This window comes from Fistularia commersonii, chromosome 33 (assembly GCF_037954325.1).
Source record: "Fistularia commersonii isolate RoL2024-O1a breed Wild chromosome 33, RoL_Fcom_v1.0, whole genome shotgun sequence".
NCBI lineage: Eukaryota > Metazoa > Chordata > Actinopteri > Syngnathiformes > Fistulariidae > Fistularia > Fistularia commersonii.
This window is the reverse complement of record NC_141316.1, coordinates 953,827-1,098,005: the sequence shown is the minus strand read 5'-3', so window position 1 is coordinate 1,098,005 and position 144,179 is coordinate 953,827. Positions and strand designations below refer to the sequence as shown.

General features: G+C 40.0%; 5 protein-coding genes across 11 annotated transcripts; 3 read left to right on the top strand and 2 right to left on the bottom strand.

Moving 5' to 3' along the window:
- Positions 1-32,786: 32,786 nt before the first annotated feature.
- Positions 32,787-38,992, top strand: LOC147214645 (ectonucleotide pyrophosphatase/phosphodiesterase family member 7-like). The gene is made up of 6 exons (XM_086140239.1): positions 32,787-33,027; positions 33,730-33,875; positions 35,098-35,730; positions 35,929-36,163; positions 38,638-38,752; positions 38,935-38,992. Exons 1-6 carry the CDS (start codon positions 32,787-32,789, stop codon positions 38,990-38,992), a joined length of 1,428 nt encoding a protein of 475 aa, XP_085996365.1.
- Positions 38,993-54,983: 15,991 nt separating this feature from the next.
- Positions 54,984-66,389, top strand: LOC147214644 (DNA-directed RNA polymerase III subunit RPC4). Of its 4 annotated transcripts, XM_086140579.1 has the most exons (9): positions 54,984-55,378; positions 55,541-55,764; positions 57,368-57,414; positions 57,526-57,677; positions 57,769-57,893; positions 58,576-58,660; positions 59,006-59,289; positions 59,958-60,110; positions 61,813-66,389. In XM_086140579.1, the coding sequence occupies exons 2-9, from the start codon at positions 55,576-55,578 to the stop codon at positions 61,954-61,956; spliced, it is 1,179 nt and encodes a 392-aa protein (XP_085996705.1). In that variant the 5' UTR covers positions 54,984-55,378; positions 55,541-55,575; the 3' UTR covers positions 61,957-66,389. The 4 variants fall into 4 exon arrangements, with proteins under 4 accessions (XP_085996705.1, XP_085996703.1, XP_085996702.1 ...); XM_086140577.1 differs by having other exon boundaries at positions 54,984-55,764; positions 57,772-57,893; XM_086140576.1 differs by having other exon boundaries at positions 54,984-55,764.
- Positions 66,390-66,534: 145 nt separating this feature from the next.
- tfam (transcription factor A, mitochondrial) lies at positions 66,535-79,082 on the bottom strand. 2 transcript variants are annotated; one of them, XM_086140582.1, is made up of 7 exons: positions 79,009-79,082; positions 75,204-75,346; positions 73,979-74,049; positions 73,737-73,886; positions 73,271-73,366; positions 69,332-69,388; positions 66,535-68,186 (listed from the first exon to the last, which is right to left on the bottom strand). In XM_086140582.1, the coding sequence occupies exons 2-7, from the start codon at positions 75,250-75,252 to the stop codon at positions 67,917-67,919; spliced, it is 693 nt and encodes a 230-aa protein (XP_085996708.1). In that variant the 5' UTR covers positions 75,253-75,346; positions 79,009-79,082; the 3' UTR covers positions 66,535-67,916. The 2 variants fall into 2 exon arrangements, with proteins under 2 accessions (XP_085996708.1, XP_085996707.1); XM_086140581.1 differs by lacking the exon at positions 79,009-79,082 and adding an exon at positions 76,487-76,712.
- naglu (N-acetylglucosaminidase, alpha) lies at positions 78,635-95,173 on the top strand. Of its 3 annotated transcripts, none has more exons than XR_015104295.1 (7): positions 78,635-79,115; positions 84,264-84,411; positions 84,510-84,656; positions 85,031-85,116; positions 89,537-89,793; positions 89,995-93,028; positions 93,101-95,173. XR_015104295.1 is itself a non-coding variant. In XM_086140575.1 (6 exons), exons 1-6 carry the CDS (start codon positions 78,703-78,705, stop codon positions 91,197-91,199), a joined length of 2,256 nt encoding a protein of 751 aa, XP_085996701.1. In that variant the 5' UTR covers positions 78,635-78,702; the 3' UTR covers positions 91,200-95,173. The 3 variants fall into 3 exon arrangements, 1 of the variants encoding a protein (XP_085996701.1); XR_015104294.1 differs by having other exon boundaries at positions 93,097-95,173; XM_086140575.1 differs by having other exon boundaries at positions 89,995-95,173.
- An 8,626-nt stretch (positions 95,174-103,799) lies between these two features.
- On the bottom strand, positions 103,800-132,872 carry ipmkb (inositol polyphosphate multikinase b). Its single transcript, XM_086140338.1, has 6 exons — positions 132,055-132,872; positions 124,497-124,582; positions 123,398-123,494; positions 122,717-122,889; positions 112,423-112,504; positions 103,800-111,144 (listed from the first exon to the last, which is right to left on the bottom strand). The coding sequence occupies exons 1-6, from the start codon at positions 132,290-132,292 to the stop codon at positions 110,336-110,338; spliced, it is 1,485 nt and encodes a 494-aa protein (XP_085996464.1). The 5' UTR covers positions 132,293-132,872; the 3' UTR covers positions 103,800-110,335.
- Positions 132,873-144,179: the final 11,307 nt, after the last annotated feature.

Below are 144,179 nucleotides of genomic sequence, written 5' to 3'. Positions count from 1 at the left end.
GCATATAATATTGACCTCAAACTGAGTGTATGGGGTTAGACTTAGCGAAGAGATAAAAGCATCCATGGAATCTAAAGCATACCTTATCAAATATTTAACTATACTCATGGTAAAGGAAATCTACACAGTATTTAATCCCAAGTAGTTGATTCAGGACCATCTATTCCTGGTTTAAATTTCTAGTCTCTTAACCCCACAGCTTCATCTGGTCCAAGTTCTTGGTCACATATTTTATATCTTATAATCATTAGCGTCAGCTCCTTAGTTATCATTTAACTTCAGTGATGAAATGCAAATTCAAGGTTTGAATTTTTTCCGGAATTTCGCAACCAAAAGAAATGGGTTAAAACAGGTTATGTTCAACATGTGTGACTAAGTAGTCACAAAAAAGTCAAATTAAATTGGCCTTTTTTTATCATTTGCACAGTGAGCTGTCAATTGCAGAGAAAAGACAGAAATGTACAAATATAGAAAAAAACAAAAATTGACAACAAGGAGGCATAGGTTTAAACTGAAAGAGTGATCAGTTGGTAACCCTGAGCAGTTTCTGTTCATCCTTTGAAGTAACTCGTCTCATTATCAGTTACTTAAAAAAAAAAATCTGTCTTCTTTTCCTTTCCAGCAAATAAAGCTACCCCATCAATCCCTATTCTTTGCATCATCTTGAGCCGGAGGGTGGTATGAGACCAGGTAGAAAGGTAGTAAGGCTAGAAGATTAGGAGCAGGTTTTAAGTTGCACTATCGTGGTACTGACAGGAAGAGAAATGGAGCAGGAGTTATCTTGAAGGAGGAGTTTGTTAGGAATGTTCTGGAGGTGAAAAGAATGACAGATAGACTTATGAGTCTGAAACTAGAAATTGAAGGTGTAATGTTCAATGTTGTTAGTGACTATGCCCAACAGGTGGGATGTGAGTTTTAGGAGAAGGACAAGTTCTGGAATGAGTTAGATGAAGAATGATGCAGAATATCTCCAGGGATGAGAGAGTGGTAATTGGTGCAGACTTCACTGGATATTTTGGTGCAGGTAATAGCGGTGATGAAGTAGTGATGGCCAAGTTTGGTATCCAGGATAGGAATGCAGACTTTGCATAAAGGATTGAAATGGCTGTAGTAAATACTTTTTTACAGAAATGACTGAAACATAGGGTAACTTATAACAGTGGAGGTAGGAGCATGCAGGGAGACCACATCAAGGCTTTAGGTGGTCAGGGAGAGCTTCCAGATGACTGGACAACTACAGCTAATGTGATCAGGGAGACAGGTAGGAGAGTACTTGATGTGTCGTCTTGCAAGAAAGAAGATAAGGAGACTTGATGGCGGAATATGGAAGCGCAGGAGTATATATATATATATATATATATACATATACAGTACATATATAGCAAGCAGAAGTGGGACGCTGGGGGAGGCCTTAAGAGAACAGACAGGAGTACAGGCAGATACCAAGTAAGTTAAAGATAGAGGTCCAAAGACAAAATAAACTGTGTACTATTATTTGTATGCTCGGCTGGACAGTATGGAGGGAGATAATGATTTATACAGGTTGGCGAAACATAGAGATAGAGATGAGAAGGATGTACAACAGGTCCAGGTGATTAAGGATAGTGGGGGAAATGTATTGACAGATGCTAGAGGAGTTATGGGAAGATGGAAAGAGTACTTTGAAGAGCTGATCAATGAGGAAAATGAAAGAGGTAAGGGTAGAAGAGGGGACTATTGTAGACCACAAAATAGCACAAATTAGTAAAGGTGAAGTAAGGAAAGCATTGAAGAGGATGAAGAGTGTAAAGGCAGTTGGTCCTGATGATATACCTATGGAGTTGTGGTAGTGTCTAAGAGAGACAGCGGTGGAGTTTCTGACTAGATTATTCGACAGGATCTTAGCGGGTGAGAAGATGCCTGAGGAGTGGAGACGAAGTGCCCAATTTTAAGAATAAGGGGGATGTGCAGAATTGCGGCAACTATAGAGGGATAAAGTTGATGAGGCATACAATTAAGTTATGGGAAAGAGTAGTGGAAACTAGACTGAGAGCAGAAGTCAACATTTTTTGAGCAGCACTATGGCTTCATGCCCAGAAACAGTACAGCAAATGTAGTATTTGCTTCGGGAGCTGCATTGTGTTTTTGGAGAACTAGAAAGATGTTGAAAGTACAAACTCTGCTTTTACTTTGGTTAGGTTTGGATATGGATACTGATTTTGATATAGAAATGACGGTCCATGGTTTATTGAAAATTATGAGAAAGGGTTGATGCTAAGGGGAAATTCACCATTTGTCACATTGTTGAGCAATGGGATGAGAATCTTTTCTAAAACTATACAAAACTCCTCATTTTAAAACTTCTACCACATCATCATAAAGAAGTCATAGATTTGATTGGATTGGATGCTTTGGGAATAAGTTTTATGCCCTTCCTTGCGTCACCCTCTGCATTTATTCTGGATTTGGACCAGCTCAGAAAAACACTGGTTTGTGCCCCCCTGAGGCTGCATTTTCTACAAAAATCCCTGTAATATTGTGGTGTGAAAAGGAAGGTTTGCAGAGACGGACATAAGTTATAACTTTATTCCATAAACACCAACACAAAACTGACAGTCAACTTCCTTGGAGCATAATGCCCCTGACCTAAACCACACCCCCAGCCTGTAGTCCCGTGGGGTGAGAGGCCACGCCCCTTAGTGTCTACCACAAAGCACCAAAAACCCAGAAGGGGCTCGCGAAAACAAACTAGTCTCTCATGTTGGGTTTGAGCAGCCTGCCATATCAAACTGTGTCGTTCCTTGGTCTCCAGCAGGAGGCACAAGATGCTGGACTTGTGGAGGCACTCCTGGGGTCCTGTAAGGAGGGCGACCTTGACGGGGAACCTGGAAGGGAAACATCACTTCAGGGGTTCAAGACGCGAGTGGTTAGCATCATGTCTCACAACTACAAACTGAGCTGACCTGAGCTCTGCAGGCCCAAAAGGCTGTGGAAAACAGTGGTGAATGGGGCTTGGAGGGACCCGGGAACTGCTGGGCACGAAAGTAACCACTGCCAGATGGGGCAGAGGAGCAGATCTCTCAGGAAAAAATTCCCCTGGAACCCGCAGGGGCTGACCGAGAGCCAGCTTGGAAGACGATGCACTGACGTCGTCTGTAGGGGCAATTCTGCTACTGCTCACTCTTTAAAAGACAATGTGCCTGCACCTTACAGCAAAATGAGATTAACCCAAGAAGTCAATCACTGGCAGTCCAAACTGACAGGTAGCCCGGTTGACTATAAGGCCATGTTCCACCAACCAGCAAAAACTCATGTAGGTTCTCCAGGTGCGTGATCAGCTGACGGACTAGTCATCAGTATGTGGCCAAGACAGACAAACATTAAACCAAGGGCACTCAGCACTGAATCCATGAGCCTCTGAAAGGTTTGAACAGCACCCTCCGGGCCGAAGGGCAATGGCCCGTGGCGATGGTGGGGACTGTGATGGAGGGAATCACAAAGTCCTACTCAAAATGGCAGCCGTGGAAAAAAAAACAGACACGGATTTGGATCCAAATGTCGCAATGGACGAACCGCTGGCCACTCAGTGGCGGGCCATTCTGCAGCAGATAGACTGTACCTTCAGAGTTTGAGGGAGGAGGGTTGCGCAACAGCTGCAAAACCCACCTTGTGAAACGCAGGTACAGCGTAGTGACTACCAGGAAGTACCTGGTGTCGTCTGAGACAATTCCACGCAGGTGAAAAAGCACCTCATGGTGCTGGAACCAGGAGGCCGGGTCGCTCTGCCACAACTCCAGGAACGTCAAAGCTGCAACGAGAACATTTGGCTGTGGGAGATGGGGCGACGTGGCTGAAGTGTGGTCGTACACTCGGTTCAAGTCAGATATGTCCAGAATGGGATCACCAATGTGGTGAGAAAAGGAAAGATTGCGGAGACAAAAGTGGATTCCAACTTTTTTCCTTAAACACCAACACAAAACTGACAGTCAACTTCCTTAATATGTCCCCAACCTAAACCAGACAGTATGTATGAAAAAGAGAAAAGTAGTGAGTGTGAGGGAGGGGATGGGTAGAGAGAATAAGGAATATTAAAAAATTTAGCAATGAAAGCAATATACAGCATATCTCAAAGATTCAAAGAACACAAGTCAGGATTTAGTCATTTACTATGTAACATAAGATCATAATGCACCTACATGCGTCCTGATAAAACTTATCAATGTATTGACCAACAAAATTTTCCAATTGTTCATTTGAACAGAGAAGCTATCATTTATTTTCTGGTAATAAAAGGCCTTGAGGCCCTGACATGCATTAGGTGCATAATATTGCCAGTTATGGTGGAATAACTTTTCGTGTTTAATTTAGCGTGACATGGTGAGTGTAGGGGATTGCTTATCTTAAAGAGAGACTTCAAAAAGGTTGACACTATTCTGGTTACTTTTGGTGCATGATCAGCAAGGATGTTAGTTTAATGCATCAACAACCAGGAATCAATTCAATTCAATGGATAGTGGTCTTTTGATGGCAATTAATTCATAATGTGATATACACCATAGTGAAAGTACATGAATAACGCATTCTTTAATATATCAATGCTTGCAAGCTGTTGGGTCTCGCTTGCTCAAAGGTGTGTTTTACGTTGACACAAAGCAGGCCCTCTTCAGAATGAGGAGGTGATCATTTTACCAAAATGCTTTTTATCCTCAATTAACCATGGGCACAGTCAAAGAATATTTATGATTATCAATTTGGAGAAAACTGAATGTGCTGTATTTTGTCTTTTGCTTTTTACTTTAATTCTAAAATTGTCCCCAGATACCAGGTTAACGCTGGTAGACATGAATATCCAGTTCCATATTGTATGATTTACCTCCACAAATTCTGTTCACTGAGTCTTCATCTCCATTTTCTTCCAGTTGAGTAGAAAGTTGACACATAAATTCATGGGTGGGAGATAAGGCGGTGAAAACTAACCATTTCTTTGGGACTCTGTGAATACAGTGCAATGCCAGATCAATTTCAAACAGGCTTGCTTCCAGTGTTGGACAACCTCCCAAATTTTCTTTTGAGCAAGCCCTCAATGCTGCGTCAATAGATATAAACCTGCATAAAACTGTGGTCTAACGAAATTCATGTCAGGAATTAGAAGCATTCTGTTTGTTTGTAGCTGGAGTAGTATTGATCATGTTTGAACGCTTTACGATAGGCACAGATTTCGATGGGAACGTTAGACAAAATCAGGAGTCAACTAAAGCACAGACAAAAATATTGATGTTGAATGGGGAATCACTAGAATTATATAATGAAAGAAAATTGACCATTTTCAAGGTCATAAAAGGCTGATTATCCCTGGGACATTGTACTGTACTTGTTTTTTCTCAAGATTTAAGCTTGTTTTTAAGTTGGTGTGTAAACAAGGAACAATGCATAAAAAGGATGGATAGGAAGTCTACCTTAACTTTAATGCTTTATGCAGTACTGATACTTCTTGGTAACTTTTTCAAGAATCTGGACAGAAAATCAAAAAATAGCCTCCAGCACATTCCAATAAAATCTAAATGTAGTCCCACGATGAGGTCACCTTCCAAAACATGGAGGAAGTAAGATCAACTTCAATTTTTTCTACTGACAAAATATGACCTGCAGTATAAGAATAAGACATCCTACATTTCTTAGACATCCCAGCATCTACAATTTTAACTTTCAAACTAAGTGATCAGCATGAAAATAAATTTTACTCAAAGAAGTCTAAGGAAGGAAATTTTCTTTTGTCCTTTATGTTTGAAAGGACTCTCACATACCCCATATATAGACCTTTTTTTCTCAACCCCTATTTCTCCCCTTCCATCTCATCAAACTGCCATTGGGTGTGAAGCCAAATGCAGGAGGGGAAGCTGAAACGATGGTTTGCAGCACAACACACTACAGACCTCTGCCTAAGGCTATGAGCAAGTTGGCAGCACCCGCCTTTAAATTCTCATCCCTGCGCTTCTTTACCTTCCATCTCACTGTCAAAGCCTGCCCTCTACCTTCAACCCTTGAAGGAGGCCTGCTTTCATTTGCACAGGGACCACCTGAATGGATGAAGCAGGGTGGGAAGGAGATAGGAGAAGCAGTGGATTAAACATGGGGGCGCGGTGGAGGGTAGGGGTGTCACAGTGGATCTGCACAGTGTAGCAGCTCAGGAAGAAGGAGGAGGAGCTGGATGGGGTGGAGGTATGTGTGAAACCTCACTGTCTGTTTTAATATTCCCAGCAGAGAGAAAAACAGACAGAAAATCGATCACTTCATTTTTTCTCTGATATGAAAGAGTTAGACAGAGCGCCAAGCTTCAAGTCTCGCTTTTTCTTTCTCCTTCTACCACCTTGAAAATCATCTTGTCTCTCATCTGTAAGTCATGGAGACAGAAAAAGCGTGTCCAGAGGTACAAGCAGGGAATAAATGAGAATGCGGGGTGAAAGGATCATACTATTGTATATCACTGTCTTCTCAAGAGGTGTTATCTCATTCAGCTGGTTTCCTCTCGCATTCACTCAAGACTGTTGCAGTTGTAGTTTTGCTATACTCCATTACAGATATTATTTTTTTCCGATTTTATCATGAAAATAATGTTTTTGAAGGTGGGTTTTAGTTTTTAGCCCTATTGGTTTCTGCCCAATGAGAAGCTTTTTTGAAAAGTGTCGTAAGGACAAAAGGTTTTTGAAGATTTTTTTTCCATACAATAGATAGATAGATAGACAGACAGACAGACAGACAGATAGACAGATAGATAGATAGATAGATAGATAGATAGATAGATAGATAGATAGATAGATAGATAGATAGATAGATAGATAGATAGATAGATAGATAGATAGATAGATAGATAGATAGATAGATAGATAGATAGATAGATAGATGTACCTTTAAGTACCTTAGACACCTATTAGTACGTAAAGTATTAGTACCTTTTGTTTTTTTTTAAATGCAGCCTCAGGGGGGCATGGGTCAGTGTCTCCCTGAGCCGGTACCAAGCCCAGATAAATGCAGACGGTTGCGTCACTAAGGGCATCTGGTGTAAAACTTTTGCCAAAACCAAACATGCAAATCGAACATAATAACCAGATCATACCGGATCGGTCGTTAACAACGACCGCCATTGGTACCGATAACCTACAGGGAACCAATGGAAACTGGGCTACTGTAGGTCAAAGAAGGAGAGGAGAAAGGCGTGTTCCCTCTGGAGCAGCATTCTCCAAAGGGAGCTACATTGTGTTTTTGCAGACCTAGAAAAGGCATTGGACAGGGTTCAGAGAGAGAAACTCTGGTATTGAATGAAAAAATCTGGAGTGTCAGAGAAGTATGTTAGACTGGTGAAGGACATGTATGCTAGCTGTGAGACAGAGGTGCGGTGTGCTGTAGAGGTAACAGAGAAGTTCCAGGTGGAGGTGGGACTCCATCAGGGATCAGCTCCTTCTTGTTTGCAGTGGTGCTGGACAGGCTGACAGATGAGGTTAGACAGGAATCTTCATGCATCATGATGTATGCAGATGACATTGTGATCTGGAGTGAGAGCAGGGAGAATGGTTCCCTGCTCGGTTGGATCGGTCATGTACAGAGAAGGGATAGTGAATATATTGGTAGACGGATGCTGGAATTGGAGCTGCCAGGCAAGAGATCTCGAGGAAGACCAAAGAGAAGATTTATGGACGTGGTGAGAGAGCATATGACGGTAGTTGGTGTGAGAGAGGAAGATACGGAGAATAGGGTTAGATGGAGAAAGCTGACTCGCTGTGGCGACCCCTGACGGGAAAAGCCGAAAGAAGAGGAAGAAGAAGAAGAGGAAGAAGAAGAAGAAGAAGAAGAAGAAGAAGAAGAAGAAGAAGAAGAAGAAGAAGAAGAAGAAGAACCTTCTTGTTTTAAAATGTAAGATTAAACATCTTTTGTGTGACATGACTGGTGGTTGTTGGTAGCATCTACCAGTCATTACATCACTCTGTATCCAGATCATGTGACATCTCAAGATCTTTTAATGTGCTTAAGATGTGGAGCTGGAATCATATCAACATATACATGTTTACCATAAAATGTTACCCAGCAGCTAGTCTGAGAAGATAGGGTGTGTGACAAGATATATTTAGTTTTTGTGAGTTAAATAAGAGGACAAGTTAAAGACCACAGAAGGTGGCTGTGGTTTTATCATATGCTGCCCGAATCAGTTTGACCATCTGCTCAATTTCTCACAGAACAGCACTGTTAGTGCTCCACATAAGAGTGGACTAACTGGGTAATAAAAAAACAGCTGTGTAGACAGCTAATCAATGGCCTTTCATCAAATATAGGCAAGCCAAGGAGGAGACAAGTAAACTAAAAATTAAACATGACAAAAATATCCGTTCTCAAAAGAGGGTTGAAAAAATAACCCTCGACTAAAAGTTAAAAAATAAATGTAAAAATATAAATTATTAATCTATCATGATATTCAGACTCATAAATGCCAGAAACCTTTTTGATGTGAGACCAGAGTGCCGACTTCTTCCCCACCATGCCACCTGTTTGATTGTTTCCTCATTTTCCTTGTAATCACTGATTGCAAAGGTTGTCAGACCTTTCCATGTATTTTTGGGAAATATGAAATAATACATTACTCACATATTTATAAAAAAAAGTCATCATTCCCCGATGGAATTTTTACATTGACTGGGCAAAAGGGTTTGAAAAGTAACAATCTGCCTATTTTTACTGACTGAATTTTTTTTTAGTGGTCATCATGAAGATGTTTTAAACATTTGTTATACTTCATTTGAATGATGCTGACCTTTCTGTTCTTAGTAAAAAAAAAATATATTTATATACTGTATACATATATATATATATATATATATAAAATAAGAAATATAAAAATATGCCACGCCAAGCTTATATCATATACCGTTTTTCAGTGTTGAAATAAAATAAAAGTAACTTTACATAAAATATCATGAGGTACATAGCCTTCATATTGTACACAAGCCAAGTGGGAACCATCCACCTTCTCTATAACTGATAAAAAAAACTAACAGACACTCCTGGCTTCGGGTCGTCTGGATGGAGCCTGATTGCCAGCCCGTCTCCCCAGTCCAAATCACTATCAGGTTTGATGGTGCCACTCACAAACCACTTGCTCAGACCATGCAAACTCACACACATACGTGTACAGCCTGACACGGTGACACACACACAGGAAGAGAGCAGCTCTGTCACACCCCAATGCACACATGCACTGCAGAAATATTACCAAAAGCAGATTTGCACTCACACTCACCCAGAGTGAACTTCGAAATATTTAAATATGCTTGGGAATTTAAATGTGCACTTGACAGGATTACATATTCACATGCCTTCTTTAACCAGCACGTACACACACTCACACACTTAATGAACAGCAGGATCCCTGCTAGTGTCTGGCCAGAGTTTGATCTTTTTCTCAGATCAATGTCAGTAGATTGCAGAGAACTGTAAGGCTCACATCTCTACTCAATACGAAGACTAGACCAAACAGCTGTGTGTGTGTGTGTGTGCGTGTGTGTGTGTGCGTGTGTGTGTGTGTGTGTGTGTGTGTGTGTGTGTGTGTGTGTGTGTGTGTGTGTGTGTGCGTTTTGTGGGGGCACAGCATGGCAGACATTTGTTAAAAAGTCATTCAGTAGAGTCTTGTTGTTTAATCAACTTTGTAAAATGCACTTCAGGTGTTGAATATCTGTACTCTATCTGCAAAATGACAAGTTTGAAGTCATAGAAGCACTCTGATCTTTTTCACAAAAAAAAAAAAAAAATCAATGTGCAATACATTGCTGCCTCCTGCAATGTTACTGTATTTTAAATCAAATTTCCAAAAATCTCCTGCTTTGTAGAGTTGTAGATCTCATCTGAGAAGAGCGGCAGGCTGAAATTTGCTTACAAAGATCCAAATAATTGTGTAGCATAAATCTAAGCTTATTTAGATTTTCAAAGATAACAGATTAGGATGACGGTCATCGAAGATTGTTCTGGTTATTTATTATGATGTTTCAAAAGCGATGCTCATTTCATATCATTTTACTAACATTTTGCCACTCTCGACAACAGTTTTTTAATATTTCAGTGTTTGAAGTTTTAGTGCTCTTTGTTCGCACAGTAAAAGCTATGTTTTCATTCCTCACTTTGAATCCCAGAGTATCCACACCTTTACAAGTGTTTCTTGCCCAGATGTTAACTGCACATTATTATTACTTCTCCCTGGTGAATTTTCATTCAGAGAAGAGATTTCCTGTGAACACCATAGTAGCATTAAGTACTGACCCTGAGCAAATACCTCAAAAATCTAACATAATTTTGAAACCCCTGAGATATCTTGCATTTTTACAATGCATGTTATTGGATAAAAAAAATGGCACACATTTACAAAAATGTGGAATCACTGACTACTCCTTGAAAGCATCCTGTTTAAAAGTGTTTCTTTGCCCCCTCAAAATAACTTTTTACACTTGAAACAGTATTGAACCGAATGGCAGACAAATAATTATCTGAGCAGCATGTCCACTGGATAAAAAAGAATGGAGCAGCATGGAATAATTTCAATGATTCCAGGCTTGGAAATTCTTGTGCAACAGCAGCAGGGTACCAGGGCAAAAAAGAACAACAAACAATACATGAATACTGAAAATAAACATGTGAAGAAAGAAATGCTGAACATTGTAAATGAGTTAGTAAGATTAAATGCAAAATGATGTGGGTGCCTTGCAAGTGAAAACAGCGCTGAGCGAAAATGTACACACCATCATTCAATTATCAAAATTTGACCAAAATTCTGCAAACTAAGGCTCTTAATTTTTAACATTTTTGAACTGCTGATCTTGTGACCCCACCTTGAAAGAGTGTTGTCGTTGTGACAGTAGCACAAGGCACAACTGCACACTGTTGTGCAGAGAATTTTTCGTTATTTCATGTGCTATATTTGAGATTTAGTTGGCTTTTATGCTGCCCGCTTGCTTGAGCATGTCAAATTGGAAGATGAGAATGTCTCCCACAAAAGCTGCCGATACAAACATACCCTCCAGGTCATCCCCTACATTCAATTCTTTCCGCTTCACCGTTAAGTATCCAGCGCTTCATAGGCATCAGATACAGTCCTATTGATTGCACCAAATATTGAATTTTTCTCTGCAAATTTCACTTTCTGCTGATACTCAACTGGAGTCACAAAAGCCCCTGTGAACTGTGGGGTGTCGTATGTAACATTTTGCGTATAACAGAAAAACAAATATTTGCTCAGATATTTGTCTGTGTGTGTGTGAGGAGGCTCTGCAGGTCTGCAGTGACAGCAAATGATACGTCAAGCATATAGCAAATGTTCAGTTATTCATTTTTTAACATTTGCTGGTGGGTAAATGTATGCCACCCCATTTCCCCCGATTTGTCTATGCTCTTGAGTTCTTCGCTTAAACTGCTCTGTCCTCCTTGTGCCCTGTAGACCAGTATAGCACTGAATGAAAAGGATCAAATGAAATGCAGAGGCACTCCTCAGCATATGTGTTGATTCCCAAATCTTTCAGGACGTGCACACACTGGTAAATCCTTCTGGTTCTTCCCAGCTTTGGATTTTCCCACAGCTTTATGGGAAACTGTGTTCTGAGGAAGCTTGCAAAGCTCTACTGATCAAGCCTGCCAATGGGCAGCAATCAATCCTTGTCAACAAGCCTATGATTCATCAAAGCACCTAAAGCTGGGGGGATTTTATTTATTACACCATTACAGTTTTTTGTTTTGTTTTGTTTTGTTTTGTTTTGTTTTGTTTTGTTTTGTTTTGTTTTGTTTTGTTTTGTTTTGTTTTGTTTTGTTTTGTTTTGTTTTGTTTTGTTTTGTTTTGTTTTGTTTTGTTTTGTTTTGTTTTGTTTTGTTTTGTTTTGTTTTGTTTTGTTTTGTTTTGTTTTGTTTTGTTTTGTTTTGTTTTGTTTTGTTTGAGTGTGTGGATGATTCATTTCTATAAATGAAATGCGACTTAACCGAGCATTGACCCCTCATCAATCCTGCTCTGCTAGCAGGCCATCTCGCCCGACCACTGAAAGATGCAGATACTGTTCGTGCACGGCTGCCACACTTGATGACTGAGGACTATCAGTCAAATGCACACTGTCACGTATATCACTGCCCTCACTACCTGCAGCTCACACATGTGAAGATGTCATTTTGCGATTTGGGATAGGGTATAGATATGAAAAAGCATGGATAAAAGAAAGACATTATTTGTATTTTTTCCTACTGGAAAATAGTTTACAAGTGTTCATGTTTTCCATATAAGTACAAATAGCATCCCTTGGTATTTTGAATGGTATAATGAAACTGTCTAATTCCAGGAGACCCCATCTTTGTCTATTGTGGGTAATTTTAAACTTGCTTAAAGTCGAAAAATTAAATACAGCCACAAGAAATCAAAAAGGCTAGCCTAGAGATAAATCAAATGTTGATAAATGTTGTTTATCAGCGGTAAACAACAAACAGAGCTGATAGCCCAATTAAACTCCCAACTATATTTCCAAAAAAGACACATATTTGTACAGTACCTTCAATGCCAACTGGACTGATGCCAAAAATGTAATGAAAATGTCCTAGAAATTTGTCACATGAAATCCAGGCTAAATAGACAGACTGGTCCCACATTCATTTGCTTCAAAGTTGCAGACATATATAAGGTACTGCGACCACCAATGGCCATTGTTTTTTTTGCTGTCAGCTGTTAAATGGTTAAATATGATACCTATTTCCCCTAGTGAGCAAGTTTCTTAGAGCACAAGAGAAATATATGATGATTTGCTCCATCTTTGGAGTAGATACAGGTAATAACACTCTTTCTCCTCATCTTCTGTCATGCTGTCATGAAAGCAAAAGAGGTCGAACGTACGACTCTTAACTAAGTCATATCTTTAAACACCCTGAAAGTCCATAGAGATTAATAAGTTGCGGTTGGTTACGCTGAACAGAAATTTCTTGGTCAGTTATTACGCACTTTTGTGTCAGTTATGTGTATAAACACGGGTTCACTGCCAGAAAGGTGATAATTAGTTAAATAAGTCAGAGAAAGCATGCAAAGAATTGGTGCTAAATATCCCCAGGGGTACAATGACATGAGGTCCAGTTGAAATGGAAAGTTACATCCTTTTCATTGTACTCAGAAAGACCTGATGAGTCATCTCATGAATTCTAAACATTTTTGGAAAGTTATTTTTGTTGGAAAACTTGATTTAAAACAACCTCTGATTCTGTTTGAGTTTTAGCTTTTATAATAAATGTTATCTTGTTATCTAATGCCCCCATTCCTTATGAGCTCATGATCTCAGCTTGGCTTACTTTTTAAGGGTTGTCTTTTTGGTTACTACATCATATTGCTGAAATGCAATACATGTGATGCAATACATCACATAAACTGAAATGACAACTTTTACACTCCTCTCATGTCATTTACATTGATGATAATAATAATAATAATAATAATAATAATGATAATAATAATAATAATGATAATAATGATAATAACAATAATAACAATAATAATAATAATAATAATAATAATAATACATTTTATTATCCAGCCAACTTTTTGGTATTAGTAAAAATCAACTTCATGCAACAAGTATGTCGATAATACATTGCAGTACCGCCTCGGGCAGCACAGTGGTGCCATGGTTAGTGCTTCCGTTTCACAGCAAGGAGGTCCCTGGTTTTAATTCCAACAGGGTGCCTTTCTGTGTGGAGTTTGCATATTCTCCCTATGTCTGAATGGGTTTCCTTGGGGTTCTCTGAGGTCCTTCCACAGTCCAAAATGAGAATCTAGAGAGTGATTTTTTTTTCTCTATATGTGGCCTTGTAAGCACCTCTTGTCCAATAACCTACTGACCCTGACTGTAGGATAACTGGTTCAGATAATGAATGAATGAATGAATGAATGAATGAATGAATGAATGAATACCTCCTATGATTGTTTGATTCTTTAACAGTGTCTGTTTGTAACTTCAAATGCAGCCTCATTTAATAGCTAAGTAAGAAAGACAGCCTTGACCAAATTTGAATGTTATGTGTGCTGTGTGCACGTGTGTGTGCATCCATGGTTGCGTATATGTTGTGCGGGGCAGTGGGACATCTCTATCACCCAGTTATGTTGTTGGGATGCAGATGGAGATTAGCATTACCATACAGCTTTACCCAAGAAACACTGTTGTCAGGATCTGTCACTGTAGTAATGCTGACACCATAGAGCACACAGCATTAACCCCATGACTTATCCCTTATCACTCCCTTTGTGTTGAGGAAGAGATTGAGAAGGGAAACAGGAAAATATAAGGGGAAAAACGTAGGTGCTGAAATAAAAAAGTATGCGGGTGAAGTGAGGACAGAAAAGGGTAGCTGAAGGAGAGGAGATCAGAGAATAAATGACAAACTAGAGGACACAAAGAAGGGTATGTGAGACTTAGATAGAGGTTGGGGAGGGAAATTCAGAGGAAGGAAGAAAGGGAAAACACGGAGGAGTAGAGAGGAGAGGATTAGATGAGTGTCATCGTCATTCACCCTCATCCATCACAGACCCAACAGGAGGGAAGCCCTGCTGTCTTATCGTTCATTCCTTTCTTATTGGCAGAGAGACACAAGGGAACAAAAAAGGGGAGAGACCGAGAGAAAGAGAGAGGGAGAGAGAGAGTGGTGAATACTAAACTTTTACTGGATCTTTTATCGATTGGTGGCATAAAAAACATACAGTATTCACTACTTGGTTTTCATAAGTGCATGATCTTCTGGACCAAAGAACCATGTCTTGAAATGAGTCCTAGCTTCATGGATCAAGTTTTCTTGTGCAACAGGAGAAATGTGCCTTGAAGGGTTCCCTCTGAAAAGTACCCAAAAACCCTTTTGGGGTTAATTAGTCATTGCGAACAAACAGTGTAATAAACCTGAATCCTCAAACTTTAATAAACTGGGAAGACTTAGTTTAGTTGTGGTCAAAAAGCTAGTACTGCAGTTGGACTAAAGCCAGAGGATTAGCTGTCAGCCAATCAGTATTTTGGTTCGTGCAACTGCTCCAACCAACCATACATCCCTAACCTCTGTGTTTTTTTTCTAGTGACAAGTCAGAGTTAAAAAATAAGGGTGGAAACCAGCTCCCCTAAAATACTTTATGATGCGGAGACACATTGGCTTAGGTGACTCTTATACTCCTATGCAATCTGAACAAAGAAAACTCAGACTCTTCATTTTATTTTAAACATTTTATTAAACTGGTAGCTCCATGTATCTGAAACATTACAGGGAAAAAGAGAACGCAAAAAAACAAAAACAATGAAAGTGAAGCAGTATATCTGGAGTAGCATGAGACAGAGGAGATTTATTTCAACTTAATGGTATTAAAATGGTATTTTTTTAAAAAAGAAGAGTGTAGTTGGAGGCCACTGTGGACATCTTTGCCATATTGACCTTTTTTGAGACAATTTTGAAGCACAAATGCATTACGAGACTTTCTCGTTAGTACAAAGATTCCATTGAAAAGGTTATATTTTTCCAGAGAGGCACTTTATGCCTCCAACCAAGTGGCTGGGGAGGAGGACGGCTGGGCTTCTCTGCTTTGTTACAGCTCCCACAACCAGACCCCGGATGAACAGAAGACCATGGATGGACGGATGAATGGCACGTTATGCCATTCATGGCAAATATTGTTAATTACCTTTGTTCTGAGGTCTAGCTAAAAGACAGTTTTGTTTCTCAACCATTGCTACCTGGTCTCTTTGTCTGAACCACTGTGCGTGCATGTGAGCATGCATGCATGCATCTGTGTTTACGAGCCAAACTGATGCTTCAGTTTCTAGTGTATAATGAACAGTGATTAGGTTTATTAGTAGTGTACATAAAGTAAATCAGTTCTCATTTAACACCATTTCATGACTCACTTTTGTCTGCTGAAAGGTCTTAATTGTGTTAATTGCCTAACGCGTTCAAATTTCCTCTAACCTTTTCAAATTAAAGACAGCGCCCTTTCATTATATGTACTATTTAAAATTCAGTACAATTCAATAAAATGCTTAATTTTGTTTTTAGAGTATTACAACTGTCACCCACTACATATAAACCTCTGAAGTGTGTTTCAGAAAGCCCAATCTAATTTTCTGGAAGAAAATCTTTAGTTAGTTTCAGACAGTTGGTCTAGTACATGTACAATATGATAAAATTGGTGCTCAAAAAAATTATGTTAAATAAGTGTTAGAATGTTTGGGACTGATTGATTGGCTGACTGACTCTGACTTAGTTTATGATAAGGTATGGCAAGTTTTGACAATTATATTTTGTGGGACTGTCTGACCACTGAGTTACAGTCAAATTAAACAGTAAACTGTAAATTCAAAATCATTAACACCCAGTCACTAAGGAGTGCAAAAGAAAGTCCTAAAATTAACCGATACCTGTGACTGATCTGGTCTTGGGAGCTTGGTACTTTCTGTGAGTTCTTTTATCCCTCACTGGCTTTATATACAGAGAAGCAAATCTTAACTATTATAAAACAGTGGCATTAGATAAGGTTAATACAGGACATAGAAGGACATTGAGGTGCCAGCTGTGTCAGTTAATCACCTACATTCACCAGTCAGCTTGACCTCACGGGATGCTAGTGGGAGGTATCATGATCTTTATAGCAGAATCGCAAACATTGACTGCATTGGCCCTGATAGGCTTCAGCAACCAGAATTGAGACGGAGCAACCGCCAGGTGATCCAAAGGCCATGGAGACAGCATCTCCCTCAGAAACAGGCTGAAGGTGAAAGCTGACACGTACAGTGGCTTGAAAACTACAGTGAAACACAACATAATGAGGAAAGTTAATGAAATGTAAATGCAGGACATCTTAATGATATGGCTGGATCAGGATGTAGCTACCCGATGTCAATGTCCTCTCTTAATACAGTAGATAATTACTCAGCCAAATCCTTGATCCAAATATTTGCACCAATATGACTCTTGGCTCTAAAAACAAATGATATCAGTTGTATCTTAGTTTATAGTATACATTTTTTTTTTATTTACACACAACGTATTGTATATTGTTAAAACAATGTGATTCTTAAGCAACTTTTGGAAGTTCTTCATTTTGAAAATCTGTGAACTTTTAATAAAAAGATCTTATATTTCTTTGGTTAAAAAAGTAAGGCAAGCACCACATTAATTTTAACCTTCTGAGCCATTTCAAAACCATCAGTTTTCCTGATTATAACATTTTTTTATTAAAAAACAGTATTTCAGATCACCATTTTATCAAGGGTTGCTTATTATTGGCAGCATTAAACAACAAGTTTAATGGTACAGCCCAAAACATCTAACGTTTCTTGCATCAAGTCTGCCGGCCAATGTGAAGTTCCAATGCTGTGTTTACAACCACACCTGAGGAGTCGAAATAAATCATAGTTGTTCCAAGGTTTTATGTCATAATCAACCATCTGACAGAAAATGGTTTTATCTATTGATTTTTTTTTTAAATAAAACACCTTTATGTAGTGCTGGCAGAGAAGGTCATGGTCAAGAATAGAGGGCAAAAACTGCAGGAGTGAATATTTTTTGTTTATTTGTTTCCACAATGTTCTCCAAAAGTGTAAAGGTTCACTAAAAGTAACCACTGACAGTAGGTAGAGGGAAGAAGTTATGACATTTTTGTTGAAAATCATTTCAGGATTTCCCTTCATTAATACTCCTTTCACACCAATCTCTCCATCAAGACTACTATCAACTGTAGAGCTCAAATGACAGTCTAGGTTGTACGTTGTTCTGTACTTTACCATGACAGTTAACTTTTAAGATTTCTGCTCTAACAATGTTTTGCATTTGGGTGATTCATCCATGATAGTCGCATATGTGAATATTTTTCCCAATTGAAGTGAACTTCCTCCTTCTTTATGCCTGAGTTCATGTCTGAGTGACAGACAGCCCTCGGCCTCCCACTGTACTGCTGCTGACTTATGCAGTATAAAGCCATCACATTTGGGCACTGTCAATAAAAAGTCAGGTGATATGATGAGAACGGACATGTTTCATCCGGTGTCCATCCATCATGATATGAATTGACAAGTGGACAATTCATCACTGAATTGTTTTGCTTTTTGAATGACAAGAAAAAAATGGGTGAAAATGACCAGTTCCATCACATTGCTGATTCTTTTTCAAAAACAGATTTTTTTTCCAAGGAGCTAAACTTTTTTCCCATCAGAAGAATGGCTCTTGGGAGTTAGACTTCCCATTCCCCATCTGTGTTACAGCAGTTGGAATCCATTGAGTTTATTTTCCTTTTCTTTATTCAAGTAAGGTGTGCGTGTGCGTGTGCGTGTGCGTGTGCGTGCGCGTGTGTGTGTGTGTCTGTGTGTGTGTGTGTGTGTGAGAGTGTCTGTCTTCTGTGAGGATTTAGAGTAGTTTGAGGTAAGAAGTCAAACTTTAAACTTTATCTGTCTCCAAAGTCAGAATTCTGATTTTTCACACACACACATTCAAGCAAATAACATAAACACATGCACAAACACAAACACAGACACAGATTCCTGGATTTATAGTCAGACATACATACAAAACATTAAGTTCAAGGCACTGAATGCTAAACGACATTAAACCTCAGTAAAGTGACCCCAATTTTCTTTTCTGGAGCATATTTATGAAAACATTTCCTTCTCTTTTGTTCTCTGCAGAAGGGGTCTGCAGAAAGGGTGAAAGATGCCAATCATTCTTGACAATTTGTCACTAGTGTTCACAGTGTTTTCATTTAATGCAGCTTCAGGGCGGCTCGGGACAGTGTTTTCCTAAGCCATCCTTGGGGGGGCACGGGCCAGTGTCTCCCTGAGCCAGTTCCCAAACCCGGATAAATGCAGTGGGTTGCGTCAGGAAGGGCCAGTAAAACCTTTGCCAATACCAAACATGCGTATCAAACATAATAACCAGATCATACCTGATCAGTTGAGGTCTGGGTTAACAATGACCGCCATTGGTACAGAAGACCTAGAGCGAAACGATAGAAACTGGGCTACTGTATGTCAAAGAAGGAGAGGAGGAAAGCATGTTCAGAAGCAGAAAGAGAAGAGGAAAGGCAAGAGTCTGAGACTGAGAGTAGGGAGTTTGAATACTGGGACTTTGACAGGAAAAGCTAGGGAGATGGTCAACATGATGCAGAGAAAGAAAGTGGATATACTGTATGTCCATGAGACCAGGTGGAAAGATAATAAGGCTAGACGCTAAGGAGAAGGCATTAAGTTGTACTATCATGGTACTGACAGGGAGAGAAATGGAGTCGGAGTTATCTTGAAGAAGGACTTTGTTAAGAACATTGTGGAGGTGAATAATGTCAGGTAGACTTATGAGTCCGAAACTGGAAACTGAAGGTGTGATGCTAAATGTTATGAGTGGCTATACCCTGCAGGTAGGATGTGAGTTTGAGGAGAAGGAGAAGATCTGAAACAAGCTAAACGAAATGATACAGAATATCCCCAGAGATGAGACACTAGTAATTGGTGTAGACCTAGAAAAAGCATGTCACAGGATGCCATGAAAGGAGTTCTGGTTTTGTATGAGGAAATCTGGAGTGGCAGAGAAGTATGGTAGACTGGCTCAGGACATGTATGCTAGCTGTGAGACAGTGATGCGGTGTGCTGCAGGGGTAACAGAGAAGTTCAAGGTGGAGGTGGGACTCCATCAAAAACAGTTTCAATGACGAAAACACCGGAGGAAGAGCTAGAGGCCACAGCGAGGAGGATGCTAAGGTTCTCTTTGGGAGTGACCAGGATGGATAGGATCAAGAATGACTTTATCAGAGGAACAGCACATGTTAGATGTTTTAGAGAGAGGGTCAGAGAAGCCAGACTGAGATGGTTTGGTCATGTAGAGAGGAGGCATAGTGAATATGTTCATAGACGGATGCTGGAATTGGAGCTGCCAGGCTGGGGGTCTCGAAGCAGACCAAAGAGAAGATTTATGGACATAGAGAGAGAGGATATGAAGTTAGTTGGCGTGAGAGAGGAGGATACAGAGAATAGGGTTAGATGGAGAAGGTTGATTCGCTACAGCAACCCCTGAAGGGACAAGCCGAAAGGAGAAGAAGTCCACAATGTTTTCATTTATATCACTGGAAGAATAAGCAATAAGCCATAAGCCACAGCGTATATGCATTATTCAATTTATAGCATCTGAACACTTACATTATAAAACAAAGGCGAATTAAAAAAATAGGCACCTTATCTAAGTTAATCAAAATTTTTCGTTTGGAAAAATTACCGATTTGTTTATGTACTACAACATTAGTGTGTACGTATTCCATATCATTCAGTGCGTGCGTACGTGTGCGTGCGTGCGTGCGTGCGTGCGTAGATGAGTTTTCTCAGTGCTTTAGGGGAATGGGCTGCGGTTGGCTGGCCTGACTGCAGACCGCTCTGTGAAAAAGAACGGCTTTTTAAATTACCCATACATCACTGTCAGTGCAACACAGACTACGATGACAGTGGCGTGATCACACACACACACACACAAACACACACACACACACACACACACACACACACACACACACACACACACACACACTCCTTCTTTCACATGTAACCATGTTTGCAGCCATGCAAAAACACAGCACTCTGCCACACAAATCCAAACAAACCTTACATTACTTCATAAAAAAACCCAAAATTTAAGAGCAGAATTGTCAGTATCTTGAAGGAATTCCACCTCTGTTTCTTCAGGTAACAAGGTGGTTCTTAATTTCTGCTAATTAAGTTGCTCATAGTGCACAAAGCAGCACAAGAACAGGCAGCATATGTGTCGGCAAATGAAGCTACGAAACATCTCGCTGCCAAGGGCTACACTAGGGTCACAGATGGTTGTCCCATAGATGAATGTTGCTTCATTATCTCTCTGGTGTGTCCTCTCCGTTAGCTTGTAATTAGGATCTCAAGAGATGTTGTATGTTCACCCACGCCACTACAATACACATTGGTACAACAATCACAGTCAGTTTTCTGAGCTTAAATCCGCTGAGATGTCTACTGGTTATTACAGACAATGTGCAGTAAAGGGCAGGTGAGGTAAAGGTTAGGATACTGAGCAGACACAGGCTGCACTGCTGGAGGGTCATCAGTACTTTGAAAAACACATAAAGAATTGTATCCTTTAAGTATGTTTCTGTACAAATGTTGTGGGAATGGAGATGGAAATCACTTGAGTTTGTCTTAAAGGCACAGCCAAGTCTTTTTTTTATAAAAGTTTTGCATCAGCCTCAAAAATGTTGGTAGCTCAGGTGAGATAACCCGTAGATCTAGGAGTTTGTTTTTTTTTTCAGTAGCGGGATCCTATTAAATATTCGAGACTGTATTAAATGCCTTGTCAGCACAAGCTTTACTCATCCCATTCTACTCCAAGTTTCTCATTGAAACAACCCTTGTCATCAGCATGTTAGCATGTTTTCATATGACCACAAATTATCACATAAGACTAATATGAAATGTTCCGAAACAATTTGAAATTATTCCAGGGCTTCATGATAATGTTACGAATCCCTGTGAAAATGTTACAAGGCCACAGAATTTTAGAAACCAATGAAAATATTAAAGAGCAATATGAAAGTGTACCACATTCATTTGCAAATAATTTAAATCTATGTCCAATTTTTGGAAAGCCTCAAAGTGTTACAAATCCATATAGATCTATCATAGACCCTCATGAAAATACTGCAAATCCACAAAAATGTTAATAACTCTAGTAATAACATTTCGAATGTTGATGAAAATGTTGCAGATCCACGTAAAAACATTACAAGTTCCAAAAAGTACATCAGTTCCAAGTGAAAATGATTAAAATCTGAGTGAAACATTACTACTGAATTTCCAATATAAGTTAATATTGTTAGAAAAATTGTAATTTGTCGGTGCTATTCATGAACAGTATGTCATTTCATTAGGTAAGCATTCAATCATCTGAAATCAAATTGCAGCATCAGTCTTCTGACCCTTTAGATATCGCAAAGGCACAATGACAAGGAGAAAATAGGGTTTTTCTCTTACACACGACAGCATTGTTTATTCTTCAACTTTTCTCATAATTTCCTTAAACAGGCACTAAAAGCTAGATTTCCTATGTCAATCGGAAGTGGGACACAATTTCCTCAGAGACTGTCCTTGAACAGGATGTTGAACTGCCCCTGATACTGCCATCGGTGTATAAATGTCTCATGAAAGAGACTTGGGACAAATTAAACTATAATGTTGTGATTACTAATAATATGTATGCATGTGTGTGTGTGTGTGTGTGTGTGTGTGTGTGTGTGTGTGTGTGTGTGTACGTTGTTTAAAATAAGTGGCCAGCTCAAAACATCTGGGCCACAAGTATCCATATACTCCCAATAAACTATTGGCTAAATGGAGGAGACAAAAAGTTGAGCAAAGATGTGGATACATGAACTTCCTTTTTAATCCTCTGTGAGAAAAGAGCCAGTCAAGACCTATTCAAGGAATGTGAATCTTTTTCAGCTGCAAGAACGAGCTGGACTGGGTACAGTGATGCAGACAAACCCGTCCATCCATCCATTATCTACCACTTATCTTGCAGTCAGGGTCACGTAGATGCGGTAGCCTATGGCATCGACAAAGCCCTTTGTGCGAAAATATGCTGACACGATAATAATCACCTGAATAGTGGCTTTTAAAACAAGTTGAGGAAAACATGCTTTTGTTCCCATTCTGTTTGTTTTTCATTTTAACTGTATTCAGGAGAATCTACTAATAATTTTCAACAAAATATTAATTCTGAAGCTTCTAAAATCATGACGCTACCTGTTCCTGTATTCAAATCCCAAGGAGGCTGACCCCTTGGAACCTCAAGAACCCTACTATTGAACAAAGGTTCAGAGAGCCAAAATAATGCAGACTGCAGGATGAGAATGATTATGTAATTATCATATAAATGAATTATTTACAGATTTTGTGAACAAGGCAGATGAACATAGTGCAATCCAAAGTTATTGGAAGGAGTAGGAAATTATTATTTAGAAGTATGACTGAAAATGACTGTTGGTTCAGGGTCATAAGATAATGTGTCATTGTTGTTGCTAATGTTGTACATTTATTGTTCTGAGTAAATATCTGGTTATTCTGGCACTCGGGGCTCTGTAACACCTTCCAGAGGGGAGTTGTTTAAATAGATTCAGAATGTGATGGATCTGTAGTGATGCTGCATACACACTTTGTCACTCAAGACATGCTCTGTATAAGGATGGACCCCTTATGTTTTCTTCTGGGGGACTTTGCTGACGGGTTGTTGCAATTATTCCTGTCAGCATAAAGTGTGAAGACAGAGGGCTTCATTTAATGAACTAGAACTTGTATTTCTGTGCCTTTTTTTGTTTTTATTTGTTCTGGTTTTGTTTGGTGTGGGTTGTTTTTTCAAATGCCAACATGAAGTAATTACATCTTTTGTGTTATAAAAAAATCAATCAGTCAATTAAAATGTCTTTAAAATGAATTTTCATCAAACCCAGTGTAGCATGGAAAAGCATATTAAAATCTAATTTAACTGTCTGTAGGGAATCATTAATCGAATCGAAGGTTATAATCAGAGATAAAATACTTAAAAAAAGGACAGGATACTGACAAAACAGAAACTTGGAAAATGCTGTCATTATGGGTAACGAGGACAGAACAGCCAAAAGACTCAATAGATTACACATAAGAGAGGATTTGTTCTGTCCTCACTAAGTGTTGTCCCCACAAACATATGCACGGCTATGAAGAATGCAGAACACTCCCTCAATCAAACTCTGAGGACCCAGCCAATGTGCTGGGTTGATGGTTCAATCAGGAAAAAAGGTACAACTGTCGGCAAAACCAGAGATATACAAATAAATACTATTACATCCAAATCGTCTCCTTATCCATAATTGCCTCAGTCATGTCGAAGCAATGTTTTTTTCGACAATCAACTTGTTACACCTTGCAAGATTGACAGAAAAGAGAGCTCCAAGGGAACTTAACTCACCTGTTGAAGAGGTGCAACAAAAAAAATGTACAGTTGAAGGTGATAACTGCAATGCAAAACATATCTGATTCCCTTGGGACAAATTACAGAAATTTCTACGGAAAATTTGTAGAGGAGTATTGGAATCGCTAAAAATAAATTTACATGAAAAATACTAAAAGAGAGAGTGGATATAAGTAAGGTAGAGTTTACAAAATTAGAAAAAATGTGACATAGCAGCAGTATCAAGGGAAAATCAGAATTGATATCAAACAGTGGGGGTGGGGTGGAAATAATAATAATAATAACAACAACAACAACAACAACAACAACAACAACAACAACAACAACAACAAAAATAACAATAACAATAACAATAACAATAACAATAACAATAACAATAACAATAACAATAACAATAACAATAACAATAACAATAATAATAATACATTAAAGTAGAGAGGGTTTTTTTACAAAAATAAAAATCATCAACCTGATACATATAAAGCAGGTATGTTATATAAATAAACTACTAAAACTGGATTAAAGGAACGGTTCTTTTTATTTGTGTAATTGTCTTTTGATGGCTTTTCAAATTATATTTATATCTCATTTATCTCATCAAATTCTATCTCATTATCTAATTTCTCATCATACTTCTCAAATCATTCTTCTGTTAATTGTTGGACCATGAGTTTCTATTTAAACAATTGTCTAATGTTAAAAATAAAGACATTTTTATCAACCAGGATTGTGGACTATTGAAATTCATCAATGAAAACAGACACGTATATTAAACTGAATGAACATCAAACCATCAAATTAATGGAAAATACATTTTTGGCTTGACAAACAATGTTCTGCAAAGATTGTATTTGCAGAGGTTGCAAAAATGACATGAATGACCTAAAAAAAAAGACATAAGTGATGATTTTTTTGCTCAAATGACCATCTGTGATGTGTCTAAACAGTTTATCAGTCAGAAGGATTCGTAAGCATGTTTGTGGTAGGTGTTGCTATTTATCATCATTAACAATATAAAAGTATAAAGTTTTGGTAACGTGAAATCTATTTAACTAGATGTAAAGATGTCATATCAGCAGCACATCACTGTTTATAGGATGTTTTAAGACACTTCTCTTCTGCACCACCTAACTCTGAAAGGTGACAGATGCTCCGTATCAGACTTTTTTCGGGCTCTAGCAATTTCAGTAAGAAACATACATGGTTAAGCTGAGATCATGAAGGAACTTTTTGCTTCAGAACATTTAAAAGACAACTAAAACACAAACAAGAGAGTGAATGGTCTTTTGTCTCTATATATGGCCCTGCGATTGACTGGCGACCAGTCCAGTGTGCGCCTCTATTCTCACCCAGTGACAGCTGGGATAGGCTCCTGTATCCCCAACAACCCTAAATGTAGGATTGGTAGATAATCGATGGACGGGCAGATAAAACAGGTAGATTTATATTTTGCTGTTGGAATGACTTTTGGGACTCCACTGACATTCCTCTTTTCAATAAAATCATCAGATATGATCAGATGGAGAAATACTTCATTTGTCCCCGAGGAGCAGTTTGACGGCTTGAGGGGTAGCATAACAACCCAAAGCAGATCCAACATCCATAAATATATAAATACAAATAGATGAATAAAGGTGAAATAAAAGGTACATTTAAAATAAAATGAAAGAGATAAAAAATAAATCTAAGTGAAAAAAAGTGAGAATTAGAGTGAACATATGTAAATAAACTGTACATCTGTGGAAATGACTATATATCTGTGCAAGTGGCTGTGCATCCATAAATAACTGTATAGCTGTACAAGGGCAGAAGAAAATTGTAAATTTCTTATATACGCTCTGCATTCATTCAACAAATACAACACAAGCAGCACTACACTGGGAGTGAGCGGTGGTGGGGGGTTCCGAAGCTACCGGGAGTTGACAAGTCGGACAGCTTTGGGGATAAAGACTGTATGATAAGAGTCTACGACTCGAGGGGAGCCACTCAAAATCCGGGGACAGGACACAGGATGGATCCTGAAGGGTTCTTTTGGTTGTCCTTGTGGTTTGTTGGTCGTGAAGGTGGGAAACAGATCTGATGGGTTTGCCGGTGATTTTAGAGCAGACCTTGGCAGCGCGCTCTTGGCGGTTGCTAACCAAAACAGTAACTGAGCAGAATCAGCAGACGAGGAAGGTCACTATACTCTCAATGAAGAAGTATTGAAATGTGGTCAGGACGGTGCCACTCACATCAAATGGCCTCAGCTTCCTGAGCAGGCACTGCTGCCAGTGACATATCCTGAGTATTTTTTCAGTGTTTGAAGAGAACCTCAGGAGGCTGTCAAAGACAGTGGCCAGGTATCTGTATTACTTCAGTGTTTCTACTGGTTCCCCCTGTATGGTGGAGGTGACTGCTTCAGTCAGCTGTCTGTCTGCTGAAGAAGCTTAGTACCATGTCCTTGGTTTTACTCTCATTCAGCTTGAGGCAGGAGGCTACACACCAGTGTGCAAGGTACAGGAAGGGTGAACCATGGTGAAGTGAAGGTAAGGCCAATGTAGCTGGGGAACTTCACCAGGTGTCAGTTTGGCTGGGTAGACCTGCAGTTATCTGTGTAGAGGATGAAGAGCAGGGGCCACAGGATATAGCCTTGTGATGTGCCAGTGGATTTGAAGAGAGTGTCAGAGAAGATGTTGTTCACCAGCACCCTCTGCGATCTGTTGGTGAGGAAGCTGATGATCCACCAGAAGAGCTGGTGGTTGAGGCGGGAAAGAGAGATCAGCTTTTCAAAAGCTGAGGAGAAGCATTGCATTTCTAACAGACATTTATATAAATGAGATTAGCCTGATATAAATCATATACAACACTTTGGATAAGAGGAACAGTTTCACCTGAAGAGAAATACTTTTGGGGTGGTGGTTAATATTTTTTTGCAAATAAACACTATATTTATTTTAATTTAAATGTTAATAAAAGTCACAAGAGAATGTTTTATCTTAACATACAGTTTCAAATGCCACATTTTATTGTTGAGGTGATGTGAAGTACATCATAGTACATTGAACCATGTTATTTATCTGACTTATTTAAGACATATATACGTGGACATACATTGTGCATACATTGTTGTTATAGGCTTTTGTGTGTCCCCAAGGTCCAAAGAGACAGTTGGTAAGAGGGCCTTTTCATTTCATGCACCATCGCTACGGAATGGGATGCCTCTTGACATCAGGCAGGATTTGTTGATGTCTTTACAGCAAACTTGTGTCAGACTTTTCTGGTCGAATTCTTGTTGTGTCATTGGGATTCTTTTTTACAACTTTCAAAAAACTATACTTTCTGTTTGTGTTTTCCCTTTAGCGTCTTCTTACATTAGTCTGTATGTATAATTTTGTGTCTGATATTTTGAATTTATTCATGTTGCATCCTGTCAATTGTGTCAGAAAGATATTGGAACAATAATAAACACATTCCGTTCAGATAATGAAACAGCCAGTCCTTTCCTGAATATGTGCACTTTAATAGGGATTAAAATGTACATATGTGTGTATGAATTGATTAATAGACAAATATGTGTGTGTGTGTGTGTGCGTGTGTCAAAGACAGAAAATATATTAACACTCTGTAAAAGTGCACAAAAGTTTATAAATATTCACCTCATGGTGTCCAGCCCCTGTGTCAAGCCACGGAATCCCTAAAGTCCTAATGATGATTTCATGATATTAAATATGTAACTTCGAAAGATTTTTTATTCAAAAGAGGTTTTATAAAAGGGCATTTTCTATAGGATTTTCACAAGTGGGTTGTACTTAATCCATAGCAGATCCAACGAAAAGATTCAAAGGCTGCTTTGTTTAATGTCACTGAGATTATATATTTGAATACTAAGCAGATTACATCCTACTTACACATTTTAATCTATATTCTGCCTTCAGCTTGTTAAAAAACTTTCATGGACAATGATATCAAAAAATGCATAAATAATTTTATTACCTTTTTATTTTATTTGCACACCAAATCATTACAATAATATGGTATGTATTGAAATACTGTTGCTTTCTGAGAGGTGAAAAAAGAATATACAAAAATAGAACAGAGTTTCACACATCCAGCCGTTGGCAAAGTTTCTTGGGGGATGCTACCATCTGCTGTTCTTTGTTAGTTATTACTCTTGTGTGCTATTACCTGACCTGATAGGGTCGGAACTCTTGCAGATGCAAGAGCTCTATTCAAAAGCAAATATATGATTATCACTACCATAATTCCATCTGCTTTTCCACCGCTCCACCCATTATCAGTCGTAGTGGTTCTAGTAGTAGTTGTAGTAGTAGTAGTGGTAGTAGTTGCAGTTGTAATTAATAGCAATACTTGTAGTATCCTTTTGTTTTAGTTGGGAATTAGGTAAATGGTACCGTGTTTCTTATTTAGTTCCTTTGCCCCTGGGGGAGTCTGTCAACCACATTTCAAAAAATGTTTTCCACTTGCACATGCAATGGGGCATTTAGATTAGGATGATCATTGTACTGCCAGGGTGTGTCAAAAATTAAAAAAACAACTTGAATTATTCATTCATCTTTTGACGCTTATCCCTGCACCCAGTGTCACGGGGGATACGAGAGCCTATCCCAGCTGTCATCAGGCGAGAGGCAGTGAACTGGTCGCCTGGCAATCCCGGGCCACATACAACGACAGGCAACATTCAGTCACTCACTCATTTGGGGCAATTTTCTCTTTTTTTTTTCCAATCAGCCTGCTGCATGTTTTTGGAATGTGGGAGGAAACCAGAGAACCCGGAGGAAACCCATGCAGACACAGGGAGAACATGCAAACTCCACAAGGAAAGGTTCCCTTGTCAAAATCGAGCTAGCGTGCTTTGTGCTGTAAGGCCGAAGCGCTAAGCACTGCGCCACCACGAGTAGAAAATTTAGATATTCTTTAAAAAATGCAGTTATAAAATTTGCATCTCATGTACGATTATTTTCCTCTTCTGGAGATTTTAGGGAACAATCAGCTTTTACAATTCTATCAGATTTGTTGACTAGTGTTGACTCTATGTCTACCACAAAATGTCAGTATCTGTGAAATTGCAAAATCTTCACCTGGCAAGCAATGGGTGATTTGATGATTATTGCATGGAGCTAGTCTCACAGACCTGAAAGGAGATTCCCAGGAACTCACATGTATTTCAAGATTCAAGTAATTTTCACAGCCGAAACATGATAGTTGTTTTTAAACTGCACTTGAGAATTACCATTATGGGTTTATTCATTTGTGTATCTCTTAAATGAGCCATTTAGTCTTTGTCTAATTTTTTTTCTCATTTTGATTTTCTCTATTCTTACATCAGACTTTTCAGTATCTTACTCTACTCAGTTGGTGACCAAAGACCAAAGAGAAGATTTATGGATGTAGTGAGAGAGGATATGAAGGTAGTTGGTGTGAGAGAGGAAGATACAGAGAATAGGGTTAGATGGAGAAAGTTGACTCGCTGTGGCGACCCCTGACGGGAAAAGCCGAAGAAGAAGAAGAAGAAGAAGAAGAAGAAGAAGAAGAAGAAGAAGAAGAAGAAGAAGAAGAAGAAGAAGAAGAAGAAGAAGAAGAAGACTCTACTGAGTTGGTGAAAAATGTGTCAGTTGTCTGACACAAATTTATCTGACAGTCTGACAAGATTCGAGTTCGTTTAAACCTGTAAACTTTTACTTATTACACACTGCTGCAAACCTTTTCTTTGGCTCAAGGACCTTTAGTCCATCCCTCATTGCTATTTTCAATCCCAAGCCTTTAAACTTTGGATCAGTCTTCCCACTTGCATCAGATCTGCTGAGTCTAGGGTTTGTTTTAAGTGTCTGCTCATTTCAATTGTCCAGAGACTTAGAACAAAAGGGCAGAGATAAAGAAGTTTAACAGGTTAGATTTATTACAAATTGGAGTGCTCTGTGGTGCTTAGACTTACACTTAGATCATGAGCTGTCGATCTGAAAAAATCTCAGGGGACAAGACACTGGTGGTTATTCTGTGCACTACAGGAGAAGGCCCCAGGCTTTCTCAAAGAATTTGAGACAAGTAACATCAGCACTGAAATGGCTGGAGCTAAAGAGAGAGACACTATTCTAAAATATACATGTTAAACAGCTGCCTTTGGTATGAATGGCATTACCATTAGCAGGTTAATCGATTTTTCGATTCTCATGCATATGGAACCTCATTATCACAGAAACAAAATGTCTCATATGCTGGAAAGAGCACTTCAGCCTCTCCTCTATCATCCCCAGGTCCTAACTCACCCTGACCTGGTCACTGCAGCCAACACAGCTATCCACAGCACACAGTCAGAGCCACTCTGAAGAAGCTCAAAATGCACAAGGCCCCAGGAATCTGGGCCACCACAATGGAGATGTTGAAGGAAGGCGTGGTTGCATGGTCCAGTGGCTCACTGACATCATCAATCACATGTGGATGAAGGAAGAGCATCCCAGACACTGGACTTGTGGCATCGTTTTTACCTTGTTGGAAGCGAGAAGCGGGAAATGGAAGCGTAAGCGAAAACAACAAGCTTGTCAGCAGCAAGTGCAGGAATATCTCTCTGCTCTCCATAGCTGCAGAATTGTTCATCATGATTCTCCCTACCGATGCTCTATGAGCCATCAGAAGCTGCCGTAGCCCTCAACAAGCAGGTTTTATGTCCAACCAGTCCACCAGAGATGAACTCCCTGCTCCCAGGTTTATTGTTCAAAAGGTCATAGAGTTCCAGAAGACTTAAAAATCCAGACTGCCTTTATCAAACCTCAAAGATGCCTTGAGTATGGCACACCACACAGCCCTCCAGAACACCCTGAAGAAGATCAGACTGCCAACCAGAATCAATGCTGTGGCTATGCAACAACTCAGAGAGCCGTGTCCATGTAACTCCAGCTGGTTTCACCACAAGGTCAGACCTATTTAATTGGGTTTACAAGAAGGTTCCAGCAGTGTCATTAAGCAACTACGATAAGGCTTACGTTAAGTATGCAGATGGTACATCCCTGTTCAGCTCCTCCCTCCAGCACCTCAGTGGTGCTCTCATTGCATCCCATATGGAAGCGGCAAGGTTTGGCATCAAAGTGAGCAAGCAGAAGATCAATGCATGTATATGATGAAACAAACCCTTCCCCTCTGTACGTTTATTCCGTTATTGTGGAATTTGTTACCCCCTACACCACTTGGGCTCCATCATCACCAGCAATGATGACTTCACGCCAGAGATTGGCCACAGACGTAGCCTTGCAGCTGCAGCCATGCAGTCTCTCTGGAATCCCCTCATGCCACAATTCAAGCCACTGCAAGAAACTTGTGCAAGTGTGACCATAGGCCTCTGAAAAAGACTATAAATGACAAAATCAATGGCTTTGTATGGTCCTGACAGAGGGGCTCTCAGGGTCATTGAGAACATTAAATGGCCCCCTCCCCTCCCACCCAATACCACCAACATTGATTTACAAGAACCCCCTGCCAGCCCCCTGCATCTCAGTTCATTGTCCAGCATCGCGTTCAACTGCTCAGCCATCTGGCTCCCTCTAGATCAGCCCACATGTGCCATCCTCTCTTTCAACGAGAGATGCAGCTGGATGGAAAAAGCCACATGCAAACCCTACACCAGGCAGCTACACATTAACAAGGAGGACACACAACCTCTGGGGATCAACTTAGAGGACATGGAAGACCTGGCCCAAGGCCTCTAGTGAGGCCGATTTGTTCTTTGCACAGAAAAGACCCTTTTGAGCAAGACCAGCCCTGCACCATGTAAGAGCACTAGTAGGCGAAGTAATAATGCATAAGTCACGTATCTAAGGTCTGGAGACTCCTGCATTTAGTTGTGAATACTAAGCTTTAAGACAATAAAGCCTATTCTGGTCTATTGTAGGGAATAATGAGATTGAAAGAAAGCAAATATCCACCTCATGTCCATGAAGATTATATTGAGTTCTGACATACATCCCAGACAGTGTTGGGACATTTCTCCAGCCTGTCTTTATGAGGTCTAAGGTCCAAGACAAACAAGAAAACCTGTATTTGGATCCTTCCAAATCATTTCTTTTATCATCAATCACTGATGGGAATCTGTTGGAAGCCTTAATTTTGCTCCTCTCACAAGGTATTAATGATGTCCAGCCAATCTAACTGAACTGTGGTTGTATTTTCTAACTGGCATCCGCAGCGCAAGGTGGAGGGACAAACATCAGAACTGTGAAGATTCTAAATTCAATTGGTAAATTTTGGTTTGCGATGGCAAACTATTCGGGACTTTGCTCTTGTGATGTGTAATATGAGCTGGTCCCTGCATTGTCAAGATCTGTTCATAAACTGTCTGACTGAATCACACTCACATGGTAATAATCCAAAAATAGATAGTTTTAAAATTAGCACATTGAATGTTGAGTTTATTTGTGGAGGGAAAACATGCCCCCAGGTTCCCAAGAGTATTATTTTGTTTATGCTGAATATTGCACCACACATCTGTACTCATATTTTATATATTCCAAACCAAAAGGTCAAAGGTCAAGTATATATGTTTTTATGGGCCGATAAGATAAGATGGTGCATCTTCTGTGGCTATAAAAACAGATTAAGTCTAATCTTATCTTTCCCTTACATATATGCTTGTGGTTGTGTTGTATGAAAGTGAAGGAATAGAGTTCCTCCCAGTTTCTTGTGGAAAACTCTTCACTGCAAGATAGAATATATGGACATATACAAAATTTAACAAAGGCCACTTGGAGACATCATGCTTTTTTTTTTGTGAACGTCGGTCTAAATTGTCAGTCATGCTGTTTCTGTGCCTGGCTGTCCTCACCCTCATGGTCAGCTCTTTCTTGACGGCTGCACCACTGAGGTCAACCAGGAATAAGTTGCTGTTCATCTCCTTCGATGGCTTTCGCTGGGATTATGACCAAGATGTGGACACCCCAAATCTGGACCAGATGGCTCAGGATGGCGTGAAGGCGCAGTATGTCACTCCACCTTTCATCACCATCACCAGCCCAGCTCACTTCACATTGCTTACAGGTACACCAACTGAGTTTTGAGAATGAATTGTTTTACAATCTGTCAAAAGTGTGGAGTAAAGATCTTTTCCTCTAAAACAATTCTGTTTGTGAGCTACTTGCAGAAAACAAATGAAAGCTTAGCAGGATCCTTACTTGTATATAAAGGTAATTTGCATGCTGCTAAAGTATTTAACACTTTTATGATGATCGGTGCTGACATGCCAGAGAAAAATAATTTTACAGTCCTGGAAATAAGTTTCTATGGGAATGAAAGCTCCCTTTGATGAAGTTCCTTCAATATATTCCACGACTGCTTGTTTTTATGGCTTCTGGCTGCACATCATGAACTTTGATCATGGCTTTTGTTTTCGTATTTTAATTGCTTTGTTCTTTTTAATTTCCAATTGTATTTCCTCAAAGCCCATTGAATTGTTCTGTTGAGAATGTGTAGATTTAAATTAGTCTTGCCAGAAAATTATTTGTGAAATGAAATACCGTGTGAAAATACTCATTTAGATCAAACCATCATTGCCATCCTTCTGTGCCATTATTTTAGATGATCATTTTAGTATCTAAAAAAAATAGGACAGGCCTTACATTTGTGTTTATGATCAAATTGTTATATCATTTGTTGTACCACCATTTGTTTCCATGTACCGGTAGGAAGGGAATTTTAATGTTTTCCACATCTATTCTTTTCCATATCTTCTTTTTCCATTAGGACGCTATATTGAGAAACATGGGGTAATCCACAACATGTGGTTCAACACCAGCACTCAGGAGAAAAAGCAGTACTACAAAACGCAGTTCGTTGATTCCTACTGGGACAATGGCAGCCTGCCCATCTGGATAACAGCACAAAGACAGGTGGTCTGCTAGATCCAGATGTTTACCAGATATCTCTTCCCTCCTCTGTTCTTAATTACGATTAAATACTTCTGAAAGATTTCACAATATACCTCTGACCTATACTTTAATCCCTGCATTTACCTTGGCAAGATTTTGCAATCTTGCCAATGAAAATGAGACAGATAATTCTAATTGTGCACTTACTGCGTAAAAACACAGTGATAAAATCATCAACCAGAAAAGTATAGGTGCTTGGTTTGACTAATATGAGTATGATGTTTAAGGTGAGCAAAGTCTAACTCAGTTTCTGATGGTGTTTTAACAAATGGGGCTCTCTGCGTAACCTGGATCTCAGAATAAATTGTCACTAAGATTGTTATGATGTTATGTTGCTGCAGTGTATTGGTTCATTTTCGATATCCCTTATCATTGCTGATCAGTTTTTGAAGTAGAAAAATTAGGTTGTCTGTCTGTCTGTCTGCCTGCCTGCCTGCCTGCCTGCTTGCCTGTCTGTCTGTCTGCCTGTCTGGCTGCCTGTCTGGCTACCTGTCTGGCTACCTGTCTGGCTACCTGGCTGGCTACCTGGCTGGCTACCTGGCTGGCTACCTGGCTGGCTACCTGGCTGGCTACCTGGCTGGCTGGCTGGCTGGCTGGCCAGATTGTATTTCTGTTTGGCATTAAAACAGACTCAGGTTCTCAGCAGATATAATGTCGACGGGTTGAAGAAATTACTTGACTCTGAGGAACAAAAAGGTTTTGGCTTGTAAAATTAATCAACAAACAGCATTACCATTCTCAGAATTAAAATGGTTAAACACACAAACTTACAAACACTCATACAAAAACACAATTTAAAGCAAGGTTAAAAACATTTGGTTTTACTATCCATTTAGAAATTAAGCAAGGGATAGCCTGTGTGATATGGAGACATACAACCCACAGGTTGGGGTCTCATGATACCAGAAGTGCTGATACTACATAATCCGCAATGCTTTGGAGAGCAACAACAATTTAAAGTTGTGATTTCTTTTTACAAAAGCATTATAACCAATTAGAAGAACTATTTAATGACTCTGCCTTGGTCCTATAGGAAATGGGAAGTATTCTTACTTGCAAATACAACAACTCATTTGTTCTGGTAGCAAAGCAGAATGAGCCTGCAGGAGGGAGGGTGTTTGTACAAAGTAATCCTTCAGCGCACATCACTGTGACATTCACATTGTGTTTTATCCACTTCCAGGGTATAAAAGCAGGCTCTCTGCATTTCCCTGGCACAGCTGCCTCCTACAGCGGAGAGACCGTGAGTGTGAGGGAAGTTGAACCTCGTTTCTATAATTACTCGAACGAGACAGAATGGAAGCTAAACATTAACAAGGTGATAGGTGAATGGTTCAAACAATTGGACCTGGACTTTGTTTCCTTGTACTTCGGAGAGCCAGACAAGACCGGACACAAATATGGGCCTGATTCCCTACAACGCCGGGAGATGATTCAGCAAGTAGATCGCACAGTAGGGTACATTCGGAAACAGATCCATGACCACAGCCTTGCTGACCGACTCAACATCATTATTACTGCAGACCATGGCATGACAACTGTATTGCGGGGTGAAGAAGTTCAGGAGATTTTGTTATCCAAGATCCCTGGCTTTAGTTTCAGAGATATAAAGTTTCACCTGGTTGATTATGGTCCCACTGGGATGCTTCTCCCTAAAGAGGGGAAGCTGGAGAAGGTCTACCAAGCTCTGAAAGGAGGCCATCCCCACCTTCATGTGTATAAAAAGGAAGAGATGCCAAATAGACTTCACTACAAAAAACATCCTCGACTCCTGCCAATAATAATGTTTGCTGATCCTGGATATGTAATCAATGGGGTAAGTTATCCACAGTAAAATGAATACTATTACAGTGAAGAATGTTTTCTCTTCAGAACTCATAGAGTACTATGTGTTTGTTGAATGCCAGAGCAGATGTTTTTTGCTTTCTGTTTCAGATCAATGATCTACACACAAATGATTTCAGGAACATCCACCACTGATTATCTGATTGATTTTCTTTCTTAACATTTTTAGTTTTACACCTTTCAGTCCAACAAAGGAGAGCATGGTTTTGACAATGAAGTGATGGACATGAAACCCTTCTTCAGGGCAGTTGGGCCAGCTTTTCAGAGAAACCTAGTGGTTGGACCTTTTGAGACCGTTAATGTTTACCCCCTGATGTGCCATCTACTCGGGATCAGGCCAGAGGTCAATGATGGACACTTGGACCACACCAAACACATGCTGGTCCCAAATAAAACATCAGGACGTGATAAAAGTAAGAGTTGCAAAGTTGCATGCACAATGGCAAATAAACCCTTTATTTGCAGATAGTTTGACACATAAATTTAAGAAAAGCAATACTGTACATAATATCATATATTGCATATAAGACTGTGTGGGTTGCAGTGTTTTTCTCAGGGTATTCTTAGATTGAGGTGTAACAACAAGCATGTAATTGGCTTGGTCGTCAGCCTAGTGGAGAAAGAGTCTGATACACAATTTTTTGACTATTTTTCAAGAAAAATGTCAGTGAATCGGGACTGGAACTCTTGTGAAAGGTAATTCTCCAAAAACTGTTCAACCTGTTATCATAGCCATCATCACCTTAGGCTGGCTATTGTCAAATCAAGGAAGTACATCAGGTTTCTGCTGAAGCAAGCAAATCCATACACTTCCTCCTCTTCTTTTCTTCTCTGTCAAGCTACCATGAACACTCTGAAATTCACAGTTTCCTCCCACAACTGCATTTTGTCATCAGTGGAATGTGAAATTGCCAAAAAATTTAATGCAAATTTGTCATGCAACTATTATGCACATTTAGTTCTGGGTGGATTATCCACAGATTTGAGTTTTTATCCTCATAGAAAATGCACGGTTCTCTTGGCAAGATAGTTCCTGTACATGTTCCCCACAGCAGACTTACAATACAATAAAGAACTGGCTTTTGTATCTGAGGAAAAGTTTGTTATGCAAGATAACAAACTGCTTTCTTTAACGTTAATGTGAATGTGAACATTTATGTCCGGAAGTAATGAGCAACTATTCGTGAGAGCTCCCGAAACATTTTTTAACAGGGCCTTAAACAGTAATGGGAATCTGTAAATTGACACATTTCGGGTATATGTTAAGGGCAGCAAATTTGCTAAGATTCATTGTCATATCCTAACAAAACTGTAACCTAAGCAGTCATACTTTCTCAACTACTACTTCCTGGATTCCTGGATAAAAATAGGGGTGCACTGATAAAAAATCAAATCAGGGCACTTTGGACTTCACTTCACTGCAAAGATGGCAATGAATGCCATATAGAATATGTAATTGAGGCAATAATTTGAGGGCATCGCATTTGCATGAAAGTTAGATTTTAGATTATATAATCTCAAGGAATGATCAAGGACCTTGACTTTAGCTGTACTGGAAAGCCTTAGACTGAAGATAACATGGCCGCATAATGTACAACTCAATACCTACAACACTGTACCAATCTAGATGAAGAGATCCTTATCTGACTTACTGATAGCTGAAAGCGATTGCCACATCTTGGCGGTGTCTAATGTCACACTGAGTGTGCCACATTATCCAGATAATCCAGAGGTTGTAAAGGTCACCAAATGAAAATCTTGACTCAACACACAGCTAGGAAATACCTGTGCTGAGCCTCCGTTTGTCAGTAGAGCTGTGCCATTTGTTGGGGCAGTTGTGGCTCAGGCGGTAGAATGGGTGTCCATTCAATCAAAAGGTTGGTGGTAGGATCCCTGGCTCCTCCTGTCTGCATACACAAGTATCCTTGGGCAAGGCACTGAACCACCAGTTTATCCTGATGGCCTGTGTTAGTGCCTTACATGGCAGCTCTGCCGACATCAGTGTGAGTGTTTGTTTGGATCTGGAATTCAACATGAGCACTATCTATCGGGAGAACATTTACCCTAGCCCAGGGGCCGGCAACCCGTAACACCCAAAGAGCCATTTGGACCTGGTTTCCTCGGAAAAGAAAACACTGGGAGCCGCAATTACTTTTTGACATCTAAAATAAAGGTACCACTGTATATATTGCTTTTTATTACCTTTACACTTTGTATAAACAAGTGTGTAGTGTGTTGCTTCTTAAATTCACAAAGTATTACGGAGAAAATTAAATTTTGTTCATATAATGAACTCATTTTGAGCTTTGGGCTTGACCTGAATTCTAAAAAAAATGGGGAAAAAAATCACTGTGACAGTAAACAATTATAAATAAATATTTGCAAAATATCTTCATAAATATTTATTTTACCTGGTTTATGGGACTTCTGCTCCTGAACTTCTGCGCACAGCATCTCCAAATTGGGACTTTACCAGCTGGCGGGTATACCGACTTCCGCGAGTGTGAAGTTATTTTGAGCGGCGAAAAATAACAAATATAATTTTATTTAATATTTCAAGATCACAATAATCTTCCAACTTAGAACTAGAAGTTAGAAAAAGGAATTAACACAAATGAAATACACTTCAATTAAATATTTAATAATTTATTTTCCCAAGCCACTCGGAGCCGCAGTGTAAAGATGAAAGAGCTGTATGCGGCTCTGGAGCCGCAGGTTGCCGACCCCTGCCCTAGCCTCATACTTCCATAGTCCATAGCAATGTTGTTCTGCTCCCTCTGAATGGTTTAATGACTCTAACGTGCTCTCTCTCTCTCTCTCTCTGTCTCTCTGTCTCTCTCTCTTTCTCTCCCACCCTCTATGTCTGTTGTTCTTGAAGTGAATACTCCCTTACAAGTGGTTTTCAGCTTGTCCGCAGTGACTGGCTGCTTGGTGTTGCTCTTTGTAGTGGCCATGTCATATTACATGTGTAAAGATACAAATGCAAAAAGCAGGTAAGGGGCTGGAGATTGTTTTTTCAATTATTTACCACCCGTCTTATATTTATGATGAACAATGTAGTTGGCGCAGTTGGCGCAGTTTCCAACTGCAATGAAATGCATTTTTGCTGTTCTTTCTTGTTGCCACAGTCAGAGCAAAAGCTCATTCTCTTTCTGATCTCTTTTTTTCTCCCTAGTTACAAGGAGAATATGGCTGATGAAGATAATACGGACAAAAAGCAAACCAGTTTTTAAGACGTCAGACTTATGATTGTATTCAGTATACTTTAAAAATATAACACTTTGATTTAAGGATTTAGATTGTTTGTTGAATGATTTTCTCAAAGATGGCAGAGGCCATTGTTCCAACAAGGATTTTGAAAACATTTTGAATTTTTTCAAATTTCTAAATGACAAATAAGCTGTTTCCAATTCACAGCACAATTATTGTGTCAATTCACATTCACTATACAGACTTAAAATGTGAACATATGTTCATTGTCTAGCAGCATCCAGTTAGGATTTTAAGTAAAGTCTCCATTTAATCAATTAAGGTTATTAACAAAACTGCACAAATATGCTGGTAAAAATAAGGACTATGTATGAAATAATTGACTTTATGTGAAAAGGGCAAAGTTGATTCATAATGGCGATGAATGTCTGAAACAAGTTATTCTAACAACATCAGAAAATTAAATGTTTTGTAAGAAATTATTTTATTAAAAACAAAAGTATTTCAGTTGACATATGAATATATTATGGTTGAAATGCAAAACCAAGTATTCAGTTTTTTGGTTTATTTCTAGTTTGTTTTCCAAATGTAATTTCCAAATTGCTTTGTAACAAAAACAATACAGCTAGTGTAATGAGGATATACAATTCTTGGTCTAAATGTATAGTATGTGCCTCATCAAAGGGCTTCACAAAAGTTCGAATTCAAGTTACATCTAATCCATTGTATCTCAAATGAAATATCTCTCCATCGATCGATTCATCCATTTTCTACAACTTATCTTATTCATTGTCATGGGGGATGCTGGCGCTGCTGTCAGGCAAGAGATGGGGTACACCCTAGTCACAAGTCAAATTGCAGGCCCACATGTACAGACAACAATTCACACTCTCATTTGCAATTTTCCCAATAGGAAATATATTTCTAGCCACCATTTCAGACTTACAGCTCTAATTTCTTCAGGACAAGTCTTAATCATCCACTGAATATCCTGTATCTCAAATTTTCAGTTTGAGCAGTATAATTGAGTTTTATGATATGTTTATAGTGCATTTCAACTTCTTGAGATAATTTAACTGTATACATTATCACCTGAAAAAAATTATACTCACAGAGCTGAAATTCTTTTACCGACAACATTCTCAAAGGACAGATGAGGTGATTTTTTTGGATTAAAAACAGCTCAAAGAAAGTCGTAAAGGAAAAATACAATGCAGCAGTACCTCATATTGATACAATACATACCATTGTACTAAACAATTACAACTTTTAGTTTCATACCTCAAGTACATTTGACTGAAAAGGTCACATATTAACTATATTTTGGCTTTTACATTCAACAATGAGACAGTGGGACGTTTGAACATTTGCAGAAGAAAGTTGTTTTTCCAGATATGTCCGGATCTCCTCTCGGCTGCCGAGAGGAGACACGGCTGGGATTAATTCGCAATCGGTGCCAGCGGCAGCAGCTGCCGCTAATCAAGAGCCCTATAAAGGGCAGCGGCACGCTCTGCCTGCGGCCGGAGGATTGTGGATGTCCCAGACCCCCCACCACGGCCGGACCCAGCCCGAGATCCTGCCTTGACCCAGCCTCCAACCTGCCGTCACCCCGCCTGGAACCCGTCCTGGTGAGACCCAGCCCTGTGCAACTCTGTCTCGGGGCCAGGAGCTTACCAGCGATACCCTACCTGCCGTTCAATCCAAATAAAGCGCTTTAAATCCAGATTCCTGTTCTGAGGTGTGGTTCCCTGCCAGAGTCCGCCCCCGCGACCCGTGAGAAGATAAGCTTTAAAAAAAGTTTTAACAGTTCTTAAACATTTTGGAAACTTTAATTTGTGAAGCACTGTACATTGCTGTGTAAAACAGAATGGCTTTTTGTTTTGATCAATCTGATACTCTGTTCCCACCACTTAAATTACATTCTATTTTTTTCATCAAGGCAAGAATCTGATAGATCCTTCGAAACTGCCAAGGTGATTATTTTGTAAAACAGTTGTTTAAGACAACTGAATAAAAGATGATCTTTTCTTCATGGTAAGGTCTGATTTTATGTTGTCATAGCCAAAATAAAGATCGATCAAGGACTGCTTGTGTTCCATTTTTATTAAATAAAAAGATTCATAAAGAAGATGCTGGGAAACAACCACCACATTTACAAAGTTATTTTTCATATTTAAACAATTATTCATTGTTAGTCTGCATTTATATTTCACCCATCTTAATAGTTTATTGTGATAAAGTTGCAAGAGGGTTGGATTTAGTACTTGAGCCTATCTAAATCAAGTCATTTTTGAGAGATATTGAAAACCTCTTTGATTGGGGAAAAGCATAATGAAAGATGGTGCAATACTAATTATAGATTTGGTAAGAGCAATAGGTTGATTTGGAATTTTCATCTCCTTTCTATTGCTTGGAATATATGAAATTGGAAAAGTGTTGATGGATAAAGTTTCATCACAGTCAGTGTTGTGGTATAGATACAGCAATGTTTTGACCTTTAAGACAGTCTTTTATAGCCTATTTTTTGCATCAATTCATTTTGGAGTCATTTCCAAACTAGACTGAGGTCAAAGGGCCTTCTTTCCATTTGCAAAATATTTGGTTGCATTAACATTTCCCTGTCAACAGAGAAATATATTACTTAGAAATTTCTTGTTAATCAAACTGTATTGCTGTGTTTTGTTTAAATGCAGCCTCAGGGCGGCATGGGCCAGTGTCCCCCTGAGCCAGCCTTGGGGGGCACAGGCCAGTGTCTCCCTGAGCCGGTCCCAAGCCCGGATAAATGCAGAGGGTTGCATCAGGAAGGGCATCCAGCGTAAACTTTTGCCAAAACCAAGCATGCCAATCAAACATAACCAGATCATACTGGATTGGTCAAAACCGGGGGTTACAATCACCGTCGTTGGTACAGATGACCTAAAGCAAACCAATGGAAACTGGGCACCTGTAGGTCAAAGAAGAAGAGAATGGCAAAAGGCAAAAGTCTGGGACTGAGAGTAGGGACTTTGAATAATGGGACTATGACAGGAAAAGGTGGAGAGTTAGTCGACATGATGCAGAGAAGAAAAGTGGATATACTGTGTGTCCAGGAGACCAGGTGGAAAGGTAGTAAGGCTAGAAACTTAGGAGCAGGCTTTAAGTTAAACTATCATGGTACTGACAAGAAGAGAAATGGAGTAGGAGTTATCTTGAAGGAGGAGTCAGTGAGGAATATTTTGGAGGTAAAAAGAATGTCAGACTTATGAGACAAACTGAAAATTGAAAGTGTGATTCTCAATGTTGTAAGTGGCTATGCCCCACATGTGGGTTATGAGTTGGAGAAGAAGTTCTGGAATGCGTTTGATTGGGTGATGTAGAGTATCCCCAGAGATGAGAGAGTGGCAATTGGTGCAGAATTCCGTGGACATGTTGGTGCAGGCAATAGAGGGGATGAAGAAGTGATGGGCAGATTTGGTATCCAGGATAGGAATGCAGGGGGACAGATGGTGGTAGACTTTGAAATAAAGGATGGAAATTGCTGTTGTGAACACTTTTTTCCACAAAAGACAGGAACCCTGGGTAACTTATAAGAGCGGAGGTAGGAGCTCGCAGGTAGACTATATCTTCTACAGACGAGATAACCTGAAAGAGATCAGCGACTATAAAGTAATGGTAGGTGAGAGTGTAGCCAAACAGCATAGGATGGCAGGCAGTTTACAGAAAGACTCTTGTGACGAGGAAGATCAAAAGGGACGAAGGACAAAGTACAAAGTAGTGGAAGCTGAAAAGGGAGGAGTGTTGTATGGTCTTCAAGGAGGAGTTGAGAAAGGCTCTGGGTAGTCAAAGAGAGCTTCCAGATGATTGGACAACAGCTAGTGTTATCAGGGAGACAGGTAGAAGAGTACTTGGTGTGTCATCTGGAAGGAAAGTAGATCAGGAGACTTGGTGATGGAATGAGGAAGTGCAGGAGTGTATACAGAGAAAGCGGTCAGCGAAAAAGAAGTGGGATACGGCGAAAGGTAAAGATAGAGGTAGCAAAAGTAAAACAAAGGGCTTATGATGACTTGTATGCTCGGTTGGATAGTAAGGAGGGTGAGAATGATCTATACAGGTTGGCGAAACAGAGAGATAGCGATAGAAAGGATGCACAGCAGGTCCGGGTGATGAAGGATGGAGAGGGAAATGTATTGACAGATGCTAGAAGAACTGTCGCAGTGACAGAGAAGTTCCAGGTGGAGGTGGGACTCCATCAGGGATCAGCTCTGAGACCCTTCTTGTTTGCAGTGGTGATGGACAGGCTGAGGAATGAGATTAGACAAGAATCTCCATGGACCATGGTGACCATGATGTTTGCAGATGACATTGTGATCTGTAGTGAGAGCAGAGAACAGGTTGAGGAAGATCTAGAGAGGGGAAGGTATGAGTTGGAAAAGGAGAGGATTGAAAGTTGGTCATAGGAAGACAGAACATATTTGTGTGAATGGGAGGAACTTGGGTGGAACAGTGAGGCTACGAGGAGTGGAGATCAAGAAGTTTGTGGATTTCGGGTACTTGGGGTCAACAGTCCAGAGCAATGGATAGTGTGGAAAAAGGTGAAGAGACAGGTTCAAGCAGGTTGGAATGGGTGGAGAAAAGTGTCAGGGGTACTATGCGACAGAAGACTATCAGCCAGAATGAAAGGAAAGGTGTACAAAGCGGTGGTGAGACCAGTGATGCAGTATGGTTTAAAAAACAGTGACAATGATGAAAAGACAGGAGGCAGAGCCAGAGGTCACGGAGAGGAAGATGTTGAGGTTCTCTTTTGGAGTGACAAGGATGAATTGGATCAGGAATGAGTCTCTCAGAGGAACAGCACATGTTAGATGCTTTGGAGAGAAGGTCAGAGGAGCCAGACTGAGATGGTTTGGTCATCTACAGAGGAGGGATAGAGAATATATTGGCAGATGGATGCTGGAATTCGAGCTGCCAGGCAGGTCTACAGGAAGACCAAAGAGAAGATTTATGGACGTAGTGAGAGAAGATATGAAGGCAGTTGGTGTGAGAGAGGAGGATTCAGAGAATAGGGTTAGATATTGACTTCCATTATGTTAAACAACAAAAATCATGATATTCTCCAAGTCTATTAAACCTATAGCTACCATTTCACTTGCATAATACAACTAGATTTCATCAGCATTGCAGTGAAGTAGATGGACTGGTCCCTTCTTCTTCTTTCGGCTTTTCCCGTTAGGGGTCACCACAGCGAGTCAACTTTCTCCATCTAACTCTATTCTCTGTATCTTCCTCTCTCACACCAACTACCTTCATATCCTCTCTCACTACGTCCATAAATCTTCTCTTTGGTCTTCCTCGAGACCTCTTGCCTGGCAGCTCCAATTCCAGCATCCGTCTACCAATATACTCACTATCTCTTCTCTGTACATGACCGAACCATCTCAGTCTGGCTTCTCTGACCTTCTCTCCAAAACATCGAACATGTGCCGTCCCTCTGATAGACTCGTTCCTGATCCTATCCATCCTGGTCACTCCCAAAGAGAACCTCAACATCTTCATCTCTGCAACCTCTAGTTCTGCCTGCTGTCTTTTGGTCATTGTAACAGTTTCTAGTCCATACATCATCGCTGGTCTCACCACTGTCTTGTACACCTTTCCTTTTATTCTGGCCGATAGTCTTCTATCACATAGTACCCCTGACACTTTTCTCCACCCCTTCCAACCTCCTTGGACCCGTCTCTTCACCTCTTTTCCGCACTCTCCGTTGCTCTAGACTGTTGACCCTAAGTACCTGAAATCCTCCAGCTTCTTGATCTCCACTCCCTGTAGCCTCACCGCTCCACCCGAGTTCCTCTCGTTCACACACATATATTCTGTCTTGCTGCGACTAACTTTCATTCCTCTCCTTTCCAGAGCATACCTCCACCTCTCTAGATTTTCCTCTACCTGTTGTCTGCTTTCACTACAGATCACAATGTCATCCGCAAACATCATGGTCCATGGGGATTCCTGTCTAACCTCATCTGTCAGCCTATCCATCACCATTGCGAACAAGAAGGGGCTCAAAGCTGATCCCTGATGGAGTCCCACTTCCACCTTGAACTTCTCTGTTACCCCTACAGCACACCGTACCAGTGTCTCACAGCTAGCATACATGTCCTGCACCAGTCTAACATACTTCTCTGCCACTCCAGACTTCCTCATACAATACCAGAGCTCCTCTCTTGGCACCCTGTCATATGCTTTTTCTAGGTCTACAAAAACGCAATGTAACTCCCTCTGGCCTTCTCTGTACTTTTCTATTAGCATTCTCAACGCAAATACTGCATCTGTGGTACTCTTCCTAGGCATGAAGCCATACTGCTGTTCACAAATGCTGACTTCTGCTCCTAGTCTAGTTTCCACTACTCTTTCCCATAACTTCATTGTATGGCTCATCAACTTTATCCCTCTGTAGTTGCCACAATTCTGCACATCCCCTTTATTCTTAAAAATAGGCACCATCACACTTTGTCTCCATTCTTCAGGCATCTTCTCTCTCTCTAAGATCCTGTTGAATAATCTAGTCAGAAAATCTACCGCTGCCTCTCCTAGACACTTCCACACCTCCACAGGTATATCATCAGGACCAACTGCTTTTCCACTCTTCATCCTCTTCAATGCCTTCCTCACTTCACTTTTACTAATTTTTGCTACTTTGTGGCCTACGATAATCACCTCTTCTACCCTTGCCTCGCTTTCATTTTCCACATTCATCAGTTCTTCAAAGTACTCTTTCCATCTTCCCATCACTCTTCTAGCATCTGTCAATACATTTCCCTCTCCATCCTTCATCACCCGGACCTGCTGTGCATCCTTTCTATCGCTATCTCTCTGTTTCGCCAACCTGTATAGATCATTCTCACCCTCCTTACTATCCAACCGAGCATACAAGTCATCATAAGCCCTTTGTTTTACTTTTGCTACCTCTATCTTTACCTTTCGCCGTATCCCACTTCTTTTTCGCTGACCGCTTTCTCTGTATACACTCCTGCACTTCCTCATTCCATCACCAAGTCTCCTGATCTACTTTCCTTCCAGATGACACACCAAGTACTCTTCTACCTGTCTCCCTGATAACACTAGCTGTTGTTGTCCAATCATCTGGAAGCTCACCCTGACCACCCAGACCCTTTCTCAATTCCTCCCTGAAAACCATGCAACACTCCTCCCTTTTCAGCTTCCACCATTTTGTCCTCTGCTCTGCCTTTGTCCTCTTCATCTTCCTTGTCACCAGAGTCATCCTACAAACCACCATCCTATGCTGTCTGGCTACACTCTCACCTACAACTACTTTGCAGTCACTGATCTCTTTCAGGTTACCTCATCTATACAAGATGTAGTCTACCTGCGTGCTCCTACCTCCGCTCTTATAAGTTACCCTATGTTCCTGTTTTTTCTGGAAAAAGGTGTTCACTACAGCTATTTCCATCCTTTTTGCAAAATCTACCACCATCTGTCCCTGTGCATTCCTATCCTGGATACCAAATCTGCCCATCACTTCTTCATCCCCTCTATTGCCTTCACCGACATGTCCATTGAAGTCTGCACCAATGACCACTCTCTCATTTCTGGAAATATTCTGCATCACTTCATCTAACTCATTCCAGAACTTCTCCTTCTCTTCAGATTCACATCCCACCTGCGGGGCATAGCCGCTAACAACATTGAGCATCACACCTTCGATTTCCAGTTTCAGACTCATAAGTCTATCTGACATTCTTTTCACCTCTAGGGCGTTCCTAACAAACTCCTCCTTCAAGATAGCTCCTACTCCATTTCTCTTCTTGTCAGTACCATAATAGTACAACTTAAAGCCTGCTCCTAAGCTTCTAGCCCTACTACCTTTCCACCTGGTCTCCTGGACACACAGTATATCCACCTTCCTTCTCTGCATCATGTCCACCAACTCTCTACCTGTCCTAGTCCCAACATTCAAAGTCCCTACTCTCAGTCCCAGGCTCTTTCCTTTCCTCCTCTCTCTCTGCTTCCGAACACGCACTCCTCTTCTTCTTGTTCTTGTTCTTCGACCCACAGTAGCCCAATTTCCACTAGTACCCTGTAGGTCATCAGTACCAATGGCAGTCGTTGTTAACCCGGTCCGCGACCGATCCGGTATGGTATAGTTTTGGTTGTCTCGCATATTTGGTTTTGGCAAAAGTTTTACGCCGGATGCCCTTCCTGACGCAACCCTCTGCATTTATCCGGGCTTGGGACCGGCACAGGAAGACACTGCTCCGTGCCCCCCCAAGGCAGGCTTGGAGAGGCACGGGCCAGTGCCGCCCTGAGGCTGCATTAGATGGACTGGTCCCTGATAATATTAATTAAAGCAGGTACATATAAGGTTAAAAGTAAAGCAGGTACATATAAGGTAAAAGTATTGGTCCAAGCACAAAAACTTGCTTAATATTGTAGCTTAGTTTGATGTACATAGAGGACATCCCCTTTGTATGTACAAATTGAGATCTCTTAGATTGGAACTGATCCAGCTCAGAGCAGGTCCTCACAGGCTAATCAAATATTCCAGCCTTTTTAATAAGTTTTAATGATCAAGCGCATCAAATGCAGCGCTGGGACTGTGAAGGACAAGTACAAAGACAAGTCTATGCAAATAATAGGACATTTGTAACTTTGAGAAATGCTGTCTGAGTGCTACGTTTCTACAGCCTGATTGGAAAACCTCACATAATCCATTGTTGAGAAAAAAGTTATTGTGAAGTTGAATAATTTTGTCTCTAACAACTAGAATTAAGAAAGAGGACAATATAGAATAGAAAAGAATAGAATAGAATAGAATAGAATAGAATAGAATAGAATAGAATAGAATAGAATAGAATAGAATAGAACTTTATTAAGCCCAAAGGAAATTATTTTGCCAGAAGGCTCCAACATTACATAGATTCACTCGAAACATGATATTGATTTGATTGCTGTCAGCTTTCCTTCTTGCAGGAAGGGGACGAGATATATAGTTTGACAGAAAGTAAGAGGGTATTCTGTGGTGTTCTGTGGTGCTCCTCGGTGGCCTCAGTCTAAAGCTGAAAGTGCTCTGGTAGAACTTCCGTACAGCATGCAAGGGGTGAGAGGCATTGTCCCTGATATAGAACAGCTTCCTCAGCATCCTCTTTCCAGACACCTCCAATCTTCTTCTTCTTCTTCTTCTTTCGGCTTTTCCCGTCAGGGGTTGCCACAGCGAGTCAACTTTCTCCATCTAACCCTATTCTCTGTATCTTCCTTTCTCACTCCAACTACTTTCATATCCTCTCTCACTACGTCTTGTTCTTGTTCTTCGACCCACAGTAGCCCAATTTCCATTAGTACCCTGTAGGTCATCAGTACCAATGGCGGTCGTTGTTAACCCGGTCCGCGACCGACCCAGACACCTCCAATAACGAGTCAAATTCAACTCCTAGGATGGAGCCAGCTGTCCTGATGAGCTCATTTACTTTGTTAGCATCGGCTGCCATCAGCCCACTGCCCTCACACACTACAGCAAAGAAGAGGACACTGGACACCACCGTGTGATAAAACATCTGCAGCATGGCTTTGCATATGTTGACAGACCTCAGTCTCCTGAGAAAGGACAGGCAGCTCTGACCTTTCTGTATACAGCATCTGTGTTTTTAGTCCAGTCTAGTTTATTGTCTACATGGACATCCAGGTACTTGTGCTCGTCTACATATTCACATCTGTCCCATTGATGGAGGTGGGGTTTGGACAGGTCCTCTGTTTCCTAAAGTCCACAGCCAACTCCTTCATCTTTGTTACATTTAGCTGCAGGTGGTTTAGTCGACACCACTCCACAAACCTGTCCATCACACTCCTGCACTCAGCCACCATTTTCAGCTTAAATATCAACCTAACAATAGGTATGACAAGATTGAGTTGTGACTGCATTTGACCCAAGTAAAAAATTAGTTTTGACTTCTAGAAAGTTTAATGACAAATTGGCTCAGAACGCATCATGCTTATTTAGGTTTTAAGATCTGAAGCTGTCAAAGGTCAAATGTCTGAGGTTCCATCCTATGGTCACGTTGGTTAAATTGCATCTATATCCTTAGAATGTATAGTCCTCAGAGTGTCATTCCTATCAGCAATAAAGTTGTATCTTTTCAGGTCAACTCATAATAGCTTACAATAAAGCACAAAAAATTTAAAAAAAAAGATACAAAACTAAAAATCCCAAATTATAATGCACAATGACAATTCAGAAATCACTACAAAAATAAATTCATGGACAAAAATTGCTGTTTGTTTTATATTATCCTTGTATTGTATTTATTTTTTGTTCATTCACAACACTCTGAGCCAATGAGTGAAATAAAAGTTGATAGCTTTGCTTTAATTTGCAAATGTTTGTTTCGGTGCGTCTGCATTCACTCAGAGCAACACTATAATGAAGGAATTCCTCTTTCTGATTGTCGGCAGTGATCACCTTTCTTTTTGCTGCTCTATGGTAATTTCATACAACAAATGTGGAGTGTTGATCCAGACATAACCCCTCATTGCGGTGGGGGGGGTTTGCATGTCCAAGAGATCTTAGGGGTTAAGTTGTCTGAGGCTATATGATCCTGGACCACCCAGAGCAAACAAGTCCTGGTCGAGGAATGCAGGTCACTGGGCGCCCCCTCTGGAATCAGGCCCGGGGGGGGTTGAGGCGTGACCCTGAACCAATTGGTGGACACACTGTGTAAAGTGGGGTTTTGCACTGACCTCGAGATATTGTGGGTCAGTGGAAGGAATACTTCGAAGACCTCCTGAATCCAACCAGCATGCTCTCAAATTGAAAAAGTAGTGTCTGGGAACTTGGGGTGGGCTCCCATATTTCTGGGGCTTAAGTTACAGAGGCAGTTGAAAAGCTCCTCTATGGGAGGGCCCCAGGGGTCCTGTGTTCCTAAAGGCTCTGCGTGTGCTGGGGCTGTCCTGGCTGACACAGCTCAGCAACATTGGATCTACATTGGGGGCAGTGCCTCTGAATTGGTCCTGGACTCCTCCAGGGCTGTCCTTAGTCACCAATTCTGTTCAAAACCTCTATGGACTGAATTTCAAGGAGTTGCCAGGGTGTTGACAAGATCCTATTTGGTGACCTCAGTGTCAGGTCTCGGCTATTTGCAGATGATGTGGTTCTGTTGGCTTCATCAGACCATTATCTCCAGCTCTTATTGGAGCGATTTGCAGCCGTATGTAAAGCAGCTGGAATGACAAACAGCACCTCCAAATCCGAGGCCATGGTTTTCAGCCAGTAAGAGGCGGAGAGCCCCTCAGCGTCAGGAAAGAGAGCCTACCCCAAATGGGTGTTGTTCACAAGTGAGGGACGAATGGAGCAGATGATCAACATTTGGATTGATGCAGTGTCAGCAGAAATGTGGACTCTGCATCGGTCTGTTGTGGTGAAGAAGGAGCTGAGCCAAAAGCCAAAGCTCTTAATTTACTGATTGACCTCTGTTCCCACACCTACCCCTTGTCAAGAGATGTGAGAAGTGACCGAAAGAACCGGATCACAGATACAAGCGGCCAAAATGAGTTCCCCTACCAGAGTGTCTTGGCTAGAGTCGCTGCTCCTCTGCATGGAGAGAAGCCAAATGAGGTAGCTTGAGCGTCTAATCAGGATGCCTTCTGGACACATCCCTGGAGAGGTATTCCTATAATTTACAAAATTAACAAATTAATCATAGAAATGTTTGATTAAAAAACAATCAGTAACTTAACATGCCCGATATTCCTGTTGTACTTCCCTCCGTGACTCATGTTGTACATCAATCAATTTTTTTTTCAATGTACTGGAAATTTCTGTGGTGTTGCATTCATACCTCTTAAGTGTGTGTATTTATAGTTCTCAACTGCATTTTTAAGTTGGAGTTTTTAAAAATTCAACCGCGAAACACAAATTCCAAACTCTGATAGGGAAAGACTTGTTCTATTGTATTCTAATTTTCTTCTTCTTCTTCTCGTTTCAGCTTTTCCTTCAAGGAGTTGCCACAGCAAATTAACCTTCTCCACCTAACCCTTTTCTCTGTATTCTCGTCTCTCATACCAACTAATTTCATATCCTGTCTCACTTCGTCCATAAATGTTCTCTTTGGTCTTCCTCTAGACCTCCTGCCTGACAGTTCCAATTCCAGCACTGATCTACCAACATATTCACTATCCCTCCTCTGAACATGACCAAACCATCTCAGTCTGGCTTCTCTGACCTTCTCTCCAAAGGATCTAACATGTGCTCTGCCTCTGATAGACTCATTCCTGATCCAATTCATCCTTGTCACTCCAAAAGAGAACCTCAACATCTTCATCTCTGTGACTTCTAGCTCTGCCTCCTGTCTTTTCATCATTTTCACTGTTTTTAAACCATACAGCATCACTGGTCTCCCCACTTTCTTGTACACTTTTCCTTTCATTCTGGCTGATTATCCCTTATGTTACACCTACAGCACACCTTACCTCTATCTCACATTTACCATACATGTCCTGTAACAGTCTCACAAACTTCTCTGCCACTCCAGATTTCTTCATACAATAACAGAGTTCCTCTCTCGGGACCCTGTCATATGCTTTTTCTGGGTCTAAAAAAGCGCAACACAGCTCACTCTGACCATCTCTGTACTCCAATATTAGCATTCTCAAATCAAATACTGCATATATAGTACTCTTTCTAGGCATAAGGCCATCTGCTGTTCACAAATGCTCATTTGCTTGCAAATGTTTCTACTTCTCTTCCCATAACTTCATTGTATGGCTCATCAACTTCATCCCTCTATAGTTACCACAATTCTGCACATTCCCCTTATTCTTAAAAATGGGCACCATCACACTTCTTTCTCCTTCTTCCTCTCACTCTCTAAGATCCTGTTGAAGAATCTAGCCAGAAACTCTACCACTGCCTCTCCGAGACACTTCCACACATATTGTATTCTAATATTGGTCTCCAATAGTCACCTCTTCTACCCTTCCCTCTTTCATTTTCCTTATTCATCAGCTCTTCAAAATACTCTTCCCATCTTCCCATTACTCTTCTAGCATCTGTAAATACATTTCCCTCTCTATCCTTAATCACCCAGACCTGCTCTACATCCTTTCCATCTCTATCTCTGATTTGCCAACCTGTATAAATCATTCTCTCCCTCCTTACTGTCCAACCGCGCATACAGGTCATTGTATGCCCTTTGTTTTGCCTTTGCTACCTCTATCATTACCCTACATTGAATCTCCCTGTATTCCTGTCTGTCCTCTTCAGTCCTCTCAGTGTCCCACTTCTTCTCTGCTGACTGCTTCCTCTGTATATACTCCTGCACTTCCTCATTCCACCACCAAGTCTCCTTATCTACTCTCTTTCCTGTCTCCCTAATCACATTAGTTGTGGTTGTCCAGTCATCTGGAAGCTCTCCCTGAGCACCCAGAGCCTTTCTCAACCCTGCCATGAAAACCATACAACACTCCTCCCTTTTCAGCTTCCACCATTTTGTCCTCTGCTCTGCCTTTGTCCTCTTGATCTTCCTATCACCAGAGTCATCATATAAACCGCCATCTTATGCTGTCTGGCTACACTCTGACCTACCAAGATATAGTTTACCTGCATGCTCCTACCTCCGCTCTTATAAGTTACCCGATGTTCCTGTCTTTTGTGGAAAAAAGTCTTTACAACAGCCATTTCCATCCTTTATTTCAAAGTCTACCACCATCTGTCCCTCTGCATTCCTATCGCGGATACCAAATCTGCCCATCACTTCTTCATCCCCTCTATTGCCTGCACCAATATGTCCATGGAATTCTGCACCAATTACCACTCTCTCATCTCTGGGGATACTCTCCATCACCCAATCAAACGCATTCCAGAACTTCTTCTTCTCTAACTCATATCCCACATGTGGGGCATAGCCACTTACAACACTGAGAATCACACCTTCAATTTCCAGTTTCAGTCTCATAAGTCTATCTGACATTCTTTTTACCTCCAAAATATTCCTCACTGACTCCTCCTTCAAGATAACTCCTACTCCATTTCTCTTCTTGTCAGTACCATGATAGTTTAACTTAAAGCCTGCTCCTTACTTAAAGTCTTACTACCTTTCCACCTGGTCTCCTGGACACACAGTATATCCACTTTTCTTCTCTGAATCATGTCGACTAACTCTCCACCTTTTCCTGTCATAGTCCCAAAGTCCCTACTCTCAGTCCCAGACTTTTGCCTTTCCTCCTCTCTGTCTGCTTCGGAACACGCCGTCCTCCTCTTCTTCTTTGACCTACAGTTACCCAGTTTCCATTGGTTTGCTTTCGGTCATCTGTACCAACTGCGATCCGGGATGGGATTGTTTGGTTTGATTAGCATATTTGTTTTTGCAAAAGTTTTATGCTGGATGCCATTCCTGACACAACCCTCTGCTTATCTGGGCTTGGGACTGGTTCAGGGAGACACTGGCCCATGCCCCCCTGAGGATGGCTCAGTGAGACACTGGACATGAGGCTGCATACCATTGTACTCTATTCCATTCTACCTTAACTGTTTACAGTGTCCTTTGTGTCTACTGTAAAGGATTGTGTCACGGATTTGGCCCCACACGCAGACACAGGATTCTGTACCAAGACAGACTGGGTTCCAAACAGCAGGTTTACTTAGACCAATGAACAGGTACATGCAGACCAGGTATGGGGATGCAGGACAGATTGATAGACCGGGTAGGGGATATATGGCAGGAGCATGCGGTCCATGTAGGGCAGGAATAGGCAGTCCAGGTAGTGGGGACACAGGGCAGAAGCAGGCAACTAGGCGGAAGATGCAAGCATATATAAACAAAGGAGAGAGGCCTGGTCAGGGATGGATGGCTAGGCGGAAGGTGCTAGCATACAATGACAGGAGGAAGCCTCGTAGGGGACGGGCAACAAGGCAAAAGGTGCTGGGCTACACCAACGAGGGGGAAGCCCATTTGAGTCATGGCAAGAGGCGTTGGCTTACTCCAACGAGGGAGAAAACCTGGTCAGGAACAGCCATACTGGGCAGGAACATGCACGCTGGGCAGGAACAGGAATGCTGGGCAGGAACAGGAAGCCTGGTCGGGAGTGGGCAGTTAGGTGCTAGCATACACCAACAAGGGAGTGGTGGCAGGGCAAGATGCTCGGGTTTACACCGCCGCGAGGAGCGGCTGCCAAACAAGATGCACAGGTTTGCCGCTGGGGAAAGACCGAGGGAAATTGTCGAGTGACCCATCAACCAGCTAAGCTCACAAGGCCTCATTGATTGCCTTCAACCAGGACCAGCCGTGCGCTCCCAATCACACGTCAATCCCAGAGCCTAACCCTGACAAGATTACAATGTAATATGAGACCTTTCAGTAAACAACCACTCATTGGTATGAGAAAAAAAAAAGGGGATTTAAAAATTGTAAAGAAAATGATTGCCCATCATATGATGAATTATTACTGAGGAATAACACTCATCACCTTAATGTTCTTACTAGCAGAACTAAAATGAACTGTCTTATGTACTCATTAAGTCAATGGTTCCATGTTTTTATATCACAAACCAGGGGATATCCATTTGACACCTGTTAAAATAAAATACTCTTGATTACACAAAAACTGCAAACACTGAGTTTAAAACTGTTAGCATCTTCTTCTTCCTCTTTCGGCTTTTCCCGTCAGGGGTCGCCACAGCGAGTCAACTTTCTCCATCTAACCCTATTCTCTGTATCTTCCTCTCTCACACCAACTACCTTTATATCTTCTCTCACTACGTCCATACTGTTAGCATGAATACACAAAAACTGTGGGTCCCAATTGTGAAATACTTCATGAAATAATCAGACAAAATGTATAAGGAAGTGATAATATCAAAAACCGTGCTGATTGATGTTTGTTTTATAGATGAAATGGCTCTAGTTTTCATTATCGTTTCTCGTTCAAAATGTGAAGTTGCTTCGAGGGAACGTGTTCGGACTGTTTAAGTCTGTCAGACAGTGCTCTCTTGTGGTGAGAGTCACATACTACCGGCTAATGAACAAAGGCGGTTCGACCCGTGAAGACGGAGCACAACACGGAAGGATGTTGATCCGTCTCAAGTGAAGCTAGGATATAGATTTCACTGTTTTAACTCAAAACCCCGTGTTTTTTAAACATCACCACAATCCACGGTGTTTGAAGAAGCAGAGCCCTTAGATTTCGGCAAGCTGCTGATATTACGTCGTCCAAAACAAAGCTAGGGGCTACAACTAACGTTGTAAGGAACGTTACGGGTTGCTTAATTATTTAAGTAACAGACGAATCGTTAGCTGTCCACCGTGGAACAGTCGCATTTTAACGACAAGTTTTAGTCAAACAAATGTCTTCAGTAAGTTCATGTCAAGTCGTATGCTATAAACGTGTTTTTGCCTGATTTCGACCGCGTCGTCAAAGTGAATCTTAAGGTAAAGTGGCAGTTTTTCGATATCGTCGTCCGGCTGACAGACGCGACCGACAAGCGATACATTTGTGTTAGTGTTAGGAAATAGGTCACTGTTTCGGGAAATACCGGATGTTTTTGTCATTACTACCAAAATAAAAGCGCAAAGAAGACTTTGTTATGACAGAAGAGGCCTGGCAGCGGATTGAACTGTGTAAAACGATGGATTCGAGAGAGGCAGAAGATACTCCCTGCACATCCGGCTTCAGCGGTATGGCTACCCCGAGTTTCCCCGCAAGCAGAGTACTGCCTGGCCGAATCGGAAGTCTTTCCTCGTCGAGTACTCACGGAAGATTGACATCCCTTAGAACGCGGGACCTGACGTTGGGGGGTGCTACAAAAAAGCCAAAGGTGTGTACAAAATACGCCAATCAGCAGAGTTTGCGCTGAGAAACACTTAAATTGTAACAGTGGACTAAAGTGCTCCTTGTAGATCTAGAAAAAATATGTGATAGGGTGCCTAGAGAGGGACTCTGGTAATTGTATGAGGAAGAGGCTGGAATGGCAGCGAAGTCTGTTAGACTGACAACAGAGAGTGTGGAGAAGCGGTAAAGAAACAGGTTCAAGCAAGTTGGAATGGGTGGAGAAAAGTGTCAGGGGTACTGTGCAAGAGAAGACTATCAGCCAGAATGAAAGGAAAGGTGTACAAAGCAGTGGTGAGACCAGTGATGCTGTATGGTTTAAAAACAGTGACAATGATGGAAAGACAGGAGGCAGAGCTAGAAGTCACAGAGATGAAGATGTTGAGGTTCTTTTTTGGAGTGACAGGATGGGTAGGATCAGTAATGAGTCTATCAGAGAAACAGCACATATAGATGTTTTGGAGAAGGTCAGGTAAGCCAGACTGAGATGGTTTGGTCATCTACAGAGGAGGGATAGTGAATATATTGGTAGACAAATGTTGGGACTACAGGAAGACCAAAGAGAAGATTTATGGACGTAGTGAGAGAAGATATGATGTTAGTTGGTGTGAGAGAGGAGGATACAAAGAATCGGGTTAGATGGAGAAGGTGAATTTGACCGTGAGGCAACAGTATTGGAGATAAAGAAGGTGGGATTCAAAGTGCTTGTAGAAAAGCATTGAAAATGTGTGCAAGCAGATTGGAATGGTTGGAGAAAAGTGCCAAGGGTAATGTATGACAAAATACTATCAGCCAGAATGAAAGGAAAGGTGTAAAAGACTGGTGAGACCAGTGATGTTATATAGTTAGGGACAGTGGCATTGACAGGAAGCAGAGCTTGAGGTAGCAGAGATGAAGATGTTGAGGTTCTCTTTGCGAGCGATGAGGATGGATAGGATCAGGAATGAGTCAATTAGAGGGACAGCACATGTTAAATGTTTTGGAGATGAAGTCAAAGAAGCCAGACCGAAATGGTTTTGACATGGACAGAAGATAGGGAATACTGTATATTGGTAGAAGGATGCTGAGGTTGGAACTGCCTCAAGAGGAGGCCTAGAGGAACACCAAATAGAAGATTTATGAATGTAGTGAAGAGGATATGACGTTAGGTGTTAGAGGAGATAAAGAGAATAGGGTTGGATGGAGGAAGTTGTTGTGCTGTGGTGACCCCTGAGGGGAGACGCTGAAAGAAGAAGAAAAAAAAAGAAGAGAAAGGAAAAAAATGTCCCATATTTTAAGTTTCTTTCTTGTTGAGTATCTTCTCATTGTTTACAAACTCCTGACATTTTCGAGAACTTTTTCTGTATTTTTTGTTGTTTGTTTTTGTAGTATGTCGTTGTGGATTTAATTGACAACAATTAAAATCCTTACCATACAATGATCTCTTTAAATGTACAAACAAAGTATGTATCATAACCAAAAAAGATCCTCAGTAAAGTATCTTGAAATTTTTCATAACCGTTTTCAACTATAATCAGTCTGTAACTCAAATGCTTTTAAAAGCCTGTTATAGGTTTGTTTCACTTTTCTCTTTGTTTTGTCTTTTCCCAAAGAAAACATTTGAACCCAATGTCCACGTTGTGAGGAAAAGCAAAGACGAGTAAGGGACCAGCAACAACACCAGACCATTCATTCCTTTGTGATTCTTAGGTTTTCATTTTTATGATTGATATATCTGTATTTCGCTAATCACACTGTTTGATTCTATTAGTCTGAAGGAGGAGATCCATGATGCTCCAAAGGACAGGAGAAAGAGGGAAGAGAGGAAGTTGGAGAACAGGGGACGGCGAAGAGAGAAGCCTCAGATCATCCAGTCCCATTCTATCTTTGAGCAGGGTCCTGCTGACTCACTACACAAAATAGGTTAACTTTCACTTATGTTTATTTTAAGTTCTTGAGCATTTTGCATTTGAACATCCCTCCTTTTCAAGAGGAACAAATGTCTGTTTCTCAGCAGGCTGGAGTGCTGCATCTCCCCTAAGAGACTCACCCACATCTCCCATCTGTAAACCAGTAAAGAAGGAGAGGAAGGATTCTGAGGATGATGATGATTTACTCAAGAAACTACAGAGGGATGACGTGAGTTGACTTCTATTACACACCCTATCCTATTCATGACAATTTCCTTCAAACTCCTGCTGTTCATTTGTACATCTAAGTTGTGTTTCTTACCAGGCACAATTTATCCATCTTCAACAGCAACATTTAAAAGAGGGGGTGGGTAATATGTGAATGAAGTTTCAAATATAAACAATACATTTTTGGAAATTGGGCATTATAAATATTATCTGAATTATATAATTTAAATGTTGTGTTCATTTCCTCAATGAAAGCCACCTCTAGAAATCCTCATTAAGGTTACCACAGTAACAATGTGAGTGGGTTTAAAGTATTGGACTGCAATGTACTGTATGTATCAGTACGTATATGAAATGTTGTAGGAAAACATTTTTTTTTAACTATTGCCAGGATTTTCTCATTTTGCCATCTGTAGTTTAACTGATAATATAATTGTTTTATAATTATTATAATTACATACAATACAATATAATTGTTGTCTTGTCAAATTCACAAAATATGTGCACAACTGCTGGTCAGTTGTGCATATATTTTGTGAATTTTTGTTGGGACAGTATAGATATTGACCAATCACCTGGAGCTTAGGGGACAATCGTCAGAGGAAAAAGTGATGGAAAGTGGTCATGATTTATGTTATTTTTAACTCTGTAAGTGAAGTGATCGCCTGTCATAACCTCTGTAGTTTATCGATGACAAAAGCCTGCAGAATGATGGCAACCTGAACCCCATCCAGTTGCCTCTTGGCCCGTCCACGACGACCCCCACATGTGAGAAATACATTTGTCAACATCACAGTCTATCAAGTAGGGAATCTACTACACACCCACCTCAATCACACGTCTCAACCAGGGTTTAGAATAAGTTATTACCATAATATTATTACTGTATATGTGGAAGCATTTTTTCCAAATCAATACAGTAAGTAAATATGTCTTACATATGAAAAATTGAAAGAAATTGAACATATCACTGATCTGGCCTTCAAAATATATCACTTAAAAAATCTTTCTGTAATTTGTTAATAGTTTCAAATGAATTTGCTTGTTTATAGTAAAATTATTGCTATGTTGCAGTCACAGCATATCTATTTGGTGTAATGATTATGATTACAGGTCCAGATACTACGCCATTCCTCAGACCCCTGTCCACTCAAGCTCCGGGCAGAATAGGTTACGGAAGCACAGTGGAGCTACCCAAACCAGAGTCACTATCTCTGAGGGACTTGCTTCAGGACCTCAGGCTATCTGGCAGGGAAGAGCTGTTTTTCATGCAGTTGCCTGACTGCATGCCATGCAGAGGATCGACAGGCACCCCTTACATCATCAGACAATGCCAACCAGATAGACCTGTCAAAAACCCCTTCCAGCAGGAGGACAAGAGGCCTGCAGAAATACATGTGAGTCATTAGTCTTTGTCAAGTGAATTCTTCCCCTTCCAAGTTTGTCTGACCTTTGTTTTTGCTCATTTCATCATTTTGCACCCTATTTAGGAACTCATCTGAAACCCATTTCAATCCATAAAACCTGCAAGCCAATTTGCTTTATCCCACTATAAGAGCTATTAACTAGCAATCAGTAGTAATCAGTCCACTTCTTTACCACAAATGTTGCTCTTCTTAACATAGGCTAAGCTTTACTGCCAAGCTTCTGCTGACATTTCTATTATGACCCATCACTGACAGAAATAGACATGGAATTCAAAACAGAGGCCTCCTTCAGGACTCTTAGAACAATGGTCATCACAAGAAATTTAAATTCTTGTATTTATCTAAGATCACAAAAACATTAATTTATTGATGAACTTCATTCATTATTAACTAATGTTACTCTATGGTTTTTGGCCATTTTCATTCTAATATATTTTAGCTTTTTTTTATTAAACTTTTTGCTAATTTTCAGGGTCTTGATTTACTTTTTAGGTATTTTTCTGTGACTTGTTTGTTCCCTATTAGTTCAAGTAGGGGTTTCTTTTTGTTGTTTTTTTTGTTTTTCTTAGCTGTACATAATTAAGTAAGTAATTAGACTCTGAATACTTTATCTTTATGGATGTGTTTATGTGGCTCAGGAGGCGCCAGTAAAGAAGGGCTGTCCTGTGCTGTCTGACCTCCCAGAGGGATTTCTGGGGAAATTGCAGATAAGAAGGTCAGGGAAGGTGGAACTGAGGTTGGGGGACATTGTCATGGACGTCACAGAGGGCACTGCTCTATCCTTCTTGCAGGTGTGTGTGTCCTATTATAACAGGGTGCTACAAGTATAAATGTAAGACCATGTGTTTATCAGCTATTGATTTTATGACTTTAAAATATTCAGATATAGTGAAATAAATGTTGGTAAATTGTCAGAATGCTGGTATGTCCATGGACGAGACTCGGGGTTGGCAACCTGCAGCTCTGGAGCCACATGTGGCTCTTTCATCCTTCTGCTGCGGCTCCTGGTAGCTTTAGTAATTCTAAATTTGAAGATAATGGTGATACTGTAACATTTAAAGGCGTGTAACATTTGATACTGTTACATTTAACATTTAAGATTTGTTAAATTTCTTGACACTCAAAGTATGAGCCCCGACTGTAAATGTGTGACACCCGCTGGCAATGCCATTTATTGAGCTTTTATAGCCCTAAAAAGTAGACGCTGTGGGCTGAGTTTCAGGAGCAATAATCTAATTAACCAGGTGAAATAAATATCTAATTGGCTATTTAATCTGCTCATATATTTTTTTTATCTGTTCAGTGAAATAGTCCTTTTTTTATTCGAGATGACAACTGACTACACACCCCAGTACTAAAAGAATGTGGTGGTTTAAGACTATGATGGCACACGGACACATATGGCATTTTTGGTTTGCTACAGAGTTTGCTACAGCTTGCTACATTTTAAGTTCAGCCTTTTATTTCATATATACAAGGAGTCAAATATACATTGAGTATTTTATTTGAATGTAACCAGGTCTTTCTTTTTTCAGAATTCAAAATGTTTTTGTTGCATGCAGAAATAGAATTTAATTTTCTCTGTAACAGTTCATTGATTTCATAACTATAATATCTAGTTTTTTTTTATGCATAGCATAAAGGAAAATATGCACTCTTATCTTCCTTTCAGATTTCAAAGGGTTTAGTGGCTTCTGGTGTTCTCTTTTCTTCAGGAAACTGTACCAGATGGCTCTGAGCTTAGAATGTTCCTGACTTCTGGACAAGACTATCCATAAACTATACTCAACTCAAATTTATGTGAACAGATTGAGTAGAACTCCAATTTAAAACATTAGAACTTTCAACATAACCAATAACAACTGAAAGAGTGATGTTTCCAGGTAAATTATCAAATCTGCCCTGAAAATTGAAAAAAAAAGTAAATGAAAGAAGTTTATAATGAGAAAAGGTGTCTGTAGATACATTTTAATCAAATTTATTTTATTCCACTATAATTATCCCCAAAAAGTTTCTGCTCAGGAGCTAAAGCCCAAAATGTTCAGGGACTTTTTGGCAGTGTGAAAGAGTCAAAAAATATTTTAAGTTCCTACTAGATTTATTTGTTAATGTCAAGTCATTTGTTTGTCATTTTTAGGTTATATCATTCATCTTTCAGATAATTTGTTTTGATCATATTTGAGTTTTGTTTGATTTATCTTGCAATTATATTAAATGAACTACATAGTATTGTCATATTTGGTGTCACTTCAAATGAATTTGATACCTGGTGTGTCAAGAGCATTAATCCAATACAAGTGTTTTGTCCATAAGCCTGTGAAGCTATCAAGGGACTTATTCAATATTGGACTTATTTACTGAATCTTTCTAGAACTCAAGGCCACAGCAGAAAAACTGAAAACAAGAAGCTCATGCAATGAAACATAAGAGAGATTTAATGTTCTGGGCAATCTTGACTTAAGATGACTGTGATTTTGTCTCAACTCTTTGCAGCAATTGGTGTCCGTGCAATTGTCTGAGGGTCTGAGTGGAGACATGATGGTGTTAGGAAATGTCCAACACAAGCTGGTCTTATCTCCAGATTTCCAAGGCTTACTCAGACAAACGCCAACACAGAAGCATCAGCAGGAATCTTAGTGGGTTTGGTCAGCTACACTAACCCAGCAAGGGGTGTAACAAACTGCCTCTTAGACCAGAAAGTTTATTTTATCTTTCTGTTGGAGAACAACTGCTCAAGATGACAATTAATATTTTCTGGCACTCCATAGTTTGATATAAGGTGGCAGCTTTGTGTCATGCCTTGTCCTTTGGTAAGTGTTTTTGATTAATGTTCTTCTTTGCACTTATTTTTTGGCAAAAGACAGCTATCTGGGGACAGCTGTTGCTCACTTGATAAAGTGGGACTCCCTCCAATTAGAAGGTTTAGCGGTTCAAATTCCGGCTCCTCCTGTCTCCATGTTGAAGTCTCTTTGGGCAAGACACTAAACCCTCAGTCCCTCCTGATGGCCTGGCCTTGCATGGCACACAAGCTGCCACCGGTGTGTGCGTGAATGTGAACCAGTGTAAAGCCCTTTGGAATCACCACAAGGTGATTAAAAAGTGCTCCATAAGTGGATACCATTTCCCATCTTTCTCTTGCTACTTAGTTTTGCAAACTGTTTAGTAATCTGTGCAAGGCGTTAGCATGTCCATGTGCTCCTGTTGCTACATGGTGGTGCCATAATGTGATGCCACAAAAATGGCATTCATCAGGGGTGGGCAAACTACCGTAGTTTGCGTGTGGGCTAAACTACCAACAGGCCACATCTGGCCCATTGGTCTTTCCAATCTGGCCCACCAATGATTGAATCAGAATTCATACTTGATGTGAATGATTGAATGATGGATCAATGAATGTGGGAGCTCAAACAGGAGATTATTTCATTTTGGGAGCTACTTGAGAACACTTGAGAACTTTCCTGAGCTGAATGAGATAGATTGCCTTTGTAATTTAGCCTGTACTCTGGATATACTGACACACATGAATGAGCTGGACATGAAGCTACAAGAGACAAACTGGTTTGAGCATGAAATGCAAGCAAACGTCAGCCTTTAAAACCAAGCTGGTTTAATTTTCAAAGCAAATACAAGACGAGTCTGATATGTACATTTAACAAATGTATTTCTCTTTTTTTCCATATGTATTGTTTCCTGTACTGACCCGGCCCTTCTGTCACCTTTTAAAAGTCAATGCAGCCCCCGAACCAAAAAGTTTGCCACCCCTGGCATACATTGTGACATCATTAAGTAATATAAAAAAGTTTTATGGTATTAAATATGTGAAGTTCTATACGGTTAGCAGCATTTGTTGACTTGATATTTTCAGGTTTGTTTTTATGCATTGTTGAAATTATTTATTTTCCTTCCTTTCACTTGGGGTTTTACCAGCAAAGATACTAATTTCAGACGACTCAGCTACTTTCTAATAATTAAAAAAGACTAGAAAATTTTTAGGATCTTGTATCACATACACATTTTCTGTGCTTACAGTATGTACAAATAATAATAGCAATTTATCCTTTATCAATCCCAGTGGGGAAATTTGTTCTCTGCAGTTAACCCATCATGGATGAACCATGAGCAGTAGGGTGCCGTCAGTGAGGGGTTCAGTGTCTTGCTTAACCACACTTCGACACACGAGGAGGAGCTAGCAATTGAACCAGGACTGTCTGGTTCCTAATGTAATTGCTCTACCCCTTGTGTTGACTGTTGCAGTGGGTTTGAATAATTTACTCTTCATCTCCTGTGGTATATGGCACTTCTGAGAAAACTATTTTACTATTACTATTAAAACATGGCTGCTTTTTTTAAATTCTGAATGCAAATGTTTTAAAAGTGAATCTCTTCCTTTCAAAAGTGTTACTTTGTCACATTAATAGCTTAGTTTTGATTATTAGTGCCAGTTAAGCACAAAGCCCAGCCAGCAGAAATTGGCATTCTGGTAAAGGGCGAAAAAAAGTAAAAATTCAAGTTTTTAAAGGAAAATTACTGGACTTGTTTATTAGCTTCTTATATTTTGATGTTCTCAAGTTTATCCTGTTACCTCAGTCCCTTTCAGTTGATGTAATTGTTACCCTTATTAAAAAATGTATTTAATACTGTAATTGACTGTCATTCGCATGCATATTTTTATTGGACTTTGTTCAAAATCATTTATTTTTGCCATTGTCAAGTATTGCAATAAATACAATCTTTTGTATTTTTAATGTGTATTCTTTATACATTTGATTGGAAAACTACAGCTAGTGTTATCGGGGGGGACAGGTAGGAGAGTACTTGGTGTGTCATCTGGAAAGAAATACATAAGTAGTTTTGGTGGTGGAATGAGGAAGTGCAGGAGTATATACAGAGAAAGCAATTAGCAAAGTAGAAGTGGGATACTGAGAGGACTGAAGAGAACAGACAGGAATACAGGGAAATACAATGTAAGGTAAAGACAGGTAGCAAGGGCAAAACAAAGGGCGTACGATGACTTGTATGCTCGGTTGGACAGTAAGGAGGGAGAGAATGATCTATACAGGTTGGCGAAACAGATATAGATGGAAAGTGTACAACAGGTCCGGTTGATTAAGGATAGAGAGGAAAATGTATTGAGAGATACTAGAAGAGTGATGGGAAGATGGAAAGAATACTTTGAAGAGCTGATGAATGTGGAAAATGAAAGAGAGGCAAGGGTAGAAGATCTGACTTTAAGCAGTATGTCTTCATGTCTAGAAAGAGTACTACAGATGCAGTATTTGCTTTGAGAATGCTAATAGAGAAATACAGAGAAGGCCAGGGGGAGCTGCATTGCGCTTTTGTAGAGCTAGAAAAAGCATATGGCTGGGTGCCTAGAGAGGAGCTCTGGTATTGTATGAGGAAATCTGGAGTGGCAGAGTAGTATGGTAGACTGGCTCAGGACATGTATGCTAGATGTGAGACACTGGTACAGTGGGCTGGAGGGATAACAGAGAAGTTCAAGGTGGAGGTGGGACTCCATCAGCAATCAGCTCTGAGCCCCTTTTTGTTTGCAGTGGTGATGGACAGGCTGACAGATGAGGTTAGACAGGAATCTCCATGGACCATGGACCACATTGCATTGTGAGCAGGGACCAGGTTGAGGAAAATTTAGAGGTGGAGGTGTGTCACAGCAAGACAGAGTATATGTGTGTAAATGAGAGGAACTTGGGTGGAACGGTGAGGCTACAGGGAGTGGAGATCAAGAAGTTGGGGGATTTCAGGTACCTGGGGTCAACAGTCCAGAGCAACGGAGAGTGTGGAAAAGAGGTGAAGAGACGGGTTCAAGCAGGTTAGAATGGATGGAGAAAAGTGTCAGGGGTACTATCAGCCAGGATGAAAGGACAGGTGCACAAGAGAGTTGTGAGACCAGCAATACTGTATGGCCTAGAAAGGGGGATAGTGAATATATCGTCAGACAGATACTGGAATTGGAGCTGCCAGGCAGGAGGTCTTGAGGAAGACCAAAGAGAGGTTTAAGGACGTAGTGAGAGAGGATATGAAGGAAGTCGGTGTGAGAAAGGAGGATACAGAGAATAGGGTTAGATGGAGAAAGTTAATTCGCTGTGGTTCCCCATGAAAGGAAAAGCCAAAAGAACAATCAAATGTTTTGTTGCAAATAGTCAACAGGCAAGAAATGTGTCGAAGACGGAAATTAACCGCCAAAGAATCAAACATGAAGTGTGGGGGGCAGCGCAGGAGGTAGAGCAATCGTTTTTGGAACCGGACATTCCTGGTGTAATTCCCGGCTCCTCCTAGTGTGTCGAAGTGTTGTTGAGCCAGACGCAGAGCCCCTAACTGCTGACCTGGCCAACAGAAGCCTACTGCTCATGGTTCATCCATGATGGGGTCATTGCAGAGAATGAATTTTCCCACGAGGGATTAATAAAGGATAAATTATCATCCTCCAGTGCTATTCAACAACTGCAACCTACCTGGCTGAAAACCGATCACCTCCGAACAAAACAACTGAGTTAAAACATCAAGAATGGGCAAAGAAATATCTGAAGACAGATTTTTCAAAGGTTTTGTGGACTTATGAGATGAGAGTGACTCTTGACAGACCAGATGGATGGGCCCATGGTTGGATCAATAACGGACACAGAGCTCCACTTTGACTCAGACACCAGCAAAATGAAGGTGGGGTACTGGTATGGCCAGATATTATTAAAAGATGAGCTAGTTGGACATTTTCGCGTTTGATAATTGTTTCAAAATAAACTCTCAGACCAAGTGCCAATTTTTAGAAGATGCTTTCTTCATGCAGTGGTACAGGAAAAACATCTTTAAAGAAAATTTAGATTTTTATGCAAGACAAAGCTCCATCACATGCATCAAAGTACTCTAGTGCATGGCTGGTCAGTAACAGCCTTGAAGATGGAAAAACTGACAGGGCCCCCTTCTTCACCTGACTTTAACCCTGTTAAGAAATTTACAATGAAGGTAAACAGAACACCTCTCTGAACAGTATCTGGGAGGCTGTGGTTGCGGCTGCACAAAAAGTTGATTCTGACCAGATCAGCAAAAATTGACAGCATGACGAGAAGGCTTATGACAGTTATCGAAGAGTGGCTATATTGGTCACTGAGGTTTCCTTGATCACAGTATGATCAAAGGTTTGTCTGTGGTGTATGATCACAGACAAACTTGTGTCTTTTAATAGAAAAAAAAAAGCACAGGTTTTTCTTTTTTTTTTTAAGAAAACTTTATGGGACGGTAACATTAATCTTAACACTCAGAAAGAAACACTGGCTTCTCATCTTACCTTAAATCAACAGATATAATTACATGACTTCACAATCCTACTGTCACACTGAAGGCATCAACAAGGGGATGCACCTCTTTGTCTCTGTAAATATATTTTGACTTTTAAGTGTTGTAACCTTGGTGGACAAAGAATTTCTCTTTCACAATAAAACATGAGTGTTTTATATTTAGGGATCCAAACTTTTATTTTCCCATGATCCCAATCGCTAGAGAATTTATTCACTTTGTTGGTGCAACCTCCAGTAAGTTTTCTCAATGGGCAATGTTTGAAGCAATGGCACACAGGCCTCAGGTCAGGGGAAGCTTCACTGTAATTTGAACATTTTTTAAAATGCAGTAGTTTTGACAGCAATGTATGCGTCAAAATCGTGAAAAAAAAACACTGAAATGTCTTTCAAATCCTGCCTTGTCATGCCCATACACAAGAGTAGAAGCAGATCATTGGTTTCTGCATGGAGTTTGGGAGATCAGATTCTTACCCAGTTAAGAAGCATGCATGTTAAAGGTTGCTGGCTTGTCATCTTGCAGTATATGATGATCAGGGCAGTTTGTACTTCCTCTAATCTTATAATCTGGCAGATGTTAAACCGGTAATACTGTTGTTTTAAAAAATAGTGTAATGTTGGATCAGGATCTTTTTTGAACAGTTGTTTAAAATGTGAGTTTCAGATTTGTGAATCGCAATAAAGCTATGATATTTATACATTTGCCACAAGAAGCAACTGATCACATAAAAGGCAAAGTTCTAGAGGGTCGACTATACTAGATTAGTCTAATTTGAAACCCTTCAATCTCAAAACAAGATTTGTTTTCTAGAACCTAATAAGCCATGGAACTTGATCTTACAAGTCAGGACAAAAACAAGCAATAGGTTTGTCTTCACCTCCTCAAAAGTGTTACTCAGCAGATAAACAGTCAACAGTGGAGCCTGACCAGAGCCTGATGCCAACTAACTTTCTTAAATGAATGCTGGACTCAAATCAAAAACAGCAGAAATGGCCTACTTCCCATAGCATGTTGCAATTCTTAGGAAAAATGACAAGAGCAGCTTGAAAAGCAAAGCTACAGATCAAAGGTCCGTGGCTGCAGTCAAATTCAGAAAGTACAATTGTATTATTCGGTGGTTCAAAAAAAAACATGTATTTAATCCCTGCACCCTCTGCTGTCGTCACTGTTTAAATCCAATGAATTCTTTCAAATATTCTTGAAATCTAACGTGGTACCAGATCATCAGTCAGTACATCAGGCTTGGGTCAGGTTAGTTCAGGCCTGGCCGCTTACACTCAAACAGAACTTTACACAGGCTTTTTGGTTTTAACAGTCTTAGTGGAGCTGCTCTTCGTCATCTTCCTGGATGTTTTTGACTTTGTTGTGGTGGAGGTGGCCTTCCCAGGATTCTTTGCTTTCTTGGATGTTACTGGAGGTTTTTTAGCAGGCTTTTTCTTGATAAACAGAGTCTGATCTCTGATCAGGTCTTGTCGTCCAATGTCCATCATGTGATCCTCCCATGACTTCATCTCATTCTTGTAGCGAATTTTATCATCCTCGGCTAGCTGTGTATAGACCTGATGAGCAATAAAATACTCAGATTAATGATCAATTGTTATTCTGTGTCAAAAAAAAATTAAGTTTATAGTTACAGATGGCTAACCTACCCTATATACAGTAGCATGGCCCCCTTTATAATGTATCTCAATGTTGCAGTGATACCAACACTGCATGCAACCAAAAACACCAAACAGTCCTCATATTTAAATACCTTGTCTGCGGTTTCAGTGATTTCACTCGAGGCAAAAAATGTTCAATATCTGTCGAACATAGCCCCTCCAAAAAAAACAAAAAAACAAATCACAAAGCTGGCGATACATTGGGCCCTCACATCTTGGATGTTCAAATAGAATGAAATTACAGCCCCAGAATCACATCGCCATAGATCAAATGATTGCCCAGTTAAATTGGAGGCTGCAACTCCATTTGACAGCATCGGAAATCTGTGTGGGTATTAAATACTTGGGATATCCTGAAATCCGGTCATGCGGAATTACCTATCCATTCAAACAGATCAGATACTTTGTGGAAATGTTTGATACTTCACTTTGAATAAGGTTGTAGACCTGTGCAAGAATTGTGTCAAACCAGGCTAGGGGTAAATCTTGGTGACATTAGTCGGAACTGCCCAGGTCTACTCTATTAGCCTCTAATATGACAGCTAATGCACTGTGGGAATCAAAATGGTGTACAAATAAACTAACAAAAAGTGCTAAATTGTGAAATAGGAAAGCATATTAAAAGCATTATTGTGGCTATCATATCCTGAAAGACGTTGTCAGTCATCAGATCAATCCAGTCTATATTCTTGAAGGTCCAACCCTTCCAATGGAACTGTAGCTGTACCATGCATTACGTATGTCGTTTCAAATTAGTTGATGGGATTGTTCTAGCTATCAGAAACTCAAACAAAATGAAATGACGCAAAGACCCCACCCCCATTTCAAATCACAATAATCAGAAGTTCTCACATGAAAATCAACATTTAAATACAAGGCAGGCGGCAAACTAGTATGTCAAGTTAGTTATCCATTATCCATCCATCCATCTTACACCAGTTATCCGGAGTCAGGTCCGAGGGCAGCGGCCGGAGCAATTATGCCCAGACCTTCCTCACCCCCTAACATATTGAACTATAACATATATAGACATAACTGTGCACCTGTCGGTGATGGCCCAGTAGATTCTTCCAGTCTTCCAGCAGAGACTTCATTTTTGCCTGAGTAAACACATCAACAGAAACATTATATCAATGACACTTTGGATTCAAGCACTTAAAACCATTTAAACATCCTGTGAGGAGGCATCAGAAAGCACTTGAGCACATATGTGTTTGAGTTTCTGTGTCCTTATGCATCCGTGTTTGCAAGTGTGAGGAACAAGCAAGGAGCTGTCACGATCCAGTTTCCTTTTACAAAGTAAATTTATAAGAAGCGGTTCTGACTCTGAATATTTCTTGTGTAAAACATTATATTCAGGGGTATCAAACTCAACTATGTTGCAGTCAAACATTTATTGAACAGACTAAAATCATTTATTGAAAAGAACTCAACCTGTCATACAACTATTTATTTTCAGTAAAAATAACATTTTTAGATAATTGCATTTCAAACATGCTAGATAAAACTTTCAAACAAAAATAGTTTGTTGGTTGAAGGAAACATTATAACATCAATCTCTACAAAATGATACAGCTCAAGAAAAATGAAGAGACCACTGCAATTTTTTCAGTTTCTCTGATTTTGTCATTTACAGGCATGTTTTAAAAGAAAATAAAGAAATAAAGAAATAAAAATGTGTTTTTCTTGTATAACATACTGACAACATAACTCCAGAATACCAAATACAGATAGTTATTTATTTGTAGAAACAGAAAAATGGTAAATACCAAAAAAGGTCCAGTGTTTTCAGAACTCTAATAGTGCAAAACGAGAAACAAGTTCACATTCATTTAAGCAACACATTAGGGCTATTTTAACTTTGGAAGTGCTCAGAAGTCAATATTTGGTGGAATAACCCTTTCCTGCTATCGAATCATTGGTGTGTCTTGGCATGCTCTTCACTAGTCTTTCATATTGCTGTTGGGTGACTTTATGCCATTCCTGGTGCTAAAATTTAAGCATTTTAGCTTTGTTTGATGGCTTCACACCACCTATGTTCCTCCTAAACACAATCGTAAGGTTTCTAATGGGGTTCAGGTCTGGAGATTGGGCTAGCTATAATAAGGTCTTCATCTGATGGTCCTTCATCCACATCTTGATCAACCAAGCTATGAGGAATGAAGAATTATTATGCTACAGCAAAGTAATGCACCATGCCTCCATGCCAAGAAATATCAGACCTCAAATTTGGGGAACATTGTCAAATGAGAAGGCAAAAAGTTTTCTGCCAGGATAACCTTTTATATAGCCTGAGTCATGCATCCTTCACGAAGACATATCTGCCTGACTCCAGTTTTGCTGAGGAATCTCGCAATCATTACCCTTTCCTCAACTAAATTTTACAGTGGGTGCGAGATATTGTGGCTTGTAGGCCTTTTGAGGTCTCGGTCTAACCTTTACACAATCAGGTGTTGAAGAAAACTGGGAATTAGACTCATCGGAGAAGATGACTCTACTCCAGTCCTCGATGGTCCAATCTTCAAGGTCTTTTGCAAGATTAAGCCTGGCTCTTCTCTGCTTCTCATTGACAAAGGGCTTCAGCTTAGCCTCTAAGAGCTTGTTTCTAATGCCATTTCACCATTTGCCCTTCTTTTTGTAGGTCATGTGGGAATCCTACTACTCCTAAGTGACATCCAAATGAGGTGAAGGTCATCCTGGTCAGCGGAGTCATTTTTCTACCTCCGCCAGACTGTATTTGATGTTCCCAATGCCTGTTGTTTGACCTTGTTCTTATGAATCACTGTCTTAGAAATGTTAAGGATGGAAGCACCCCGACGTGAACTTTAACCCTCTGCTAGTAAAGCCAGAATAGAGGTCATCTTTTCCTCACACAAAACTTTTCTTTATTTCTTTTAGCAATGTCAATGTATTTTACCAGTTACTTTTGATGTATTGCCAGCACTGTTTTTGCCTTCTAGCTGGCCCTATTGCAAGACGACAGTGACGACCACAGCAATGTTTTTAATAATTTTCCTCATTAAATAAGATTTGGTTCATGTGACCCCTCATCAGTACCGTATAAGGTAGACACAGGTGTGCTTGTGTTGGAATTCAAGACACTAGAATGGAATGGCTGAGATATACAGTATGTAGAGGTGCCAATTTTTGAAAAATCTGCAGTGGTTAATTTTTTTCAGGGGTGCATATCAAGCTCTCTTTGCTCTTCAGCCACTTTAACTGATTAGTCAATGGCTTGACTTATTTTCTTTGTTTCAAGATGATTTTTGTTTCAGGTTAAGTTCTGAACAGTGTACATGCTCAGCATGGGATGGATGCCTGAACCATGAGACAACTTTTATTTGTGATGTTTTGTTCGTCTTCATCACTGAGACGCTACTCACACTGATACCATTAAAATAAGATGTTTCCTTACCTGCACATTGTATAAAAAGACACAACCTTTTCACTTTAGTCTGACTAAATGTCAAGAGAAACTTTCTTTCAGGTATCTTTGCAGGATTTCAGGTACTAAGGGTCAACAGTCCAGAGCAACGGAGAGTGCGGAAAAGAGGTGAAGAGACGGGTCCAAGCAGGTTGGAATGGATGGAGTAAAGTGTCAGGGGTACTATGTGATAGAAGACTTTCAGCCAGAATAAAAGGAAAGGTGTACAAGACAGTGGTGAGACCAGCGATGATGTATGGACTAGAAACTGTTACAATGACCAAAAGACAGCAGGCAGAACTAGAGGTTGCAGAGATGAAGATGTTGAGGTTCTCTTTGGGAGTGACCAGGATGGATAGGATCAGGAATGAGGCTATCAGAGGGACGGCACATGTTCGATGTTTTGGAGAGAAGGTCAGAGAAGCCAGACTGAGATGGTTCGGTCATGTACAGAGGAGGGATAGTGAATATATAGGTAGACGGATGCTGGAATTGGAGCTGCCAGGCAAGAGGTCGCGAGGAAGACCAAAGAGAAGATTTATGGACGTAGTGAGAGAGGATATGAAGGTAGTTGGTGTGAGAGAGGAAGATACAGAGAATAGGGTTAGATGGAGAAAGTTGACTCGCTGTGGCGACCCCTGACAGGAAAAGCCGAAAGAAGAAGAAGAAACTTTCTTTCATATGTTTTCTGTTCTGTTTCCACCAGTTTGTGAATTTTACTTTTGTGAAAATAATCTGCCGTGACTCCTTTTCAATTGCTCTACCTTTTGTAGCTTCAGCTGTTTATCCTAATTTTGTATTTGTCCTCATATTTGTATCATATTGCCTCGTCAGTGCACAATAAGGTTTATTGACCATGTCAAACAAATACTCAGCATCCCCGTTTTCAAAGCTGCTGTTTTCAGAATCCACTTGTCTGGACATTTCTTTTAGAGGCTAGCATAAATGTCATTTTATATGCCATGACTCATATTCATATATTAATCTCTAATCGTCATTAGAGATGCTGGAATGAGCAGTTTTATGCTTGGGTGCGTACTCCAATCTGGAACTTGTAATGTAAATTTAATATTAAATAATCTTCAGTTTGACATTGAATTTTTACTGTTAATATATGAATGGAATAACAAGGGATGGTTGTTTATCGATAGGTATATTAATTGTCTTGCATATTTTTATTTCCAACATGAAAAGAAATAACTGAGATGTAAATTATGTATAATGTTTAAAGAAATTTAACTTTTGTTTCCAGATTTCTTGGCTACTTACTCTAATATAATTTCAATATGATCTAATCAGCTTTCACTAAGGTTAATTCATTTATCTACAAAATAATGGAGGTATGCAATAAAATGGCTATTATTCATTTAAAATCTAAAAATCACCAAGAAATTTGCTAAAATCAGCACGGTTTTACTTGAAAATACCACATCTTTCCAAAAAGTAGAAAAATAATTTACAAATATCTTGTATACATTACACAGCATCTGCAGTGACTGGTCCATGTCCTACCATAATTTCAACTGTCTCATAAATGTTCTGTTATGCAATCTCTGACCTGGGTGGTGATTCCTCTTGCTTCTTCGAAGTGCTCTGACATGAAGATGTTAAAAGGAGAACGGGGGCGTTTGGGCTTCCCGAGGATGGTCAATTCCTAAAGGACAACAGTGTATTGGTCTCATTTCCCCCATCAGCAATACAAGTACAGGTATTTATATTAGTCAAGAAATGAGTGAACTGTAGAGGAACATTTTCTTAACTACTGGATCTATTAGTTGATGTATCGATAAAAAAAAAAAAAAAACAACTGTTGATCTGTGATTCATGCCCCAAGATTACATGCTCAAATGTCCACACACTAAACATCAATTTTATTGTGATGGTAAATGAACAAGAAAGTGATCGTATGTGATGGGGTTAAAATCTTGATTTTGGATCACGAACTATCAAGGTACTTCTTAAAAATCTGAAAGTTAATGACCAATCAGTGGATAACTTCAGCTTTATCTTTATCTGAGTCTTACCCTCTTCTTGCGGATGGCCTTCCTTTTGGCCGTCCTCTGCTTCTTCTCCAGTGCTTGCTGCTGGATCTGTGCTGGGGTTAGCTGAGACTGGTATTGTTGCAGGTCAACTTTGAAGCGCTCGTTGTCCCTCACAAAGGCCTCCACAAATGGCTTCATTGTAAGAGAGTGACACGAGTTTTGAACTGACACTTTGGCGCTAATGTTTTTGTCACATCAAGATAATGATCTGGAAGATTAAATACCCGCTTCTGTTCGGGGCTCATCGTTCTCCACTGATGGGCAATCTTCCTGATGATGTCCACTAATTTGATCTCTGTGGGTGAGCAGATATATCATTGATTGATTAAGCTATAAATCAGGGGTGGCCAAACTACAGCCCGCGGGCCACATCCAGCCCATTGGTCTTTTTAATCTGGCCCGCCAAAGATTGGTACAGAATTCATACTCAATGTGAATGATTGAATGATTGATAGTGGATAATGGATGTGGATCATGTAATGTAATGTAATGTAATGAATCAATGAATGTGGGAGCTCAAACAGGACATTATTTCATTTTGGGGGCTACTTGAGAATTTTCCTGAGCTGAATGACACAGATTGGCTTTGTGATTTAGCCTTTACTGGGGACATACTGACACACATGAATGGGCTGGATGTGGAGCTACAAGGGAAAAAACAGTTTGTGCATGACATGCAAGCAAACATCACAGCCTTCAAAAGCAAGCTGGTTTTATTTTCAAAGCAAATGTCAGACAACTCTGATATGTACTGTTAACAAATGCGTTTTTTTTTTTGGATATGTATCGGATCTTGTGCTGACCCGGCCCGTCTGTCAAATTTTTAAAGTCAATGTGGCCCTTGAGCCAAAAAGTTTGCCCACCCCAGCTATAAATGATCCAGCCCACCCTGCAGGGAAATGAAACTGACCAAATGACTCATAAATGTATTAATATCTTTATAAAATATAACGTTGTTTTTTTTTTTTTATTTTGAGAATAGTGATACAAACTTTTGCTGATGCAATGCGGATATATAACTGTCATAAAATCTTAATTGGTTTGGTAAATTTTAGAATTTAAGGATTTAATGTGTTGCATTCTTACTACTTCTAATTACGTTATTACTTCAATGAATTTGCTTATCTTACATTCTTACATGCTCGGGAATGCTTATGATTGTAGCTTTTACAGTGAACACAAATGATGAGAAAAGAGCAATAATTCGAGAATTAATCATGGCTAAGCAGATACTAAGTTATAAACCAATATTGAAATACATTTATCTGAAAATGCTGATATTCTTTTCCATTTCACTATTTTTAATATATATATATATATATACATACATACATATATATATACATACATACACACACACATACATATATATATATATATATATATATATATAAAATATACAATCTCATTGCAGCATTTGAAATGAGACCTCTGCAGCTGCATGTTTACCAGGGTTCTGCTTCCTCATGGCAGGCTGCTGTTGCAGGACATATCGCATGTATCCATTGAGAGGTCGTTTTGGAGGGCTGCTAGTCTGAGATGTCAGACATCTCACAGGGTTGGCGCTCACACCTTGGAGGACTCGGTTAAATCTAGCGCACATCAGACAAAAAGCAGGTATAGATGGCATCATAAAACTATTGCAATAAAGTAAGAGTAATCATTGGGGGTCAGCATAACTCACTCCTTAAAAACACCCAAATATCCAGAGTGGCAAATTCATCTATTGATTGACATATAAAATGAACTGTAAACCATTCTGTTAAGCCAAATATTTGATAACTCTTGACAATTTCAAAGTAGCGAAATATATGGTTCTCATGTGTTAAAATGCAAAAGTATAAAATTAAAAAAAACATTTAAACTATCTTTAAATACAACTTCAATAATTACAGGTTTTAAAAATAATAAGTTGCTAAGTTCCTGCTCATTTTCTTTAAACTTTTCACTGTTTCTGCTGACTCTTAAATGAACAGTGTCCTCTATAAGTCACTAATTTTTAAAAGTGCCTTACTGCTGGTTGATTACCCTTCAATCAATTTGAAAACACTCGACTGAATTAAGAATTTGCAGAAAAAACAAATACAAGCAGATAATTATCAGATTTCAGATTAATTTCAAAGCCAAAAAAGGCTTGTTTATTAGACTCTAGTAATTAAGTAAAAAAACCAAGGACAAAATAAAGTGCAACTTTTACCATGATAATGGTGAAAAAAAACTGAAAATAAGATGAAACGTGCTACATCTTTCAATCTGAATCATGAACTGCTGGCAGTGTTTATGTTGTTTTTTTATGTAGTTTTATTTCTCCATCGAATGTGTTTTTTGGAAATTAATACACTTGCTGCAGTTGAGCTGTTTATGTATCGCAGCAGTCCCTTTATTACGGGAGACAGTAACGTGGCGTTTTAATATTTCTGGGCATTTTATAATAAATTAAGTTTAAGGTAGTATTCTATTATTTACACTGTCGATTTTATTGCTCATAAAATTGCAAGGGACGTTTGTTTCATTGTGTACACCTTTGAGTAAAAGAGTAAAAACTAGTGACTTTGTCTTATTATTTGCAGAAAAACAAACAGTCCGCTAACCTCACGTAATACAATTGCGTGAGGTGGTAATAATGAAACTTTATACTTAACCTTAACTCAAGTTTTATATCCCATGTCCAGTCTGTGGGAATTTGTTAACAGCAAGCTGTGCTGTGACCGTTATCGGGGGAAGTTAGCTACCTCGCCAAGGTGCTCGCACAGGAGAAGAAAGTGAAGGACTTCGCCAGAGCAGTGACGCCCGCCGTCATGGAGCAGAACGGGGCCATGTCACAAGTAAGAAGCGTAAATAATGTTGCGAAAATGGACCTCAAACAGCCGTAGTGTCCCAAAACTAGTGGTACAAGCTCCGGCGTATTTCCTCCTCAGCGTCAAATTGCTGGAGCACCGAAAGGCGCCTTCTGCTTCCGCGGTGCATTGTGGGAAAATATTCTTCTTCACTTGTCATTGACAGACCAGCTTACAGCCGTGTTACTGCCACTTGGTGGGCTGGAAAGTGTTTTCTATCAAGCTGACCCCAATCATTTACATCAACCTATTTTTCTACCAGGGGGCAGTTTATGCATGAAAATGTTTTCACTGAGAGGCGCGGGGGTTCATATCATAAAAACCTTGCAAATTTGGCAATTACAATAGACAGAAGCCTGAGATCAGGAAGTCCTAATGAAAAAAATATAATTTGTACTAAGAAAGATTTTCTTGATTAACAAACATGCAGTAGAATGGGACAGGATCCAACAATTTGGTGATGTGATGAAAACGGAGAAGTGAAGTCTGAACAGAGAATCATCCACAACGGACAACTGGCAACTCTGACAACAATGGCGAACAACATTTGCAACAAAAAGAGGTAAGCAGAAGCCTGTTTTATCAAAGTTCTGCAATTGGAAATTATAACATTGTTTGTCACTGTATTACCAAGTGCCCTAGTTGGAAGCAGTCAAAATACAATAAAAAAAAAAAATCTATAAAAAGAGGTTAGAATATCATGGTGGTTAGAGTCCACCCAAAGAGTTAAAGTCCAGAGGGGGTTAGAGTCCCCCCGAAGAAAACGTTGATGGGAGAAGACCATAACAATAGTCCAGGACCAGTGAGAAGAAGACACCTACCACTGCACATTCCATTTTTTTATTATAAAAACACTGGGTCAGGAAAGCATAGTCAGTCAGACTTCATGAACTGACACACTTTGTTGGTTGCCAGGGAATAGAAGATCAGACCCGGAGCTCTGTGTGCTTTATTTTGAATGCTGAATTAAACACTGGCTTGAGTCTAAATATCTTCTTCTATTGCTTCATTGACAAATACGCAGGATCCACTCACACATAATGGCTTGGTAGAACGGGACAGGATCCAACTGTACCAAATAATCCGCGGATCGGTATTGGTCCAGGGACCGGAGGGTGATCTATATTACAACAAATGATCACTTGGGCTGAGGACTCATAGTCAAATAATCACATTCTTCTAGTTAGATGTAATGTTTTCAAAGATCAGGAATTGATATTTTAGGTGTTACCTGGATGCTTCAGATTGTGTTATTTTTGTTATTTGCTTGATAAAACCAATTGAAAATTCCGGCTCTCAAAGCTGCTGCTTGCATTGATTCAGGAGGCTCTCGCGATCGCCTGGTCATCAGTACAAGAAATACTGAGATTACTGCTAATACCAGCAAGCAGAGTCTGACAATGAAGAAAACAACGTTGATTGAAAGTGGGGTTATTTAACATTTACTTCGACAAGTGGATAATTAACTATTTTAATTAGGGGGAAGTTTAAAATGTTCGTAAGTCATTCTAATACTTCTGTATGGCTTAGTAAACACCCCACCCCGACTCCACCTCACCCCCTCCCCACTCCTGCAGCCAATTTGAAACCCTTGAATGCAAGAGAGTTCAGTGATGCAAAGTCTCTCACAAATCCACTGTTCATTCAATGTGGATGTTAGAGCTACTTAGAAGAGGGTCTGTCCAAGACAAGCCAAAGAATACTAGAAACAACTGTGAGTGTCTCGCTAATTACGACGACATAAATAATGTTTTCTCTCAGCACTGTTGCTGCATGCCAACATGCAGGCACACACACATGTGTACTTTAAATCAAAGCTTACATGATCCACGGACTTAAAATCATCCAGCGCCCTTTTCTGACCTGTAATCGGGTCACCTCTGAAAGTACCATCATATTTGTGATCATATTTGTGAATCGTCATTAAATGAGTCTATTGAAATAGCGTGTCCTGACTGGCTAGGAATTCTAGACCAGTCAGCAGAGTGCTCTCTGATTGGCTAACAACCTCTGGGCACAGCAGCGCTTCCTCGTTCCCTACAAATGGAGCTGTTGTTTTCAAACTAGAACTGCGGTGGGAAAATCTGACTTAGTCCGATCGTGGGGCCAAAATGTCACCCTGGAGCGGCCTCAGTTTTGCTCTGCTCGGTGTTCTGTGTCTCTGCGTCACGGCAAACCGTAAGTTTCCCTCTCTCGAACACCTAAAGCCGTTAGTTAGCGACAAAGCGCAGAGCAGAGCAGTGGGCGGACTGCTCAAACGCCTGCTCGGTAACCGGTCTACCGAGTTCATTGTGGTGGTCAACAGGAGTCTCGCTAACGACAGCCTGGACGTGTGCGAGCTTAGGTCCACCAGGAACAACAAGATTGTAGCCACCGGAAACACTGGCGTGTCTGTGGCATCTGGAGTTTACAACTACCTTAAGTATTTCTGCAACTGTCACGTTTCCTGGTCCGGTAATCAGCTGGATCTCCCTCGTCCGCTCCCAAGGCTATCCGGTGTCCTGCGCATCAGCACGCAGCACAGGTCAGTGACCCTCTGGTATAGAGCACCCCCAACTCACTTAAGCGTGTGCTATCATTATAAACTAGTAACACACCACAAATAAAAAACAAAACAAGTGGTGCTCCAATTAACAAAGAAGAGACAAGACTTTCTTTTAAAAGGTTCGGTTTACTTTGATTCTTTTGTAAACTTTTTATGATTTGGTCATTCTCATCTAGCAGATGTTTGTTCGGTTTGTTTTTTTTTTTTAATTTACATCACCATTTTCAACTGAAACAGCAGTCTCCGAAATACTCAGATCCTTAATGAAGAGTACTTAATTGCTTACGACTCAGTTACAAGTGGAAGTCTTGAATTGAAAATGTTCTCTTACTAAATGTACCCTATATATAGCTTTTATGTAGACAATTGTAGTCCTTTATTGTGTCACTATCTCAATTAAATCTAGCTGTTGTAGGCTCTAGAATGAGAATTACAAGATTTGTTTTACATGGTTAACATGATGGTTGTGATTCATGGAAAATTATTTGAATGAGAGCAATTACTCAACAACATTTTAACCCAACCAGTCTAACCTTATGGTGAGAAATGTAAGACAAGAAATATCAGCAGTTCCTGTAACCATGACCACATTAACAACAAGATCAGTGTTCATGAATGTGGAAGTCCTACAATAACTTTTTACTGATATCTAGTGGCTCAGAAGGCTTAAAATCCTCTAGTGGTAGTACTGCTCATAGCATTGCATACTGAGTGAATTAATAACTACAGGTATGTTGGTATTGCAACGGCCTACTACAAGTACTTGCCAGCCATCAATGCCAGCCATCCTCCATAATAAATAAATCAACATCCTGTCATTGAATTTTCAGGTAGCTCACATTAAATCTACATCTAACCAAACTTCAATGCCGCTGAAACCTGCTTCCCTGCTGGGTATTCAGAATCCAGAATTCCCTATGTTTTCTCTCAATGAGCTGAGCCTGAAAAGAGGCCACCTTATCCAGAGATTTTACTGAGACTGTGATGAACTATAGATGGGTCATCAGTCATCCTTGTAGAATATCAAGTACATAAATACTGATCCAGGAATTTATTTGACATTTAATGTATGTGTCATATGAAATAAGTCACTCAGATTTAGAGGCCTAAAAGCAGAAAGAATCATCAAATATAAATCAGAAGTATGTTTTTTTCTCATAAGAATAGCTTGCTTGCAAAATGTGTTATATTACCAAGTCAATCAAAAAAGAAAAGAGACTAGGTACATAAAACAAACCAAGTCAAGGTAGAAGTAGCTGGACTACTTCCAAGTTTATGGTGCAGAATGAAAATAGACTTCAGTCACATCAAAATTATTTTTTAACTTAATTCAAATTTAGGTTTATTTAAGGATTGTGTAAACTGACTTGAATTCACTGATCTGACAGACCTAATACGTTTCTTTCTACTTTCACAGTGTTAAAGATCTATCTGAGTAGTCAGATACTTTAGCTATAATATTTATAATTTCCTTTCTCTTTATTCATTTTTCTTTTGTTTTTCACCATCAGATTCACTTGATTTCGTTGGTGCAGTGGTTAGCGCGTCCGCCCCAGAGTCTGAAGGACCCTGGTTTGTTTCCCACAGGGGGCCTTTCTGTGTGGAGTTTGGATGTTCTCCCAATGTCCGTGTGGGTTTTCTCCGGTTTCCTCCCACAGTCTAAAAACATGCAGGAGGTTAAAGGGAATTACATTAAAAAAATGCCCAGATGTGATGGAGGGAGTGAATGGTTATTTGTCTCTATATGTGGCCCTGCAATCATTATAGCTGATTAAGGCCTGTGGATTGATCTTTACCACAAATTTTCAAGAAAAACATCTCAATACATTGTCTAACATTTCTTTATTTTTCTTTCTTGAACAAAGCGAAGATAATAAAAAGTACTTATTTTGTTTCTCATCTTGCATCCCTTTAATGTATATTGGCTTGCAGACTCCCTTATAGTTGAATTTATTGAGTTAAATTCAACTGACATTGGCAAAACATTTGGTGTTTTCCCACCCAAATCATACTGGTAAACACTGGACATCAGCCAACTTATCTGAGTTGTAGCCATAGACCTTCACTAGCTAGAGAGGGCATTGTCGTTTAAATTACACACGCGCGCGCACACACACACACACACACAAACATACACGCATGCTATCCAGTCTCATGAGTCAGAGAGGTTTTAATGAAACAACAATGCCTGTAAGTTCCCATACGGTCAAGCCATTCGGAAATGTGTGACATGATCAAATGTTAGAAGATACAGTGGTTTATCTAAGTTTTTTAATTCTATGATGGCAGTTTCTTGGGAACTCCCACCCCTTACTGCAGCACAGTACAGCAACATCAATGTGTGCATTACAAATGGAGCATTGTTGTGCATTACTTTTCATTGTTTACTGCATGCACTATGGACACTTGTGCAGCGGCTAAATCCATTTGAAGGACCCTTCCTCTTAATTATCCGTTGTGAATTAGACCCGCACCAGCTCATCCCAGTTATGTTATGTGCACGGACTGTAAAGTCATGCCAGGCATGGCTAAGCATTGCACAGTTTACGAAGTATAATCTTGGAGTTAAAGAGTAAAGATTAGAGGCTCCAGGCTTTTAGCAGCGGCAATTTCTTATCGCTTCAATAGATGGCATGCCATTTTTACCATTGTGTAGTTGCATCGACATGGTATTGCGAGGAGAGATAGCGAATATATTAGTTGAACGATGCTAAGGTTGGAACTGGAGTAGACCCAGAGGAAGACCAAAAAGAGGATTTATGGATGCAGTAACAGAGGACACGGAATTAGCTGGTTTGAGAGAATAAGGTACAGAGAATAGGGTTAGCTGTAGGAGGCTGATTCACTGTGGTGACCCCTGAAGAACCCCCCTCTTAATCCTCATGTCACTTATACATGTTTTCTTTTAAGCATCCTATGTTATGTGGCCACAAATGCAGCCTCAGGGTGGCACTGGCACGCACTGGCGGATACTACCCTCTCATCCACCGGGTTAAACCCCAACTTACAGGCACCGAGACAGGGGGCAATCAATTTGCCCACACCTGTCCGGTGCCTCTCACTTGGGGCAACTCCAGAATAAAAGAGTCCAGCCCTTCTTAAGAGGCCTGGTTCTAGACCCCACGCTGTGTGTCGAGGTTAGTCGGACTATATCTAGTCGGAATCTCTCAGCCTCGTGCGCCAGCTCGGGCTCCTTCCCCACCAGAGGTGACATTCCAGGTCCCAAAAGCCAGCTTCTGCAGCCGAGGATCGGGCCGCCAAGGTCCCCCACCCCGGCTATCGCCCGGCTCATACTGCACCCTGCCTCCTTGGCCCTTCCTGGGGAAGAGGGACCCATGTTGCTCCTTTGCGCTGTGGCCGGCCACGCCCGTGGATTAAGACCCGGCCACCAGGCGCTCGCCACCAAGCCCTGTCCCCGGGCCTGGCTCCAGGGGGGGCCATGGTGACCCATGGCCGTGCTAGGAAAAACTGGGTCAGATGATTTTCTTCTTTATGGGGGTATTCTGAGCCACACTTTGCCTGGTCTCTCACCTGGGGCCTGTTTGCCTTGGGTGACCCCTCCAGGGGCATAAAGCCCTGACAACATTGCTCCTTGGGTCACTGGGACACGCAAACCCCTCCTCTACGTTGGCAGGTCACGAAGGGTAATTGATTTTTATGTTGCATTTAATTTTACATCAATATGCAGTGTTTGTTCATTAGTTGTATTATCATTTGTGTTGATTTCAAGCAATTGCAAATGTGCTTTTTTTTAGAGTTTTGAGTGTTCATTCATTCATTCATTCATTCATTTATAACTGTGCAAATATTAATTAAAAAGTGCTCTGATTAGTTTTATTATTAGTTCAGAATATGAACAAACCATCTCAGTTCCCAAGAATTATAATACAGAAATTACACATATTGCCCCATTGACCCTGCATAAGCATGTTAAGCTTGCATTTTAAAGAATTCCGGTTGAGCTGGTTGAACCCGTGCATGGAACACTCACAAGTCAGTGTGGAAACACTTTAGTGAACTACAGATTGATGAAGTTAGACCAACTTTTGTTTCTGAAACTGGATATTACCATAATTTCCGTACTATAAGCCGCTACTTTTTCCATTGCAGCTTAAACAATGATGCGGCAAATTTATGAATATTTGTGGGGCTAATGAGCTTCAAAACATTTTAGCCCCATCACATCAGACCAATGAAATTACAGTGAAATTCTGAGGCTGTTCAATTCCAACACCAAAGAAGATGACTTTAATGGTTTTAGTGCGCAGTTGGAAGATGAAGATGGCGATCAACTGAAATAGAACAAAGCTTGGATGGAAAATGGATGGATGGACTTTTCCTTGTGTTATTTATTATTAATCTTCTTCATCAGCAGTGTTAGATGCACTGTTATGAAAAAGCATTTCCAGTATGTATTTGTTATTGTTATGTTTTTAATTAAAAGTAAAAAAAAATTTCTCTGTGTTAACTTGCGTGTTACAACATGGACACTGCGGCATATAGACAAGTGCCGCATATTTATACATATATTTATTCATTTATTTTTAGCTGGTACGGCTTATATTCTGGTATGCTCAATAGTCTGGAAATTACGGTACTATGAATCTAAAAACTGTGGTTAAAAAGCTAACTGAATCAAACCCTGCATTGCAAAAACAAAATACACCTTAAGGTACTGGGTCACTGCTACAGGCCATGAAACAGGATTAAATGTTTTAGGTGCATGAGTTTTGAATTGTTTAAAAAGCTTTCAATGTTTTTAAAGCTATTTGCATCTCCAGTTTGTGGTGCACTTTCATTAGCAGTCTTCCTCACCGTCATCATGGTTAATGTATTTAATTTCAGAGAGCCTAGTAGAGCAGTAGGTTGTGGAAGCCTTTGCTGTCGGGGCAGTACTATGTCTGAAAGAGGGGCAACATTGTCAAGGACTTGCAAATACCGCTAAGGATGAAGATATTGATCTTCCCAAATACTTTCACGTCACTGTGATCACAAAGTCGGAGAACCTTTTTACTGACAAAGTCAGTGGTGTAACTCAGGAACAAAGGGGTACATTTGAACATTTTATTGAATTCTTTCAGTCTTTAATGTTTATAATATCCTTCATGTTATTTTGTTAATATGTAGGTTTCGCTACTACCAGAATGTCTGCACTGCCAGCTATTCTTTTGTGTGGTGGGACTGGTCTAGATGGGAGAGAGAGATAGACTGGATGGCACTTAATGGGATCAATCTGCCATTAGCTTTCACTGGCCAAGAGACCCTTTGGCAAGAGGTAGGAGCATACCTGTCCACCATAAAACCATTTTAAACTTTAATGTATTTTCAATTATAAGCTCCTGAATACATGCAACTGTTACACCGTGTCAATAGGTTTACCGAGTTTTGGGTTTAAATCAGTCCGAAATTGAAGAGTTCTTCTCTGGCCCAGCATTTCTTGCCTGGAACCGAATGGGAAACATGAACAAGTTTGGTGGACCCCTGCCACAATCCTGGCATGTAAGCCAGCTAGTACTCCAAGTATGTCCATTTTACTACTTAAAGAGCCTCTAATTCAATGCTCTTGAATACGACACACTAAAGTACTTTAACCTGTAGCAATTTTCTTCAGGTTGGTCATATTCTCTAATACATTTTGAAAATATCTTGGATCTGTAATAGTTTCCATGGTTTATTTTATTTTTTTCTTTTGTAAATATTCAGAAGTTTAAGTGAAATACAATAGCAGCTAATTTTTCATATGCAGAATATAAAAATAGGCTGCTTTTGAATAGCCTTATAAAGATGTGGACAGCAGCACAATAAAAAGTTGAACCAACATTAACTCATATTCAAACAATAGACGAATGATAATATCCATATAGAGGAAATGTAACCTTTCTTCTCTTTTGTAGCTGAAAATCCTTGAGCGAATGAGATCATTTGGGATGATTCCAGTGCTTCCTGCTTTCTCGGGCAACATTCCCAAGGGATTGCTCAGGTAACACACAATGAGAATTGTTGACATTATGAAAATATAATGTGTATTACAATTATCGGAGTCTCAGTTACCCTTAAAGGAATGAAGAATTTGTCATAGGCTAAACAAATTTAATTAAGGTGAAAAAAAAAATTGAACGTTAAATTTGAAATTATATCATTTCTGTAACCAGACGAGACCAGATGTTTATGTCTGTTAATATATGTTATCTGGTTATATTGAGCTGGTACAATCAATGAATCTGAATTAATAGTCAATGAATATGTTGGTTGGTGTCTGCTCATATGGCAACTTGATTAGTGTTAATTTTTGACACCACAATCACAAATAGCTCGTTAAGCTCTTATTTTGATTTTTATCAAATGCAGGAAATGCTAAAGGTTCTTTTATTTGCATATAAAGTATGGATGTGAGATCCAATAACAAGTTTGTTTTTTTTACATATTTTGTTCTTTCTGTTGGTTATATTGTTCACACCCTTGTTCATTTTTTTCCTTTATCCTTTATCCTTAATGCTGCTGTAGCAAGTTATTTTTCCTGCTGAGGGATCATTAAAAAGTCTATCTTATCCAAAGTCGTCACTGGACACAATGCTGGATAAAAAACAAATACAATCAGAGTCGTTTATCTGTGATATGAGCACTAAGAACCGGGCAAAGGAAATAGCAGGACATCTGCAAGGACATCAAAACATAGTGGAGTTCACAGAATAGGTTTTTCAGCCAGTGATTATCAGCAATCCCAATCAAGAGAATAGAGTATCCCACATATGAGTAGCTCCTAATGAATTTAATGTGCAGTATCTCAATCACACTTTGTTTTCCTTTTTTGATGTGAAGCTGCCTGACATACCGTTTTCTGATCAAACTGGCACATTAAAACCATTTTGAGATACCAATTTGGTATGCAGTTATTTTGTCCCTGATTTCAATCTTTGATGCAGAGCCACTCATACCATATAAATCACCCACTGGAGAACAATGAAACCCCTTGAGGAAAAAAATTGAGACTTGACAAATGTTGTATAATTTGTTTGGATCATTTGTTGTATCATCCCAGGTGTGATGGAGAAATATTTAATGAATTCATCTACTATGGCTACATCAAATCTAATCTGTACAATCTGTCAGTATGTACACTTCATCCAGGTTAATGAGAAGAGAACACAGCGCGCATTGCTGGTTTTGCAACCATTTTCAAAACAACACCCGGAGGTTGTCCTCTGATGTTGTAGAGAAATAATTCCACTGCTGAAGTGAAAATCGTAAATGTGTGTTCCTTCAGACTGGGAATTGGTTGGAAGACAATCACAACTTCTTATGGGCCTAACAGTTTCATAGTATAGCATGTTCAAGTACTGCATACAGAAAGAAGTTGTACATGACTGGATTTTGGATCTTTATTGTGAATCTAGTATATATAGTATATAATCTAGTATATATGCGAGTCAACCAAAACTATACCATACCGGATCGGTCGCAAACCGGGTTAACAACGACCGCCATTGGTACTGATGACCTACAGGGTACTAATGGAAATTGGGCTACTGTGGGTCAAAGAACAAGAACAAGAAGAGGAGGAGGAGTGCGTGTTCGGGAGCAGAGAGAGAGGAGGAAAGGAAAGAGCCTGGGTCGAGAGTAGGGACTTTGAATATTGGGACTATGACAGGAAAAGGTAGAGAGTTGGTCGACATGATGCAGAGAAGGAAGGTGGATATACTGTGTGTCCAGGAGACCAAGTGGAAAGGTAGTAAGGCTAGAAGCTTAGGAGCAGGCTTTGAGTTATACTATCATGGTACTGACAAGAAGAGACATGGAGTAGGAGTTATCTTGAAGGAGTTTGTTAGGAACGTCCTAGAAGTGAAAAGAATGTCAGATAGACTTATGAGTCTGAAACTGAAAATTGAAGGTGTGATGCTCAATGTTGTTAGTGGCTATGCCTCACAGGTGGGATGTGAATCTGAAGAGAAGGAGAAGTTCTGGAATGAGTTAGATGAAGTGATGCAGAATATTCCCAGCAATGAGAGAGTGATAATTGGTGCAGACTTCAATGGACATGTTGGTGAAGGCAATAGAGGGGATGAAGAAGTGATGGACAGATTTGGTATCCAGGATAGGAATGCAGAGGGACAGATGGTGGTAGATTTTGCAAAAAGGATGGAAATGGCTGTAGTGAATACCTTTTTCCAGAAAAAACAGGAACATAGGGTAACTTATAAGAGCGGAGGTAGGAGCACGCAGGTAGACTACATCTTGTGTAGACGAGGTAACCGGAAAGAGATCAATGACTGCAAAGTAGTTGTAGGTGAGAGTGTAGCTGAAAAGGGAGGAGTGTTGCATGGTTTTCAGGGAGGAGTTGAGAAAGGGTCTGGGTGGTCAGGTGAGCTTCCAGATGATTGGACAACTACAGCTAGTGTTATCAGGGAGACAGGTAGAAGAGTACTTGGTGTGTCATCTAGAAGGAAAGTAGATAAGGAGACGTGGTGGTGGAATGAGGAAGTGCAGGAGTGTATACAGAGAAAGAGGTTAGCAAAGAAGAAGTGGGATACTGAGAGGACTGAAGAGAACAGACAGGAGTTCAGGGAGATGCGGCGAAAAGTAAAGATAGAGGTAGCAAAGGCAAAACAGAGGGCTTATGATGACTTGTATGCTCGGTTGGTAAGGAGGGTGAGAATGATCTATACAGGTTGGTGAAACAGAGAGATAAAGATGGAAAGGATGTACAACAGGTCCGGGTGATAAAGGACAGAGAGGGAAATGTATTGACAGATGCTAGAAGAGTGATGGGAAGATGGAAAGAGTACTTTGAAGAGTTGATGAATGTGGAAAATGAAAGAGAGGCAAGGGTAGAAGAGGGGACTATTGTAGACCACAAAGTAGCACAAATTAGTAAAAGTGAAGTGAGGAAGGCATTGAAGAGGATGAAGAGTGGAAAAGCAGTTGGTAGTAGTGGAAACTAGACTGAGCGCAGAAGTCAGCATCTGTGAACAGCAGTATGGCTTTATGCCTAGGAAGAGTACTACAGATGCAGTATTTGCATTGAGAATGCTAATAGAAAAGTACAGAGAAGGTCAGAGGGAGCTGCATTGTGTTTTTGTAGACCTAGAAAAGGCATATGACAGGGTGCCAAGAGAGGAGCTCTGGTATTGTATGAGGAAGTCTGGAGTGGCAGAGAAGTATGTTAGACTGGTGCAGGACATGTATGCGAGCTGTGAGACACTGGTACGGTGTGCTGTAGGGGTAACAGAGAAGTTCAAGGTGGAGGTGGGACTCCATCAGGGATCAGCTCTGAGCCCCTTCTTGTTCGCAATGGTGATGGATAGGCTGACGGATGAGGTTAGACAGGAATCCCCATGGACCATGATGTTTCTGGGATGACATTGTGATCTGTAGTGAGAGCAGACAACAGGTAGAGGAAAATCTAGAGAGGTGGAGGTATGCTCTTGAAAGGAGAGGAATGAAAGGTAGTCGCAGCAAGACAGAATATATGTGTGTGTGAATGAGAGGAACTCAGGTGGAACAGTGAGGCTACAGGGAGTGGAGATCAAGAAGGTGGAGGATTTCAGGTACTTAGGGTCAACAGTCCAGAGCAACGGAGAGTGTGGAAAAGAGGTGAAGAGACGGGTCCAAGCAGGTTGGAATGGGTGGAGAAAAGTGTCAGGGGTTCTATGTGATAGAAGACTTTCAGCCAGAATAAAAGGAAAGGTGTACAAGACAGTGGTGAGACCAGCGATGATGTATGGACTAGAAACTGTTACAATGACCAAAAGACAGCAGGCGGAACTAGAGGTTGCAGAGATGAAGATGCTGAGGTTCACTTTGGGAGTGACCAGGATGAATAGGATCAGGAATGGGTCTATCAGTGGAACAGCACATGTTAGATGTTTTGGAGAGAAGGTCAGAGAAGCCAGACTGAGATGGTTCGGTCATGGACAGAGGAGGGATAGTGAATATATTGGTAGACGGATGCTGGAATTGGAGCTGCCAGGCAAGAGGTCTCGAGGAAGACCAAAGAGAAGATTTATGGACGTAGTGAGAGATGATATGAAAGTAGTTGGTGTGAGAGAGGAAGATACAGAGAAAAGGGTTAGATGGAGAAAGTTGACTCGCTGTGGCGACCCCTGACGGGAAAAGCCAAAAGAAGAAGAAGAAGAAGAAGAAGAAGAAGAAGATTGTGAATCTAGTATATTTGTTGCTTCTTGGGTGGACTTTATTTTTTATTTTTTTTACAAATTCCAGCCCGCCTATCCAAAGTAATCAGGCATGCAACATATTTGTAATGACCTACAACATCCTCGTCTTCAAGTTGTGGTGACTGAGTGTACGTGTATTATTTCAGACAACTATTCTGGAGAGAAATGGCGAAGTATAGGTGTTGTTACGTAAAGATTTATTTGTGATCTATGTTTTCTATCTTTCAGATTGTATCCTCAAGCAAATGTTACAGTATTGGATCCTTGGTCTCACTTTAACTGCAGCTACTCGTGCTCCTACATTCTTGACCCCAGGGACCCACTATTTCACCAGATCGGTACCCTCTTTCTGTCCCAAGTTGTTAGACAATTTGGTACAGACCACATCTACAACACTGACACCTTCAACGAGTTGCATCCACCATCCTCTGACCCCACCTACCTTTCAGCAATTAGTCGCTCAGTCTTTGCTTCAATGACAGCTGGTGAGTGCCTATGTGTTTTGGGTAAAAGTTAACATTTTAAATGGTGTTTGTTAATTGTGTATTTGCCCTGTTTAACACTTGTACAAAAAAAGACCTCCTCAAGCGCCTGACTGACTTTTTTTTTTATTTGGTGGGGGTCAGCTCATTTAAAAAAAAAAAAATGCATTTGTTCCTCATTTATATTTCTTTTTTTCCCTCTAGTCGATCCTCTGGCAATTTGGCTTATGCAAGGATGGCTGTTCTTCAGTGACACTGAATTCTGGCAGCCAGCCCAAATTCAAGCCCTACTACATGGAGTACCCCTTGGACGAATGATTGTGTTGGACTTGTTTGCAGAGACTGAGCCAATTTACTCCTACACCAAATCCTTCTATGGACAGCCGTTCATCTGGTGCATGCTGCATAATTTTGGAGGCAATAGTGGTTTATTTGGCACAGTGGAGAGCATCAATTCCGGACCCTTCAAAGCCTTGCATTTTTCAAACACCACCATGGTTGGTGTAGGCATGACCCCCGAAGGTATAGAGCAAAATCCTGTGATATATGAATTAATGAGTGAGCTGGCTTGGCGTAAGGAACCTGTCAACTTGATCAAGTGGGTGTCACTGTATGCTATACGACGTTATGGTAGCACTCACGACAATTTGACCGCTGCATGGAAACTTCTGTTTTCCAGCATTTATAACTGCACCTTGCCACATTACAAAAATCACAACCACAGTCCATTGGTGCGTAGACCTTCTTTTCACATGAAAACAGACTTGTGGTATGACCCAGGTGACTTGTTTGAAGCTTGGAAACTGATTATTGAGGTGGCTCCATATCATATGTCCAAAGAGACCTTCCGATATGATCTTGTAGATGTTACTCGGCAGGTCTTAGAAGTTTTGACAATCTCATTTTATCAGGATATTGTAGATGCCTTCCATAGTCACAAATTGCCAGAGCTCTTAACTGCAGGTGGGGTCCTGGTGTATGACCTTTTGCCAGAGCTCAATCATTTGCTTAACAGCGAGCCCAACTTTTTGTTGGGGCTATGGCTGGAACGGGCCAAATCCTTTGCAGTGGATGAGAAGGAGGCACAGCTCTATGACATGAATGCTAGAAATCAGATAACTTTATGGGGTCCAAGTGGTGAGATCCTGGACTATGCCAACAAACAATGGGGTGGTCTCATAGAGGACTACTATGCACAGCGATGGGCCTTGTTTGTCCAAACTCTTGTGGAATGTCTAGACAGTGGATTGCCTTTTAATTCTGACACATTTATCAAGGCATCTTTCCAAATAGAGAGGGGATTCATTTACAACGGCCGAAAGTACCCTATCAAACCTCAGGGAAAAACGTATGAGATTGCCCGCAGAATCTTTTTAAAGTACTACCCACAGGCCTTAAAAAGACTATAGTCAGCAGAGACAAAATTTTTGAAAGATTTTCAGTAAAAGGAATTTCTTCCTCCACTCTCAATCTACTGTGGATGTTCCAAAAATTATGACAAAGATGTGTACGTTTCAAGTGAGAATGGGGAAAGTAATCCACACTGCGGAGGTTAAAAAAAAGGGTTCTACATCGAAAGTGCACATGGATTAAAAATAATGCTTTATCAATATAAATCATAGAGAATGAAGATGTTTTGGCATTTCACAGGAACCTTATTGAACATGTTTCTTTTTAAACAGAAATGTCACTTGTGCATCTGTTTTCAATATTTTTTATGGAGAAGATGCTGAATCAATCAATCCTAACATGTTAAGAAACTGGTAAAACAAACAGGAGCTTTATGATAAATGATTGAAAGCTATATTTGTGGCAGCCTGAAGTCTAATGCTGTTTTATTTTGGTTTGGTTTGGTCTCTCTAAGTCAGAATCTATTCAGATCCAGTATGTTTATCAAACTGGGCTCCATGTCCAGCATCACAAAGAATCTTGCTTTCCTAGTTGATTTTGAAAGTTCAACAATCTAAATTGATTGAGTTAGGTTAGAAACGTACAATAAAAGAACATCTACTTTTTTGAGTTAAAGATGCCTCATGAGGATAGTAAGTCAGGGAAGTGGGTTTAATAAGCTGTTAATAGTCTTTTTTCTGGAAATGTTTCATACTGTGACATGAATTCAGTGTCTTCTCACACTTATATGCAGTCGGTTTGCGGGAGCAGTGGGGCCTAGTTCTCCCTCTCCCCTGCTACATGGTCCAGCTCCTCTAGGGGGACTCCAGGGCATTCCCATGCCAGCCTGCAGACAGTCTCTCCAGCGTGTCCTAAGTCTTCCCCATGGCCTCCTTACCTCTCCCGAGAGGTGTCCGGGAGGCATCCTGACCAGATGCCCAAGCCACCTCATCTGACTACTCCATGCGGAGGGATGCCTGTCAAATGCCTTCTCCAGATCCAAAAAACACATGTAGACTGGTTAGGCAAACTCCCATGCCCCCTCAAGGAGCCTGCCGAAGGTATAGCACTGGCCTACTGTTCCATGACCAGGACGAAAACCACACTGCTCCTCCTGGATCCGAGGTTCAACGACCCGGCGGCCCCTCTTCTCCAGCACCACTTAGGGAGGCTGAGGAGTGAGGAGTGTGATACCCCTGTACTTATGTTTGGGTCTGCCAGGTCTGACCGGTATCCTCCCCCACTATTGGAGCCAGCTCACGACCAGGTGGTGATCAGTTGACAGCTTCCCCCCTCTCTTCACCCCGAGTGTCCAGGACATTCAGCCACAAGTCCAATGACACAACCACAAGGTTGATCAAAGAACTGTGACCTAGGGTGTGTTGGTGCACTTCTGGACACCATTATGCCTGAACATGGTGTTTGTTATGGACAATCCATGACGAGCACAGAGGTCCAATCACAAGACTCCGCTCGGGAGTCGTTCCAGCCGATCATGCCATTCCAAGTCGCACTGACATTGCCCTCGTGAGCATTGAAGTCTACCAGTAGGACGAGGGAGTAGGAACGCTCTCGAGCAGCCCCTCTAGGGACCCCAAGATGGGTGGGTAAACTGAAATGTTGTTGGGTGCATAGCCACAAACATCTATCAGAACCAATCCCCCCACCTGAAGGTGGAGGGAGGCTACCTTCTCATCCACTGGATTGAACCCCAACATACAGGCGTCGAGTCAGAGGAAATCAATATGCTGACAACTGCCAAGCGCCTCTCTCCAGGGGCAACTCCAGAGTAAAAAGAGTCCAGCGCCTCTCGATAAGCCTGGTTCCAGACCTGCTGCTGTGCACCAAGGTGAGCCTGATTATATCTAGTCAGAATCTCTCTGCCTCACACATAAGCTTGGACTCCTTCCCCACCAGACAGGTGACATTCCATGTCCCAAGAGCCAGCTTCTGCTGCTGAGGATCGGACTGCCAATGTCCCCAGCTCTGGCCACCGCCCGGTTTGCATTGCACCAGACCCCCATGGCCCTCCTGTGGGTGGTGAGCCCAGGGTCAGTCCTTCAGGCTGTGCCCGGCTGAGCCCCATAGGGGAAGGCCCAGCAACCAGGTGCTCGCCATCGAGTTCCACCCCGGGCCTAGCTCCCGACCTTCACCCCGGTGTCCAGCGTCTGGGCATGGGAAGACTTGATCCAATGTTTTTCTTCTTCATGGGGGTTTTCTGTGGCATAGCTATATAAACATTCAGGGTAACATTCAGTATGTTTGAGAATGGTTTAAGTACGGTTACTTAGTCCCACCTTACTACACCAAGTGAGAAAAATACCCAAGGGCTTCCCATCCCTATATCCTCGTTGCCATTTAAACATGTGTTTAATGAGATCTGCTCCTTAATGCTAGGGGCATTATGTTTTACATTTTTAGCCTGAAAACTTCAGCTTCATCAAAACAAACTTAATTATGAATAATGTTAACTGCAGTTCTATACTATTAAGCAGTTGGTAACTCGAATTCCAGTTCTATTTTGAGTTCAGAGCATTTATAATTTTCAAATTGGACATCTTACACCCCCCTGAAAATGAACAGTAAACCAGTTTACAGTTGAACTAATTGCCACAACTGGACAACATCATACTACTACCACTACTACAACTTACAGTCGTAGTAATTTACACTACCAAGTTAATATTGTATAAGGCTCTTATCAATATCTTTTCACATGCATCAGTTAAAACATCATTGCAGGGGTCTTGTCAGTTGCCGCTTTAGCTCTATTGGTTTCACAGCTTCATTTTCCTGTATGTGACAACACAAGACACATTTTGGTTTTCCACTTTGGTCATTGCAGTACTAACAGTTTTTAAATATAGCAAACAGTACACTGATCATGAACAAGCTGAAATAAATTAAAGAAAAAAAAAATTACTAAATAATATATTGCGGCAGAGAGCATAAGAACAGAAAGACACTCCTTCTTGAAATTAATGTGAAAGCTCCTCACTACATTTGTTTGAAAGTGATAGATGTTGACCACCTGCTTTAACGTCAAGCAAACAGACTTATTTTACCCATCTGTGTGTTATAGGTCTCACAGCCAAGTTGAACACTAAAAACGTTATTAGAGGATCATAATAGTTTTGTCTGTATAAAGACAGAGCATACTATAATTCTGCATCAGAAATCTTTCTTTCCTCAATTGGATCCATTTATTTAGTATTGTGTATTGGGTAATTAGATACTTTTATATTTGTAATGTTGGAGAGAACTAAACTTACAAAAGCTTCAAGTCTAAGATAGCTCTGTGCTCACTCTTGAGGAAAAACTCATAGCAAATATTCCCAAACATTGACTCCTTTAATCTGACTGTTTGACATTTGTATCTGTAAACCATCTGTATGAATGAGACCAAGACCACTTATTTTATCCCTGTTGGATCAATGCTAATTAGATGATGTGCCTTTTTCTTTGTATTAATTTCTGTAAGCAGAATCAGACCGAGTAGGCTAGTAGAACAGTTACCAAACAATCCCTTTGGTTTTGCTCCTTCATAACAATTTTCTACTTCATTTACAATTTTGCGCTTGCACCGCCACTGAAACTGCATTGTTACACATGAGATTTGTTTGATTATGCCAACACACTAGCACACTATAACCACACATGGATCTTTTACTGATAAACCCCATTTGTCTCGAAGGGACCAATTTTTATATGAAATTAAATTCAATCATCACCCTGAAATCTATTTTTATGGGTCACTTAGTTAAGTTCCCTTTGCATTTCGATACATTTGCATATTTTAGTTTCCCTTCACAGTTTTTTTTCTGGTAATTTAGAAGCTGCTTCACCTGCCACCCTTTGATGTGATGGTATTTTTTTTTATTGTATAAATGCTATTTTTGTATTTTGATGAATGGAAATGTGAAACTTAAACTCAGGCATGTCATAAAAGTCGTCAGGCTCTGTGACTAATAAAGGGATTTTATTTCTTATTGCTGATCGTCTATACCGTGTTTATACAGTATCTTCATCTTATATACGATTTTCAAGCACACAAATATATTCAAGATCTTAAACCTGGTTTAACCATTTTAATTTTTTTTTATATTTACACATTAACTCTTGTTGATTTTCAAACCTAACAATAACAAACAGTTGGAAATGCCACCTTGTTAGGTTGAAAAGGTAAACGAAAGGGAAAAGGGGACAGGTAACCTGACTTGCAGTATATAAATTCAAAATTGTAAATCTCAATATCACATTTAGAACATTGATGGTTGTTGATTAAGTTTACAATATAACATTTTTGTATGAAAGTGTTGTGTATCCTGTGCAGCATTTCATGTTAACAAATAGAGCAAGTAAATATCAAAATGCTGAAAAAGTCAATATCTAATGATACATATTATAAATACTGCTTTTTTTTTAAACATTTTGATATGTTGAAAATACCATGTAATCATGGAAGTGTCCTCCTAGCATCGTCACCTCCGTGTGGTGGGGTAGTTTTATTGTCTGGGTCATCAGTCTCTGGTAGTGTCTCCGATGGCAAAGTGGTACTAATTGAGGGTCCAGACAAATAACATTTTCAAAAACCCTGATGAACGAGGAGTACAATAAGACACCATGCCCAGAATAGGGAGACAAGGACTCTCCTAGAGCCAGGCTTTGGAGGGGAGCTTGTTGGTGAGTGCCAGGTGACCGGGCCTTAGCCCAGTGGGTTTGGTTGGTCACAGCCCAGATAGAATAACCTAGAGCCATCATTCTGTAGGCTCAGCATCAATGGGGAGAGACATTAGGGTCAGTTGCAACATGTTTCGGGCAGCAGAAAAGGGTAAAACTTACACAAGCCAGCTCTCAGGGTGATAAACTGGTAATACAGGTCCCCCTCTAGCGGTGAGGTAGCCAAAGCTAGCATGATATCGTACCAGCTGGAAATAGTTTGACCCTGATCCATGCAAGGCACTGAATCTGGAACAAGAGTCATTGTTGATGGTTGAACTCTTTTTTTTTTTTTTTTTTTACGAGTAGCTCAGAAAGAGAAGACTTTTCAGGTGAGTGTGGGAATACCCGAAAACCTACAGCTGAGCACTAGTATATTTGAATTTCCCCCCACTCAACTTCTTCTTCTTCTTCTTCCTCTTTCGGCTTTTCCCGTCAGGGGTCGCCACAGCGTGTCAACTTTCTCCATCTAACCCTATTCTCTGTATCCTCCTCTCTCACACCAACTACCTTCATATCCTCTCTCACTACGTCCATAAATCTTCTCTTTGGTCTTCCTCGAGACCTCTTGCCCGGCAGCTCCAATTCCAGCATCCGTCTACCAATATATTCTCCATCCCTCCTCTGTCCATGACCCAACCATCTCAGTTTGGCTTCTCTGACCTTCTCTCCAAAACATCTAACATGTGCTGTTCCTCTGATAGACTCATTCCTGATCCTATTCATCCTGGTCACTCCCAAAGTGAACCTCAGCATCTTCCTCTCTGCAACCTCTAGTTCTGCCTGCTGTCTTTTGGTCATTGTAACAGTTTCTAGTCCATATATCATCGCTGGTCTCACCACTGTCTTGTACACCTTTCCTTTTATTCTGGCCGATAGTCTTCTATCACATAGTACCCCTGACACTTTTCTCCACCCCTTCCAACCTGCTTGGACCCGTCTCTTCACCTCTTTTCCGCACTCTCCGTTGCTCTGGACTGTTGACCCTAAGTACCTGAAATCCTCCACCTTCTTGATCTCCACTCCCTGTAGCCTCACCGCTCCACCCGAGTTCCTCTCGTTCACACACATATATTCTGTCTTGCTGCGACTAACTTTCATTCCTCTCCTTTCCAGAGCATACCTCCACCTCTCTAGATTTTCCTCTACCTGTTGTCTGCTTTCACTACAGATCACAATGTCATCCGCAAACATCATGGTCCATGGAGATTCCTGTCTAACCTCATCTGTCAGCCTATCCATCACCATTGCGAACAAGAAGGGGCTCAGAGCTGATCCCTGATGGAGTCCCACTTCCACCTTGAACTTCTCTGTTACCCCTACAGCACACCGTACCAGTGTCTCACAGCTCGCATACATGTCCTGCACCAGTCTAACATACTTCTCTGCCACTCCAGACTTCCTCATACAATACCAGAGCTCCTCTCTTGGCACCCTGTCATATGCCTTTTCTAGGTCTACAAAAACACAATGCAGCTCCCTCTGACCTTCTCTGTACTTTTCTATTAGCATTCTCAATGCAAATACTGCATCTGTAGTACTCTTCCTAGGCATAAAGCCATACTGCTGTTCACAGATGCTGACTTCTGCGCTCAGTCTAGTTTCCACTACTCTTTCCCATAACTTCATTGTATGGCTCATCAACTTTATCCCTCTATAGTTGCCACAATTCTGCACATCCCTTTATTCTTAAAAATAGGCACCATCACACTTTGTCTCCATTCTTCAGGCATCTTCTCACTCTCTAAGATCCTGTTGAATAGTCTAGTCAGAAAATCTACCGCTGCCTCTCCTAGACACTTCCACACCTCCACAGGTATATCAACAGGACCAACTGCTTTTCCACTCTTCATCCTCTTCAATGCCTTCCTCACTTCACTTTTACTAATTTTTGCTACTTTGTGGCCTACGATAATCACCTCTTCTACCCTTGCCTCGCTTTCATTTTCCACATTCATCAGTTCTTCAAAGTACTCTTTCCATCTTCCCATTACTCTTTTAGCATCTGTCTATACATTTCCCTCTCCGTCCTTAATCACCCGGACCTGTTGTACATCCTTTTCCATCTTTATCTCTCTGTTTCGCCAACCTGTAGAGATCACCAGCCTGTATAGATCATTCTCACCCTCCTTATCAACCGAGCATATAAGTCATCATAAGCCCTTAGTTTTGCCTTTGCTACCTCTATCTTTACCTTTCGCCACATCTCCCTGAACTCCTGTCTGTTCTCTTCAGTCCTCTCAGTATCCCACTTCTTCTTTGCAAACCTCTTTCTCTGTATACACTCCTGCACTTCCTCATTCCACCACCACGTCTCCTTATCTACTTTCCTTCCAGATGACACACCAAGTACTCTTCTACCTGTCTCCCTGATAACACTAGCTGTTGTTGTCCAATCATCTGGAAGCTCACCCTGACCACCCAGACCCTTTCTCAACTCCTCCCTGAAAACATGCAACATTCCTCCCTTTTCAGCTTCCACCATTTTGTCCTGTGCTCTGCCTTTGTCCTCTTCATCTTCCTTGTCACCAGAGTCATCCTACAAACCACCATCCTATGCTGTCTGGCTACACTCTCACCTACAACTACTTTGCAGTCATTGATCTCTTTCCGGTTACCTCGTCTATACAAGATGTAGTCTACCTGAGTGCTCCTACCTCCGCTCTTATAAGTTACCCTATGTTCCTGTTTTTTCTGGAAAAAGGTATTCACTACAGCTATTTCCATCCTTTTTGCAAAATCTACCACCATCTGTCCCTCTCAATTCCTATCCTGGATACCAAATCTGCCCATCACTTCTTCATCCCCTCTATTGCCTTCACCAACATGTCCATTGAAGTCTGCACCAATTATCACTCTCTCATTGCTGGGAATATTCTGCATCACTTCATCTAACTCATTCCAGAACTTCTCCTTCTCTTCAGATTCACATCCCACCTGTGGGGCATAGCCACTAACAACATTGAGCATCACACCTTCAATTTTCAGTTTCAGACTCATAAGTCTATCTGACATTCTTTTCACCTCTAGGACGTTCCTAACAAACTCCTCCTTCAAGATAACTCCTACTCCATGTCTCTTCTTGTCAGTACCATGATAGTATAACTCAAAGCCTGCTCCTAAGCTTCTAGCCTTACTACCTTTCCACTTGGTCTCCTGGACACACAGTATATCCACCTTCCTTCTCTGCATCATGTCGACCAACTCTCTACCTTTTCCTGTCATAGTCCCAATATTCAAAGTCCCTACTCTCGACCCAGGCTCTTTCCTTTCCTCCTCTCTCTCTGCTTCTGAACACGCACTCCTCCTCTTCTTGTTCTTGTTCTTGTTCTTGTTCTTGTTCTTGTTCTTCGACCCACAGTAGCCCAATTTCCATTAGTACCCTGTAGGTCATCAGTACCAATGGCGGTCGTTGTTAACCTGGTCGGCGATCGATCCGGTATGGTATAGTTTTGGTTGACTCGCATGTTTGGTTTTGGCAAAAGTTTTACGCCGGATGCCCTTCCTGACGCAACCCTCTGCATTTATCCGGGCTTGGGACCGGCACAGGAAGACACTGCTCTGTGCCCCAAGGCAGGCTTGGAGAGACACAGGCCAGTGCCGCCCTGAGGCTGCATTTTTCCCCCCACTCAGCCAGAGGGTCATTTCCTGGAGATTATATGGGGAAGAAAGGTGAACTCCGACTGTTGGCATTTATGCACCAAACACTATAGGAGCACCCAGCCTTCTCAGAGTCAGTGGAAGGCATCCTGGTTAGAGCGCCTCTTGTGCTCTACCTCAGGTAGGAGGCTTGAATGCTAATTCAGGCAGAAAAACCCAAAAAGGGGTGACTGGGAGAAAAGGCATGTGTCATCCCAACCCAAATGTTATTACATTATTGTACTTTTGTGCAACACACAAATTGGCCGTAGTTGAACCATGTTTGAGTATTAAAATGCTCATGAATGTACATGGTACCAAAACGCCTTGGGCCAGAGATCAGTGATCAGCTTTAAGGTCATTTCATCAGACCTGCAACCGTATACAGTTCCGCCCAGAAATATTTGGATAGTGACACAATCTTCATGATTTGGGCTCTACATGCCACCACATTGGACTTGAAATGAAACTACAACAGCATTGAAGTGCAGACTTTAAGGCTTAATTCAAGGTGATGAACAAAAATGATTAAACATGTAGGAATTGTAGCTATTTTTATACAAAACGCTCCGCATTTCAGGGACTCAAAAGCAATTGGACAAATAAGCGTAAGCCTAAGTAACATGTAACTTTTAAATATTTTGTTGAGAATCCTTTGCAGGTAATGACTGCCTGAAGTCTGGAACCCACGGACGTCACCAAACGCTGGCTTTCCTCCTTTGTGATGCTTTGCCAGACCTTTACTGCAGCGGTCTTCAGTTGTTGCCTGTGGATCTTTCTGCCTCAAGATTTGTCTTGAGCAAGTGAAATGCATGCTTGATTGGGTTAAGATCTGGTGATCGCAGAATATTCCACTTCTTTGCTTTAAAAAAACAAACAAACAAAGAAAAAACAACTCCTTGGTTGCGTTTGCAGTATGTTTTGGATTATTGTCAATCTGTACTGTGAAGCGCTATCCAATTAACTTTGCTGAATCTGAGCAGAAAGTATACCCCGATGCACTTCACAATTCATCCAGCTGCTTCTGTCTTTTGTAACATCATCAATAAACACGAGTGACCCAGTGCCATTGGAAGCCATGCATGCCCCTTCCATCACACGGCCCCCACCATGATTTACAGAAACTGTGGTGTGCTTTGGATCATGAGTGGTTCCAATTCTCCAAACTTTCTTCTTCCCGTCATTCTGGTACATTTTGATCTTAGTCTCATCTCTCCAAAGAATGCTGTTCCAGAACTGGGCTGGCCTCTTCCAGCTGTTTTTGGCCAAGTCAATTCTGGCCTTTCTATTTTTGAGGCTGATTAATGGTTTGCACCTCGTGGTGAATCCTTTGTTTTTACTCTCATGAAGTCTTCTCTTTATGGTGGACTTAGATTCTGATACACCCACTTCCTGGAGAGTCTTCTTCATTTGAGAGGGGTTTTTCTTCACCATGGAAAGGATTCTGTAATCATCCTCCACTTTTGTCTTCTGTGGACATCCAGGCTTTTTTGAGTTCCCAAGCTTACCACTGTACTTTTTATTTTCCTCGGAATGTACCAAACTGTTGATTTGGCCACTCTTAACATTTCTGCTGTCTCTTTGATGGATTTCTTCTTTTTTTCTGAATGCAAAACACCTCACCTGGAATCAACTCCAGACCTTTTAACTGCTTAATTGACAGGTTATCAAGGGAAGAGCCCATGCAGCCTTGTTTTTTTTTTTTTTTACAGTTTTCTGAGTCAATTGTCCAATTACTTTAGGTCCCTTTAAATAGAGCCGACAACGTATTAAAGTGCTATAATTTGTAAACCCTTTCTCCAATTTGGATGGGAAAACTCAAATTACAACTGAGAGTCTGCACTTTAAGCTCATTTCGATATAATTGTATCCTGAATATGTATTTGTAAACAGCCAAAATAACAACATTTGTGTCCAAATATTTCTGGGGCTAACTGTATACTGGGTACTCGGATGAGGAGAGGTGTAGAACTTTTCCACTGATCACCACCCGAGGATGGATTGGATCAGGTGGTGAGTGAAGCCTGTTGGACAGACCTGCTAAAACCCAAACATTTAACCCAAACATTTAATTTTAGCCATGAACTCAAACTAATTTCTCATACAACATAGGTCAGGGCCACGGAAACTGAATAGTCTATATTCAACCTTCTTTGCCAGTGTTGCTGCCATGATTAGCACCATTAGAAGTACTGGACTTCAAAAGTGGTTGCAGCCTTGGCAGTCAAGGAGGAGACTGGAGAGACCATGGAGAAGGACTTTCAGTTGACTTCAGGCAATGGAAGCTGGGTGTAGTCCAAGCTCAATGGAAGGAGGCTGTTTAGCTCAGCGAGAGACATCGAGTGGTGCAAAGAGCACTTTGTTGTTGATCCTTCGATCCAAGAGAAACAATGCAGATTCTGTCCGGTTCATGGAACAGCGGATCAGCTCTTCACTCTTGACGGGATCCTGAAAGGCTAATAGGAGTTTATGAGTCCTCTACGTGGGCGTTATAGGTTTGGCAAAGGTGTATGACTAAGTAACAAGGGGTGTTCTGTGGGACGTGTTAAGGGAATAGGTGTTCATCTGATAATGTTGCATCCTGGTCACATCCCTTCAGAGGTGTTGCAGGCATGTCCACCCTGAAAAAGGCCCCGTGGTCAACCCAGAACATACTGCAAGGTTTATACATCCCGTTAAGCCCAAAGACTTTCTGAGATCCAACAGGAGCAGCTAGAATGCATCACTGGGGACAGGGATATCCGTGTTAACCTGCTCAGTCTGCTGCTACCCGGTCTGGGCAAGTGGTTTGGACAATGAAAGGATGATACATGATACTGCTCTTCAAAACCAGATGAGAATTTTAACATAAAATGTATTTAAATGTGATAAATAAAATGCAACTAAAGGAACTCTTCAAAATCAGAAACCATTTTAAGTTCGCTATATTTTAATAGCAGATCCATTAAGCCAGATTTTAGTTCTTACATTTTCATACCAGTGAAAGTCAAACATCTAGTCCAGATCTCAGTGTCCCTTTGGAGTTAAATTTGGGTCCAGAACAAAGAAATGGTGGAGATCTTATGTTGTAAAATCAAAGTTGTCTGCCCTAAAAGGAATGATGGGGGATTAAGGAAATACTGTATAATGCAAAAGAAAACAAAAATAAAGAAAAAAAGGTAAAATAAATGAAGTAAAATAATTGAACCCAGAAAAAAAGGAGCTGAGTAGATAAATATCTTTTATTATTAAAGAACAATGAATATCAGGTTAGAGGGACTTCTCCTTATCTACACTGTGATATTTCAGTTTGCCTCACACACATTTATAAGAAATTAAACTCAGTATGATTAAAAAACAAAATGAAGCTTTGTCACAGGGCTCAGTGACACGGATTTAGCTATGTGTGTTGGATTTGGGTCAGCTGGCAAGCTCTCAGATATTTAAACTGAGCCTTACACTTTCTCTCCAGCAACAGGCTCGTTTGACAGTGGACTAGAGTCCAGAATATTGACCGTCTAGACTCAAGGCAATGAAAGGAGATGCTCCATAGAGCTCTGATCAAGGCAGAACTGAATTACATTTGTCGTGGCAACTGGACTAGAATTTCTTCCCTTGACGACATTTCCCCACTCATCCAAGAGGCTTCTTCAGTTCCTTATAAGTTAGTATTAAGTGCAATGAAAAAAAATTTAGAATGTGATAACTTATCATAGATAACCTGTATTGTAGAGCTTTGTTTTTCCAAAACATTTTTTTTCAAAAATATTTTTTGTTCAAGTTATTGTGACAAATTTTACAATAACAAGTAATTTCATGTTACTACAGTGAGGTTTTTATCACTGTGTGAAAACTTTTCAGAATCAGAATACTTTACTGATACTCCAGGGGAAAATTGCTTTTCATTGAATGCTTTTTTTAAGGAGCTTTTTTTCTGTAAGAAAGATAGCACATTGTTATAACATGAAAAGCTCATTTAATGATAAGGATATGATCAGTTTATACTTTCAGCCTGGCACCAGTATTCTTCTGGGCGGTGATCATAATTTTAATACAGTGAAAGTGATTTAAGTTGTTAGACTTGAGCAGTTGAGACATTGTTAGATCTGATCATGGAAAATAGCTGACACTAAAAAGTCTTATATATGTGAAAATCTCATGGTTCTGTAGAGCAGTGGTTTCTGAAGGCTGAGATTGGATGTGTTGCAAGAGATTTTAAAAACCCAAATAAAATTTAAGCTCTTTTACCTTGTATTCATAACAATAAAAATGCTTTGCAATCATTTGCAGAAAGAAAATTTTGTTTTAATTTTGTTTATCAGCATTTTTTTGGACCAGCAAGTTACTCAAGAGATGAACAAGAAATAAATCATACAGACTAAAAAAAAATAACTGAGAATAAATGAAAAAATACTTGAAAACTGAAGAACCAGCAACAGGGATAAAAACAAGAAATTGCTTAATACTTTCTGAGTACAATGGCTTGCAAAAGTATACCCCTTTAACATTTTCCACATTTTGACAACAAACATAAAAATATTTTATTGGAATTTTATGTGAAAGAGCAACCAGTGGCACAAATCTGTGAAGTACAAAGACAATAATACATTCCTTTTTTTTTTTTATAAAAACTGAGTTGTTTGCAAAAGTATGCAAAAGTATTCAGCCCCCTTTTCTCAGCGTCAAACCAATTGCCTTCAGAAGTTCACTGATGATTGCTCAATGATCGAATGTTGATATAATTACTAAAGAGTCCACTTGTGTGTCACGTAATCTCAGTACAAATACAGCTGCTCTGTGACGGCCTCAAAGTTTTTTTTTTTAAGACAATATTGGGGAATCATGCAGCATCATGAAGTAAAATGGAACACACAATGTCAGAGGTAAAGTTGTGGGGAAGTTTAAAGTAGGTTTAGGCTAAAGCAAGATCTCCCAAGCTTTGAACATCTCACGGAGCACTGTTCAATTCCATCATCTGGAATTGGAAAAAATATGGCACAACAGGGAACCTACCAAGACACAGCTGCCCCACCTAAGCTGCAGGCCAAACAAGGAGAACACTTATAAGAGATGCAGCCAAGAGACGCATCTGATGGCGACTGGACAAACTGTAGACAGCCATGGCTGAAGTATGGGATTCTGTCCACAGGACATCTATTAGTCGTGCACTGCAAAAATGTGGCCCTCAAAAGAAAACCATAAGAAGTGGTGCTTGCAGTTTGCCAGAAACCATGTGGGGACACAGAAAATATGGATAAAGGTGGTCTGGTCAGATGAGAGCAAAATTGAAATTTTCTGGCCCAAACACAAAATGCTATGCGTGGCAGAAAAAATATATCAATCAAGAATCTGTGGCAATGTCTAAAACAACTGCCTTTCACAAACAATCCATCTAATCGGACAGAGCTTGAGCTGCTCCGCAAAGAACGATGGCCACATATTTCGAGCTCTAGAGTCAAAAGACTTGCAGCTGTAATCATAGTAGAAAGGCAATTCTACTATTGACTCAGGGAGCCTAAATATTTTTGCACAGCACACTTTTCAGTTTTTGTATTTGTAAAAAAATAAGCAAATAAAATCATGTGTATCTTTCTTCTTACTACACAATTGTGTGTCATTTTGTGCTGGTCTTTCACATAAAATTCCAATAAAGTGTCTTTGTTTTTATGGGCATAACTTGAAAAAATGTGGAAAGTTAAATAAACACCTTTGCAAAACACTGTATATCTGAAGTAGTGACATTTTGCATAAAAAAAAAAAAAAAACAAAAGAAGAAATTGTATGATTTGACTTCTTAGCTTAAATGAGGTCATGAGTTATGGGTTTGATAGCCAAGACATTTGAGAAACGCTGGTTTTAAGTACAGTAATGAATTGGGTGTTTTGATTACAGAGGAGAAAAAGCTTTAAAATTATAACATGTGTTTCTTATAATGACAAGTCCACCATGTACGATAGTTTACTAAAGCAAAAGGGAAAAAAGCTATCCAACAATGCCTTCGATTCTGCTGTGGATCAATTTGTTTTGGTTTGCTGGCCATGAGAAGATCAGGTTGAAATGTATACAGACAGCAAACACATTGCATGTTCACCATGAGAGGTGCATTGTCAAAGAGGCAGATCCTGGATTAAGACGCTGCTCAAATTCACCAGTGGCTCCAAGTGTCAGACCCCCCCACTCCCCTGACCCACAGGTGCAGACATACTATTGTGACATGCTTGGAGAGGTGGTGGGGCAGCTCTACAACAACACTCCTCACCATCAGTGCACCGCTTTTCCAAACTTTTATTATACTTAGCAGACATTCTGCTAAGATCTGCATTCGTTAAATGCGAAATTCTCAAAAACAGCATGACTGCTATGACCACATTTTTCTGATAACCATGATATAGATTTGGTTAAAGCCTCCAAGTTAGCACAAAAAATGTCACAGCTACATTTAGGTAGTGGGAAATAAATGGCTTTAAAGGGTGTAAACAAAATATTGTACTTAAAAATGCAAGGGGAACCAAAATGAATGAATTTTAGCAATCAAATGTTCTTGCACTTTTTTTAAACTGACTTTTCATTTATTGCTGATATTCCTGAGACTTCAAAAAATATTTGTTGTTTCATTTGAAACCCATGAAAATAATTCTATGTTTGTTCGTGGAATCAAATTTCTGTCTAGAATTATTGGAAAATCTGTGTATCTGCACTTGAAGAATGGCAAATGAAATATTCTTAAAAAATCCAAAATGATATCTTGAGGTCAGATTACCGATGCTGATTATTAATGTTGATCTGAATTTAGCTTCTGCTATGTGATTATATTTTTTTAAATTACATATATACTATAAATGACTAAATAGAGGAAATGGAAAGATGGTTGTATAAAGCTGCCCACTTGTAACACGATGAAGCTCTGACTTTCACACAACAGTTAAGAGTTGCAATCACCAATCATTCAACTTTACAATGCCCTGCATAAAAAGCATGATATGTTCTAGTTTTTCACTTCTAACCATGATGCAGTAAGCTAGAAACAGGGAGATCAGCTGCCAGAAGGAACAGTAATCATTATGTCATATGAGAATATTATGTCATTAACAGAAAATAAGGCAGAGTTTAAAAAACAAAAACAAAATTAAAAAAATTATTCAAAAAAAATTCTATGATTCTCTTGAAAACATTTAAAGCTTTCTACACTTTCACACTGATCAATCCAAACAAATGTGAATTTGCTAATTTTTTGAAACAAGAGCAAAATGATTAGATTGTTAGCTTCAAATGAAACTTCTATTCCATTCAAAAAAAGGAAAACACAATTTAAAAAAAAAGTTTAGGATTATAGTCATCATAAAGCTTAACAAAATGTAAAAGGCATTTGCATAATGGGTAGGGAAATCAATATGTCTGTGCCACATGTGCAGCTATGTATACAAGCAGCACTGGTCTCTATACACAGTCCACCTGCTCAGCTGGCACTGAAGAGAAAATGACTGCTTTAGGAGGGTTGATAAAAACTGAAGTTGGAAACTAACTTCAGCCCAGTACATTCATTGAATTTCTGCTCCAAAAAATAAATCAAGAAGTAATTCTCATAATTGCCCCCAGGGGAAAAATAAAGGTTTTTTGAATTGAAGTGATCAAGATCATTTGTAAAAGTAGCATTTTGGCAGTTAGAGGAGACCATTTATGAAATATAAACCTGTACCCCATAAATAAACCCCAATGACCACTGGATGAGAAAATAAGAGATATTTATGTCAGATTGACATCAATCAAATGCATGAAAGATAGTAGTCAGTCATAATGCTGTAGCCTAAAAATCTTTTGAATTCAAACCATTGAATTTTGACTTTCCACTTAAAGCCAACCAGATGTCAACTTGGAATAAAATATAAATAAATAAATTTAAAAAAAAAAAAAAAAAGCCATGCTCTGTGGACAGACATTTAGAGGTTTTGGATGGTATTGCGAGTTTTACATAGAACACATCTGCCTGGATAGGTCTGACCAACAATTAGTTTAGTAGTTACAGCAAAACAATGTCAGTTGAGTCAGAATGTTTAGCACACCTGCAAAACCTACTTTTGATTTTCTCTTATACTGAATGAGATTTTTTTTACAAGAAATCAGACAAATATACTGAATAAACTTATTTGCAGCAGAGTCAATTTACTGGCGCAAAAAATGTAGCTTTGATATATCCCGAAAAGACTCAGTAAACACCATCAAACCCTATTAAGTGATTTTAGTTTGACCAAATTCAGCTTAAATTTCATGACTTATTGCCAAATTTAACACAAAATATAAACTATAAAATAGACACATTTACAGACTTCCTGGGTTTAAGTTACAGGCTAAATTCACACACACGTGTTTCAACAATGATTTTTCGATGGCCAATCAGTTGTCTGCTTTCAAGTAAGGTATAACATGAATGCACCCTTAAACAGAAAACAAAATTGTGGGAGATGAAAATTATTTAAGAGAAACTCGTTTACATATGAACATCTCTGACACCAAAAAGGCTCACTCTTTCTTTAGAGCAGAATAGTCAACAAAGCCTAACATGGTTTCCATTACTCTCCAACATCCAACAAGCAGCTGAACCACAGGAAAATGCTCAAACTTTATCAGTTACATCCCAGAAAACACAGTATTAGTCATTAGTCATTACTTACAAAAGCCACTTGGGATCATTTTGAGTTTAAAAAAATATATCACAGAGCTTTAGTTGGTGGGATAAATAATGCAAAAAAACTAAAGGTTTTTGGCTCAATGCCTAAAATTTGTAAGATACAGAATTACATACTTTTGACTTCAAAGGAGCAAATCTACAAAAAAATTAAACTTGCCATAGCATGAAAAAAACATATCCAGTTCAAAGCCATTAACTTTTTTTCCATATATTTGCCACTCTAATGTCAAGATCTTGTGAGGTTTTTCACAAATATGGCTGTAATCGCAGAATTATTTCCAACAGTTTGTTCAGTCACTATTTTTTTAACTGCAATGCCCCTAGTATGCAATCACAGTCATCGGTGTTCCCTCTTACCAAGGGCATTTTCTAAATCCTGTGACAAAAACCCATTCAATTGCTGTCTTGGTTTACTCATTTGCATCTTCTTAAAGAAGCAAGTTTTTAAGTTCTTTCCACTACAATCATAAAACCCCACTCTTAACTAGAACCATCGCAGGTTGCACAGTCGAATGTTTATCAGTTGCCTCTCCACACCTGGGGCCCCCTTGCAGAATCTGCACATTACAAAATAACCTATACTGCAGGAGTGTGAGGTATGTGATCATTGATATAATCTTGATCCAGAACCAGTTTGGGAAGAAAAACACCAAGAGTACAGCAAGAGCCCAGTTCCAGCAGGGGGTGGGGAAGAGGGTTGGTTTCGCAGTTGAACATTGTATGAAAGCAATTAAAAAAAAAAAAAAATTACATGGAAAGTCACTAAAATATCTGCAAGGTCATCTTAAGGTTAAGAGGTCAAAATGAATGAGATAAGGTGAACCATTAGATAAAATAAACATTAAGACTGTATGAAAAAAATCAATCTGAATTGAAGAGCTAGGTGGCAGGAGGGCTGTCTTAGTGAAAAATAGTAGGAATATTAAGCATTTATTCTTATTAAATTACCTGAGTTAGAAACCTGTTAACAGTGGTTTAAACATAAACATAAAATGTCGACCCCACTTGAATATGACGTTCTCCAGAGTCTTGGCTTACAGGATGCTCACAAGAGCTGGTCTGAAGCTGGACTGACAGGTTCTATTTGCAGAAGGGCCGTCTTATGACAGAAAGTTGCTTTCTGCTTTTGTAAACCTCATTGCAGCACATACAGTTAGCCCCTGCTTTGAATTTCAAGCACCATTTACAACAACTGAAATGGCATATAATGTAAAACCATAAGAATGGAGGTGGATCTTAGCAAAGACAAGATCAAACCAGTGATAAAAAAAATGCCTCATGTGAACACTGGCTCTCACTTCCCAAAGCCTTTTTGAAAATAGACATCATGCCTCTTCCCAAGGCCTGACAGTATTTTCTTCGGCTTGGGATGAAACATTAGCAGCAAGAAAACCTGCATAACAACCGAATGATACAGTATGCATTAATTTGGGTGTTCATTGAGGCAGGTATGTGCTGTGTGTTTAGTATAAACCCTATTTGCTTCATATTATAGTATTAACACAAAATGTATAATTTTGTGTAATGCTCCCGCCCCAACATGCAAACACAAAATTTTGGGCAATAGGTTATTATGCATTAAATATCTCATTGATTTTTTTCCCCCCTATCACTGGCTGATATAATTGGTAAAAACATTACCAGAAAGATCCATGAGTCACACTGAAGTCTTTCACCTGTTATCAAAGGGATTGTTACTAAGATATGAATTAAATTGAAGTGTCTTCCGATTTGAGATTTACTGCTGTATAATCAGGACTTCCAGGGGAAATGGGAGACATCTTTGTCCTATTGTGTTTACCACGCAGGCCTTGCAATAGTATTTGAGCATTCTGTAAACCGAGCAGCTGGAGACAATGCATTCAAGTACGGACTCTTAATGCCTTCATGAGTTGATTAGTGCATGTAGTGCTGATGATCACAGGTTAATACAGCTACAACCTCTATTACATCCACTCTTACCCGCACGCATGCACATGGGCACGCACACACACGCACGCACGCACGCACGCACGCACGCACACACGCGCACACGCGCACACACACACACACACACACACACACAGCATAACAACCAAGTGAGATGATGGTGGTTCTTTTGTACTATTCCGGGGGGTGTTGCAGGCAGGGGTTTCACTTTGAGCTGGTGGAGAGGTAAAGAGGGGTCATAGGCTCGGCCATTTCACGGAGAATCTGCTCCAGTACAGTCAGCAGATGCTTGAGGCCGTAGATGTAGCCCCGATCGTGGGTCTCACTAGGGAAAACATGGGCAAAGTCAATCATCCTGACCTCCACGTCAGTATCCCTGCCGCTCTCCTCAGCAGCACAACCTCCTAGTCCTGTCGTCACCTCCTCTTCCCTTCCCGTAACCTCATTCTCTCCATCCTCACCCTTCACTTCCAGTTGTGACTTATTACCATTTCCAGTGGTGGGTTGCTGAGATTCAGGTGAATGTTTCCACTTCAAGTTGTCCTCCTCAAACTTGGCTGAAATGTCCTCGGGAGTAACAGAGCTCTCGAATGCGCCACTGTCACCACTGTTCCCATGGAGATGACTCTTGGTACATTGGTGGAGAGTACCTTTCCTGTGATTGGTGTAAATGGTGGACAGTTTGTAATCCCAGGACACTGCCACCTGAATGCTGTTGTTGTTGTATTCTGGTATGTCCTCTTCCTGGCCCGCCCCTTCCTGTCTAACTTTCTCCTCCCTGGTCAAACAAGGCCTATTCCCCACACTTGGGCTGATGGTGTGGGAGCTGAACACAGAGGAGCGGGCAGATGAGGAAGAGGGGAGGCCCTCATACACAAAGAGGAGGGAACTGGCATAGAAGACCAGCTGGCTCTGGGACTCAAACCAGCGTAAGATGTGCTTCACTCTGTAGATGCTGGCAAAGACTGCGTCCTTCCTTAGACACACGCCGTTGTTGAAGAATTTTGCCAACCCTGGAGAACAGGAGAAATATAAAACCTATCTTTCAAGAAACAAACTTAGAAAATTCTACTTCACAGTATAAAGGAAACCAGAGCAGTCATTTTAAAAACTGCAACTTCAAACTCAAGTAGTGATGTATCACATTACCACGGACATGAAAAGAGCAACAGATTTACTGTTAGCTTACCTCTTTAGAGACAACTATCTGATCATCACTAACCATTTTCAGTCCTCTTCTGAGAAACAAACGTCATTTTTAGTCTACCTCATCACTTGTAAATATGCTTTAGTTCCTTTTTCTTTTAAGAAATAAATTGATATGTGGAATTTTCTTCAAGATTGACATTTAAGAAAATAAATAAATAAATAAATAAAACAAACTAAGAAACTTGAATTATAAGCAATGGAGGAATTAATTACAGAAGTCAGTTGCAGCTTAAATCTAAAGAAATAAATGCATTATCCACTTCCCCTATTTTGTCATACAGTTAGCCCCAGAAATATTTGGACAGTGACACAAGTTTTGTTATTTTAGCTGTTTACGAAAACATATTCAGGATACAATCATATAATCAATATGAGCTTAAAGTGCAGACTCTCATCTGAAATTAGAGAGAAGTCATTACCTGCAAAGGATTGTCAACAAAATATTGAAAAGTAACATTTTACTTAAGCTTATGTTTATTTGTCCAATTGCTTTTGAGCCCCTGAAATGAGGAGCATTTGTAGAAAAATAGCTACAATTCCTACATGTTTAATCATATATTTTTGTTCAACCCCTTGAATTAAACCCTAAAGTCTGCAATGCAATTCTGTTGTAGTTGTTTCATTTCACATCAAATGTGGGGGCATGCAGAGCCCAAATCATGAAGATTGCGTCACTGTCCTAATAACTCTGGGCCTAATTGCATTTTCTCAGTCTTTAGTCTGACTAAGTCAAAACAATTATCAGAGAAAAACTAAACTAAATCTTAACTTAGATGTGATGTGTCATTTATCAGTTTGGCCGTCACGATTTATTGCCGGACATGAAACATTTCAACGATATACAGAGATTCACAATGTTTGAAAACCTGGAAGCTAGATGGGTCAAAATTTACTACATAATGGGTGAAAGATGCTGAGACATTTCAAATATGGACCCTTTAAGTTGGATCCGAAAATAAAACTTTCTTCGTGCCACCGCATACCAAGAAACAGGATTTAAAGAACAACACATTATAAATCAAACATTTTAGATAGGGTAAAATGAATGACTTAGTGAAAACCTTTCACATGACAAAACTGACCATCTTTGATAGTGTCGTTGTTCAGTCCCCTCCCATAGTGCTGGTCATAGGTGTCGAATGTGTCATTGCAAAGATTATACACCTGCAATAAAGAAGAAATACAACACAGTTTACTTGAACTAAAAACAAAGTGTAACTCTTTAAATTAAGAAATAATATTAACATTGGGGTAAAAATTAGATTTGAAATACAGATCAGCTCCTCCAATATGTGATCTGTGAGTTATTTTTTCTGTATTCATTCATACATTTTTCAATAACTTCCTAATGATTTCCTTAGAGTTTGAAATAATTTTCAGTGAATTTGACACAAATTAGAGAGAATGTTGCTTTGGAATTTGAAGATAATGTAAACATAATAAATAGTTATAATTATTAATAATAATAATTAAATCATTGGCAACTGTGATTTCTTGTTGCTTTTTGGTTATCAATGGCTAATGTTGATTAATTTCTTTTAAATTAGTTTCATTAACATATTTTCTGGTCATTTAAAGTTTATTTTCAGGTACATTCTTGTTCATTTGAACTGTCTTTTATTCTAGATTCTTCATGATTTCCAGAATTACAGTACCTTCATGCTCAAGAACATGAGTTCCTCCCAGTGGTCACAGAAGGTAAGTTATTAAGCATTTTTGCATAATCAAGCATAATTGGCATCTTGGAAAAATTGTCTTGTAAATTCTTTTCGTGTAGAAGAGTAGAAATTATTTTTGCTAATTCATTAAAAAGCTTTCCTGAACATATAACTTGATTAATTCAAAATCATGACAAAGCGCAATGAATTACTGGCAATAAACAGACCAGAACAGAAACATTTAGAAGAAATTATCTACAATCAGAAAAAAAGTTCCTAAAAAAATAGCAACAGCAAAAAAATAAAAAAAATAAAAATAAATAAATAAATCACAAAGTCGATATTGTTTCCAAGTCTGAAAAATCAACTGCTTCTATTTTTCATTTACTGGAATTAAAAAGGCTTACAAAACTATGCACACAACTCTCCCTCTTCTATCTGCTTTTTTATGTATTTATTTTTTATTTATCACTGTCCTCTGCTGACAGTCTAAGTGCAAGGATTTTTTTTTTATTTTATTTTTAACCAGGATTATAAGAATATAGCTAAGTATCATGCGGTATCAAAATACTGAATTGCTTGAGGATCAGCTGTTTTCTCAATGTCTCATATTATTTCATAGAAATAGCAATTGTTGTTCAAAACATGTGGTGATTATTTGCTGTATATGAGACTAAAACATGTACGTACAGCTTTAAAACTAACAACTAGCAGGCTTTTTTCCTCACTGCACTCATTTCATCTTTATTATTTTTAAATCTCCTCTTCCAAAATCATTATATAAACAGGATCATTACCAACAATTAGACCACACCTTTGTCAACAAATCAGAGATAAGTGCAGGAGTTTTCCATCCCAGTATAAAGCACAGAGCTTAATTTCAAACTGAAAATAGAACCAATTTACAGGCTCAAGCTCAACTTGAGTTTTTCTTAGTGTCCATGTAACTGACGCTGAGACTCTTCTTTTCAGCCCTCTGTTCATCTCTCCAACTATGTGGTGTGCTGCAAATGCTTTTCGTTATGCTTATTCCAAAAGAAACCTACATGTACTAAATTCTTTAACAGTTGGGCACTGTGTTGCCAAAATACATCAATTATACCTCCTTAATACATATATTTGAATTTCATGGAACTTCACTCCATTACAGAGACCAATATTGATGTATATGAAATATTAACAGATTAAGTCGACTTTTTGGATATCAAGAACTGATATATTAATTCACTGTCTGCGTAGATACAGTTACTATGCACTGATACTACATACTGTTTTCTCTGCAACTCAACTTCATTGTGTGTAAATCTGCAACCAAATAGCACCCCAAAATTAGAGTGAACATTTTCAGAACAATGAGACCTTTTAATGTTCCAGTCAGTTATACATACAGCCTAATATCAGCAAAATTTGACCACTGTATTTAACCTATCGTTGATGAACCTTGAGCAGAAGGCAGCGATTGAAACGCAACAGGGGAACAGTAAGGGGTTCACGGTCTCTCTCAGCAACACTTCAAAAAGCTAGGAGGAGTGACTGAATGGAACCAGTAATGTTCGGTTCCAAGGACGACCACTGTAAACCCTGTTTTTTTTTTTGAAAAACAAAAAATCTTTGAAATAAAGTTGTTTTTTGTTCATTCTGCAAGATGTATTTTTGGATACTGGTATTCTATATATGCCATCAGGGGTATTAACATTAATTAATTGTTCTGAAGACCTGAAGAAGTATCTAGGATGAGGTGAGAAATTATCAAGGAAAGAAACTATGTCCAGTTTCAGCAATAAGATTTGACATTGGCCATGATCTAAATTGACTGAGAACCTTCATAGACATGAGCACTTCATCGTTTTTCTTTTCCCCTTCCCCTTTCCTTCCTATCCAATTTAGAAACTTTAAATCTAGTTTCATTTCTTTATAGAAAAAGACCAGCGGAGGATGACCCTCACCCTGATGAGACCTTTCTGGAGAAAGCTACATACAGCCTTTGTTCAAACATATGCACCACTCACTTCATAAAGTATTAGTTGCACATTAACCTCAAGCTAGAGTCAAAGATCAGAGCCAAGAAGATGACGTGAATGTAACTGGTTAACCAAGGGTGGGGGTTATTACATGGAGCTGGTTTCCCTCCTTCATTCACTTTCAGGATGAGGAAATAGAAACTCCTTCAAGTGTTGTCTTTTCACTGTTGCCATTTAAACTGATCTGGTTCACAGGGTGGATAGGGAAAGGACAAACCTTGCCTCTTTTTTTCATAGGGCAGAATGGCTGGTCAATGCTGGTAATGGACTAGCAGACCAACATTTTAAAGACATTGATTGAATTTCACGAAATTTTCTAGCCTCTTTACCAACTATTGCTTCTTTCTTTCATTTTAAGTCCCTGTATACATTTATACATTCAAGAAGTTTTCTTTCTTGTTTTTTAAGCTAAAAATCTGTTGCAATGTGTTGAACTGTAGATCTGCTATTTTCACACCTTGTGTGTGACACTCTTGTACGATGAAGTAGGGCAGTGTTTCCCAACCTTTTTTGAGCCGCAGCACATATTTTACATTAGAAAAATCACACAGCACACCATCAAATAAATATGCCAACGATTTGAATGAAATAGAATGAAATGGTTTCAAAACCATTCTCAATTTACTTAGTGTGAAAAATGGCCTTGTTTGGTTGAACACAAAGTTTTTATAGGAACTGAGGAAACACAATCACTTTCACTGTTTTGTCTTGAGCACCTTTTTCCCCACTGATTCTACATCATGGTGAATTGATATTATAGCATTGGCTAACATAAAGTGTAATCGTTGTGTTCACATGATTGTCAGTTCACAATATTGTGAACTTTTTATTATTTGAACCCCTGCACGTCTAACCAGTCCATGGAAGCATTTTCATGCATAAAACTAGTCCCTACTAAAAGAAAAAAAAAAAACTGCACTAGTAGAAGAGCATTTAATTATTCTGCCTGTCACTGCATGCTGCCCACATAGATGGATATATGAAGACACATTATTTGCGCTGACTAAAGAATGTTTGGATCAATCAGGTGAAAGTGGCCATTTTTCCACGGATGATCTCTGATGGCACAATCATGTGCCGCGCCACAGTGGTTGTGAAACACTGAAGTAGGGCATCAATTTATGAAAAAAAAAAAAAAAAATGTTGAAATGTATTGGAAAGAAAGTTGAAATAAAGATAGGAATAGCAATCTTCAAAATTTATCGAATTAAATTAAATTGTTGAGACTTTTAACTAAAATTGACTTAAATGTGACTAAAACCTCCTTGAGTTGTAGTCAACTACAACTGGACTAAAACTATCAGAAATCGAAATGACTAAAATATGACTAAAACTAATAAGCAGTTTAGTCCAAAAGCCTAAGACTAAAACTAAAATGCTTGCCAAAAACAACAGTGCTCTAAACCATAGAGTATCACTGGAGTCTTGATACTCCGTTATCCCACATTACCCCTAACACTTTTCTTCATCCATCCCAATCTACCTGAAACTGTTTCTTCACATCTTTTCCACACTTTCCATTGCTCTGGACTGTTTCCATCTTAATGGCATTCGTCTGGCACCTGCCAAGACATTTACCTCTCCATCCTTAATTACCCAAACCGGCTCCATGTCCGGTCTATCTCTATTACCCTGTTTTAGCAACCTGTATAAATCATTCTTTGCCTCCTTACTGTCTAACCTATGCCCATATAATGCCCATAACCTATGTCATATGTCCTTTGATACCGCTACCTTCTTTACCTTGTGCTGCATTTCCATGTACCCCTGTCTCCTCTCTTCAGTGCCCAGTGTCCCAACTCTTCTTTGCTAACCGCTTTCTCTGTATATACTACTGCTTTTCCTCATTCCACCACCGAGTCTTCTTATCTACTTTCCTTCGAGACAACATGCCAAGTACTCTCCTTCCTGTCTCCCTGATCACATTAGCTATAGCATTCCAGTCATCTGGAAGATCTCCCTGACCACCCAAAGCCTTGCTCAACTCCTCCCTGAAATCATACAACACGCTTCCATTTTCAGCTTCCACCACTTTGTCCTCTGCTCTGCCTTTGTCCTCTTCATCTTCCTTGTCACCAGAGTCATCCTACAAACCACCAACCGTCTGCCTACACCAGACCTGGGCATTTTACATCCCGCAGGCCACATACAACTCATAGGGCGTCCCTGTCTGGCCCGTGTTCCACCACTCATAAATAACCCCGTATTTTGGTGTGTATGCGACTCTTTCATTTTGAAAAGGCTTGACACATTGTTTATGAGCGCGCGCACGTTGATGCTACTGTCTGCACAGTGACAGGTTATGCTAGCAGCCAAATATCCTTGATCCCCCAAAATGTCAACTCATGGTAAAAAAGAAAAGTTTTCAACAATGCATGGACAGCGAAATATTTGTTTACAGAAGTCAAAGGTAACGCCTTGTGTTTAGCTTGTTTCGCATAAGTGGCTGTGTTAAAAGATTACAATCTCTATCGTCACTACGTGACAAAACACAAGGTGAAATACAAGAACTTTTCAGATAAAGAGTCGTCTGTATTGCTAGCCAAGTTGCAAACTCAACACAGTTTTTACAAAATGCTTGGCATCCAGAGGTGCAGCAGTCAAGACAGGTTTTGCCATATCCCACAAGATCGCTAGAAAGAGCAAACCATTTTCATAACAGGAGTTTATTAAGGAGTGTTTGGTGGACTCATCTGTGCTAATATATCCCAAAAAAGGGGCACTATATACGATATACAGGACACGATATACAGGACACGATATACAGGACACTGCCCAGGCTGCTCATCTTCGTGCGTGGGATCAACACAGACTTCATAATCACGGAGGAGCTGGCAGGCATGCGCTCAATGAAAGGGACAACAACAGGGAGTGATTTCTTAACAGAGGTAAATGCATGTGTTAAAAACTTTGGGCTGAAATGGGACAAAAATTGGTGGCTATGACAACAGACAGCGACCAACAGAAAGTTGGTCTTTTAAAGAGAATCCAAGACAGAGTGGCAGAAAAGAACCCTCAGCAGAAATTAACTTTTTTCATTATATTATACATCAGGAAGTGTTGAGCAAGTGTTAAAAACAAATCACGTTGTTGAAGTTGTAACTAAAACAGGAAACTTTCTCAGAGCAAGAGCTCTGAAACTCAGACAAATTAGTTGCACTTTTAGAGGAAAATGAGACTGAATATCATAACAGAGGCTACCATACAGCTGTTGGGTGGCTCAGTTTGGGAAAAGTGGTGAAAGGCTTCTGGAACCTAAGACAGGAGATTCAGGATTTTGTGAGAGGGGCAATACCATCCCTCAGCTTTCAGAGGCAGACTGGTTGGCAGATCTTGGTTTTACTGTAAATGTGATTGCTCAGATGAATGACCTAATGTCAAACTGCAAAGGACTTTTTGTGTATGAAATATACTTTGTATACTTTTGACAGAGCGCTTAGGGTCAGTCCCACTGCTTGACTTTTACCCTTTACTCAAAGAGGAGAGCTTTCCACATATGAAGAGACATGCTCAAAAGATCCTTGTGCTGTTTCGATCTAGATATATATGCAAGCAGACATTTTCAGTGATGACATATAACAAATCCAGATACAGGTCTTCCATTACTGATGGTCACCTCATAGCTGTCCTACACGTTGCCACATCACGCTTTGAACCAGATTTCAATGCACTTGTTGAAGCCCAGGGCAGATTGGACTTTCGTCACTGAACAATTTTACTGCACAACAGACATGATTAAAATCACTTATTGCTAATGTATAAAATTGGTTCATTGTTCAGCTTTAAGATAAGACTTCATTGATCTTACAATAGAAAAGTTCATGATACAAACCGTTACAGTTGTGAAGAAATTAGTTAAAAATAAAATGAAGTTAAGTTAAAATTAAATGAAATGTGATGGTATGATTGTGTTTGCTTTATTTATTTATTCATTTATTCATTTATTTATTTACTTTTATAGGATTATCAATAATTCCCCCTTCAACCTAAATTACAATTTATACAATATTTTTATACAATTTTTTATGCAGTATTTGCGTTGAGAATGCTAATAGAAAAGTACAGAGAAGGCCAGAGGGAGCTGCATTGTGTTTTTGTAGACCTAGAAAAGGCATATGACAGGGTGCCAAGAGAGGAGCTCTGGTATTGCATGAGGAAGTCTGGAGTGGCAGAGAAGTATGTTAGATTGGTGCAGGACATGTATGCTAGCTGTGAGACACTGGTACGGTGTGCTGTAGGGGTAACAGAGAAGTTCAAGGTGGAGGTAGGACTCCATCAGGGATCAGCTCTGAGCCCCTTCTTGTTCACAATGGTGATGGACAGGCTGACAGATGAGGTTAGACAGGAATCCCCATGGACCATGATGTTTGTGGATGACATTGTGATCTGTAGTGAGAGCAGACAACAGGTAGAGGAAAATCTAGAGAGGTGGAGGTATGCTCTGGAATGAAAGTTAGTTGCAGCAAGACAGAATATATGAGTGTGAATGAGAGGAACTCAGGTGGAACGGTGAGGCTACAGGGAGTGGAGATCAAGAAGCTGGAGGATTTCAGGTACTTAGGGTCAACAGTCTAGAGCAACGGAGAGTGTGGAAAAGAGGTGAAGAGACGGGTCCAAGCAGGTTGGAATGGGTGGAGAAAAGTGTCAGGGGTACTATGTGATAGAAGACTTTCAGCCAGAATAAAAGGAAAGGTGTACAAGACAGTGGTGAGACCAGCGATGATGTATGGACTAGAAACTGTTACAATGACCAAAAGACAACAGCCAGAACTAAAGGTTGCAGAGATGAAGATGTTGAGGTTCTCTTTGGGAGTGACCAGGATGGATAGGATCAGGTTTTGGAGAGAAGGTCAGAGAAGCCAGACTGAGATGGTTCAGTCACGTACAGAGAGGGATAGTGAATATATTGGTAGACGGATGCTGGAATTGGAGCTGCCAGGCAAGAGGTCTCGAGGAAGACCAAAGAGAAGATTTATGGCCGTAGTGAGAGAGGATATGAAGGTAGTTGGTGTGAGAGAGGAAGATACAGAGAATAGGGTTAGATGGAGAAAGTTGACTCGCTGTGGCGACCCCTGACGGGAAAAGCCGAAAGGAGAAGAAGAAGAAGATTTATACAATTTTTTATACAATTTTTTTTGTAAATATTTAAAGCATATTCTTATTTCTTATTACCAAATCATTTGATTTAAGTGGTGCATAGATAAAGACTGAACAAGAAAATGTATTTTGAGCCCTTTAGAAATTAATCACCCACCCCGGCCAATACGCTCACTTCACTACTTTGCAGTCACTGATCTCTTTCTGATTACATCATCTATACAAGATGTAGTGTCCCTGTATGCTCCCAACTCTGCTCTTGTAAGTTACCCTATGTTTCTGCCTCTTCTGGGAAAAAATATTCATTGTAGCCAGTCCTTTTTGCAAAGTTGACCACCATCTGTCACTCCGTGTGCCTATCCTGGATGCCAAAACCTGCCTGTCACTTCTTCATCATTGCACCAACATGTCCACTGAAGTCTGGACCAACAACCACTCACATCTGGGAATATTCTGCAGCATTTCATCCGATTCAATCCAGAATTTTCTCACATCCCACCTGTTGGCCATAGCCACAAACAACACTGAGCATCACACCTTCAATTTCCAGCATCAGACTCATTGGTCTAGCTGACACCCTTTTCACCTCCAGAACATTCCTAACTCATTCAACATAACTCCTATTCCATTTCTCTTCCTATCAACACCATGATAGTACAAATTAAAACCTACACCAACACTTCTAGCCTTTATAACTTTCCATTTGGTCTCCAGGATACACAGCCTATCCACCTTCCTTCTCTGCATCATGTCAAGCACCTCTAACTCGTTGAAGCTAGTCCTAACTCACAGTCGTAGTCGTAGGTTTGATGTGCACATTTGGAGGCTCTTCTTCATGCACCCCTCTGCATTTATCTGGGTTTGGGACAGGCACAAATAGACACTGGCTTGTGCCCCCTGAGGCTGCATTTAAAAGGCCAAAAAAATACAAGGGATTTTGATAAGCAAAAATGATTTATTATGTTACCATATCCATAGGGTCTTTTCCAACTGTGTTAAATGTTTCATCATATGATTCTATTTTGTCAAAACCCTTTGAGACATTTCTAGCGTGTTACAAATGTAAAAATTGAAAAATATAAAATAGGAAAAAAAAATTTGTTGAGGTTTGTTGTAGGTCATTTGTTGAGATTATTTGTTTGTTGAAGGGGCAGGACAGGATAACAATTATACTGTCATCGGGTTGTAATGGAAACTCAACAAACTGATAACACTGTTTGACTCACTTCCTTTCTTAAAGATAGCTTCTTTCAGTCTTTCCTCTCCACTCATTAGACAGCATAATGTTGTGTCTCAGCTGATAGAACTTTGCGGTTTGTACAGATAGCACATCTGTTTGCATGGAACTTTTGCGTGTCCGTGTGTGTGAGTGTGTGTGAGAGAGAGAGATGGAAAAATAATTTTTAAAACAAATGATGCAGGAGCTGAAGATGATATAATACACCTATCTCTAACTATTGCAATTTTTCTCAGTTAATTTTGTAAGGTGCCAATGTATTTCATGAAACAATAAAGTTCAGACTGCAGTTACCCTTGCCAGCAGATGTACTACTGCTTCAACCACTTTGATCCAGTTATGAGGAAATTAACACATATATCACATAATTATCCTTTGTTCCACATGAAAATTAAGAGTCTATTTTTATGATAAGTCTCCTCCAAAAAATAAAAATACCATGAAAGAAAGAATGAACTGGGCTGTATTGAAACCCCCACAGCCTCTGTTCTGTGTGGACTTTGCATTCGTCTCTGCGTTGCAGTCAGTATTCTCTAGGAGATACAGGCTTAATGTTTAACTCAGTTACTTGCTAACCTTTAAATGAAACTGCCAGAGGGTTGTAAAATAGACAAAATTTGCACTGATGCCGGTTTTATCACAGGGGCTTCTCTCATATCATCTGTATAATGGCAGAACGAGGTAAAGATAGCTGATTGGGCTTAATTAGGTCTGGGGGAAAAAAGGTCAATTCATACAGAAAATTCCCAACCTACAATATTTTATCACTGAATTTTATAGCTTCAAAAAAATGTCCACACATTTTTACAATGAGTGTATATGGCATTGATTCACCTAAAAACCATCCATCCATCACCTTAAAACCAAATGTATAAAAATTCAAATAAACAAAACATTAGCTAAAATAATTCTTGACATCAAGTTATCAAAGATCATTTTGATGTAAGTTTGATTTTGATAAAATTACCTACACTTGCCTAGATATAACCAACATCACCAGGTAATAGCCCAAAAATCATGAAGTTATCAGAAGACTTATATGAAGTCACATAAGATTAAGCAAGAAATTACCTGAGAGAATGTCTGAATAGTCATTAAAAATCACAGTTAGAAACAATGAAAATACCAGAAATCTTGAAACATTACCCGAAAATCAGAAGAAAACCACTTAATTATCAACAAATAAAACAGAGTTACAGGAAGATTTTTCTTTATCTTGTTGAACTTATGTGAATAAAGATCAGATGAGAAATATTCTGTGTCAGTATTCTAACTCAAATGCTTATAAAAATGTTTGCAACTACATAGAGAAAAATTACTACCTGATATTGCAAAGATAGTAATAGAGGAGTGATCTACTTACCCTCATGCCAAGGACCAGGAAGCCTATCTCCTCCATTAATGGGTACTTTCTGATCTGCTGCTCACGCTTCTCCTGTGAAGCAAAGGGATCGTAGCTTCGCTGACCAAGTTTAACGTCCATGATGCATGGTTTAGTGAACCGACGAGTCACATCTTCAAGCTTCAGGTACAAGTCTGACACACAGGAAGAAATTATTAATATGTTGATTTTCAAACACATATCTTGTGATATAGTAAGTTAAAGCGAATACAAACTTTATATTTTTGTCATCAAAATAAATCAGGTCACTTAACAGAAAACAAACAGAATTAGCATTGGATTCCGACAATGGCATGAGACTTGTTACATGGGAGTCACACAGTACAAGGTCCAAGGTGTGAGTTACAACCATCTTATTTTAGTGAAACTAGATTCATGACACAGAACATTCAGATCTGAACATTACATATCAAAGAAAGCTCTTTAATGTTGAAGTATGAAGGCCTCTGTGTAATTTGAATGTCTATGAATCTATTGCTGCATTCCCATCGTAAAAAAAGCTTGTTGAAATGTAATGACTGTGACATTATCATTATCCTGTACATCCAGTTCATTCATTGGGGTGTGGGGTGGGCGCCGGTATGTTGTGCCAGCAAACAAACGCATGCATGCATGCACACTCGCACTGACACAGACACACACCATTGGGGCTGTCGGGAGATGACCAAGTGCCATAGTATTTGGGGAGGTGGTTCTGGAGCTCCAGAAGACATGGATCACAGCAGTCTTCAGCATACACCTAGGACAAAGACATCAAACTACATTTAACATATCTTAAATGCGTGAATAACGAAATCCAACAGGTCCATTTTGCTAAAGCTTCTAAAATGTCATTGCAAAAGCTGTCACTTGCGAGTATCATTCCTATTAATTTTCTATTTCCCTGTATTTTACAACCTTTTTTATTTATAACGTTATTTTGTTTGTTTTCTGAAATTCATTAGAAACAAATATCTTACAACTTCAATTTTAAAAGTAAAAGCCCCTTCATCAGTTGCACCATACCAGTGTGAAGCATGCCAATACAAAAGCTCTACAATAAATGTAACATTAAATTAAAAAGGTGTCATGCAATTTCTTTGATGCTTTCCAAATAAGTAGGCTATGTTGGTGTTTTAACCAGTGTCATTTTGTTTACTGACACTGTGGCATAAAGAGGTCCTGGTGAGTGGGGTTTAGTGTTTGTTGGGGCCTGGAGATAATTGCAGCTGACAAGGAGTATTCCATCTCTTTGGCCATTGGGAGGAGGCTTGACAACAGGAACCAACAGGCATGGGGAAAACATGCAAACTCTACCTTGAAAGAACTCATTCAAACTCATGCTCTTGACCTCTGTGCAGTAGGGGCAATGTCTTGTTGATGAGTGACTTAGCAATTGTTTGAAACAGTGTATTTTCTTATAACGTCATAGATTTTTAATCCAATATGTCCTGTTGCCATATTGTGTTGCTGCAGCCTCCTCAACAACCTGTTGACCAGATAAGACATAAAACTGCTTCTGTTGGAAACTGTGACCTATGGTGACACATCTCATTCATGTTAGTACTCCGATTCATGTGTAGTCAAAATGCTTAAACATGCAAATCCTTTTATTATATTTTACTGAAAATGACAAAAGCATTTTCTCGATAAAAACAAGGTTCTTTAATTTTTTCAATGTTCATTGGAAAAAAACAGTTATAAAATGATATTACAAGCATTTTCCATGGGAAATATTTTGAGTGTATGTGAATATAGTTACCATGCTGTAGAACTGCATCTCTCGTGGGCCTCTCGGTGGAGGCTGTAGCTGTTTCAGGACTGTTCCATCTGGATGCTGCAAAATGCCTGTAACAAATACAAGATCAGACTAACTGTCAAAGCTATATTTGTGGAGTTCCAATAAATCGTTCAGTTAGCTTCAATCAAGAAAGATGGTTGAAGCTTTTGAATTTAGGAGTTGAATTTAAAAAAGAAGGGCAGCCATTTTAAACGCACAACACGATCAATTCAGTCAGATTATAGAACATGGCTGCTGACTGTGAGGTGGAGCATAATCGGTATTTAAACCACAAAAAAATTAACTATCTCTGTCAAAATGACCAAAGCAATATTGGAAAAACTTGTCACAAGATATCCAGAAGTTTTTCTTCCATTTTGATATTACTGCTAGATTAAGTCTGTATGAAGGTTTATTTACATGATTATTTGTGTTGAAATAAAACTTTTTTCTCCTTTACCTTTCTAATAATTTCCTGTTCATACTTCTTTTATTTCTTGAAAATTAATGGGCAGTTATTGGATGGTTACATATATTTTTTGTATTGGCAACCTGATGGGGATTTTAAGAATAAATCCATCCAAATAATGACAATCTGATGTTAGAATCACTTCCATGGCCGCAGGTGTATAAAATCAAGCACCGAGGCATGTAGACTGTTTTTACAAACATTTATGACAGGATGGGTCACTCTCAGGAGCTCAGATGCTGAGACGCATAGTGCCAAGAGGTCTCCAACTTTCTGCAGAGTCAATCGCTACAGACCTCCAAATTTCATGTGGCCTTCAGATTAGCTCAAGAGCAGAGCGCAGAGAGCTTCACAGAATGGGTTCCGTGACAAAGCAGCTGCATCCAAGCCACACATCACCAAGTGCAATGCAAAGCGTCGGACACAGTGGTGGAAAGCATGTCACCATTGGACTCTCGGGCAGTGGAGATGCATTCTGGAAGCTAATATGCGAGTCAAGGCAGGTGAGTGAATACTTTTGGCCATATATTGTATAAAACATTAAGTTGCATGATGAATGCTTCATTCAACACAAAAACTGCAAATTATTTTATATATACTAAACTGTAGTATTAATAATGAAACACTTTTAGCCACTTTGTTGATAAATGATATGTCTTTGGGTGAAGATACTGACTGAATATTTCTAATTTACATAGCCCAACCTCACTGAAAATCATTAAGTGTTATATCATAACACTAGCACTGATCAGCAACAAAATATAGACAGCAATTGATGATATGTTACACAGCACAATCTGTCAATAAGAGTTGACAGCACCTAATGAATTTAAAACAAGAAGTATGAATATTAGGAGAATTGAAGGAAGCGATTGCGGAGGGAGGTGAGAGAGGGCCCTGGATATGAACAGAACAATCAAACGTTGGCTGCCATGATTAGCCTGCAGACAGCAAAAATTACATAGGTTCCCTTTCCTCACAAATTCAACTAGCACTACACAAGCCACAAAAAAGAAAATTATAGTATGTATTATCAATTTATCAGACTACTCTCTAAAGACTGAAGATAATTAGTGAGGTAGCTGTTAAGCTATAATTTTTTGTTACTCTGCAACACCACCAATGAATGATTTTTGCATACACATTCACAATGTATTTTAAAAACCTTAATTTCAGTTCACCCTAGCATATATCTCTCATAAAGACATACACCCCACAAATAATTGAGAAAGGAAAACCCATAACGTACTTTACTCTCTCCCTCTCGCTCTTGATTTGTGTGTGTGTGTGTGTGTGTGTGTGTGTGTGTGTGTGTGCGCGCACGCCTGTGGCCTGAATTCTTAAATAATCAGCTATGTGATGCATGTCAGGTTTTGATTTTTTGGGAAGATTTTTGTACACGTGTGGAAAGTGATCCAAATTTGTTTTATGTACAGTTTTACATGCAAATTTACTTGGAATCCTAAAAAGCCATTGAAAAAAGAAGACATTGGAACAAATAGATGAATCTCCGGTTACATCATCACATGCTGACCCCAACTGATTGCAGCTAGACTGATAAACCTTCAGCAGAGAGGATTAGTCTGCTCCCTGACTATCTTGAGATTATTCAAAGAATACAGATGAGCAAGCACATCCCCACATTTATACATCTAGAAATATACTAGACCTCCACTTAGACCTAAGACCAACATGCAAAGAGGTCACGAGTTGTCCCAACATCTTGCCCATACATGAAGGCCATTTCTGTACTGCTGCGTAGAGCGATGCTTTTAAAGGCTGCATGAAATCCTCACATAATTCATTGTTCTCAGAATTTCTCCTGGCAGCAATTTAAATATGACAAACTTACAGGATTTACAATGTTAATGACAAGAATATTCAAAAGCCAAAATACCCCTACAGTGAAGTACAAGTGAACATACTGTAGCCATAGACACTGTGGAATCTGAGGTCAAAGTTGTTCATTTGAGTGTCAGAACTTATAGAAATGTCCTATGTAATTACTAGTATAGGGTTTAACTTTTGAAGATCTGCATTGGAAGTGGAAAGTAATTTTCCAAGAAACACAGCTTTTACATGGTCCACTATAAATGGAGATTAGAATTATTCAGGTGGTTTTAACTGATTCCCGCCATGTATCAGTCCTGAAGAGTCATAATAACAACAATAAGGGTGTCTTTCAAGTGGCAGGCAGGCAGGCAGGCAGGCAGGCAGGCAGACAGGCAGACAGGCAGACAGGCAGACAGACAGTCAAGCCCAAAATTATTCATCACCTTGACATATTTTAACTTACTTTAAACCAACAAGTTTCTTTTTTTGATAGGCAATGATATTGGTTTCTCCCAAAAGATAAGATAATTCACAAGAGTCATGTTTGTGGAGAAAAAATACTTTCTCAACTTTAACTTCTATTTGAGAAATTTTGAGTAATGAGTAATTTTGGACATGACACTTATTTTTCAATTGCAAATGAAAGTAAAATAAAATATCTTTTCCCCCACAATGAGGCCGCAAATACACTGACTTTTCTTTTCGGTGTTGCCTGTGTCACTTCTAATAAAGAAAAAAAATTAAAAAAAAAGAAGTGTTAGTTGAACAATAGTAACTACCGGTAAGTCAAAATTTGCCAGAGATATAAATAATTCTGGGCTTGACTGTGTACATATATTCCACTAATAATCTGCTGTAATTGAGTAACTACTTTGGATAAGATCAAGAATAATAAATCAATGGGTTTGCCAGTGTCTCTCATATGCAGAGTATCTGTGTCAAGTATCTGTATCTGTATCTGTGAGAAGAAATTTATACAAATTGATAGTTTACATTGAAATGGCTGTTCAGTTTGTTGTATCTACATCTTCAGGTTCCTGCTAAAGCCATTTAAATCCAACCAATGACAACAGAAAAAGTCAAAACAAAAAGTGTCTCTGAATGAAATAGTCCAGACTGATGATGTTTGGGGGGCAAAAAAACAACACACGCACACACTTTACATATGCATGGGCAATCATTTTTGCAAATGCCTATGATCAGTAGTACTGAGGTTTTCCCTGGAAAGAATGAGGGTTAGCTGCAGCAAGATAATATGTGTATGTGTGGATAAGAGTGACCCAAGTGGAAAGGTGAGGTTACAGGGAAAAGATAAATATGGAGGATTATAAGAACTTGGAATCAAGAGCAATGGAGAGTGGGGAAAAGAGATCAAACAACACGTGAAAGCAAGTTGGAGAGGGTCGAGAAAAGTGTCATGTCTAATGACAAAAATTGTCAACAAAAATGGAAAGGATGGTGTGCTAGACAGTAGTGAGACACAATGTTGTATGGCTACGATCACAAATACACAAAACACAATTCCAGTCTGGCCCCAAATTGTGTTGTGCCTTGTCACACAGCCATAACTGACACATTGTGGAGTTTTATTAAGTTTTGGCAGTAACAACATTAAGACAAAGTTTTTCTAACAGTGGTTGTACACCGCTACTCAGCAAAAGGGACGTCCTACCTGTCTCTGACCTGCACTCATTGCTTTTGTGTATTAGTGAGGACTGGGATTGGCCAAGAAGTAGGTTGGGCCTCAACAGAATAGAAGCACACTAAGCCTGCATTCTGAGTGAAAGCAGCTGGCACTCTTTTGGAAACGGCAGTGACATTGACAGAGAGAAAATAAAAAGGAATGTTTAGATGAGAGAGAAAAGCAGTGAAATTATGAGTCAATGCCCCAAAGCTTGTGCCAGGCTTTTAATCTAGAATGGACAGAGGCATTTACGTTCATCCTTCCTGCAGGAAGCTGGCAAACGCTGTGTCTCATCTGCTCTGACACAGTGGTAATGGTTACAAGTGGGAATGTGAATCGTCATTATGAAACGAAGCACAGAGTTACATTCTGGAACAGTTATGCACTAAATTCAGCAGGTGGGCAACAGAAAATAATTCATCTTAAAGCCAACTCTGACTGGCCTATGAGGATTTTAATGCATTCATTTACAAGCCACAAATCCGCAAACAACTGTTTCCTCTAAAGTTGCATGGATTTTGGGACACCGCCACAAAACATTCAGTGATGAGGGCATTTTCAAGGAGTGCCCAAGTGCAGTAGGTGATGGAAGAAGCAAAATGAGGAGCTCTCTGGAAAAAATAAAACAAATACATCTGTCTGCATCAATGGCCACCCAGATATAAGAACATCTGCATGAATACAGTCATTTGGCAGATGCTTTTATCCAAAGTGACTTACAGTGGAGATGCCAGTGATTGAAGTCAGGACCTCAAACATTGGAGGCCTGCGCTCTACCTCTGAGCTACACATTCACAAATTAATTCATGATTGAGGCTCCACGCAGGCTTGGCTATAGTGATGTGTCTGACAGTGCTCCGCTGCTACTTTGGCTGAATATTTAACATAAAGAAGACAAAGTTGTGTGAAGATCTGTAAGGTGTCACTCTACGTAATGTCACACAGCTCAGATGCTGATACAATGAAAATGCTGACTCAAAATAGGTAAATTCATTGTAATGCATAACAAAATTATTATGCAAATTAAAGAACATGATGATGCTCCAGACCTCCGTAAACCATTATTGAATACCCTGTTGCATAGTTTGAAAACATTGGCACTGAGGAAAGGGCAGAGGCCATAGCTGGAGGTTCCATGGATGAACATGTTGAGGCTCTGTTTTGGAGTGTTAAGGTTGGACAGATTTGAGGAATGAGTACATCAGAGGGCCAAAATTTCATTAAAAAGCCAATTTCTTCAAATACCATTTAAAACTAGAGCGACTTATCCACTGTCATTATCAGAACTGAACAAAACTGTACTTAAAACAAAAAATATTTAAAGAATCAAATCATATATTCAAATAACCTTAACTTTTCACCTTTATGTTGCAGGCTGTTTCTGGGTGGTGACATAACCTTTCATCCATAAACACAGAACTGGTGTCAAACCAGTTCCAGGCATCATTTATGTTATGAAGGAAGACGAAACTGCAAAGTTATGTGAGAAGTCAGTTCTGAAATCAGTCTAAAACAAGAATCAATAGTTTACTGGGTGAGATGATTTCTCTCATCACTTCATGGTAATTTTTATCAGTAGAACCTAGACCTCAATCACTGAGGCTCTCAACATTCTGAAAATTCACACACAAACTACTGCATATGGCCTGGAAAACACAATGCGTAGGTTTTATGATGACTCAAACTAGTCAGTGAATCTTGGGATTCGACCAAGTAAGACACATTCGATGTCTTAGGCATGAAGGCAAGCCACTGGGGAGTTCTGCTTGAATCTAGCCATCAAAAAATTTAAGCCATTCATCTTTGACACATGAGAATCTCTTATCACCTTCCTCTTTTTTATAAGTACAAGTGGCTAACATTTTGTTTTTTCATCAAACATGTAACTTTATTAAATGTGACTTGATTTTCAAAAGCACATCAGAAAAACGATATGTTAAAATACAGAGATTTAAATTGGGTTGAAATGAATGTTGGACCAGCAAACGGCTGCATGAATTTCCAATGCCAATAATATGACATTGTTGTGTGGACATTAACATCCAACAGTAAAATTAGCCGTCTGACATATTTTGGCTCTCCATTTCATTGCCTAAAAAATTAGCAAAAAATGGCTTCAAAATTGGAAAGAAATTAACTAAACTTGGTGAGAATTTGGTGTGTATGAAATGATAATCAGTAAACTGTGAGCAAATCATTCATATATTCATCTCATGTTTATCCTGCACACAGAATGACAGGGATGACATTTGTTTAACTGAAAATATATTTTCAAAAGATCAGATCAGGGATGTACTGTTGCTTGCTAACTTGTGAAAAGCTTATCAGCGGTCAAAGTAAACTGAAAATAAACAAGACTTTTATGCAAGACAGATAATCAGTATAGTTACATGTGTTATATACACAAGCCCAATACCCAACTGAAAAACAGGCCAAACAATATCATGATATGAAGACAGCTATATGACGCACAACAAGATGGGAACACCTCAGTTTTGTCCTGCTTGCTGTCCAGTCTGTCTGACAACAGCAAGAGACAGTGACCAATCAGCAATGAGTCATCCATCACAGAATGTACTGTAACCAGTACCAGCTGCTGACGTTATCAAGAACAATCACTTCAGCAAAACACCTCACCTGCTGACACACACTGAGGGTTTGAGTGTGTATCAGCAAAGAGAAACCACAGAGCAGCAACTGCAAGTGGTCAACAGTCTCCAAATGGGTAGAAGTTAGAGCCACAGGTCTGGAATCAGCTTCAAATTAAAGACATGATGCCACGGGTGACAACTGACTCTGCAGTTGACCTACATTGTATACATCAAGACATTGTAACTTAAGTTCAAGTGAATTTGATCTTTTTTATGACTGTAAGTCAAATACTTTTTAGTTAAAAGCATTTGTCAACTTTGTTGAAAATACACAATACTTACCGCCATTCTTCATAGGTGGATCTCTCAAAATGTAATTTATGTTTATTGTTTAATTCCCATTCTTGTCATGGTTTACAAACATAAGCCATGTTCTACAATGATGAATTACTACTTGACCATCAGTCTATGCAGCACAATTAAAATGTTTTTACTGATTATGTGAATATTCGGGCTTGGATGTGTGGACAAAACTGAAATTCAAGTTATTCATATTTCACATATTTCTATATCAATAACACTGATCAGCCATAACATTGTGCCCCCAGACAAGTGAAGTAAATAATTTTCAATGCCTTTTTATAGTGGTACTTGTTATAGGTGGGAATATATACCAATCGGACATAACCTTATGTTCATTAACCAGTGAACTGAATGACGTTGATCACTGCTATGGAATCCTTAAGAAACTTAATTAAAGTACTTTTAACTTACTTATTAACACCTCTGTCTTTTGTATATTTTTGTCTTCAAACATTTTCCCATTAAAACACCAAATTTGACAGATTAAGAGAAGCTAATATAAAAAGGGCCGAGCAGAGCAGGACGAGCCCCTTTCGCCTGAACGAACGAAACCCGTTTCGCAGGATAGACTTGCAGATGCCGTCACACAACTTTACTCACCTACTTTATCCACACCGTACTTGTGACCCGCCACCTGATGTGACAGCGGCACGCAGCCGTTCAGGTGACCCTGGCCCGGTATCGCCAGAGGCCACTGTAGGCTCTTCTCTTTGGCCGGAGAGTCTGCGGAATACCGCGGAGTCGGGGTCACCCCAACAGCAGTTGTGTTGGGAGTCATTTCCAGTCTGCCGAGAGCTAGAGAGGACTCCATTATCACTTGGTGATGAGTTGCGGACATTTGTTTAAAATAGAATAAAATAATAAAGATACTGGATAAAAACAATAAAAAAATGAATATACTTGAAAATTACGGGAAAGGAGGGCCCAAAAAGCCAATACAAAATCCAAAAAATATATATTTCAATAAAAAGAGGGGGTAACTTGCCTTTGTCCGCAAAAAAAGAAAAATGAAATCATAAGTAAACAATGATCGAAAGGCTTCACATACTGCAATTACGTAAGCAGAGAAGGCTGCCCCACACACAAATTCAATAAATCGCTTGGGTGTGAGTGTGAGAAGCCTGCATGGAAGTAGTCCAAACCAGACAAAACCGACAGCGAAGCCCCGCTAGTGTTCGCCGTTTGTCACCACCGACAAACAACACGGAGACGGACAGCCACACTTTCCTTGTGCCCGGTGAAGCAGAGCTCCCGACCAACGCTGATTCAATGGTTTTCACATCTTGAACAGCAGCATAAATACATTCTGGCCACATCCCACTTCCTATCAGTGTCAACAATACTAGAGCCGAGCGCTTTTCCGCCGATGGATTCCAAAATAAAAGCGACGCAGGTGTAAAAATTCAGTTGCCAGTTATCCTTCGCCTGCCTTTTTACCCCTGTTACAAGCAGGCATCATTCAAGTGAATTAGTCGTCAATATCTCACATATTCGAATGGATATGAATTATTGACGCTCGAGGCTTGTCGTTGTAAAGTTAAAACTATCATGTCGAAGATCCACTTCCTCACTTCAAAGAACATTATTATCCCTCATTGACTACGTTAAGACATTTATGTGTTATACACAATTCTATCCAAGTCATGCAGAAGAAAGCAGGACCGTAAGTTAAATATAAAATCCCCAAATTGCATAGAAACTGTCCACTCCAGTTTTTGACTGCTAGCGTTTTGCTAGCAAGTCCACGCAGTGCTCTTCGTTGGGTCACGATTCCACACATTAGCTATATAGTACAAATGTCGTGCGTAGTCGAAATGAAGCCATATCCGCTGCTGCCGAAGACAAAAAAAACACACACATTGTTGCCTTCAAATCCATTCAATCAGAGATTTGCGGTGTCCACCCCTTCCACTGAAATTCAGGTCAGTGTAGGAAGCTCCCCTCGAATGACGACGAGTGCAAGTGTTTGCGACACTCACCTACTGTCGTAAAAACATACCTTTCACACCTTTGCGGCACCGGTCGTTTTTTGTTGCACTTTCTTGACGTTATATTAAATTATGTCATGTTGATGTATAAAAAAACACAAAAAGCCATCATACGGGAATAGAGTTATAATGATGGGGGAAGAATCTACCTGAAGTCTTTTTACTTTTTTGACAATAAATTTGATAACTAGAATAGATAATGTTTTTTGAAATATACATATGTAATTTAAATATGTAACGTAAATACATATATACATATATACTTATATTTTTTATATTCAATAAAATATATGTAATTGTGTGTGTGTGTGTATGTGTGTGTATATATATATATATATTTTTTTATATATATATATATATATAATCTAAATTTCACTTTTTGTCAGTCGCTTTGGATAAAAGTGTCTGCCAAATGACTGTAATTTAATGTAATTTAATGTAATGTAATATATATATATATATATATATATATATATATATATATATATATATATATATATATATATATGTATACTGGCACTGGATCTGCGTAGGTGCTGCTAGAGGCCTGGATGGAGGACGACCCCAGTGGGGAAGCTGGAAAGGAGACACAGCTTAGATTTCCCGCCACTCTGTTTGTCAGCTTCAACTGATCCAGCGTTACACACTCCCTACGTCTGCCTATGTCCAATGCAGAATTCTTAGGGCACGCCTCTAGCACCCAGATTGGCCCTTCGTACAGGGGCTGCTGAGACGAGCAGTGAGTGCCATTCCAAACATGAAACGAGCCGTAATGAGCTCTGCTGGCACAAAAGACAGTGGGAAACATTGATGGACAGAGCGTGGAAAACGCAAGCCCTGGGGCATGATGCACAGGGAGGTGAAGTGGACCTCTCGATTAGCTGCATTAGCTAGGGCCTGCTTGGCCCACTCAAAAGCCTGAACCTGCTTCAGTCAAGACAACTTCATCTTTCACCCATTTGGAGGGTCTGACTGGCTCCCTTCAATCTGAAAGGTATAAGCAAAAATTCAAACATGCCGAACAGGGTGATCACCGCAGTCTTGGGCACGTCCACAGCGCGCATGGGCACCTGGTGATAACCCGCATCAGGTCCACCTTAGAAAAGATGGTGGTGCCTAACAACCACAAGGAGACATCCTGGATGTGGAGGATGGGTAGCGGCTGCTCCCAGTCACAGTGTTCTACCTGCGAAAATCGCCACACAGATATTGGATATAGAAAGCAGCCTGTCCGCCCACTCTGTGGCAGACAGACTGTACCTCTGAAGTAGGAAATCCCTTAATGCGATATATCTACCATGCTGGGTAATGCCATAACTCCATGGCCCACCTTGTTGTTTGATGGTCCAGCGCCAAGACGACTAGGAAGTATCTGGCATTCTCCAGAAAAAAAATCCACGCAGGTGGAAAATCGCCTCAGTGTGGCGGGTCGCCCTGTCACAACTCTGGCAGTCCTACAGGGTCAGCTGAGCGAGATGGGGCAACGTGGCCGAGGTAGCATCATACATTTCCTCTGAGTCGAACATGCTCAGTTCGGGGTCACCAATGTGGTGTTTCACTGAGAAAAGATGGCGGAGGTGCGGGGGAGTTTAATGCTTTAATAAAGAAATACCAACAAACAACACAAAACTTGAACATACGGGGTCGCCAGGTTATAGGTTACAACCTACAGTGTCCGCCATTCTTGATACATATATATATATCGCTACAATACAATACTATATATAATATATATGATATTATGTATGATAAACATAATATATACATATGAATAATTTTATATATAAATAATTATATATTATAAAAAAATGTTTGTGTGTGTGTGTGTGTGTGTGAGTGTGGATATGTGTGGATGTGTGTATATATATGTTTGTTTGTTTTTTTGTAGCGACCCCCGGCTTCAAAATGAGAGGCTGTCGACCTGTCTCACTCCGGTCCTTTGCAGATCACTGAACGGCAGGCTTGTCATAGGGTCTGGTGATTGGGGGAGGGAGGCGGGGGAGGGATCAATGTGGGTGAGGAGAAGGAAGTTTCAAGAAGTGAGGAATGAGAGTGTTGTTCAGCACAGGAAAGTTTGGAGAATAAAGCGTTGACAACTGGAAGGAAAGCCTTGCTGTTTCGTCTTTTTTGACGTATATTTACGTATATATACAAATATATATATTCATACATCAATATAGTGTGTGTATATATATATATATATATATATATATATATACACACACACACACACACACACACACACACACACACACACACACACATATATATATATATATATATATATATATATATATATATATATATATATATTTCTTCTTCTTCTTCCTTCGGCTTTTCCGGTCAGGGGTCGGCGCAGTGAGTCAACTTTCTCCATCTAACCCTTTTTTCTGTATCCTCCTCTCTCACACCAACTACCTTCATATCATCTCTCACTACGTCCATAAATCTTCTCTTTGGTCTTCCTTGAGACCTCTTGCCTTGCAGCTCCAATTCTAGCATCCGTGTACCAATATATTCTCTATCCCTCCTCTGTACATGACCGAACCATCTCAGTCTGGCTTCTCTGACCTCTCCAAAACATCTAATATGTGCTGTTCCTCTGATAGACTCATTCCTGATCCTATCCATCCTGGTCACTCCCAAAGAGAACCTCAACATTTGTTTTGCCTTTGCCACCTCTATCTTTACCTTTCGCCGCATCGCCCGGAACTCCTGTCTGTTCTCTTCAGTCCTCTCAGTATCCCACTTCTTCTTCGCTAACCGCTTTCTCTGTATATACTCCTGCACTTCCTCATTCCACCACCAAGTCTCCTTATCTACTTTCCTTCCAGATGACACACCAAGTACTCTTCTACCTGTCTCCATGAAAACACTATCTGTAGTTGTCCAATCATCTGGAAGCTCACCCTGACCACCCAGACCCTTTCTCAACTCCTCCCTGAAAACCATGCAACACTCTTCCCTTTTCAGCTTCCACCAATTTGTCCTGTGCTCTGCCTTTGTCCTCTTCATCTTCCTTGTCACCAGAGTCATCCTACAAACCACCATCCTATGCTGTCTGGCTACACTCTCACCTACAACTACTTTGCAGTCACTGATCTCTTTCAGGTTACCTCGTCTATACAAGATGTAGTCTACCTGCGTGCTCCTACCTCCGCTCTTATAAGTTACTCTATGTTCCTGTTTTTTTTGGAAAAAGGTATTCACTATAGCCATTTCCATCCTTTTTGCAAAATCTACCACCATCTGTCCCTCTCAATTCCTATCCTGGATACCAAATCTGCCCATCACTTTTTCATCCCCTCTATTGCCTTCACCAACATGTCCATTGAAGTCTGCATCAATTACCACTCTCTCATTTCTGGGAATATTCTGCATCACTTCATCTAACTCATTCCAGAACTCCTCCTCTTCAGATTCACATCCCACCTGTGGGGCTTAGCCACTAACAACACTGAGCATCACACCTTCAATTTCCAGTTTCAGACTCATAAGTCTATCTGATATTCTTTTCACCTCTAGGACGTTCCTAACAAACTCCTCCATCAAGATAACTCCTACTCCATGTCTCTTCTTGTCAGGCTCATAATAGTACAACTTAAAGCCTACTCCTAAGCTTCTAGCCTTACTACCTTTCCACCTGTGCTCCTGGACACACAGTATATCCACCTTCCTTCTCTGCATCATGTCGACCAACTCTCTACCTTTTCCTGTCATGGTCCCAATATTCAAAGTCCCTACTCTCAGTCCCAGGCTCTTTCCTTTCCTCCTCTTTCTGCTTCCGAACACGCACTCCTCTTCTTCTTGTTCTTGTTCTTGTTCTTTGACCCACAGTAGCCCAATTTCCATTAGTACCCTGTAGGTACCAATGGCGGTCGTTGTTAACCCGGTCCGTGACCGATCCGGTATGGTATAGTTATGGTTGACTCGCATGTTTGGTTTTGGCAAAAGTTTTACGCCGGATGCCCTTCCTGACGCAACCCTCTGCGTTTATCCGGGCTTGGGACCCCCCAAGGCAGGCTTGGAGAGACACGGGCCAGTGCCGCCCTGAGGCTGCATTGTATATATATATATATATATATATACACATATATACATATATATATAAATATATATATATATATATATATATATATATATATAGAGGGGGGCACTGGCCCATGTCTCTCCAAGCCTGCCTTTGGGGGGCACGGAGCAGTGTCTCCCTGTGCCGGTCCCAAGCCTGGATAAACGCAGAGGGTTGCGTCAGGAAGGGCATCTGGCGTAAAACTATATATATATATATATATATATATATACACATATATATACACACATACACACACACACACACACACATGTATATATGAACATACATATATATGCTACGTGTGTGGAGGACAGATCTATATATGTATATGTATGTATATGTGTGTGTGTACGTATGTGTGGTTGTGTGTATTAAAATGAGCGAAATGATCGTAATTCCGCATTTGTTTTTAGGAGAAAATATGCGATTTTCATGAAATAATTAATCATAATCTAATATCCTTTCCTTTGAGCTCCACCGATGCCAAAAGTTTCAATATCTTTCAACTTTACTGAAACCCAGACTATACCTCTGATGCCTCTGATAAGAATAATTTTTATAATTAAATTAAATCCAAGTAAGGTGGGAAGGAAAAAATTGAACTATATTCTTTTCCTTTCTGTATTATTTTGCCTTTTCAGTTTGTGATGCTTTGTCTATTAAGATGCATTTTGAAAAGATTAAAGAAACACATTTAACCTGTTTATTTTTAGTAAAAGAAAAAAAAATATCAACGATAAATTACTGGCATATAAAAAAATCATAGGATTAGACCTCTGTTTTACCTTCAGGACAATGACATCACTGGAAGCTTGTTGCAATAACAAATTTCTTAATCGGACCAAAAGTGAAACAGCAAAGTAAAATGCACAAGGTATTGAATGATGTTGCTCCACAGAAAGATGGTATGTGCAAATTTATAGTGTAATTCTATGCTTTTCTGCATCTGAACACCAGTCTAGAACTTTGGTCTGACTGTATACATTTTTGTTTAAAGGTGAGGTAAAATTATCTCAACATACTGAGGAGGTTTTGATATATCTTTCAGCTTCTTGTCCCAAACCATACAGACAATTATACTTATCAAGTGGAAAATATCAATGACTGTGTTTGGACATCATAAACAGAGATAGGGGATATGTAAACAGGCAAATACTGTGTTTACAAGCACACAAATTGCTGTGATTGGTTTATGTGTAGTGAGATTGCAAGGCTACTTTACATAACCCACACAGTGCACGTTTAACTATTCATGATTTTTTGTCTGAATTGTATTAGATCATTGTTGAGGTCTTAACCGTGACATGACAAATAACAAAGAAAGGGCCCTTGCACGTCTTCATGATGCACACAGATGGTGTTTAATTCAGGGGTGTCAAACTCAAATTCAGAGGGCCAAAATTTAAAAAAAGAACATTGTCGAGGGCCAGACCAATTTTTTTTATTAATTTATTTATGTTTTTATTATCTTTAAGATACAGTAAACTACTGTATTAACCATCCTAATATATTACAGTTGAATTTTTGCTTAAATACTGAAACCAGAACAGGTTTAAGAAAATAATAAAAACAAACACTGAAAAAAATATCAGGCTTCTATATCTTTAACTTTATTTATTTTAATTGTAACCTAAATCTTTTCATCACAGACCATCAAGGCCAACACCTAAAAAAAATATCTCTTTCAACTTTGAACAGACCATCCCATCAGTAAATAAAATAATATTTATCCATAAATTGTTAAAACTGACAAGAAGGACTGGTATAATACTGGTGAAATAATAATCATAATTAAATAATAAAACATTAAAAACGGCCACATAAAATGCCGACACTTCGAGCCCCGAGTATCGCCAATGCCGCGGCATTTTCGGCAATCAAAACAGACAGTTCCGGCACTCGTAGAAAAATGCTGCCGCAATTGCGGGACGATTGCCACACATCAAGCCTGCTCCATTTCCCTTCCGTTCGTGTTTTTAAGACACGAACGAAAAGTGTCGCGGACGGCAGTGCCCCTTCTGTCGCTTAGCAGCAGCTAAGCTTAGCTTCCTGCTCCACATCGGGAACTCCCGCCCCCAGCACCGGCTGCTCTCCTATTGGCCGCGCGTAGATGTCGTCACAGCGTTTTGACGCTCGAATTAAAAATGTTTTAAATCGGGCGTCAATCGTCAAGGCGTCAAACGCCACCCTTGCGCGACGCTCTGCGCCACAGCGCGGACTTGCGCTCTGTCGCTGACGTCGCACATACACAATGAATGGCTGCGGTGACGCCACCCAGCGCTTGACGCGTTCAATGTGTAGGCACCTTTAGCGGTACGTGCGCTGTGTAACGGGCCGGCGGGCCAGATGTAATACATATTTGAAATCATCTCGCGGGCCAAATATAATTGTAGTGCGGGCCAAAATTGGCCCGCGGGCCTGAGTTTGACATGTCTGGTTTAATTGATACAGTAAACTCAATAGGAAGTTTTCACCATTTTCAGAAGTGTTCTAATATGTTAGTCTCACAATGCTGAGTGGTCTGTTTTTAATTATAGGAAGCCAATGATGTTTTTTAAAACCTTTTTAACCATAAGCGTTTAGGTTTATCTTTTGCACTCAGGTTATGTCTTAAAATAGATAAGTAAATAAATAAATAAAGCTCTTTGTCGCTGTTATAAAATGGCCCTCTCTTTTGGTCGGCTTATGCACAGTAGTTGAACACAAAATACTCACAGGTCACTATTAAGGATCCAAAGGGTGCTGGGGTCCAAGAGAATTGCAATTTCGATTGCTTTGCCTTTACAATATAAAAAAGTAACATTGTAAAATACTAAACATACATTCTCATGTCTCGATTACTGTTATACACCAGATGATGACGTTGTCCATTTCTATTCACCAGCAAGACTTTAGTTGTCTAAACACAGGGTCATGGTGGGGTTAAAGCATATCCCATATGACACTGGTAAAATGGTATGGTACACCTTGAACTGGTCACCAGTCAAAGGGCGGCAGATAGAGACATAAACTCATTCCCACTCACTCATACCTACAGGGTATTTTATTTAATTTATTTATTTATTTATGATATTTTATATGCATCACTCCAGACTCTGCACCAATCCACCTGTCGATGGAACCAGAGCTGACCTCATCCACCCCTGGGGCCCTGCTACTGAAGAGCTTTTTGACTGCTTCAGCAACTTCAGTCCTGGAAATAGGTGTATGCTCCAGACTCTGCTTCCTCATTTGAAGGCATTACAATGGGGTTTAGGAGATCTCAGAAGTATTCCTGCCACCGATCTACAACGTTTCGAGTTGAGGTCGCAGGGATGGAGCCAGAGCAGCGAGGCCCAGACCTCCCTCTGCCCCACCTCATGGTCCAGCTCTTCTGGGGGATCCCGAGGTGTTCCCAGGTCAGCCAAGAGACACTGTTCTCCATTGACATTGGCTTCCTCCCGGTTGGACATGCTTGAAACACCTAACCAGGGGGGCATCCAGGAGGCATCCTAACCAGGTGCCCGAGCCACCTCGTCTGACCCCTCTCCACATGGAGGTTCAGCAATTCTCCTCTGAGCTCCTCCCAGACAGCTGGACTCTTCATTCAAGCGCCTCAACCCTGCAGAGAAAGTCATTTCAGCCGCTTGTTTCAGTCCTTGGAACCGTACATTCCTGGTTTGATTCCCTGCTCCTGCTAGCCACTCGAAGTCTTGTTGAGCAAGACACTGAACCCCTGACTACTCCCCTGGTGCTGCTCTTTGGCTACCCTCTGCTCATGGTTCATCCATGATAGGGCAAGTGCAGTGTTCAAATTTCGCTGATGTGCTCTGTGTACAACTGAATGTGACAATAAAGGTGTTTCTTCTAAAAGCCCCCCCAGATTCCTCTTGGAAGGTGTGTTGTTGGGATTACAGAGGTTTTGGAATTATTCCTTTCACCAATCTTCAACATCCCAAGTCGAGGTCAACAGTCCGCCAGAAAGGCTTGATAGGATGCCCACACCTGCCCGGCACCACTGAGTGACTCCATTAGAGGGACAGCACATGCTCGACGTTTTGGAGAGAAGGTCCGAGAAGCCAGACTGACATGGTTGGGTTATGGACATTGGTGGGAGAGTGAATATATTGTTAGACAGATAAGAGGAAGACCAAAGAGAAGATTTATGGACATAGGGATAGAAGATATGAAATGAGCTGGTGTGAGAGGAGGATACAGAGAATAGGGTTAGATGGAGATGGTTGATTCGCTGTGGTGACCCCTGAAGGGTAAAGCTGAAAGGAAAATTTCAATTGTTCCAAAAGTCTTGGAATGCTGAAGCTTTCAGAGTTCATTTCACTGGAAATAAAGGGCTATGCCCAGCCCCTGAAAAGAAACCCCACACCATAATGCCCCCTTAACTAAACATCACACTCAGCTCAATGCAGCCAGACAAGTGCCATTCTCCTGGCAACCGCCAAACCCAGACTCATCCATCAGATTGCCAGATGGAGAGGCACAATTCATCACTCCAGAGAACATGTCTCCACTGCTCTAGAGTCCAGTGGCGGCGTGCTTTACACCACTGCATCCAATGCCTTGCATTGCACTTGGTGATGTGTGGCTTGGATGCAGCTGCTTGGCCATTGAAACCCATTCTATGAAGCTCTCTGTGCACTGTTCTCAAACTAATCTGAAAGCCACTGCTACAATCTGTAGCGATTGACGCTGCAGAATGTTGGTGACCTCTTTGCACTGCGCATCTACTTTGTGGCTGAGTTGCTGTAGTTTCCAAATGCTTCCATGCTCTTATAATACAGCTGACTTTTGAATGTGGAATATTTAGGAGCGAGGGAATTTCAAGGCTGGATTTGTTGTACGGGTGGCATTCTACTACAGTTCCATGCTGGAACTCACCAAGCTCCAGTGAGCACCACGATTCTTTCACAAATATTTGTAAAAACATGCATGCTTGATATTATTTACTTGATACATATTTACAAACTAGGCAATAGATATACATATGCTGTAAAGTTTATTTGACAGGAACCTGAGGTACAATGAGCCTCCAATTGTTACACAGACACTGCAACTATTGCCTCTTACACATTCTTATATGGATTATCGTAGAAAATCATCCAATATAACAGGCCAGCCACATGTTCCAACATGTACCATGGAAACTATACAAAGAGAAATCAACATGATGCATCTGAACAAGCTGCATTCATTCTGTCATTCATTCATTCATTCATTCATTGTCTATACCACTTACACTACACTCTGGGTTACAGTGGGCCTGTAGCCAGTCTCCTTAAAGGGTGAAAGGTTGAGTACCTTTTGATTGGTCCCCACTCAAGATAGAAGATTTACATTGAGTTCCCAGCTATAAACAGAGGAGAGGTCCCTACTTCACTCTCTTAAGCCACTTTGTCAAGCCCATCCAGGGAAATTGAGAGGAGCAGAGGGTGGCTTTGGCATTTGGTCAGGATATCTCCTGGATGCCTCCATGGTGTGGTGTTCCTGGCACTTATCACTGATAGGGGGCCAATGGGAAGACCAAGGACATGCAGGGGGCGTATGTATCTTGGCTGGCCCGGGAACACCTCTTGATTCCCCCGGAAGAGCTGGACTAAGTGGCCAAAGAGAGAGAAGTCAGGACCTCTGCTCAAGCTGCTGCCCCCACCACCCAACATCATTACTGTAAAACTTCGCTCATTATGTGAAATTTTTCAGGTCCCTCGTATGTTTTGCTCAATAGCAAATTGCATGTTGCCAAATGTGCAGTTATTTCCTACTATTATTTATCATTGTTATGTTTTACTTGAAACTCTGGCACAACAATTTCCTTCGGGATAAATAAAGTTATTCTTATTCTTATTCTTATTCTTATTCTTATTCTTATTCTTATTCTTATTCTTATTCTTATTCTTATTCTTATTCTTATTCTTATTCTTATTCTTATTCTTATTCTTATTCTTATTCTTATTCTTATTCTTATTCTTATTCTTATTCTTATTCTTATTCTTATTCTTCAGTTCCCAAGTAGGACTAGCCTTTGATGTTGTTTCATGCATGGCATATGACAGCAAAAACATTGCATAAACACTGAACTTTGACAACTTATTTTGATACTCTTGTCAGCAATGTGCTTTTTTCATTTTCCTACCTGTAGGATTCTGACTGATTGAGCTATAAGGGCCCAAAGTGGCACAGTGGCAGTAGGATTTTGGGGTTTATTATTGTTATACCTAGAGTGTGCTGTCTCTGACAGATACATCATCCAACTCTTTCTCTCTCACTTTCTCTCTTTACATCCCCCACTCAAGCTTTCTCACTCTTTCTTATATCTCTTACCCCTCTGTTCCAGAAAGTCTGATTTCTCTATGCTAAAAAGCCAGTAGTCATAAAGCCTTGTCCGTTTGCTGTAAATGAGCCCCATCGTCAGGTGGAGATAGGCACAGTGGCACCAGCTGCCAAAGGTTTGTAAACCATCAGATTCCAGACACATAACCCGTACTTGCAAGTATACAACAGCTTCTTCACATAATCTGGAGCCTGTTGTGGAAGGAGATGCTGGGGGGTGGAGGGGGGGGGTCCACACACAGGTGTCACTGCCTCCCAATTTTTCACTCACAGCACACATTTAGCTGTCTTTTGACTGCATTTTACAAAAGTAAAAGGATATTTCCCTGATATTGTTTCCT

Bases quoted from the DNA above. Each gene is read 5' to 3' on its own strand.
- LOC147214645 (XM_086140239.1), top strand. From the start codon at position 32,787: ATGCTGTTTCTGTGCCTGGCTGTCCTCACCCTCATGGTCAGCTCTTTC. The intron at 33,028-33,729 runs GTACACCAACTG...TTTTTCCATTAG, and splicing joins TCACTTCACATTGCTTACAG to GACGCTATATTGAGAAACAT. The intron at 35,731-35,928 runs GTAAGTTATCCA...TAACATTTTTAG, and splicing joins CTGGATATGTAATCAATGGG to TTTTACACCTTTCAGTCCAA.
- LOC147214644 (XM_086140576.1), top strand. From the start codon at position 55,534: ATGACAGAAGAGGCCTGGCAGCGGATTGAACTGTGTAAAACGATGGAT. The intron at 55,765-57,367 runs GTGTGTACAAAA...CTTTTCCCAAAG, and splicing joins GTGCTACAAAAAAGCCAAAG to AAAACATTTGAACCCAATGT. The intron at 58,661-59,005 runs GTGAGAAATACA...TTATGATTACAG, and splicing joins GTCCACGACGACCCCCACAT to GTCCAGATACTACGCCATTC.
- tfam (XM_086140581.1), bottom strand. From the start codon at position 76,572: ATGGCCCCGTTCTGCTCCATGACGGCGGGCGTCACTGCTCTGGCGAAG. The intron at 74,050-75,203 runs GTAAACATGCAG...GCTCACCCACAG, and splicing joins CATGAGGAAGCAGAACCCTG to AGATCAAATTAGTGGACATC. The intron at 73,367-73,736 runs GTAAGACTCAGA...GTTGTCCTTTAG, and splicing joins AGGCCATCCGCAAGAAGAGG to GAATTGACCATCCTCGGGAA.
- naglu (XM_086140575.1), top strand. From the start codon at position 78,703: ATGTCACCCTGGAGCGGCCTCAGTTTTGCTCTGCTCGGTGTTCTGTGT. The intron at 79,116-84,263 runs GTCAGTGACCCT...GTTAATATGTAG, and splicing joins CGCATCAGCACGCAGCACAG to GTTTCGCTACTACCAGAATG. The intron at 85,117-89,536 runs GTAACACACAAT...TCTATCTTTCAG, and splicing joins ATTCCCAAGGGATTGCTCAG to ATTGTATCCTCAAGCAAATG.
- ipmkb (XM_086140338.1), bottom strand. From the start codon at position 132,292: ATGTCCGCAACTCATCACCAAGTGATAATGGAGTCCTCTCTAGCTCTC. The intron at 123,495-124,496 runs GTAACTATATTC...TCTTTGTCCTAG, and splicing joins AGATGCAGTTCTACAGCATG to GTGTATGCTGAAGACTGCTG. The intron at 122,890-123,397 runs GTGTGTGTCTGT...CCTGTGTGTCAG, and splicing joins ATCTCCCGACAGCCCCAATG to ACTTGTACCTGAAGCTTGAA.